Source organism: Choloepus didactylus, chromosome 19 (genome assembly GCF_015220235.1).
Source record: "Choloepus didactylus isolate mChoDid1 chromosome 19, mChoDid1.pri, whole genome shotgun sequence".
NCBI lineage: Eukaryota > Metazoa > Chordata > Mammalia > Pilosa > Megalonychidae > Choloepus > Choloepus didactylus.
Window position 1 is genome coordinate 12118742 of NC_051325.1, and position 144179 is coordinate 12262920.

Genomic DNA, 144179 nt, shown 5'->3' on the forward strand with positions numbered 1-144179 from the left:
TGTATCAGAACTTTAGCAAATGGATAAGGAAAAAAATACCAATTAATGCCAAGCAGTAGAAAAGACCAAGAATAAATTGAATTAGTCAATCTGACAAAAATACTAATAACAGTTGAAAATGGGAATTTAGAATTCTATACATAGTAGCCCCAAAGAATGTTGAATGCTCCTGAGGGTCTGTAATTATGAACTGGAATGTATCACTGTCTCTGGTGGAATAATATCTGTAGACCAACTGACTGTGATTCTGAACATTTAGAAATTGAGCAAACAGTGAGGCCCTTAAATCCTCCCCCAGGGGAGAAGTTTTCAAAGGCTATTGCATGGCATGTCTCTTTATAGATATGGAGACCGATTTTCAACATGGATCCCAAACAGGAAGTGACCCTTCCCCCCAAAGAATATAATCTCCCCCCACTGCAGCGGTTTTGTAGTTGATGGTCAAATTAATATTCAAGGCAGAGAGAGTCAGGAGAGGCAAAGCTGCAGCACCCAGAAAACCCAGAGAATTTGTGAGGAGGCCTGAGGTGGAACACATCATGTACAGGTGTTGACTAAGGTCTTAGTCATCAAGATCAGTTGATAAATACAAGGTACTAGAAGCCACCAAATCCCTTCAGTGGTAACGTTAGACAGAGAAAGAGCTAGAAATATCCATGAGAAAGAAGAATCCAGAAGAGACCAGAGCAGCAAAATTAATTCCTTGGTCAGACATTGTGGGCTGCCACTGGCTCTGTGGTGAGGTGACTTGGAAGTTTATATGAGAGCCAAGTATGTGCTTGTGCTTTGCAGGCAATATGATCATTGTGAAGAACTGGAGACTTTGATCCATGTGTTTTTTTTCCCACACAAAAATCCTTCCAAGCTAGGGACTTCCAGTCCTAAAGACCTTCACATCCTTCCTTCCATGGCCATGCTGGTGGTTGTAGTGACAGGCACAATAAAAACTTTTCACTTTAACAGCACTAGCCTAGGAGTTACCAAAATAAAACACTGTGTTTCATCACAATTGTTCCAGGTGAGGTTGTTAAACACCCATGAACTGTGGGAGAATCCTGTATGCCAAACCTTTTCCAGGCCAGCCTGAAGATTATTTCCTGATCGATGAGCACAGACGTTTGTTTTAACCAGCCGTGAACATCCTTGTGGACTCTCCTATCTGGTCTGCCTCATGTGGTGTAATCACTATCAATCTCCACATTCTGGCTCTGAAAGTCTCCTGATTTTTCCTACACAGGAACCTCCTGTGTTTGTGTAAATGAGCAGGTAAGTGCATAAATGTGTTTTAAGCTCTGTCGGTGTTTCCAAGAGAGCATCCGAGACCCCAGACCTCTTTGAGGAGGCTGCTTTATTAGGAGATAGGAGAGAGGACCCTGAGGTCATCAATGTGCTAAGAAGCAGGAGGAGGAAGAAAAGAGAGAAAGAAGTTTGGAGTAAGACACACAGGATTGCAAAATTGTAGGAAGAGGAAGGAATGTTGAAAGTGGACTTCTGGGAAGAATTCTGAATAAAACACTGAACCATTGCTGAAAGCTGAGAATAAAGATCTGTGTCTTGCTCACAGGGATCGGGAGCAGGGTGGGTATGGCCTTAGAGGATGGGATCTATACCCACAACTGCTAGTAACACAGGGAAATTGCCCTCCCCCAAGGGGAGGATCAAGACTTGAGTCCTGTATTCAGAGAAAACCAGACAGAGCCCTCTCTTTCTTTAATGCCACAGTTGATAAAGATGACAAAAGGGATTATTAAGTGTGTCTGAACCCACACTCAGAAATAAGAAATATATGTATGTATGTATTAGAAATATATATTATATATGAATAGTTTACTATATATAAACACATTTCACTATATATAATTAGATTTAGTTATTTCATAACAAAATATATATTTATGGTTAATACTAATGTATATATTTACAACGGAAGTCATGTTAAATGCAGTCATAGAAAGGATCAGCATGAGGCAGAGAAAGAAGCCATGGGAGAAGCAAGAAACTGTAAGTCAATGGAACATGGAAGAGAAAAGAGAAGACACTACCATGTGCTTTGCCACGAGACAGAAAAGCCAAGGAATGTCAAAGATTGCTCACAAGCCAAATGATACAGACTCAGGAGGAAGCAAGCCTTCTAGCTTCTGAAACCATGAGCCAATGAATTTCTGTTGTTATGCCAACCCATTACATGGTATGTGTTTTAGCACTAAATAAACTAAAACAATCTCCAAAAACCTATCTGGGAGCCAACAGAGATGCTTAGAAATGCTTGGAGATGCACACAAATGGACACTTGGAGATGCTAAACTAAGAGATGGAACCCAGAGTTTGCCCAAGAGAAGCTAAGAGAAGACTCCCAGATGCTTAGAGAGAAAGCCACTGGAATCAGAAGCTGAAAGCAATGCAACCCAGGAGCAAAAGACCAGCGGACACCAGTCACAGGCCTTCCCAGCTGACAGAGGTGTTCCTGACACCATCGTCCTTCCCTCAGTGAAGGTATCCTCTTGTTAATGCCTTAGTTTGGACACTTTTATGGCCTTAGGACTGTAAATTTGTGACCAAATAATGGCACCTCTAGCAAACTGAAACAGATTTTGATACCAGAGAAGTGGAGTGCTGCTGAGTTTGCAAATACCAAACATGTTGAAACAGTTTTTTAAGTGATAAGGGGAAGATTCTGGAAGAATTATGAGGAGCTTGATAGAAAAGGCCTAGATTGCCTTGAAGAGACTGCTGACAGAAACATGGATTCTAAAGATACTTCTGATGGGCCTTAGACAGAAATGATGAATGTGTCATTGCAAACTGGAGGTAAGGCAACCTTTGTTTAAAAGTGGCAGAGAATTTGCCAAAATTGAGTCCTGGTGTTGGATGGAAGGCAGAATTTGAAAGTGACAAGCTGGGATACTTCGCTGAAGATATCTCCAAACTAAATGTTGAAAATGCAGCATGGCTTCTCCTTGAAGCTTTACAGTAAAATGCTAGAGGAAAGAGATAAGCTGAGGACTGAACTCTTGGGTACAAAGAAACCAGAAATTGACAGTCTGGAAAACTCTCAGCTTCCAGAAAGTGAAAACCCAGAAGCTACAGCCCCATGTGTGGATTTAACAGAACCTGGAAACAGCCAGCCATTTCAGAACAAACCAGGATTGGAGATGGAGTTATCCAGAAAGGATGTGTGGAAAGTCCTATTGTCTGATGGGTTCAACTCCTGTATGCTGCATGCCAAGCCAACAAATTTTTTGTGAGATCTGTATAGATGGAACCACTGCCAGTCTGAACTAAAAGTGACAGATTGAAGGAAAAATTTCTTCGGAGAAGGCAGAACCATGGAAGCCAAGGCCTAAAGCCAAGAAATTCCGGGCAAGTAGAGCAGAGCAACCCATGTACATGGAAAGGTTTCTTGCTATGGCAATGGGAATGTTTATCCTGTGACTGTCCCTCCTTTGTATTTTAGTAGCAGATAACTTGTTCTAAGTTTCACAGGCCCGCAGCCAGAGGAGAATTTTGCCTTAGAACAAACCATGCCTGTAACTGATTTTGATAAGATCTTGTACTTACCTATTGTTACTGAAATGATTTAAGCTTTTGTGATATTGTGATGGAATGAATGTATTTTGCATTTGGAAAGAACATGTCTTTCTGGAGTCCAGGGGGGTGGAGTCCAGGGGGGTGGAGTCCAGAGGGGTTTCTCCTGGAAAAGCCATGTTCTTTACTGCAATCTTGTGGGGGGGGGGGGCAGAATTATTAGTCTTTTGATTAGGGTGTGACCTGTTGATTAGATTATTTCCATGGAGTTGAGTCCCCACCCATTCCGGGTAGGTCTTAATTAGATCACTGGAGTACTTTAAGAGACTCAGGAAGAGAAACAAGAGCCAGAGCCAACGGAGATTCTTAGAAATGCTTGGAGATGTGGACAGAAGGATGTTTGGAGATGCTAAGCTAAGAGATGAAGCCCAGAGTTTGTCACAGAGAAGCTAAGGGAGGGCTCCCAGATGCTTAGAAAGCCACTGGAATCAGAAGCTGAAAGCAATGCAATCTGTCCTCTTGTTGATGCCTTAGTTTGGACACTTTTATGGATTAGGACTGTAAATTTGTAACCAAATATGCCCCCTTTTAAAGCAAAAACTAAAATATCTGCTTGGGGCTGGAAAGCCTCTTATAGAACAGATTGATACTCTGTCCACAGCTTATAGCAACGATTGTTGGAACACTTGATACTAAGCAGATTTTTAGAGAACATTTTCTAAGTTAGTTATTTATTTATAAGTTGGGTATAAATTTTCATCACTACTGTTTATATTTTTTCTTTAGCATTGTGGAAATAGAACAGAATTTGCAATAACAACACAAAAGGATTAGTGCGGTCCACTTTTGCAGAACATATGACTTTAGAGTGGAAGAACCCAAACACAATGAGGTAGTGAGGAGGGCACATTGGCCAACATCTTGGGTGGAATAGTGGAGCACCATAACTGGGTAGGGTTTTCCCTCCACTTGGGTCTCAGTTGGGGGTAATAGGCCTGATTGAGGCTTCTAGTAAATGCGAGCCTACTGGTTGAGGTTCCTGGTTAAGAAAAGGGTAGAGTATACACTCACATTTTCATTTTTAATAATGGAATCCATTTTTCAAATAAAAACTCTCATGGAACCCTATATTAAAAAAAAGAAAAGAAAAAAAAGATACAGCAAGCCTATTTGCTCTGTCAAAACAGATATGGGAAATCTTGGCACTTTACCCACTTGTTTCCCACCCCCAGCTCCTAAAAGCTCCTGGGACATCAAACTCATGTCTAAGGCGCAAAGCAGGGCTCCATAAAGCAGGAGTGCTCCAAGCTGGCTACACACAAATATCTCCTGGGGAATTTGTTTAAATACAGATTCCTATGCATATGACCCAGAGATTCTGAACCATTCTCCCACACCAGAGTATAGACTTTCCCACTTAGAAGCTGTGCCTGCAAGCATATGCACCAGGCACTGTTTGGATGCTCCATTTTGTTCTGCATTAATAAACTTTGTTTTTAGAGCAGTTTTAGGTATATGGAAAAATTGCACAGAAAGGAAAGAGAGTTACCATATAACTTCCTCACACCCACACACACATCCCACACACATAGTTTCCCCTATTATTAACATTGTGCCTTAGTGTGGTACATTTGTTACATTTGATGAACCAATATTGATACATTACTAGTAATTGAAGTCTATAGTTTATGTTAGGGTTCCCTCCTTGTGTTGTACAGTACCATGTGTTTTGGCAAATGGGTAATATCATGAATCCACTATTATAGTATCATATGGAATAGTTTCACTGTCCTAAAAATGTCTTGTGCTCCTGTTTCTCCCTCCCTGCCTCCCCTAGAATACTTGCCAACCACTGATCTTTTCATGGTCTCCATATCTCCACGTGTCTTTTCCAGAATGTCATATAGTTGGAATCACACAGTATGTAGCCTTTTCAAACTTACTTCTTTCACTTAACAATATGCTCAATTATTTTTATCTTTGAATAATATTCCATTGTATGGATGGCTGTATCACAGCTTAGCTATTCACCTGTTGAAGGGCATCTTGGTTGCCTCCATTTTAAGCAGTTGTGAACAAAGTTGCAATAAGCATTTGTATGTAGGTTTTGAGTGGACATATATTTCAACTCATTTGGGTAAATATCTAGGCGTGCAATTGCTGGATCGTATGGTAGGACTACGTTAGCTTTGTAAGAATCTGCCAAGCTGTCTTCCAAAGTGACTGAACCATTTTGCATTCCCACTCAACAATGAATGAAAGTCCCTGTTGCTCCACATCCTCACCAGCATTTGGTGGTGTTGGTGTTTCAGATTTTAGCCATTCTAATAGGTGTGTAGTGGTATTGTACGGTTGTTTTAATTTGCATTTCCCTAATGACACATGACGTTAAGCATCTTTTTATATACTTATTTGCCATTCCCATGCCCTTTATGTCTGTTCAGCTGTGTTGTCCTGTTTTTAATTTCCTTGTTTGCTTTCTTGTTGTCATTTTAAGGGTTCTTTGTACATTTTAGATACAGGTTCTTTGTCAAGTATGTGTTTTATGAATATTTTATCTGATGTTCATGGTTTGTCTTTTCATTTTCCTACCAATGTCCTTTGCAGAGCTCGTGTTTTCTTTTTTATTTTATTTTAATGAAATAGAACTGACCATTTTTTCCTTCATGGGTTGTGACTTCTGGAGTTGTATCTAAGTATGTTAGGAAATGAAAAGGCAAGCCACAGAGTGGGGGAAAATATTTGTAAAACCTGTATCTGATAAAAGATTTGTATCTATAATACAAAACCCTTAAAATCAATTTAAAAAAATTGACTTAAAAAAAGTAGGCCAAAGTTTTGAGCAAACACTTCACCAAAGAAGATATATGAATAGCAAATAAGCACATAAAAGATTATCAACATCATTAGTCATTAGGGAAATGCAAATAAAAATCACAATGAGATACCAGTATACACCTATAAGACTGATCATACCATGTGTTGATGAAGATGTGAAGGAGTGGGTCTCTCATGCATTACTGGTGGGGTTATAAAATAGTACAATTACTTGGGAAATACTTCGGTAATTTCTTAAAAAGTTAAATACAAACCTTCTATATAATTAGCAGAAATGAAAGCATGCATCTATTCAAGGACTTTAATGTGATCATCCTGAGCTGCTTTGTTTTGTAATAGCTTAAAACTGGGAACAAATCAAGTGTCCATTTAACAGGCGAGTGCACAAATAAATTGTGGTTTCCCCACTGAAGGTAATATTATTCAGTATTAAAAAGGAATGAACTATTGATATACATGGCAACATGGATGACCCTCAGAATAATTTTGGCATGTGAACCAAACGAAAAAGACTACACTCTGTGTTTTAGTTTGTTTTGCTAAAACACAATAAAACAAATACAATGGTTTTGTTCAGCAACAGCTTATTTATTGGGTCCCGGTCCCAGAGGCTAGAAGGCTTGTTTCCTCCCAGGGTCAGCATCTCCAGCTTTCTGAGCTTTTCTGTCACATGGTAACGAATGGAGCAGTGTCCTCTCCCTTCTCTTCTGGATTCTGTTGACATTCAGCTTCCTGCTGCTTCTCCCTGTGGATCTCTTTTCTGCGGCTTTCCCCCTCAGCGCCTCCAGTAATAGGATTAAGACCCATCCTGATTCAGCTGGGCCACAAGTAACCTCATCAAAAGGCCCTGTTGACAATGGGTTCACACCCGCAGGAATGGATTCAGATTAAGAACATGTTTTTTCTTGGGTACATAGCTCTAAGCTGCCACCCTATATGATTCAATTTATGTAAAATTTTAGAAAATGCAAATGAATTCATAGTGCCAGGAAGCAGATGAGTGATTGCTGGGGATGGGGTCATTCCAGAAAGGCAGTAAGGGAGGGACTGATAGCCAAGGTCTGTGGGGAAACTTCTGGGGGTGACAGATGTGTTTATTATCTTGATGGTGAGGATGGTTTTATATCCCAAAAACTATCAAACTGTACATTGTAAGTAAGTGTGGGTTATTATATGTCAATCGTACCTCAAAAAGTTTTTGAAAGTGTTATCAGGAAGCAGAGCCCCTATACTCATTACTCAGCAAACCTTTACTAATTGTCTCCTCACCCTTCTCTTGTCCAAGTCTTCTCCTTGTTTCCTGTTCACACCTTGAATGCATCAGATTAGTTGCTTTAATTTTAATTCCCCAGTTTAATAATTAGTGATACTTATTTTTGTTTTATGAATTTGTGCAAATATGAAAGGCAGCAATAATTAAGCACACCTGAGCCTCTGGAGACACTTAGGGACCCTGGGCTGTTGTAATCAATGCTGATACTCTTGATTATGAGGATTGTGTTTCTCAAAGCACCATGCTAAAAATGAGCATTTCTGGGCCTCAGTACAACCTACTGAATCAGAATCTCCAGGACGGGATCCTCAGGTAAGCATTTTAAAATAAGAATTGCAGGGGATTCTTAGGTACAGTGAAACTTGAAAACAGCTGGACTCCCTTTGCCTTTTGCTATGACTAGTTATTCACTTGGATATGTTTCTGTCCTCTGTACTACAGCTTGGCAAACTTTTCTATAAAGGGGCAGATAAATATTTTCGGCTTTGTGGTCCATATGGTCTAGGTAGCAACTACCTAACTGTGCCGTAGTGGCAAGAAAGCAGCCATAGAAAACACTTAAATAAATGAACGTGGTTGCGTTCCAATAAAACTTTATTTACAAAGCAGGTGATCAGATGGACAATTAGGCAGGGGGTATATTTTTTGGAGTCCTGCTCTAGACAGTAAATGAATGCCACCTATTCAATAGCCAATAATGTCCTGTTGGTTTTTTTTTCTTTTTTTTTTTAATCCAATAAGAAGCCATAACTTTATTAATGATAGAAACAGTACAAATTTCAAACCAAGCTGCAAGTTACTCTTTTGAAACATCAAAAAATGTCATTTTCAGATGGTGTTCTAATTTGCAAATGCTGCTGCAATGCAAAACACCAGAAATGGATTGGCTTTTATAAAAGGGGGTTTATTTGGTTACACAGTTACAGTCTTAAGGCCATAAAGTGTCCAAGGTAATGCATCAACAATCAGGTACCTTCACTAGAAGATGGCCAGTGGCATCCAGAAAACCTCTGTTAGCTGGGAAGTCATGTGGCTGGCGTCTGCTCCAGAGTTCTGGTTTCAAAATGGCTTTCTCCCAGGATGTTCCTCTCTAGGCTGCAGCTCCTCTTCAAAATGGCACTCTCAGCTGCTCTTGGGGTGTCCTCTCTTAGCTTCTCCAGAGCAAGAGTCTGCTTTCAACAGCCATCTTCAAACTGTCTCTCATCTGCAGGTCCTCTCTCAGTTCCTGTGCATTCTTCAAAGTGTCCCTCTTGGCTGTAGCAAGCTCACTCCTTCTGTCTGAGCTTATACAGGGCTCCAGTAAACTAATCAAGGCCCATGCTGAATGGGCAGGGCCACATCTCCATAGAGACTATCCAATCAGAGTCATCACCCACAGTTGGGTGGATCACATCTCCATGGAAACACTCAAAGAATTACAATGTAATCAACACTGATATGTCTACCCACACAAGATTGCATCAGAGATAATGGCGTTTTGGGGGACATAATACATTCAAACCGGCACAGATGGTTACATAGTTAATTCCATAATAGCATTTACAATATCATTGCTGTTGTTTTTCAGGCTCAGACTGCCTTTGCTCTTGGCACATTTGCTTGTGACATGACCAGTTCTATGTCCTTAACTTACACACCTGTTTCATCAACCTCTTCCTCTTCACTCTCCTCTTGTACAGTTGAAGTCCATGTGTTTTCTTGAATGTTTGAGACAGCTTCACCTTGTACTTTGAATTTCTCAGCAGCTGCTTGTTGTGCTTGTTGAGATAAATCCTCAATCTTGGCTTCCCCAAAAACTGTGTAGATATCTGAAGCTGGGCTTTTGTAGACATCTGGCTCTGTGATGACAGAGGATATTCTTACACTTCCGGATAGTGACTCTAGTAATCCCTGTAACCTGTCGGAGACCCAGTTTGGACATAGCCTTCCATGCCTTCTTTTCGCTCCAACTCTGTTTTGCTTTACTGACTGGTTCTTCATCAGTTTCAGCTGCTGCTGCCAGCTGGGCCTGTTGTGGTTGCTTCTGTAGAATCCTGTTCCTCCAGCTCTGGTACTGATTCATCACTGTCAGATTCTGTTCCAGACCCTGTCTCAGCCTGGGGCTGTGGCAACTCCTGCTCTGTAGCAGGGACAGTTTCTGTGGAGTTCACCAGGCATTTTGTGCTGTGAACGCAGAACCAAGATGGTGGCAGAAAGAGATGGAGTGAGAGCGTGACCCACGCCAGTTGCAAAAGGAAGCCTGGCCAGGAGAGTTCCTGTGGGGTTTTACATACCCTGCAGTTGAGAACAAGAGGTGATCCCCTGAGGTTTGAATTTGGAGCAATGGTTCCTAGTTAAGTACCAGTGTAGTGGTTTTCAATGCAGATTGCTGGGCCCAACACTCTTAGGTCTGACACTCTTAGGTCCACAGCTGACCCAGATGTGCCGTAAAGGATGGATATCCTGGTAGCAGAATGTGGCTCAGCTATACTTGGGTCCACTGAAGTCATCTATGCTTTGTTCCAGGTAAATTGCAGCCCATGTAGCTGCACCCACAACCTTCCAGGAAAAATTTCTGTTTTCATTACTTGTTGAATGAAGTCCAAGTGAACAGGAAAACTCACCTAGAGCCAACCTAGACCCCAACCCTGGAGGGAAATGAAGGCTGAAGGACTCTCATTTAGAAACTTGAATGGCCCTGGGAGCCAGACAGCCACTGAGCTCAGCTCTGCTTAGCCTTTTCCCACGTCCCAGGCCCATTTCCTCACCCCTGCACCATCTCCTGAGGACATGATTCAGTGCTTGACAAGTGGATGCTGAGAAAAATGAGGGTACAAGTTGCAGCACTGCCACTTCTAAGCCAGGCCATCTCAGGCAGCGTGCAAGAGATTCTTCTTTCTGAACCTCAGTTTCTCAGTTTTCAAAGCTGTGGATGGGAGAAATAAACATAGAGTTGCCTGAACATTGAACAAAATGACTGAGGTGAAAGCATCTGTTTCAAGGATGCTTCTTGAAAAACATGGGTGCTCTGTTGATGTCAGCTTTTATAGTTACATTTCAATAATAGAGTCCACTGGAGGCTGATCAGAGTCTAATATTATTAGTACTTTATTATTTATTGCAGTGAAACATATACAACTCAAAATTTCCCATTTTAATCACTCTCAAATATTCAATACAGTGGTGTTAATTATATTCACAAAGTTGTGCCACTATCACCAACATCCTTTTACCCCAACTTTTTCACCACCTCAAACAGAAACTCTGCCCTAGTACCCTGTAATCTGTCTCTATGAAATTTGCTTCTTCTAGGTATATCATATAAGCAAGATCATACAGTATTTTTCTTTCTGTGTCTGGCTTATTTCACTCAACACAATGTCTTCAAGGTTCATCCATATTATATCATGTATCAGAACTTCATTCCTTTTTATGTCCAAATATTGAGCATTATTGTTAATAAATCTTTTGTTTTCAAATAGTTTTAAGTTTATAGAAAAGCAGTGAAGATAGTGCAGAGAGCTCACATGTACCCCAGCCAAATTTTCCCTACTGGTAACATCTTATTTTAGTATGGTGCATTTGTCACAGCTAATGAACCAGTATTGGTACATTATTATTGACTGAAGACCATATTTGTACAGATTTCTTCAATTTTCCCCTAAAGTCCTTTTTCTGTCCCAAGATCCCATCCAGGAAATCACATTATATTTAGTCATCATGTCTCCTTAGACTCCTCTGGGCAGTAACAGTTTCTCAGACTTCCCTGAGTTCCATGGCTGGGCAGTCTTGAGGATGACGGTTTGGCTGTTTTGTAGACTGTCCTTCAGTTTGTGTCTGTCTGATGTTTATCTCAGGGTTAGACTGGGGTTATGTGTACTATTTTTATTTTTCTTGATGATTTTAATTTTTCTTCTTTCTGATGGTTTCCATCCAACGTCATTCAGGTTCTCAGATGAGGGACCCGTGGTAACTTGCATGGCTGCCTTAAATTACTGAGAATAACTGAGCGAGGAGGGGGAAATGTGCCATTATTTAGAAAGCCAGAGCATCAGTACCAAACAAGAATAAGGTGGAAGTGTAATATCACGATGCAGAGCTTGAGTTTGCAAATAAAAATGTGGCTCTCGCTTGCTGTGCAAGTGCTTAAAGTAAAGTTCATTTGGGACTTTGTCCCAGGAATGGGTACAATATAACTGTTTTTACTAATTCCCTAACCATAGACTGTACATATTAATTTAAAGTTCTAACTCATGGCTCATCGCCATTCCATAATTTGCAAGCAGTTTACTTCTCTGTGTCATAAAATTTAAGCAACAAGCTACTTCTTCAAGGTCAGTTAGCACAAACCTGACAGATCTGAGTCAGCCCATCAATTAAATGTGGCAAAATGAGATCCAGGTGGACAATCTGTTGTATTCAAAAGTCTGAAATGAAATATGACTACCAAATGATACAGAAAATTTCAGCAGCTACAATCCAGCTAGATCATTTACAAAATGTTGCCTGCATTGGGGTAACATCTGTTATAAATGCCAGAGATACAGTTGCTATTAGACTGTATAAAATGTCCTTTAAGTAAAAACATCACACTTCTTTACCCAAGTATTGTCAGGAGCCAGGACATTTGCATATTATTGCAAAACGTATGCTGTCCAGAGTGTGTGTTTGACAGAATTTGATGAAGTTAAAGCCAACATCGATAACTAAATAGAAAGGAACTATTCTTGGCTTCTTTCACACACACTCTCTCTCTCTGTCTCACACACACACACACACACACACACACACACACGCGCGCACACACACACACACACACAGAACTCCCACTGATGGGAACAATGATGACACATGCATATCGAAAGCCAAGTATTTGCTCAAGTTCTTAAGAGTGAAAAATATATTTTCCTCATCTGTAAAATGAGCAGGCGGCACTAAATGATCTCCAGGGTCCCTTCCAGATTTGAAATCCTCCTGTCCCATAATTCTATTATCCCAGTCTTTGATATGGAATACTCAATAAGAAATAAGCTCAAATCAAGCCTGACAACCAAAATAGAATGTGAGGAGTCAGTCTTCCTACTCCTTGTGCACTAAGTGAATTCATGGTTTAGTGGTAATACATGCCTTGCTCTGATAAATTCCATTCTGTATCTGGTAGAAATACAAGGGAAGGGGGATGGGAGACCCCCATGAAAGTAGAGTAATGTGTAAACATGATAATACCGTTGAGCACAGTTTTGAGGGTGCTAAGTTTAATACGGGTCTGGATTTTTAAAGAAAAATACACAGCAGGAGATTTTCCAGGAGATTAGTTGGCTTTTTCCAAACTTGAACCTTGGGAACTTGATCATTGGCCCAAGAGTTCGTAACAGAATGTGCCAAGAAGAGTTGGGGGGAGCCGGGGGATGAGGAGTGTGAGGCAGAGGGGGTTTGAATTTACTTTATTCTCCTCTCTCTAATGTTTTCCCAGTATCCAACACAGCTCTGCTACTTTAACACCCAAATCAACAAATCCTGGAAGACCTACCAAGCATTTAGCGCCTATCTGGTGCTGACCTACTGCAGTTACCATGATGAAATGATGACATTAGCTGGGTCCCTGCCCTGATATAGTTGGCTGTGGGATTTCTAATCCTACCCAGCGATGCAGATCCCTGGTGCCCACAGCCCTGGGAGGCAGACACGGGTCTGAGAGGCAACCAATCCTTGACTCAGCAGATGACTGAGGACGGTCCCTTAGCATCTCAGCATGGTGGAGCCTGGAGACCAACAGCATCATATCTTCTGGGAATTTGTTAGAACTGCAGGAATCTCGGGCCCCCCCAGACCCACTGAATTGGAACCTGCTTATGAACAAGCTCCCCAGGTGATTAATATGCACATATAATTTTGAAAAGCACTGGCCTGGAGCTTCCCTACACTATCCTTTTCAGGAGAGGAAATCACATGCCAACGTTAGCTAATCAAGACCTCAGGCTTTCTGAAAGGGGGCAGGGTCCTAAACTTTATGCGACATGGCCTAAAAAAAGAAAGCTGGGGGTTTATTGGAGTCTTCCCCATGTAGGCGGGTTAATTTGAGATAGCCACTTGATTCATTTCTCAGTCATACGCAAGCAGATGTATATCTTGGGGATGTACAGACAAGGGCTTCTAAGAGAGGTGGGCTTCCTGTTGTACTTTCATGTACCGCAGGACCCTGGATGATGCTGGGTCATTGGGTGGCAAAGCATCATGCTCTGTCTCTTACTAGCATCCAACTTAACTGTGTCTTGATACCACACAGCAGGGAGAGTCCAACAGGTCACGTAATTATTTGGAGGCATTTGTATGTTTTGGCCTCTTTTTAATCTCAGGGCTACAGGTTAGGTAGACAGTTCTTCATACTGTACTCAATTTAACTCCAGAACACTTTTTACCAAATATTCACCTGAATGACATACTGAACCTTGTATGTAACATGATAATCTCCAGTAACATATAAAATTAGGTCCAAATCAGGTTGTTCATTTGAAAGTTCTGGAGCCAAAAGCAAAATGCTAAGGGGGTTAAAACAGAAACCTCACTTCTCTGGTTCATCATACTCAGGTAGAGGCAGATTCATGGAATTTTGAAACCTGAAAAAGTGCTGCGTGTAGGTCTAGAGCCTTGGAAGCAATTAAGAAGGTCATGATGAGGTAACTAAAAGAGTTACTTTCTAGTATTGTGAATGTTTGTAGCTTCAGCCTTCCAGCCAGATCACTTGCTCCTGAGTTAGGAATCATGGTTTAATGCATTTGCCATCCCACTGACCATTAGGTCCCAGTATCTTCCAGAATGAGGGTTAGATTGGGAATGTTGGTATCAACAGTCACCTTCATGGAGGTATCATCATTTCCAAGATGAAATTCTTTTCTAGGGTGTATATTTTCCTTCATGATTATTCTGTTTTCAAGAAAGAATTAAGTTTAAAACACAACCATGAAGATAGAGAGTCTACCAAAAAGCCTACTACATCCTTCAGGAATGGTTCTTCTACTCCAGAAAGGTTCTTCTCCCACCTTAGAAACAGAGAACCCAGGAACCTAAAACTTTTTTTGGCTGAATATAATTCCATCAGACATCCTTTGAGAAGAGGATACAGGTATTCAAAAAATAGAACAGTTCTTCAACATGTAGCAAACCCCTGAGTTTCCCCTTCTTCTCCTTTAAATATCACATTATCTCTATAAACATTAGTCATATTTATTTTGTCCATCTAGAAAATGAATTTACGCCTAGGTTGAAGAGACTACACAGTGATAGCTTCAAAGTAAAGCTGGGAAGAGAAGGAGCTGGGATGGAGGTAATGGAGATACAATATGTAGAGATAAGGCAAAGCGTTATTAAAAAAAAACATGATCAAAATAGAGGACAGAAAAAAGTAGCCAATGGGAAAGAGAAGGAGCACTGGGCCTACTCAAGGACGTAGCTTCAATTAGGCTTGAGTCTGTTCCATGATCCACCATCCCAACTCATTAATAAAAACCTAAATTTTTGATAAGTGGGTCCAGTATGTCAAAATAAACCCAGTGAGTGCCTCTGCTTTTCCTTCCAGCTTCAACCTTAGCTTTCTGTTGTATCAAACTAATTGACGTTCCATACACTCTCCTTTTTGAGCCTTTGTGTCTGCTCCTGACTCTGAGAAAATGGTTTTTTACCTATCTGACCCAATCTGTACTCATGCTTAAGGCCATTAGCTTCCCTGGGGCAACTTTGCTGATACTCTTGTCCTGCAAGACTGGGTTGTCCTCTCTCTCGTGGTACCCTGTGCTCATTCCTATTGAAAACTCATAAAATTGCCTGTTTGTCATCTTCCCAAATAGACTGGAAGCCCTTTGAATACAAAGACCGTCTTGCTATGGTTTGATTTCCTGGTGACGCCACATGGCTAGGATATATTAGGCACCCAACACGTATATATTGAATGAATTAATGAATGTTCTGTGATACTCATTGATCAGTGTCCTTAGATACCATTAGGTTGACATAAAGGGGCTTTTGTGTGAAAAGAAATTATTTTGTAAATTACTATTATACACATTTTTTTACATCCATCAGTTATTCTCCCTCAAAAATAAAGGGGAAAAAATCTCTGTTAGAATCACAGTTTCCTGTTCACATTCATCAAATAGTCCTTTTATGATACTGATTGGTTGGTGGTTTGTAGAGGGATTTGGGATGAGAGAGAAAAGTCAGACTCAATGATTTTTCTCTCCCTTCCACTCCAGAAGATCCATATGTGTGTGTGTGTGTGTGTGTGTGTGTGTGTGTGTGTGTGTATTTATTTATTTATTTATTTTTCTCCCTCTCTTTTCAGATTTAGGTGGGATCTCTTAGATGCTGGCACAACCCATCTCTTCTCTAACAACTCTCATCTGACTCTGAATATAATCTTTATAACCTCTCTTGCCTGACTGCATGCTCAGAGGATCTGCAAGAAAGAACAGAATCCATCAGTAGGAGGGGTGGAAAAGCACTCTGTGTGCTGAGAGGTTCTCTTTTCCTTAACCAAGTCTCCCCTGCACACACATTTCTTGCTGTCTTTTCCTAGCCCTATCTACCCTTCTTTATGGTTGAGAAATCTAGAACTGGTGCCTGAGTAATGAGAAAATTACTGCAAAACAGAAAAGCATCACTTACTGCAGAGTAATTTTTCAGTGTCTTAGAATTTACAACATGTAATATTTGCCACACAGTATTGCTGCCCTCTGACCATCTCCACCATTTCTGCAGAAATTAGATATTGTCTTTTTAAGTCATAGCTGTCTTAAAGGAAGGGGAAAAGCCCTGTAATGACAGGGCTTGGAGCATCTTAGAGGAAATTAAAAGATCACCTAGATCAAATCTCCCATTTTGTAGGTGGGTAAACTGAGGCTCAGATAGGCTTGGTGAATTGCCTAAGGGCCCCACAGAGTCTGTGCCAGGTCTTGATCATTGTAGCGGTGGTTCCCAGAGTGTGGTCCTCAGACCAGCACCTTCACTATAACCTGGGAACTTATTAGAAATGCAGACTTTAGAGCCCCACCCAGACCAATTAGATCAGAATCTCTAGGGGTGGGGCTCAAGAACCCCTGGGTTTATAAGTTCTCCAAGAGGTACCGAAACATCCTAAGTTTGAGAACCACGGCAGATACTCTACATACCATCCAAATGTTGCTTAAAACTAAAGGGCAAGTCCTGTGATCCCAAGGTTGTGTGGCCAGGGAGTAAAGAGGAGAGGAAGATTTAGTCAAGGGAGGAATGATCCAATAAGACTAAAGATACAAACTAAATAGGAAAATAAGTTAGAGATTCTGGAGCCCTAACCACATACCTATTAAAGCACCAGTCAGAGCCCACTTAGGTCTTGGACTTAAAATGGACTCTTCCCTTCAGAAAGCAGAACTTAAGAAGACAGAGGTGGATAAAGGACTATGGTCACTCCCCAACCCAGTTACTTCCTTAGCTCGAGATAGTTTGGCTGTTAAGGGATTGTGCTGGTTTGAATGTATTATGTCCCCCAGAAAAAGCCATATTCTTTGAAGCAATCTTGTGGGGCATTTGGATTAGTTGTTTGCATGGAAATATGCCCCACCCAAATGTAGGTGGTAACTCATGAGATAATTCCCATGGAGGCATGGCCCCACCCATTCAGGGTGGGCTTTGATCAGTGGAGCCATATAAATGAGCTGACAAACAGAAGGAACTCAGTGCAGCTGAGAGTGACGTTTTGAAGAGGAGCTACAGCCAAGATGGACATTTTGAAGAAAGCACAGGAGCTGCAGATGAGAGACGTTTTGAAGATGGCTGTTGAAAGCAGACTCTTGCTCTGGAGCAGCTAAGAGAGGACAAATACTCCAAGTGCAACTAAGAGTGACATTTTTGAGGAACTGCAGCTTGGAGAGGAACATCCTGGGAGAAAGCCATTTTGAAACCAGAACTTTGGACCAGACGCCAGCCACGTGCCTTCCCAGCTAACAGAGGTTTTCCGGACACCATTGGCCATCCTCCAGTGAAGGTACCTGATTGCTGATGTGTTACCTTGGACACTTTATGGCCTTAAGACTGTAACTGTGTAACCAAATAAACCCCTTTTATAAAAGCCAATCCATCTCTGGTATTTTGCATTCCAGCAGCATTAGCAAACTAGAACAGGGATGTAACCAAGAATTAAGCTAGTGAGAACTGGACTAAGTCCTGTTCAGTTAGAATGCAACTGATAGCTTCAAAAGTCACTGGTCACCTCTGTGTCCCTCCATGGGTGGGGCTCATTCTGTCCTTCCTTCATGAGGTGGAGAATATGGCTTCCTTCTTATGGTAGAGCATCTCCAGGCTTTTATCTTCATGCCACATTTCCTAAGCAATGAGAACAAACTTGTTTCACAGCTTCTGGATACCAAAGCTTATGGAAAAAACCCTCATCAGTCCAGCTTGGCCACATAGCCACAAGGCCACAGTTTGGACCAGATTCCATAGACAGACAGACAGAAGAGACACCATGATTGGCCAGGCCTGGGTCACAGGATTACCCTGTAACAAGGCATAGGACATTGAAATTGGGGAGCACCACCATGGTCACATAATTGAAATAAATGGAGAAATGGTGCCCCTAAGGGAAATAATAGGTTAAAGTCTATACTCCTCCTTCTCGGAGAAATGTGGCTATTGAGCCATGCATTTGATGACAGGCTGACCAGCTATGGATGGAAGGCTAACTAGCTTTTATTTATTTTGCTTTCAGTGTCCATCATTATGATGGCATGGAGTTGTGGGTGGTCAACAGATTAGAAAAGATGTGACCTTGGGGGATTGGTAGGGGATGCAGTTCTTCATTAAAATTAGAACAGCAAATTATGGTGACACAAGATACAAAGACAGACATGATTCATGCTGATTCAGGGACTTGAGGAACTGGAAGATGACTGCATCCAACCATGCTGGAATCTCATATTATTATCCACCTTGGGGTGAGGGTAGATGGAATATCACCATTCCCATTTAGAAGAATGCTAACATTCAGAGAGCTAATTCTGTTATTCATTGTAACAGGGCTGGGACTGGACCCCAGGACTGCGGGACCCTAATTCAATGCCCTTTCAACTATATCATGTTGCTTTTGCAGAAGATTAAGGAAAGAGAATTGGGCCAATCAAAGTAAAGCCATCCTTGTATGTGTGTAAGTATTCCAATGGCCGTAAGGATAAGCAGAAAGGAGGGTGGTCAAACGAAGGACTAGGTGAGCATGGAAAACACACAATGCTTTCCTCCTCCAAGTGCGTTCAACTGTGGTTCATTTTGGGGGAAAGGGGCTAAAATATGGAACTTTTATGGATCTGCTGCTATGTCTTATTTTATCCCAAACTCTTGATCATTCTCAGAATTTTAGATCTGATTTATGATGACTTGGGAGATTATATATAGATCTTTCACTGTTAAAATATGTGACCATCAGAAAACGAAGGTGGAGAAAGAGCCTGAATCCACTCAGGGAGGTCATTTAACATTTGAAGGGGTAAAATAGATAAAATGTGGAGGAGACTGGGAGCAAAATAAAACTCAGCAATATGGGTCCTGACTGGGAAACGAGGGAGCAGAGAAGCAGCAAGCTGTGCACAGTTGGAAAATTCAGTGAGTGCTCATTTCAGTGGCCAGTTTTTGAACATGTCATTTTAATTATGATGCATCACAGTTGACAGCAATGCATATGGAACCATTTATAGCACATGTTAAAATCAATTATTGCATATTTCAGCTATCCTAAACACTGTAGCAAACATTCTGTGCAATGCTGCAGATTTCAACTCCACTAATCATTTTTACTGTCATGATTATACAGGAAAAGAAAATATATATAAATATATGTTTGTGTGCATTTGTGTGTGTGTCTTTATGTATGTACAGAGAAAAAGACATTCATAACCATCTAATGCAAAGCCTAAAAACAGTAGCAGAAGATAAAAAGTTTCAAATGTTTGCTCAGAAAAGTTTTAATACCTTTTTGGAGAGAAATAGCAAAATTTAAAATTCCTTGCTGTCTCCAAACCCTGTTTTTGGTCAATTTAATCCACTTTAGCCTTCTTACCAGCAGTGTTGCCTATATCCCAGATGCAGTTGACTGGTATTTTGGGTCTGAAATATTTGCCTAAACTGTTTACTCTGTTTTGTGGCTTTTTTCTGCTTCCAGATTTCTAGCTTAAAAACTCTCCTTCAAATTCTACAGCTGATTCATTTTCTGTTTACTTTTTTGTGCTCCAGCTAATAACTGGCTTTTTGCAAAAAAAAAAAAAAAGAAGAAGAAAGAAAGAAAGAAAAAAGAAAAGAAAAAACTGGTGAACAAAATTAACGTGGAGGGCATTTACCTCTCCTTGGAGATGTCCCGTTAAATCAAAGGTCCGTAAGCTGTGGTGAGCACTAAATTAGGTTACTATGAAGAAGAGTTATATTCTGAAAACTTGTATTTCTACTTCCTATTGATTGTGCACTGCATACACTCAGTTGAAGAAAACCCAAGGTCTGGGTGAGCTTCATACTTTGGAGATTCACACAGGCTCACTGCGGTGCAAATCTACATATGCATCCCTCCAGCCCCAGGATGCAGGGCCACAGATCCAAGGTGGCTGAGCATTCCAAAAAAAAGCCACACTTCTCACAAAGCTTGGCTCCAGAGAGCAAGTGGGTGTGGACCCTGGGAAGAGGATCAGTGAGTCAGAAGAGCTGAGCGGTCCAGAGGGGACAGAGGAAAACAGCCCATGCAGTTTGGTCCAGAGCATGCCAGGCTGGGTGGCAGGAAGCCTGACTTCTCTGCCCAGCAGCTTGCCCAGCTGGGGAAGTGACTCAATGCCCCGTTGTCCTCCCAACTACAACACGGCTCGGAGGGAAGCACATGTCGGAAAGCCAAGCCTTTAAGTCTCTGTTGCAATACTCTGCTGGGACCTTGGGAAGGAGGAGTGTTCCCTTTAAAAGTTTTAAGGCCAGGGTGGGGCCAGTCTTTTCTTTGTTCCATGGCTACATGATGGAGCCCAACTCTTGCCAGTTGACTTTCATTCACTCACTCATTCATGCATTCATTCATTCATCCAAGAAGCATTTATTTTGAACTAGTCCTAGATACACCCATCTCCTCCTCATGGAGCTAATAGTATTCCAGGGAAGACAAGCGCATCAACTGTTAATCATGTAGACCCTGAGGGAAGAAAAATAACCTTATGGATCAAGAGAGAGCCCACATTGTCCTGTAACATGCACCACAAGCTATCACTAAGGGTGTGGTGGGGAAGGGGAGTAGAGGAAGCTCCACATTGTGCCTTCCCAAGAATTTGATGGACCAGTCTGGCTACATTGTAATTGCAATGCTTTTAGAGGTATTTGATGTTCCTATAAATGGGGCCTAGGCTAATGGGTAGGAAGTGTGCCAATGGGAGAAAGGAGTTGTATTGACCGGAGTTGTATTGACCAGAGTCCCATCCTGCATCAGATTTCACCCATATAGGCCAACTATGGAAATTGACAAAGGAATCAGGACAGTGTTGGGGACAGAGAGAACCAACAAGGCAACAAGGGCTGGGGATGCCCCCAGAGACTAACAACAATGGGGAGCTTTTACCATCCCCACTATACCTGGAGCCAAGAAAAGCAGCTACCAGATGGAGCCCCAGCTTGGGAGGGAGGGGTGCAACCCCCGCCAGGACTGTGCCACCAAGTCCGGGAGGGAGTGGGAGAAGAAACACCCTCCACTCTTTCCTGCTCTCTGATCTTCTGCCAGTGCCTCTCCTTAGACAGCCTCAATTGGCAAGGGAGACTGGGTGTGGAAGTCTCAGGCCCAGAGGAGAGAATGACACGGAACGAGTCATAGTTATATGGTACACCGAGGCAAGCAGGCAGAGCTGCCCATGGCTGGAAATGACCAGAATATGGGCTCCCGCAGCCCTGAGCCTGCCTGGTTGCCCTGAGAGTTTAGGGGCCTTTATCTCAGCATATCCATAACCAAACCTGAGTTAGAGGTGTGCAGGTAAGGAATGGGAAGGAAGGATGTGCTAGGATGAAGAGGCATCAGGAGCAAGGTGGGGGCATATGAATGTACCTGGCACTTTTGGGGCAGTCTGTGGCAGGGCAGGGAGGGATGGGAATTAACCTAAGAAATGCTGGCAAAAGTCCTAGAAATTTACACTAAAGGGCATGTACTTGATTCTTAAACAATGAGAAGTGAGCAGCTTCACCACTCTGTCCAGAAACACACATGTGCCTTTGATGCCAAGGGATTCAATAACTTGCAGGTGGATCTGCCAGTCAAATTTCATCAGCAGAACAATCAGTAGTTCCATGTCATGGTTAAAAGCCTGTGATCTGAGGTCTGGATACCTGGACTCCATCCAGCCCTGTGACCTTGGGCAAGTTCCAGACTGTGCCTCAGTTTCCTCACCTGTAAAATGGGAGCAAATATGCACTGACTTCATTGGGTTGGTTTGAGAAGTAAATGAGTTAATGCATGGAAGGATCTTAGAATAATTGTTAATATCCAGTTTCATAATAGCCACATGTAATGGATTTATAGTTACATATTCAAAAGGGATGTTATGGCAAAATTAATAAATTCCTTCAAAGACTATTGAAAAGATACCCCTGCATACAGCCCATGAAGAGCTTTGAGCTATTAAAAAAAATGATGGGGAAGTATAGCCTTCAAATTCTTGAAGAAAATGCTAGACTCAAGGAAACATGGCTGAACCCTAGGCTGCAGACTCAAACAGTGCAGGGGACTTGACCACATCATGAAAACTGTCCAGCCCTGAGAGCAGAGCAGGGCAAGACATAGGAGGGGTTTTCATGTAGACTTCCTTTGGAAATAGAGAATAGTCCACTTGTGCTCTAATTGTAAGACCCAGGCCCTTTGGACAATTAGTGGTGAATCTACCTGTATTATGAATATTTCCAAACATGCAAAGCTTATTGATGGCATCTGAAGCCATTCTGCAGGCAAGCCTTTGATGTCATGCCACAAATATTTCCCTGACGGGAGCTCCAGACCCCAGAAGAGTTGACAGCTGAGTTCAGCTCCCAGTTCCCCTGCAACCTACACTGTTATGAGTCACCAGCAGTTTTTTTCATAGTGCCAATGACACACATCCACTCCAACAAATTACCCTTGCCATCTGATCTGACCCACTTGGCATAAACAGCCAGCACAAAAGCCAACTTGTGGTCTCAGCCACGTGACCCCTTGAGAGAAAAACAGAAAATGCGTCTGAGGGCTTTCATGGGCCCCTTCAAAAACTAGAGAAGTTTCCTTTTCTGTTTTTCCTAATGACTCCATAGCCTTCCCACTTACACTGGTCTTCTGAAAGGTCTTACATGATGGGAGCAGAGGAAGGAGGCAAGAGGCATTGTCAGTTTGTCAGTCTGGGTGTATCAACTCCTTGTTAATTTTCAATACTTCCCCAGTGCAAGATGAGCAGATCCTTCCCTCTGGTAATCTTAGTGGTGCAGCCCTGCCACCAACACAGGTGTTAATGGGAAAGCAATTTTGAGGTTTCTGGATGGGATCCACATTCTAAGTTGGTAGAATAAATATTCGGTGGGGCTCCAATGTCAGTGTCTCCTAAAGATTTCTGTTGAAGGGCTTCATTGCTCGGGTTTGCTGTGATGGCCTGAGGCGAGGGGTGACTTGCTGATCTGTCCACACCCACTAAGCTTCACAGATAGACACACATGTTCTCTCCCCTCTCCACACTGGGGCAATGGCATCATCCTTTCAAACAGCTGCTCAAAAATTGACAGAGCAAAAGAGGAGCCACAAGACACACTGACATACCAGAGAAGTCTTTACAACACAACAAAAGCATGAAGATATGATTAGGGCAACAGTTTGATGGAACAATTGACCTCAACAAGCCCACCTGCTGGTGATTCTGATGCACATTCAAGGTTGAGAGTCTGCTGTTCTAGAAATAATCAATTCAAAACACAATTAAATGAAAAATTATACAGATCAAAATGTGATTTTGATGAAGCAGGGATAAAAAAAATTATCCATGCTGTAGAACCCTACAAAACACAAGTTATATCCATATCACTTAAACTAGGGGAGGTGGGGGCCAAGATTACAAATGGAAAGAGAAATTTCATAGCAGGACATGGAGGAAATTGCCCCCCCCCCCATTACCTGGAGAGAGAGAAAAAAGAGGATGATTCTGCTCCCTTGTCTGGCCAAACCAAAATGGTCCAAAAGATATGACCTGTCCTAGGATGTAAGCAAAGCAATGCTGCTCAGAAAGTGGCTTCCCTTATGGGGTCAGAAGGAAGAAAGGAGAAAGGGGCATACTTCTGTTGTCAGGGAGAGAATACAGCAAGTAAGCTGGATTTGTGTGAGGCATGGTTATGGAGCTGGAGACAGCAGGTCTGGGGACCCCAGTCTTTGGAATGGTGGGGCACCCCCTCAGTGGCCTGGCAGACCACAAGTTCATAGAGGATGTGATAGACGATACTGGATCAATTGTTAAGATTCCATCACTTGAGTTGGAGACACCTAGCTAAAAGCTAGAATTCCAACAACCATCTTATGCAGCAGAAACCATTGAAAACCAGTGTATTATGATTTTTGCTTCTTGGCAGGGGAAGTGATTGTTGCACAAGCAATAAGTGTGCCTGACCTGCCAGTTTTGACAACATGTAAACAAACCATGGCTATCACATGGTCTTGGAGATTGTAGATATATCTGGAATTAAAGGGACATGCATGAGAATAAGAGTTGGTTTGGAATCTATTGAATGGCTCTAGAGTCATGATGCAAAGAACAAATGAAGTCCCTGGTGGTGCCCTCTATATTTGATAGCCCAAAACTGACCATCACCTTTCTAGGGCCTTTGACTTCCACTCCCCACTTGAGCTCTCCATTTAGCTAGCCCTGTGCCCACTGGCATGGATGCCACATTCAGCACTTTCTATCCTCGTGCCTTTCTTATAATGCCCCTGAGGCTGGATGCCTTCCCCCAGTTTCCTGTCTGGTTACTTGCTCTGAAGGACTCTCTTACTTTTCTACATCTTCACTGTCCAGGCTCCTTGTCTCTCACTTTTGCTTATTTTTGTGCAGTGTTTGTAGTGCTCTGATTTGTGCAGTTCATTTGGAATTGCACAAACAATAAGCCTTATGGAGTCAGTGTAGGCCACCAGGTGCTCGGGTTTGACCTCAAAGTCTCTCAATTTGCATGTGACCAGTTATAGATATTTCAATTCCGAAATTAGATCAGAATAAATTGTTGAAAACGTCTCTTTACAATGACTTTAAAAGACTTTTTCTTCTAGTATCTGCTAGGTTAGGAGCTTATATCTATGTTTCAGGAAAAGTGAGAAATACAAGCATACCAATATGCCGAGAACCCAACAAATGTTCTAGGCTTGCTTAGCATGAGAAGTGAGGTGAACTACTTCCTGTAAGGAGGGGGAGGGGGACTGAAAAACAGGGAGAAAGAAAGAAAGGGCAGCAGAATGGGCCCCTAAAATCACTCTGTGTGTGTGTGTGTGTGTGTGTGTGTGTGTGTGTGTGTGTGTGTGTGAGAGAGAGAGATAGAAAGAGACAGAGAATGCTGAATTGACCAAGGTGAATGCTCAAGAATAGTGTGCCAGTTTGAATGTATCATGTCCCCCAAAATGCCATATTCTTTGATGCATTATTGTGGAGACAGTCATATTAGTGTTGATCATATTGAAATTCTTTGATTGAGTGTTTCCATGGAGATGTGACTCAATCAACTGTGAGTGAAGAGTTTGGATAATTTCCAAGGAGGTGTTGCCCCGCCCATTCAGGGTGGGTCTTAATTGGATCACTGGAGTACTTTAAAAGAGCCACACAGGCCCAGATGCTTGCTGCAGAGAGGGACACTTTGAAGAATGCACAGGAGCTGAGAGAGGAACTGCAGTTCACAAAGACATTTTGGAGATGGCCTTTGAAAGCAGACTTTTGTTCCAGAGAAGTTAAGAGAGGACAAATGCCCCGAGAGCAACTGAGAGTGACATTTTAGAGAGAAGCTGCAGCCTAGAGAGGAACATCCTGGGAAAAAGCCATTCTGAAACCAGAACTCTGGAGCAGATGCCAGCCACGTGCCTTCCCAGCTAACAGAGGTTTTCCGGACACCAATGGCCATCCTCCAGTGAAGGTACCTGATTGTTGATGTGCTACCTTGGACACTTTATGGCCTTAAGACTATAACTGTGTAACCAAATAAACCCCCTTTTATGAAAGCCAATACATTTATGGTATTTTGCAAAAAGGCAGCATTAGCAAACTGGAACAAATAGGTAATCCAGGGTTGCTATGGCAACTCAATAGCATCAAGGAGCACTAAGCTCCTTATTTCTTGTTGCTTTGCCATCCTCAATACAGAATTGAATTTCAAGTTCTAAGATGGCTGCTTCAGCTCCCACTACCATGTGCAAAGCCCAAGAAACAGAAGAAGGGCAGAGAAGGGCCTGACTTAGAGGTGGTGTCATCCCTCATCCTCGTGTCCTGGACCAGGAATTACTCATCTGGCCATGCCTCACTGAAATGGCAGCTGGAAGCCTACTGCTTTAGATGAGGGGCCGTATCAGCTTAGACTCAGAGAAACTATTACTAACAGGAGAAGGAGGGACTGGATATGGGATAACCAGTATCTCTGCTACAATAGCAATCCTGATTTCATAACTTGGGAATTCCCAACCATCAAAGATATTTGAATTTCCTTGTAAAATGTTTTCCAAAAAAGGGCACCAATTATGTATTGGTTGTTTGCCATTTTGTGTCACCTGTCACTCGGCTAACTGGATTGCATTCTGCCTGACACCCAGGTGTAAATTAAGTTTGTGTAATGTTAGACTTTCCTTTATGCTTTTAAACTTACCTTTTAAGCTGTATTTTATTACAGATGTGACACAAGTTCATTGTAAAATAATTCAGACATCCAAATAAGCAAGGAGGAGAGAGAGAAGGGAACGAAAGAAAAATGTTCTGTGATTCTATCACACAGAGACGATGAAATTATTTGGGGTGTATCATTTCATTCATACACACATTTATTAATTTTTATCTAAATAAAATAAAAAAATGCATGTGACTTTTTAGCTTGTCTGTACACCCCCTGACCTCCATTTAACAGCATATTATAAATATGGTTTCATTTGAGTACAGTAACATTTCTGCAGGGACATTGCTAATATAATATACGATTGTAAGGGTTCTTTTAAAATTTAATCTCCAGTTGTTGAACATGAAGGATTATTGAAAGCAATAAACTTTATTTACATCCATGACTATTTATTTCTCAAGGATCAAGCATTGGGTATGGGGAGGACAGAGAGCTAAAGAAATGGAAAAATTACATTATCAGCATTTAGTCCTTGAAATTTTAGGTTCTTTTGGCATTCAGGCAGCAAAAATAGGACAAGAGGTCTGGAATAAATCCTTTGTCAACATGATCGTGCTCCCAAGACTGGTTTTAGGAGGCCTGGGAAATAGCTGTATGTGAGGTTCATTCCTTTCAAGACAGAGGATTCTAAAATACATTCCATTACCAATATTTGATTCTTATGAAGATGCTAAAAATATGTGAATTTTAAAAAGAAAGAGAGTAAAAAGATTACCCTGGTGTCACAGACAGGACAGACAGCTCTATCATAGCTGTTGTTTTCCCTTCTCCTATAATCAAGCTTCAAAGACCTAACAGACAATAGCTAAGTTGTCCCAGATGGCGGCACACACAAGGGGGAAGGGATTTCCAGCTCATGACTGTGCAAAAGCAAGTGGGATGCATTTCTGAAATGTCCATCAGTGGCAGGGGAGCAAGATCAGCCTGTCTGGATGGGGGCTGCAGATACAGAGAAGGTGCTGGAAAGCTGGCAGTGCTGCGACAGAGCCAGCGTACATGGGCACGAGCCATGCCTGCAGCCACATCTCGTATTCATTAGACCACTGGAGCCTGGTGCTGTGAGGGCACAATGTGAAAGAAATTAAACAGTTGGGGCCCTGCTTTCCAAGAATTTATGTCGTTTTTATTCCTTCATGGCCATGTTGGGCCCTAAAAAAAGTATGCATTAGAGTTTCCTCGCTCCACCCTGCAGCTGCATTGGGCCAGGTAAACTGACATATCGGAAATGCTTCTCACCCTTCTGTGTCTAGCTGGGTAGACAGATCTTGGGCTCATTAGTGATGTCATTTGCTTAAAAACAAATCCTGATACTTAAGATTTCGGGTATAAGCATGGGGTGATTTTTCGTTCTCCAAAACAGACTTTCTCAGAGAATTTTATTCAACAGTGAACTTTCTAAATAAGAGGCAATTTACAAGACTCATATTCCTACCCAACTTTTTAATGATAATTTATGTATGGTGTGAAATTGAGGTTACCATATTGTTAGAGTCAACAAAATTATATCAGTTCCTATGATAAAAACCACCAGCTGCATTGTGTTTCATAGATAGGGTCCCACAACAAGCCCCAGGGAAGCAGCAATCACTTCCCTCCAGCAAAGAACCTGAAGGTTAGAGAGGTTAAGTAGCTTGCTGAGAATCCCACCGCTGGAGGGTGGTGGAACTGGGAGGAGCCCAGGCCTTCTGACTTCACTATACTCTCATTTCTGCTCTCCTGGTGCAGAACTAAAGTGAAGCTGTGCCCCAATTTGCCTGGAATTGTCCCTGCTTAAGACTTTCTCCTGTGTTGTGTTGTTCAGTACCCTTGCTGATTTTTGCCTACATGTTCTATAAATTATTGAGAAAGAAGTTTTGAAATCTCTGACTATAATTGTATATTTGTCTATTTATCCCTTCAAATCTATCACCCATTTTTCTATTTTTTTTAATTTCACCTATTTTTTCAGCCCTGTTTTCTAGTACATACACACTTAAGATTTTTATATCTTCTGAGTTTGTACTTCTGAATTGATCCTTTTTATCATTTTGTAATGCCACTCTTTAACCTTGGTAGTTATCTTTGCTTTTAATCTACTTTGTCAGATATTAATATTGTCATTCAAGGTTTTTTTTTTTTGACTAGTGTTTGATGGTATATCTTTTTTTCATCCTTTTAACCTACCTATATCATTGTATTTGAAGTGTCTTCCAAGAGGTGACAGCATAAAGTTGAGTTTTGTTTTTTATCTATTCTGACAATCTCTGCCATTTTACTGGATTTAATTTAATTACTGATATGTTTTATTATTTGTTTTCTGTTTAGTTCCTGTTATTTATTTCTCAAGTTTCCCTTCTCCTGCTTTCATTTGGGTTATCCAAAGATTTTTTAGTATTTCATTTTAATTTTTCTATTTCTTTACTATATCTTTATATAAATTTTAGTGGATTATAATCTAGGGATTATAAAATATGTACTTTAAACTTTTCAGAGTCAATTTATAATCAATATTTTCCCACTTCACATGAAATGTAGAAACCTTACCACCATATAGATTCCTTTATCTTCCCACCTTTATACTGTAGTTGTCTTATATATTACATGCATAAACATTGAAAACCCAATTGGAAAATGCTTACATTTTCACTTTCAACTATCAAACATTTTAAAGAACTCAAGAGGAGAAGAATAATCTATTATATTTACTTGGCTATTTACTATTTCTCTTGTTCCTCTTTCATTTCTTATGTTATGAGTTTCTGCCTGTTTTCATCTCCCTTCTATTTGGAGAATTTTTTAGCAATTCTTTTAGTGCAGATCTGGTGACAATGAGTTTCTTTGTTTCCTTCATCTTGATATATCTTTATCTTCATTCCTGAAGGATACTTTTGCTGGTTATAAAATACTGGTTTGATAGTACTTTTCTTTCAGCATTTGAAAAATATTGTGTCACTTAATTCTGGTTTTTATGGTTTCTGAATGAAAATTAGCAGTCATTCAATGTGCATCCCAGTAGTTAATGTATCATTTTTCTCTATTTTCAAGAATTTTACTTTGATTTTAGTATTTAGAAGTTTAATTATGATGTGTCTGTGCAAGGATTTATTTGTGTTTACTCAGCTTCTTGAACTTGTAAGTTTTATCTTTTGCCAAATGTAGGAATTTTCAGTCATTATTTCTTCAAATAATTTTTCTGCACTATACTTTCTCCTATCTTTCTAGACCCTGATGACTCAAATGTTAGACCTTCATTATTGACTCACCATCCCCGAGGCTCTGCTGTTTTCATTTGTCTATCATTTATTTCTCTCTGTGGTTCAGGTTGTATGACTTCTATTGTTCTAGCTTCAATTGCACTGACTCCTTACTCTGTAATTTCCTTACTGATATTGAATCCATCTAGTGAATTTGGTTCTTCTTTATAACTTCTGTTTCTTTGTTGAGGTTTTCTATTTTCCATTCTTTTCAAGAGTGTTCACAATTGCTTTCTGGAGAATGTTTATAATACCTGCTTTAAAATGTTTGTCAGATAATTCCAACATATGTGGCATCTCAGCATTGTCATCTGTTGATTAACTTTACCTGTGCAAGTTGAGATTTTCCTCATTCTTCATAAGCTGAGTAATTTTGGATTGCATGCTAGGCATTTTGTATATTGTATTATAGAATTCTTGGTCTTGTTTTAGTTCTATAAAGAATATTGATTTTTGTTTGTTTGTTTATTTTTTTGTTTCAGCAGGAACTGACCTGGTTAGTTGTTCCAGGTCACCTCCAGTGGCCTGTGTTCCTAATGTCGATTCAGTTTTCAAAACTTTGCAAGGAAATTTAATGGAGAAATGGTAGTCTTTAAAACAAATGGTGCTGAAAAAACTGGACTCTTACTTGCTAAAAGAGAATCAAGATGCAGAATTTACACTTTTCACAATATTAACTTAAAATGAATCATAGACCTAAATGCAAAATACTAAACTATAAAAGCTCAAAAATAACATAGGAGAAAAATATAAGTGACCTTGGATTTGATGATAAGTTTTTAGATACAATACCAAAAGCATGCTCTGTTAAAGAAGTAATTGCTAAAATGGGTTTCATTAAAGTTAAAAAGTTATTCTTTGTGAAAGACACTGTTGAGGGAATGAAGAGACAAACCACAGACTGGAATAAAATATTTGCAAAGCACATATCTGATAAAGGATTTCATCAAAAATACACAAAGAACTCTTAAAACTAAAAATAAATAAACAAGCAATTAAAAATTGGGCAAAAGACCTCAACAGATACGTCATTGAGGAAGCTATATAGATGGCAAATAAGCATTATGAAAAGATGTTCATCATCATATATCATTGGGGGAACTGAAAGCTAAAACAACAATGAGATACCACTACACACCTATTAGAATGGCTAAAATGCAAAACACTGACCAAATGCTGGCAAAGGAACATTCATTCACTGCTGGTGGGAATGCAAAATATACAGCCACTTGGAAAGTCAGTTCCTATAGTTCCTATGGTTCCTACAAAGCTAACCATAGTGTTATCAATGATCCAGCAATCACATTTCTAGGCAATTATCCAAATGAGTTGAAAACTTACGTCCACACGAAAACCTACATAAAAATGTTTAAGCAGCTACAGTCATAATAGTTGCCAATTTAAAAAAATTAAATAAAAAAGGCCTTTGCAGTATTATTTAGACCTATCACACATATGTGCCCCCAATGGTTGGTCCAGGATCTGGACATTGCTTATGTTTTCATTCAGTTCTCAAAATCTTTGGTATGCTTGCTAGATCAGATCAGCATGCACAACATGCAACTTTATGGGTCAATTTGTGGGTCAGCTTTATGGGTCACTTTCCTGAGCTCCTCTCACTGCATGATCTCCCCAGTATTTTTCAGTTCCCTGAGGTTCCCCTTTTGGATCTTCTAACTATAAAGCTAGGACTTCAGTTACCCAGCTCTGCCATGTATCTTCAACTGCGTCTGCCTCCAGGGCCAAGTGGTAAGAAGGTTGGAAAAGAAAATGAATAGTAAACTAATCACTAGTTCAATCACAATTTGAATTCTGGTCTTCTATTATTTACTTTTCAGAGTCTTCAAACAGCTACTCTGTGTATTTTGCTCACCTTTTATAACCACATTCAACAGAAGAGAGAGAGAGAGTGGAGCGTGCTCACACATTCATACCTGGGACCAGAGCCTCTCATTATTTATTTAGATGCTCAAATAATCAAAACCAAAATGATCAACATTCTGTAAAGCAAGCTGGCCTCTTCAAAATTGTCAAGGTCAAGACTCATACAAAAAAAAGACTGAGGAGCTGTCCAAAAGCAAAGAAGACTCAAGAGACAGTATAGCTATGAAGTACACTACTGGGAAAACTAACAAAATTTATATATGGGCTGTGGATTGAAAAATAGTATTGTATTGATGTTAAATTTCCTGGTTTGGGTACTATATTATGATTATATAAGAGAATATCCTTGTTCTTAGGAAATATACATTGAAGGACTTAGGGATAAGTGTGCATGCTATTTTCAACTTTCAAATGGTTTAATTATGCACATAAACACACACTGTCTCTCTTTTCATACACCCACACGTGTGCTTGCACATGCAGGCTGAAGGGTGAGGAAGAAAGAGTACTGAGGATGGGGAGACACAAGTTCTGGTCCTGGTTCTTTTATAAACCTGCACCCAGGCCAGCCTTTTGACCCTTTGGTAACTCATTTTCCTCTTGATAAAATGTAGGAACAGGCATAGGGTCAGAGACTTCTAAGATCCCCACAGCCTCAAGTGGAAGGGTGACAGTGGCCAGTCCCCCAAGTTGCCTACATAAGTACTAAGGCCCATAACTGTAAAATAATGTTTTCTTTTTGAATGAGCCTAAGGCTGCCTTGTGCACACAGAGTTAGCAGAAAAGGTGGAAGGGGCTCAACCTTATACACTGTCACCTGTCACCTTTGGTCTCTTCATCTCTTCCCTCCATCTCTTCCCTTCATCAGCTTGCAGAGAAGGTTGGTAAAGGGCTGTGGGGGTGGTTTTGAGAAGTTGTGCTGTTTTAATTGTTGTTATTTTATTGTTAAAGGAAGTAAAGCTAAGTCATCTGAAGTTCTAAAACCAGCCTTTAAAGATATTATATATATATTTTTAAAATCCATTCATGATCATTAACTCCAAGGTCTAAAAATAGGAAACTAAACAATAGGGATATCATAGGGATACAGTTATATTCTGGGAATTCTTTTTTCACCACATTACAGGAAACTATAGGCAAAAATGCATCTGTAATTATACTAAGCTGGGACCTTGCTAATTACTCTGTATGGTTCCACTCACTCATTCCTCGGAAGTGTAGTCACTATCATCCCATTTTCAAGATGAGATACCTGGAAGTCAGTGTTTCAGTTTGCTAAAGCTGCCAGAATGCAATGTACCAGAAATGGACTGGCCTTTACAATGGGGATTTATTAGTTTACAAATTTACAGTTCTAAGGATATGAAAAATGTGCCAATTAAGGCATCAACAGGATGACACCTGGACTCTGAAGACAAGCCACTGGCACCCACAGTTTCTCTGTCAGATAGCAAGGCACATGGCCAGCAGCTGCTGGTCCTTTGCTCCAGGATTTTGTTGCTTTCAGCTCCTGGTTCCAGGGGCCTCCTCTCTCAGCTTCTGTGGGTCCTCTCTTAGCATATCCGGGGCTTTTCTCTCTCAGCTCCTCCAGGGACTTTTTCTCTAAGCTCTCTCCAAACTTCTCTGGATGTTTCTCTCTAAACTCTTTCAGCTTTTTCTGCCTTTTATCCTCTCATAAAGGACTCCAGTAAAGGATTAAGACCTACCTTGAATGGGCTGGGTCACATCCCAAATGAAACAACCTAGTCAAAAGGTCCCACCTAAAATGGGTCTGTAACCACAGTACTGGATTAGAAAAACATGGCATTTTCTGGGTTGCATAACAGGTTCAAACCAGCACAGTCAGAAAGGCTGAAAAATTTTCTAGAACCTGGCAGAGCTGGGATTGGAATCCATCTCTGTCTTGAGACCAACCTTTGGCTCTTAGAGCCAAAGGTATAACTGAAATGAAAGAGACAGGCAACTAGTCCTCGGATCACAGGAGCAAAAACCATCAAGCAAGGCCACTTGACCATCTCTCTCCTTTAAAAGGACCCTTCCTCCAATGGGAAGAGTGCGGAAAGGAAGGGTTTGGATTAGACAAACTTGCATTTAAATTTTGGCTTTGAATCCCAAGCAAGTCACTTAACTTCTCTAACCCACTGTTTCCCTTTCTGTAAAATGGGGAGAATAATAGAACCTATCTCACAGGGTGGACTGCTGGGAGGATGCACTGCTATCCTGAATCTAAAGCACCTTGCACAGTGTCTGGCCCTAGGTAAACACTTAATCTATGCAAATGCTTTTGAGAACTGTGCAGCAGATGTCTGGTTTAACACTGTACTGGCTCTCATTCAACACACAAACAAATATACTGCTTAGTATCTCTAAATTCATGGAGGAAACTTCCTGCTTCAATTCAGAGTGACATTGAAACTAAAGATTCTCCAAGGCAGGGCACAAGGCCACCCCTTAATTTCTACTAGGGCCTCGTAACCAGACAGTTTCTCAGTACAAGTCAGATAACAGCACAGTCCAATCGAAATATCACGCTAGCCACCTAAGTAATGTCACATTTTCTAGTAGCCGCATTTTAAAAAGTAAAAGGAAACAGGTGAAATTAATTTATAAAATATTATATGTAACCCAATATTCCCAAAATATTATCCTTTCAACATATAATCCAAACCAAAAAATGTTGATGAGATACTTTATATTCTTACATTCTTTTTTTCCATACTTGCAGTGCACCTCAATTAGTATGATAAATTTTCATCAGAAATATTTGATCTGTATATAGATTTCATAAAATTTACAGTTGAAGAGGGAGATTCAGATGTCCAACACATTCTAAATGTACTTAAAAGTTTTCTGACAACTGAGTTGAATATCAATTGTTACATTTAAATTTAAATTAATTAGAATTCAGTAATGTTACAATTTTAGTCCCTTAGTCCCACCCACCACATTTCCACTACTCAATAATTGCATATTACTAATGGCTGCAGTCTAATAACATGGAGAACTCAAGGGACTACAAGATCCTATATGTGGTTCTGCTTATCTTCTGAAGTGAATCTTTAAAGGGTCCATGTATGATAAAGAGAAAGTTAAATATCCCTTTCATTTCTGAATGACAGAAGAGATCCATATTGAAATTTATATAATCCAAGGCAAAATCTCCAGATATTCATTCATTCTATCAATTATTCAATCATGTATACATTAATAGAATGCTTACTAAGGGCCACTCCGTGCCCAACTTTGCACTTGAGAAAGACATCTGGCATGTGTCTTCCAACAGGAGAAGGGGGAGGCCAACCAAAAACTGGGAGAGAAGTAGAGATTGAAATAGCACAGCTTTCACGTTCATGATGATGAGCATCTAGGTCATTTCATAAGGTAATCCCTACCCAAGAACACCCAGAAGGAAAAGCCCCATCTTCAAGGTATCGCCACTCCATCTAGACTATTAGGGAAAACCTCCCAACCTGCATTCAATCTCCAGACTGAAAATGGAAGCGCTCTAGTGGCCTCAGTGACTCAAGACAAGTGCAGGGGATTTGACAGGACTGGGCTGGAAGGCAGTCATTTATCCAGCAAACATCCTCAGCAAAAAGGAGAGCAGGGTCACCAGCCTGGTCCACACACACATATACTCCCCACTCGATGAGTCATTGTGATGGAGCATCACATCTTTTAAACCTGTAAACCAGGGCATAGAACAATAGGGAAGCTTGATGGTTGACTCAGATCATTGTGGCTATGGTCATATGGCATTCATTCATTCATTTGTTCATTCATTCATTCATTCAGCAAATGTTTACTGAGCCAGCAATTGCTAGGAAGTGTTAAGAGTATTTCTGTGAAAAAGATTGAGTCCTCACCCTTCTGAAAATCACAATCTAGAATTGCTAGCTGGCCATATTAGTAGCCATCTGGGAAGCTCAGGTAGAAACAGGCAATTTTGCAGAGAGCTGGAAATCTTGCAGTGTTGAATGGAATGGAAATCCTGTTGAATATTGCTAGGCTAGCACTAGGCTTTGTCCTGTGATAGAGTGATTTGGGACAATACAGACTTCCCTAGAGTAGGGGGCAGGAGTTTGGCTCTAGTTCACTGCAGCTTAAATTCGGGAGGCCTGGGAGGGAATGGCAGAGGAGACCCTCAGGTCTTTGAGGACTTTGTACTCCAGGCTAAGGAGATATATCAGGAGGTCCAATGTGTTTTAGATGATACAGTGGATGATTCTCATCCCTGGCTGCACAATAGAAGCATTGGGAAGTGATGAACAATCCGGATGCCCAGGCTGTGCTCTCAGATGGAGGGAATGAGACCTCTGGGGGTCAGACCCAGGCATTGGTATTTCTTAAAGATGTGGACCTTTCACTTGCACAGGTCATTGGCCAACCACAGTTGTGTCAAAATGGGGCTCTGGCCAAAATTGGGACTTAGTGTCACAATCATATAAACCAACACACACGAACACTTCAGACTATCTGAGCAGAGACGGGAGCTGGACATGTCGGTCTTGGGTTGAGGAGAGAGGTCATGATCAGAGGTGAGGTCTAGGTTTCAGCAGCAGACAGGCACAAAGGTGCAGACAGAAGAGGGGGTGAGGCTTCCCGGATCATCCCTCCCACCCACCATCAGCTCTTGACCAAGGAAAGGACAGGTTGGCAAAGGGAGGAGGACGGAGGGGGATGGAGAGAAGGTGAGCAATACCCCAGGGCAGTGCTCTGTCTATTTAAAGCAGGGCAGAGGCCCCCAACAGGGGTTAAGTCCCTTCCTTGCATTAATGATTAATTGCTCAATGACTTTAAAGTGTGTCTTATTGTCAGACTTATTCAGCTGTAGATTCCCAGCCCTGGAACTATGACAAAAGGGAACCACTTCTGCTTTAAGCACCCCTTAAGCCAGAGCATTCAGGGATTTTAGTGGAGCTGTGTGCATGAGGAAGCTCCATGGGCAATGGCTTCAGATCACATCAGCATTTCATTTCTTTTATAACCATTGGTGAAGCATAATTGTGCGGTTGATAAGGAAGAGAATAAAATTCACATTCTAATAAGGTAATCAAATCTAAATAAAACAAAGTTCTCCAAAGGCATTTTGTTACTTCCAATCAATTGTTCAGAGCAGATGCACACAAAAAAAGGTTCGGAAATTATTCTGATTATAATGGCCACCGGAGCATGCTCTAAAACTATCATGTATGATCATACGCTCATTCCTTTATAATGTTAAATAAGAAGGAGGCCATATGTTGACGATTAAATTTGAATTTGAAATTAAGGTATTTTGGAGCTGAATTGAGTAGCAAATCATTAACACAAAATTACCTCTCAAAACCATCGCATTATAACATGTAACATAATACTAGAATACTGCATACATAGCTCAAACACTATATCTTCATGTGGGTGAGATGCAGCTGATATTTCCTAGTGTCGTATTTCATCATATCTGCAGGTAGGCATAGATATGACCATTTAGAATTAAAATTATTATTTATGTAAGAAAACAGATTTCACATCTAAAGAGAGGCAGTTGGGATTCAAACCCAGATCATCTTGACCCTGCTACACTTGAAAGATAATGAGACCAAAGGAGAGGAGTTTCTGTGGTTAAATTAACCTTAAGATCTTAAGGTAGGATTTTCCTCATATTTATTTCTACTGGAATTGACATAAACACTCACTGAATGATTTTGGAATACATGAATTGTCCCAGTATACTGATAATCGATTGTTATCGCTAAGAATGACCCAGGGATCATTAAACCTTATTGTCACGTGATATGTGGATAACTCTCCCACCACTCCACTCATTAGAGGTGAACAGAGAAAGGTCCAATTGTGTTCTCTGAGTTTTCAGAAGGCTTTCTGGACTGGACAGAAGTCCTTTCAAAGCAGTCTGACAGAATTCCTCTTGGCCTAGCTGGCCATTCAGGCAAAGAGACATATTTGTGAAAATGAGATCCTTGGAGCTCAGTGTAGTTTCTTCAAGATCTAGCTCTCTGCCCCACATGTAGGTCCTTCAACCTAGATCTTACTTCATCTTTAGAGTTAATATGGCCATGCACATGGACATGGAGAGTTTCTCTGGTACCAAAGAGAGAAAGTTGTAATATTAAAATAAGCACTTTCACTAACCTCTTTAAAGAAGAGCTGCTGATCAAAGCTCCCACGACCACCACCAGGAAAATAGAAAAAAATTGAAAAAAAAAAAAAAAAAGAAAGCATGAAGTTAAGTTAGCATTTACAATGCGGAGTGAAGGAGGAAAGTTCACAGAAGACAGGCATTTTATTTTAGAGATCTCAGCTGTCATCTTGTGCTTATGAGAGGGGCCTGGTGGCCAGGTAAGGCCACCTGCCCTAAAGTACCTGGCAGTGCCATTGCTTGCTGTTAAAGAGTTTGTAAGACCCAGTTACGTTCTCCTGTTGCAAAGGAAGTACAAACGAAACATCCCTGCTTCTCCCTCTCCAACTAATTGGCTCTGGGACCAAAGGGCTCAGTCCTACCACATATTTAAAATGCATCACTAACCTTGATGGCCGGTTTAGCGGCTTGCTTAGCTCAGGCTAATTGAGTTGACTGCTATCGTTTGGCAGCCCACACTCTCTTGCGGCAGCCGCCCAAAAAGAGGAGCTCAGCACATTAAATTTCCTCTACTGGTTACAAATCAAAAAAATCAATCAAGTCTAGGCTTTATTTCTTTCCTTTTCTTTCAGAAACTGAAGGAACTTCTTCACCACACACTGACCTCATCAAGAGCTGTGAACACATTTTGACTTTGAGGCTTATAATAATTGTTATATTTTAGAAACATAAATTTTGGAAACTAATCCATTTTTCTTCCATGTTTCAGACTAACATTTTATCTACTGAATTTCCAGGCTTTGATCTAATAAAAGTGCTTTTGTTTTTCATCCCAGAAACTGCATGTAAAATTATAATTAATTCCACCCTGTTTCTTTGCAAATTAATTATATACAATTGCTCACTTCCTTTCTCCCCCAATTTCCCAGGGTTTCTCTTGCTTGCCAAAATGTAGCATCCTCTAGGCTTCTTGTAGAAGGACTCAAATCATAGTCTCTATCAGTGATTCTGTTAATTCTAACCTATAATATCAATACCTTCATTTAAGCAGTTATTTAAACAGCTAGCTGGAAAGCTAAGCTACGTCAAGTATAACAACTCAATCTATGTCAATTATAAGGCTCATTGGGGAACCCATTATTAAAAGTGTGGAAGAGGAAGAGATCACTAGGTAAATGGTACCCCTTCATCAACAGTGATTAATACAGCAAAATACACAGCCCACAGAACCCTGGGAGGGGGCAGGGGGTGTCCTGGTTTTTGAACAGCACTGCTTTCCCTTACCTCTGTTTATGAGTTCTGTTTAAGGCTGGCCAAACATGACTTCTTATCTCAAAGACATTTTTTTCCAAACTGTTAAAAATCTTGTTAAAAGGATTCGGAATATTTCCTGGATACAAAAATGAAATAGCTCTTTCAAAATAACTTTTTGATGAGTTGAGTGTAAATGAATTAGAAACACACAGATTAAATTTCCCTTGAAATACACATGGGTTTCAAAATTAAGAGGAATTAATTTCTCCAAATGTGTTTTCAATTTTGCCTAACCTCAAAAGTTTGATGCATAGTTTGAGCCAGCTGGCTTAATACCAGTTTTGCCTATCTTTACGATGGGCTTTGCCTGGGAAATCATGTTCTTTCCAGCCTCCTGTGGCCTTCTGATGGTGCAATAGAATTTTCAATCTGATGTGCAGGACCTGTATCTTTACAATAGATGTTATAATGGCAAAAAAAAAAAAAAAAAAAAAAAAGAAAAGAAAAGAAAAAATGCAGTTTTTGAAAAGATTTCCAAGTCTAACCAATGCCTCTCGGATTTTATCCAGTGTTGTGTGGGACAAAATTTCAAGGCAACCAATGACTTTATGGTCTGAAAATGTTTGGGGAGGTTTGATCTTTGATAACAAGTGATTCACATTTGCTTAAGGAGGATATTAGAAATGCTGAAGATTTAATTTAAGAAGGTATTTCTTGGCAAAATGATTGGAAATTTCGAAAGTTCTGGAAATTACTAATCACCTTTTTTTTTTATTAGCGCAACCTTAGGTTTGTAGAAAAATCATGCAGATAATACAGAGTTCCCATATACCCCCACCTCACACACATAGTTTTTCCTATTATTTAACATTTTACCTTAGCTTGGTACCTTTGTTACCATTGACAAAATAATATCATAATTATACTATTAACTATCATCCATAATTGACCTTAGGGTTCACTCTTTATGTTATACGTTCTGATGGGTATTTTTAAAATTTTTATGCTGGTGATGTTTAATCAACTTTCACTTACTAGCTTTCAAATTCTTGTATCATGCTTTCTAGGCAGATGTTAACTGATTTTCCCTGCATGACAGGAAACCTTAAGCATAAAGAAGGGTCACCAGGAAATTATTGGTATGAAGCATTGTTATGAACACCTTCCATTGTCTTTAAAGAGATTTTCCTCTTGCACGGTTCACTGCAATATAGAACACCAACTCCGGCAATCTGGCTTCAGGGCAGAGCTTGCTTTTGGAGCAAGCCTGAGTTCCAGGAAGTAATCTGACTTTAGATTCCTGGCCTTTCCTGCCTTGTTGCCTTCCCTGTCAAGACAGAAAATGATAGTAATCAGGTTGACAGCAGAAAAAAAAAATGTTGCGTGGGGACCCTCTTTTCTGATGCTAAGCTCAGCCTGGCTGAGCATAGAGAACAGGGAGAAGGGTTCAGGACACTAGTAAGTGTGAGAAAGTGTAACAGGGAAGGGAAGGCAGCAGTGGGCAGCTAGGAATTAGTTCCATGGAGAGGCTCTGGGAAGTGCTTTAGATGCATTGTTTCCCAGAGGTGATGGAGCTGGAAGTATTTATACCCCAAGTCCTGCCTGTCACTGGAGGAGGGCTGCTGGGGCTGGGGTGGGGTAAGTCCTATTTCTCTGTATGTCCAGTTTGCCGTGCCTGGCTCTGGCAGCCACAGAAAACCCTCAGGCAAAGCTAGGGTGCACCGGCACCATGATGAGGTCATGACTGAGTGCACCGCAATGGTCGATACCAATGGGTCGTGGTCAGGACCCTGGCAGTGACTGCTATGGGAGGATTTTAGGGATTCATCACTGATGTCCGCACTGTTTTTCACGTGTTGGAGTTTCTCCTTTGAGCCTCCTACCACTCTGAGCCCTGTAAAAGGCAGTCAGAAGAAACCATGTGACTCTTCTATTCTAACTGGTCTTAGCTTCCTTGTATTGTTGAAGAAGCATAACTCTCATCCATTCTAATTTTTCTGAACAGGCATTTCTGTCTGGGTCCCAATGGATCATTCAAAAGACAGGGGCTTCCCTGGCAGGTGATCTCACTGCCCTCCTCCCTATATGGGACCTGACTCCCAGGGGTGTAAATCTCCCTGGCAACACAGGATATGACTCCTGGGGATAAATCTGGACCCAGCATCATGGGATTGAGAACATCTTCTTGACCAAGAGGGGGATGCAAAATGAAATGAAATAAAGCTTCAGAGGCTGAGAGATTTCAAATGGAGTCGAGAGGTCACTCTGGTGGACATTCTTATGCACTATATAGATAACAGTTTTTAGGTTTTAATGTATTGGAATAGCTAGAAGTAAATACCTGAAACTATCAAACTCCAACCCAGTAGCCTTGAGTCTTGAAGATGATTGTATAACAATGTAGATTACAAGGGGTGACAGTGTGATTGTGAACACCTTGTGGGTTGCACTCCCTTTATCGAGTATATGGATGGATGAGTAAATAAATGGGAACAAAAACTAAATGAAAAATAGGGTGGGATGGGGGGAAGATTTGGGTGTTCTTTTTTATTTTTATTTTTTATTCTTATTCTGATTCTTTCTGGCATAAGGAAAATGTTTAAAAATAGATTGGGGTGATGAATGCACAACTATATGATGGTACTGTGAACAGCTGATTGTACACCATGGATGATTGTATGGTATGTGAATATATCTCAATAAAACTGAATTTAAAATTATAAAAAAAAAAGACAGTGGTTCTAACTTTTCTGGCAGTTGTAAGACCTCATCTTCTGCCATTTCCTAAGTTTTACTATAAGTTATATCAACCTACCCATTACCCCTATTTGCATTAATATGGGTGTTCCTGTGGTGGCAGGGTTACATTGTGGTCATGGTGTTTGGATGGACCTTTGGAGAGTGTGATCCATCCCTCTCCAGGGTGTCATGGCTTAGCTAAGAAAACTAGACAGGTGCCAGGCTCATTGGAAAACCCCAACTGTGTCAGTAGTAGAAACAGCTCATTGGTCACTCCTCCTCAACTCTCCCAGAAGATGGGGGCAAACCAAATTAACTTTCACAAAACCAGGCTTTAAGAGCAGAAGCACTCTATTTGGGATAGACAGGAAAGAAACAGGACCTGTTCTATTTTTTCCCATCTCTGAATCTCGGGTCACTCTCCTTGTCCACATATTTTCTACAACAGATGCAGCTAGTGGCTAGAGTCAATGGCCATTCCTGGACCACACCTCAGTTTTGCTGTACAAGATCACCCAGGCAAGAAAGTCTTGTAAATTGGAAACAGACGTTAACTGCAGAGACAGTCTGAGAAGAGCTGCAGTTCCCTCCCCCAACACCACTCATCAGTGGGCTTCCAGAGGTTTTACGACTACAAAACAAGACAACCAGCAGGCCAGGTACAGACAAGTGCAGGGGACATTAAAAAAAAAAAAAAAAAAGGAAGAGTGAAATTGAAAGAAGTTGCCCTCTTCTATCACTGGCTATTAGTTTGCTAGTTCTTTAGGACAGCGGATCTCAAAGGGTGGTCCTGGATCAGCAGCATCTGCCTCCTCTGGGAGATTATTCAAAATGTGAATTCTTGGACTCCCACCCCATACCTACTAAACCAGAAATTCTGGGAGTAGGGCACAGGAGTCTGTGCTTTAACCAGCCACCCTCCCCCGCCCCTGCAAGAGATTCTGATACAAGCTCACACTTGAGAACCACTGCTTTATAAAGAAAAGAAAAGCTTTAGAACGATATATCTACAATATATTGACATAGCTATGCATTGTAATCAGTGACAAAAGTACTTAAAGGAACAAGTAAATTTCACCTACAGTATTACAATGGTTCCTCTAAATTAATCCCTTTGTTTCCAAAGATCAGAATTACATTCAGGTAATACAAACCAGATGTGGCTCAAACCAGATGGACCCAATCAATAGCACTTGACTGTCTGCCCAGCCACCAGTATCCATTATCAAACAACTGGAGTCTGGATAACAAAGTTCCTATTAAAGAATTAGACATATTGTGTTCCTATACTTGCAAATGGGGTATCTGTGCCAGTTGATGGAGTTTGCCCAAAAGAGATCTTACCCCAAGTAACTAAGTGGGAATTGAACAATGACAAGCCAATAACTAGCTTGAATATGAGGATTACACATCTATGGTCTTTAGCCATTTCAGTGAAAACATGGGTTTTATCTACTTCTTTAAGGTCATTTCCTCAGCTTGTTGCAGGTTAATCAACTGTTTTTTAATTACGATTTGTGTAGGAAACTACAAAGAAAAACAAGAAGTCCCCACCCTCTGATATCAGATAGCTGATACAGAGCTTCTCAAAATGCCATGTGTACATGAATCCCTTGGGGATCTAGTTAAAATGTGGATTCTGATTCAGTAGGTCTGATTAGGGCATCTCTAACCAGCTCCCAGGTGATCCTGAACTTAACTTTCTGAGGAACCACCAAATGATTTTTCATGGTGGCTGCACCATTTTACATTTCTACCAACAATGAATGAGTGTTCCTATTTCTCCACAACATCCTCAATTAAAACACAAAGTAAAACACAGTGAATAATAGCACACTAATATTTCCCATTAGTGACCAGAATGTGCCTAATAATTTTCTAAAATAGAGGCTAAAATTCCAGATAACTCTTAGTCAAGTAATCACATAATTTAAATCACAAGGACAAGTCCTGTCGTTAGCACTATGCATAACTTTTCTTCTCCCAACTCCAACCTACTCCATAGGACCCAGGAGATGTACATCATCCCCTCGCCCTGTTATCTAAAGCCGACATCATATAAGAACCTGGAATCTCAACTGCAGCTGACTCCTTAGTTTTTAATCATTTGTGTGCCCAGACAGTATTTTCTCTATATTTTCCATTCAGGTGGGTGATCCGCTCTTTGCTCTTTTCTTGAGGAGCAACTTGCAGCAGGATGGAAAAAGAAGTAGACTAAAAGATTATGGGTTGTGGGGTCACAAACGTCCTTATCCTCCTGCAAAGGAGATTCTCACACAAAGCATTTTAGGTAATAACTCAAATGGAGAAGGATTTGTAGATGATTAGAAAGACATTCCTCCCAAACTAAGGTGGATAAAAAGAAATAGAGAAAATAAGAGTGACAACTGGTGTCCAATGCAACTCTTCCAAGAACTGGGTTAAGGGCCATTGGTAGGGCCATTTGTTGGAGTGACCAGGAGTCACTGGCTGCTCAGCCTTCACTGGGGCAAAAGTGTACCATTGCCTGTGGTGGCCCACATCTGTCTAGACTCCTCTCTTCCCTGCACTGACATCCATCCCCTCACTTCCTGACTCTCCAGCAGGAGTCAGGCCATCTAACTCCCTATGTGCACATGCCCATCTGCTTGCTCTACAGACCCACATGTCCAGTAAAAAGGAGATATGACAAGGAAAGAAGGGAAAAAGCAGCTGTTTACCTCCTAGAGTAGTAGTAGACACAAGCCCCCCTCAAACCCATATTGGGAGAAGGAGTGGATGCAGTGGGCTGAAATGAACCAACTAGAGAACCCCATGGTTTGAAACAGGGTTGATGAATTTTGCAATACAATCTGCATAAGGTTTACATGTGCCCAATAAAGCATCAAATGTAGACAGTCTTCCTTTCAAAGGCCCTTATGCCAAGGAGCTGAGGTGACAGCTAATCACAGGTATTTAGGTGTTTATCATGCATCAAACACCTGGGTAGATGTCCTAGGTAAAAAGGAAGAGGAAGAGGGGATGCTATTCTCTTAGTGGATTTTAAATTCCAAATAGCAATGTGGTAGCTACATTTGGTAGCCGAAATCATCAGACATAGCCCTTGAGTTTCTCACCCAGTCACCTGTACCTATAATTAGGATGTGCTCTTTGCTATATAGAAAGCACACTACTCCAAAAGAAAAATGAAAGAATTCAAAAGAATTCAAAAGGTATTGCACAAAGAGGGCATTCAAATAACCAGTAGACATATGAAAAATACTTAATTTTATGAGTCATTAGGAAAATGCAAATTAAAAGCACAATGAGGTACCCCTATATGCCCACTAGAATGGCTAAAAGGAAAAATCCAAGACAAATATTAAGTGTTAGTGATGTGTGGAGCAACTGAAACTTTCATACACAGCTAGTGGGAGTGAAAATTGATCCAAAACACTTGGAAAAAACAAACACATACCCTAGGACTCAGCAATTCCACTCCTAGGTATTTATCCAACAAAAATATGTACTTGTTTCACCAAAAGACCTGCATAAGAGTTGGGTCTTTTGGTCCCAAACTGGAAAACACTCCAAAATTCATCAACAGAAAACATTATAACAATACAATCAAATACTCTATGGCCATGAGCATGAATAAATTCCAACTACATAAAACAAAATGAATCAAACTCACATAATGTTGAGAAAGAAAGAAAAAAGCCATATGCACAGAAGTATATACTGCATAATTTCAAATTAAATTTCTAAAACAAGCAAAACAAATCCATGGTGTTAGAATTCAGAGTAGTGGTCAATATTTGGAAGATTATGGGAAGAAGGTGATGGACACATATGGTGTGAGAGTCCTTATGGGAACTAGTAATATTTGTTTCTTGATTTTTTAACTTTTTATTTTTAAAATAATTTCAAACTTATAAAACAGTTGCAAAGATAGTATAAACCTCATACAGAGACCACTCACTAACCCCTCCAACAGGTACCCAGATCCACCAGTCTTAACATTTTGTCACCTTTTCTTTCTTTCTATCTAATCTCTTACTTTCTGAACATTTGAGAGCAGGTTGCACACATCATTATCCTTGAACACATAATACATCCATGTACATTTCCTAAGAACAAGGATATTCATTTATGTAATCACCTTATCAAGTTTAAGAAATTTAACATTGATATACAGCTTACAGTCTATATTACATTTTTTCTTACTTCCCAATAATGTACTTTTGAGCCTTTCTCCTCCAGTCTCAGATCCCATACAGCATCATGTATTACATTTAGTAGTCATTATTTCTTTAGTTTCTCTTTCTTTTTTTTTCTAAATTGTGGAAATGTATGTACAACCTAAATCTTCCAACCCCAACCTCTCCCAAACATACCCTTCAGTGGGATTAATCAAATTCACAATGTTGCAGTACCCTAACTGCCATCCATTACTATAAACTTCCCTTCACCCCAAACAGAAGCCCTACACTCATTTTTAAGTAACTCCCACTTAATATTCTCCTTTTTTGGGTCATCACTTCATATTTCTTTGTATGTTTTGTAAGCTTTTGTTGAAACTTGGATATTTTTATATTTTAATGTATTATTGCTGGAATTTAGACTCTGCAGCATCTGTTTCTTAAGCTTGCATCCAGGTAGCACCTTGACAGAGGCTTCCTTGAATGCCAGGAGCTAACAAAGGAGGAGGAGGAGGAAGAGAAGGAGGAAGAAGAACAGGAGAAGGAGAAGAAGGAGAAGAAGAAAACGAAACGACTTTCCTAGTCTTTGAAGATTGACCTATGCAAGTGCCTCCTTCACAGTTTATCTATACATGACTTTGGCCAAAGGACAGAGGCTTCCCCAATCCTTTCTGTTCATGCATCTTGTTTGGGGCATGTGCATGTAGCCCTAGGAATTCTCCCATAGTTACAAATGTTCCCTCTTCCTTATAAAATAGCTATTCATGGGCCTGAGCACTGCATTGTATGTCCCACAGCCAGCAATCCCTTGCCCCAGGCAGCAAGACTTGACTGCTCTCCCACAGTGTTCCATAGGATGTAGGAGAGCTTGGTGAGCTGCCTTTTACATGCAGGGAAAGTTCTGGGGAGGTGCATCCCTCAGTCCACCAACAGACATTTTGGGCCAGAAATACATGTTCCCAGTATTTGCACAAGGGTTACTCTACTCCCTCTGGAACTGGACCGGGGATCTTCACTGGGAATGTGGCCTGGTTCCACACCAAGTGGTTGGGGGGAGAAGAGGAGGCAGCTAGGGTATCACAAGGTCCTACCTTTTTATTTATTTGGTGCTCACCCTGTTACTGCAATCCTTTATTCTCTGGAGCTTTGAGAAAAATGTTTCTTCCATTTCTTGCTGTTTGTTCAAAGTTTCTATGGATGGACTGAGTCCTGAAGCAGCTCACACCACCGTCTTGATGGGGTGGGGCTCCCCATTCGTGTTTCTTGATTTGGGTGCTGATTATAGAATGGTATTAAATTTTTGAAAATCCATGGAGCTGCAAACTCATGATTTCTGCACTTTCCTGAATCAATGTTATATTTTAATCTCTAAAAAATTTCTTTAAAAATTGTTACAACTGACCCATATTGGTGTCATAGCCTCAGGGATAATCTGCTGTTCTTTGTTAGCTGCACTACTCAACTAACCCAGCCACATAGCATTGTTTGCCCGGGATCTTCACATCTGACCATCTTCTATCCCAGCTTAACCAGCCACAGGAAGCATCTGAGTGTCTTCCCTACCAAGAAATAGACACACAGTCTCTTTGGTATTAGAAAAATTTAGTGGGGCAAATTGTTGCAAACTGTAAATGATTTGATGACTTTGAAATACATAATTTCTTTCTTGTTTACTCTTCACAACTCCCACGACTGTTTTTCTATTGGTCTCTGGGACACAGGGTGGAATTTACCCATCTGTCAGTCAAATGCCAGTTGGCAAATCAATGGGGTATTGCAAGTGGTAAGAAGCATTGTCCTTGGCAAGTCTCTATACACATCCGCCTCATTTTTGTTGCTGTCGGTGTTTTTTCTGCTTCTGTTCAAACATCTTTTGAAGCAGAAGCACAAGATTTTGTTCATACTTTTAGTAAGATCTTAGGGTATAACATGCCCTGCTTTCTTAGCAGGGAGAATTTCATCCAAACACATATGTGATGCAATTTTGCTTTCTAGATATACTCTAGCATCATATTGGCAGACTATGTGACATCCTTATCCTAGCTGAATCAACAGTCTTGCTTCAAAATGTCATGGCTTTCTTGTCTTTCTCTTTTCCTTTCCCTTTGTCATTGTGTTTCATTTCCGTAGGCTCATAAGAGTTTCTTGCTTCCCTTCAGCATTGTACCCATGAATAGCAGTTAAAATTTATGGAGACAGTCTGATGTAGCAAATATAAAGGAAGAAATGTGAGAGAACTTAAATCTAAACCCATGGGTATGCACATCATAATCAACAGCCAATGAACTCCGTAGATATTTTCACCTGTGTTATTTATATTACAATAGTAAACACTGGTTTACTATGATTCAGGCCTGCAGGTCCACAGTTTACCTATAAATAATCACTCTATAAATGAAATGTGTTTGTATTACCAGAACATTTGCTATACATGCCTTCTAATGCTCGCTGCAGAATACTCTTAGAAAACAACATCAACAACTACAACAGAACACACTGGTAATGGAAAAATTATTTTATTGATATTAATATAATCAATTATTTTGTAAGTGCCTAATATGTACCAGACACTGTACTGGGCCCTATAAATACAACATTTAAAAACAGAAAAACGGTCATCACCTGGTTCCAATACATGGCCTATAAGAAGAACGTGACTCTGTCTTGTGGAGAAGGTGACCATCTTGGACTGAATTTGCAAATCAACCAGCAAACTCATGCGTCAACAGTCTAGCCAGCTGGCCCAAGCAGAACAATTCTGGCAATTGGTTGGCAGCCAGATAGTACAATCAGAAGGCCTTGCATCCCTTGCTCTAAGAAAGTGAAATGCAAGGTGCCTGCCCCCAAATGCCATGAAAGTTTTGGATCATGTGGTGCCAAAGTCAGAAACACACACTGCTCAAGAGTAAGGAGAATTCGAGTAGTGGAAGTATTTGGCTGGAGAAAAGAAAATTAATTGATCTGTTGAATCCTTCCTCAAATAGCAAAGAGAACCTTCTCTTTGTCTTCCTGTCACTGGTTCCAGAGGGATATGTGGATTTGCACACTCTGCACAACAGTTGCACTTGGAGGCTGAGGAGCAGTCTTACAAAAGTATATTACCCTTTAAGTTGCACGCATGTAAATCTGGATGTAAAATATTATTAGATAAGCATTGTTTTAACCACTAGGATGGTGACTTGTTATAGTCCATAAAATATCTTCAAATTATTTCACTAAATTTTTGGAAAATTCAATTTTAAAATGTAGGCTTTATTTAAACAATTTAAAAGATTGTACAGGGAAAATCTGTGATAATGTCGCTGACACGGTTGGTAAAAGAAAAGATGTGCAGGCCCTAAATTTGGCTGAAAATCAGCAGCATTCTCTGTGCCACTCAGAGCACATGGTTTGAATTTGTTACTATGAGGCATGGCTTTAACTGCACCAAGAGTAGCAACATTTTTTGGAATGATTCAGAATTGTATATGATATTCTGGACCTGCCCCAAAATGGAACATCTTGATGAAACACTATTGATTTTGACTTTATGGCCCCTCTTGTCATACAAGGGATATGCTGACTATATGTTAATAGGGAAGTTAGATTTAATTGAAATGAGATATAAAATTCATCAGAAAAGCAGTGATATGAAAGCAGAAGATACCCAAACAAAGAGAAAATTGTGGTTTAGGGAAGAAAATAAATTAATTTTCACTTTGTACTATCTACAGTTATGTGTCATGAATTGTTTTTGCTATTAACATTAGCCATAGACCCCGGCTTGGTTATTTTACTTTATAAAGGATTAATTTTTTAGAAATTTTAGACAATTTTTTTTCCAAATTGAAAATCTATGTGAACTATGTAACAAAGTAACCTTCCAGAAAAAGAAAAATACAGAAATTAGAACAAGGCAATGAAAACATTTGCATTTATGAAGGGGAAAATTCAAGTACAAACAATCTCAAAATAAATTTCTATATAGAGGGTTTTATGGACATTATAATGTTGCTTCAAGAGAAACTTAAATACATTGAATAACAGACTGTTTTCTTTATAATATCCTAGCACTGAAAAATTTGAAAGAAGACCCTGAGAATTATATATCATCTCTGCATGGTTCTAGAAATTTCTCTTAAAAAAGGGATAATTTCAATATAAGTGATAATCTGTAAGATCTGCTTAAAATATTTTAGTAATTGCTATGATAACATTTCATACTGACAACATTACAGTATTTGAACTTGACATGAAAATTTCATACTTCATTTCCTGTCTAAATACCATTTTAAGAACTTCACTGTCAATTCATTTCCTTGGACTTAGCAGAAGAAAGTCCCCCAAAATGAAAATTAACTTTAGGAAACTATAGATGAATGACAATGACTGTAGAAATTTGCCCTTGTCATCATTTTCTATAAAACATAACATACTAAAATATTGATTATGAAAATAGAATTAATGATTCTGCTGAAATGATAGCAAAAATTTTTAATGAAAAATACTTTAAAATTTATGATTTCTGTGTGATTATTACTCATCTAAATATCATTGGCATGTGCAAAATAATATATTAAATTCAGTCATCTTTAATATTTTGCTGACTTTCTGTCACCCCAAAAACACAGTTATACATATTTTCCTATTTTTATATTGTGAAGATGTATTCATCAATGTAGGAGAATAGAATCTGTTTAATTTAACTGCTTGCTAGCTTGATTGATAACTTTTAAATATTGGAAACGTGGTCTGTCGGCTCTCACTTCTGGCCCCACACGTGTTGAGAACAGGCCTAGGGAGCACCCAAGTAAATGAAGTGCAGCTTTTATAACTGGAGACTTCAATGCTTTCCATTAGAAATGTAAGAAATAGCATAGCAAATATCTAGTGGGATCCACAAACACACTGGCAACTATATGAAATGGGATGAAAGACAAACTTTTAATATGCCCATTAATATGCCATTTGCTATAGGCAAAATTCTTGAATGAAGCCTCATTAGTCTTAGAAGCATCCTACCTAACTCCTAACCAGCCTGCTACCTCCTTGGTCTCTAAATTCTAGGTCTTGATGCCCTTGCACTGTCCCCAGCTGCCCAGGCTCCCTCTGACAACAGCCTTCTCATCTCCCCCAGGCCGTGTCCTTTCCTCCTCCACCTGCTGACCACACTTGCCTCCCTGTCCAGTTCCCTGAGACCCTCAGAGCTTCTGGATATGGGATTGACTCCTAAATGGGTGAGACAAGTTTTCTCTATGCTTACACCTACCCAGACAATCTCCACCACTTTTAATTGGGTTATATCTAGTCTTTCAGAGCCTTACACATGGGAGTAATTAACGAAAGGAATTTCAGGCGATCCAAGGAGTGGCTTTTTCAGGCTTCTTCACACCTCCTAGGAGTAGAAAATTAAGGCAGAGACAGTTAACCTAATTTCCATGACTTCGAATACCTTTAAGTCAGGAAGTAGAGATAAGGTGAGCAAGAATCCCAAATCAGACCAAACCTTGAACACTGGAATGGTGCATCTGGTGCACTTCTGATGAGCTTGGCAAGGACCCTTCAGACGATAGATGTTCTGGCCGTGCAATAGTACTTATCTCATCTTCCAATCTGTGGCTGCTCCTTTTCCCAGAAACCGACTGTCCTTTCATCAAGAAGTTTTGAAACACCGAAATCCAAAACTGGCACCATGCAAAACCCATGTAGTTGGACTGAGTACTGAACCTCACAAAACTCACGTTCCTTCCAAAAACTCATTTGACTTATCGCCAGATACACTGGGCTGTACTTCAGAGTTCCTGGCAATCATTTTTTGTCAAAAATTATGTTTTTGTTTTTTTGGAATCATGCAATCCCAATTCATTTTATGCATTCATGTTTTATTTCTTATTCACCCCAGTCTGTAGAAGAGATTTCTTTTTTCCTTAGTTATTTCACCCTAGCTTTCAGCCCACTCTCTTATTATCAGAGGTCATTCCAAACATGAAGGTATGTACTGATGAAATCCTTACTGATCCTGATGGTTCAATTCCAAAACAGGGATATGGTTCTTATTATCAACCCCAAATCATTGGCTAACACTAGTTTCACAGGAATAAAAATAACTTGGATTAAAAATGATTAAGGAAAGCAAAACTGTTGGTAAGGCTGTAGTCAACAAGATCGTGATTTCCCTTTGTTTCTGGATCAAACAACCCAGATATCAGCATCAGAACATTTCTGTAAATGCTTTTCAGTTGTATAACTTCCTGCAGCTGCCTCACACATTCATGATAATGAGGTTAGAACAAATTGCTCTAATGTGACCTGAATACCTTGCTGACTTAAGTTGGTAAATTATCTGAGTCTGAAAATGCTCCCATCCCAAGAAACACCATCTTGTGAACATCCGCACAAACTGAAAAGGGCATCTCCCAGAAGTTATGCATCAGTGAAGTTTCACGGCTTTGGAGAAGGATGGTGAGCTGTGTTTCCCTTTTGCACAGGTTTCATTTGGCATCTGGAAGCAGCAACTCCTAGGAAACACTGAGTCATCCAATAACAAAGGAATACATGAAAATCCAGCAAGCTCTTGGTGGCTGTGAACATTTCAGCTCCATATCCAGTCCATACTCAGAGGCATTCCCATTCTCTGGGCACACTGGGAGGCTGGAGTTAGCTTTGAAATGGTTACTACCAACCCACATGGACACTAAAAGTTAAGAGAAACTCACTTTCAGGAAATTTTAAATCAGCTCTTTAAGTATTGTGTGTTCCAGGACAAATATTTTGCCTGAGGTCAGTTGAGGAGGCATCAATGAAAGGACTCTTCTAAGTCCACTAGCCAGAACATCATTTGGAAATGAAACTGGAGATGAAAAAGAGAGGGAGTGGGGGACATGAAAAAGAACCAGGATTTAAAACTCCGGGAGGGTGGTTGGTGAAGGGCAGACTTCAAGGGTTGGTAGATAAACCTGGGCTGGGTTGGGAGTTGCTGCTTAGAAGGGATAGCTCTCATCTTCGACAGGAACTTTTGACACAGGATGACACTGCGCCAACCATGTTTCCTTTCCTTAAAACCAGTCTTCAGAATTTCAATGGCAAAGATGTCTTCTTCTGTATCTTCTCTGTAACATGAGAAGACGTTAAAAGAGGATGCTTCATTATCACAGGCCTAGAATCCTTTCCCATCTGGGTTTGTGCAATCCTTTCAGTTAAACGTGGCCCAAGTTCCTCCAAATTCTAAAGCACTCAGAATCCTAAGGCTTCAAGTGGAAGAAAAAAAAAAAATCCATGATCAGGGCTACTGCCTGCCCCCACATGACCTCCCATCCTGGGATGGCAGTTCAATGGAACACACGGTTAGAAGGTGTTTGGCTTCCTGAAACTTTGCATCAATTTCCTAAGTCGCTCATCTTTCAAATTGGAGCAGCAACTTCCCATTTCCACTCCCAGGTCCAGAAATCTACTCCCTCTTCCAAACTATCTGGGCAAATTGCCTGCTGAGGATATGTCTGTAAATGTGATGTTTTCTCCTATATTAAATGGAGAGCTAGCAGTGACATCAACTGGCTCCTGTTGCCCAGAGCTCTTTGTGATTCTTAGCCAACAAAATCATAGTTGGGGTGTCTTTCCTTATCAGCTAGTTATCCAGCTGGGCTGCGAGTGGCTCGAGACAGCATGGTGCAGGGGTGGGGAGGGCAGCCTCTGAAGACAGAGGGCATGAGTTCAAGTCTAGACTGGCATTGTGAGCTGTGCGTGACCTTGGCAGACCGTTCAACCTCTGTGTGCCTCAGTGTCCTCATCTGTAAAGAAAAGGTAAGAATGGACCCTACTTCAGAAGGATTTTGAGTATATTAAATGAATTAACCCACACAAAGTGCTCAGAGCATACCTGGCATACATCAACTCTCAGTAAATATTCACCATTATCCTTACCTACCTTTGCAATGTGATCAAGGGGTACGGGGTAATAAGGTGGCTGCCCAAGCACAGAGGCTTCGGCACAAGACAGGCGGTTACTAGGACAGTTCAGAGAGTTAATACAAGGGCCTGGGTGTGGGGTACACCCTCCTACAGTGGGGACCCTGGTTGCGATTAGTGAAGGTATCCCCTGGGGAAGCGATTTTGGCTTTTCATCTCCAGTTGAAATGTGTGAAGTCACGTTTATGCCTACTTCCACTCCACCCTTCCAACAGTGAGCAACTGTACAAGAGGAAGACTAAGCATCTGCCCGAGGACACTGGAAAATCAAGGGCAAAAAATGCAAAAAAAAAAAAAAAAAAGGAGAAGGAAGATGAGATGGAAGAAAGTTTAGTTCCGTTGAGCATATCCAGGAATTTGCAACTAGAAAATAGAAAAGCAATTTTAGTCTCCAAAAGCACCCACAGTTAATTCTTGTGGTGTGGAATTCTGCTTTCTTAGGGATGCTGCTATAGCTCTAGGAACTCTCAAGATCCTGGAGCTGATGCTGCTGAAGCTCCACCCTTGCCCCTCACCCTTAAGCCTCTAAGGCATCTCCCCTGGCATTCAGGCTCTGCCCACACTTGCATTCCTATGCCTAAGGGCTTTCCAGCCATCAGCAAACTGGAAACTGCAGGAATTTAAACCCACACACAAGCAGTCCTCAACAAGTGCCTGACCAGAGTTGGTAGATAAATATTCCAGCACCTGGTCTACAATGGCTCTGTGCTTTCTCAAAGGACTGAGCTCCAGTAGCTGGTTTGATGATGTTGCTTTGATTGGCTTCCTTTCCTTTCCTGGCTCACTTCCCCACATCCTTGCTGGTAATTCTTTCAGAGCCCAAATAAGCTCCTTGCACTCAAAGCCTTATCTCAGGATTTGCTTCTGGGGGATCTCAAACTAAGACAGACCTTGAGCCCACCATGATCTTTCCAGATACTCTTAGCTTCATCCACAGCCTCTTGGGTTAAGTGCCTAGTGCCGGCTCCCGCCTGGCACATGGGGGCCAATTTCCACATATATCCATTTACTCAGGGCAGATGTTATCCACCAGCTGCCTAACGCGGGCATCCACTACTCAGGGAAACTTAGTTCACGTCCCCCGCTTTGCTTCTGGCACCTCCAGTGTTTACTTTCATTTCAAATTCAGACAGAACAGAAACTTTCACTGTGCTTGGGAGCCAGGCTGGATTGGTGGCATGCCTACAAGAGGTGCATTAGGAAGGCCATGAAACAGTGTGTATTTACAGGATCTGCAGCCATTAGTCTAATGCTTGCCTGTCAAGGACCCGTCATCTCTAAATGAGTCAACTGGCAGTCACAGAGGCATGGGCGATGCCAACCTTCAGTTAAGGTCCAGGACAAAAACACAGGCAAATGCATTTGTGAAGAGTTTCCTTAGCACTTTTCAGCATAGTGAAGTTTCCTCAATAAGGCAGGGAACTTCATCTCTCAAAATAGGGCAATTCTTGTTGTTTTAAAGGATATTCCTAATATATTTACGTCCAAACAGAGTTAATCAAAATTCAATATTTATTTTTCCTGGAGGGGGGTGCTTCCTCAAAATTGTGCGTTCTCTCTCTTTTGCTTTGATTCTAGCACGAAATGTCTCAGCTAATAATTTAAAGCCATTTAGGTGTTTTAAACCAAATGAAATGCATTTCACTGGATGGACTCAGCACTTGGAGGCGGTTTCCCCAAGAACTACTCCTGTCAATGCTTCTCAAAATATTCCTCCAAGGAACCCCTGAGGACGGAAGAGAATAATTATTCAAGTTTCCTGAGGGCCAGGCTGAAGCCACCACCTCTGCCAGAACCTGCTCATTTATTTTAGTCCATTGTATCTTAAGAACACCTGGAAATTTTACTTTTTACTTCATTATATATTTCCCTATCCAGGTTAATATAAAAGGTCCCTATCAAGGTTAATATAAAGTATGTCAACTCAAATAAATCAACATTCCGTGGAATTTGTTAGAATATGTTCCATTGCTAGAAACTGCAAGAGTTCTTAGGGGGGTCACAGAAAAACTGCCCACTCGTGTTCTTTTATGCACTTATTTTTGGGGGCTTGCACATGAATTTTAAATTATTTGAATTAGTGATTAACTAATAATCATTGAGCAATTAAGAGCTTTCATGTAGAGTTAAAATTTCCATTTAATTTTGTTTGTTTATTTTTCTTGAAAAGAGTGTTATCTCTTTAAAATGGGCTTTTGTTCTCCAGTTCACTACAATCTCCACCATTCCCTATTGCCCTACACCCATCAGTGATTCCTGAGGGGCCTCTAGAGGCCACTGGGTTTATAACCACCAACACACAAACATTCCTGGCACTCAGTAATTCAAAACACCTTAATAGATACTGCACGGAAGATAGCAGACCCCTGTTCACCCATAGCTACCTTCTGTGTCAGAGACTCTCTTCTTTTGGCTTTTTATAAACTCTTACCTGGATTTCTAAAGATTATAAAACTCCCTGCCTCCCTCAAGCTCAACGGCTTTGGCACTGAATACCAAATGCATACATCTTCATAAAGCACCACTTTGAATATGGCATCCCCTGCTCAGTTACATTTTAGAATTCCCCGCAATGCCTTCCTCAACACCAGCAGGGTATCAAATATGTCTCAGATTATACAGTGCTACTCAAAGTGTGGTCCACTGACCAGCACTAATATGCTACTTGCCTATGTCTGATTTACAACAAAGTAAGAAATTGAGAGGAAGATGCATTAAGAAAATTTTATAGCTATTTGACATTGTTGTAAACTCCAAGTATATCACCAGTGGATTCTTCATGGAAATGAATACAAACTAGTTTGGATGCTGCCCAGTGCACATGGTGAAAGCCACGTGGAGTGGGACCACACATCACTCTGCAATGGATTAGATATTTTCAAAAACTGCTCCTTTACCACTTTGACAATCGCTGGATTAATAGGTTCTCAACTACAGTGGCTGGTTGAACATTAAAACAAAATATGCATACATAATGACATAAATACAGTAAAGGTAGGGTTAGATATAGTTGTGATTTAACTTCAGTAAAGACTATCATAGAAAACAATTTCATCCGATGTCACTTTTAAGCCACCAGGATCTCAAGCAATCTTTTCTGTAGAGCTCTTCACAGTGACACATTTTTTATGCATAGTCAATGTGCCTCTATTTTTTTTCTTTCTTTCTTTTTCGGGAGAAGACCAAACTCTCAGCTCCATTTGCCATGGCACATGAAGAATTTGCCTGGAGAATTATGAAATTAATCATACGTTTGGGTTAAGTAATGAATGTCTCTACTGTTTTCTAATTAAGATTAAGGCAATTAGCATGGCCTTACACGGTCTGTTTCATTGCCAGAAAATAACTGGATAATGTTTCATTTTGATTATTAATCCTTTAACCAATCTCACACCCCTTCCCCTTCCTCAGCCCCACTGGAGTGCATCAGAGCAAGCCCTTCTGGGTATCTCTAGAGGACTCTGTTTTGCAAGAAGCACAGGAAGGCAACCCCTGCATTGTTCTGATGTGGAAAAATTCCAAATGCACCCACAGAAAAGTTATGGTGACTGCTTGCCAAAGTGACAGAGAGGCGCTTGGGTCCTTATATCTGATCTTTATAGTCACTCAAATAAATAAAAATAAATGCCTCTGACAATCCCAACTGCAGAAAAAATTCATGGTATATGCACCATTTGGTTAAGACTGTAGCAAGCATCCTTGAGCCCCAGTAGCAGAAATGGCTCATTCCATTGGACTTCCAGGATCAGAGCGGCCCATTCCATTGATCTTCCTGGGGCAGAGTGGCTCATTCCATTGGACTTCCAGGATCAGAGTGGCCCATTCCACTGGTTTTCTAGGGGCAGAGTTTATAACTATCCACCTACCCAGACTCCTCCAATTGTTGTGAGAAAGAGCATGCTTCTGCAGGCAGGGACAGGGCTATTAAATGTCCTTTGACAGGGGCTTTTATTCTCTGTCCTACTGATGAGCTCATAGCGGAACTGAGCCAGTGACGTCTGCCTCATTAGCAGAAATCGAACAAGTCAGGCCAACCCACCCTGGACTGAAAACATGTCAGTGTTAGAAAAACCACCCACAATGGCAGTTAGAGAAGAAAGAGGTGGGGAGTGGGTCTCCTCCTGGATGGCCTTTGCCACTTTAGAAATATCAATCATAAATTTAAATTTCACCATAAATGCAACAATATCACTGACGATGTTGATGATTTAATTCATGATGACTATTACATTTTCCAGCCAAGAAATCATTTTGCCCTTATAGACATGTTTACACACACACTAAAAAATGTGACTGTAACCACAATTCAGTATGATTACATTTGATATTGGCTATAATAGCTGGTTACAAAGAAGTGCATTTTTTATCCCTTTAGTGTTGATACTCTGACATATTCGGAAAGTTTTTATGAATAAGCTACTTTCATTTCTAAGAAGTACACTTTCCAAAATACTTATGTTAAAAGAAAAACATTAATAGAGTTGCATGATTTGCATCAGCAAGAACAAAACAAAGGATATTTTTGTGGGCATGTAACAAACTTGACTTTGCTTACATGAAGCCATGATATAATGTCCCATTTAATGGCAGTTATTCGGAAACTGTATTTCCCTCTTTTTGTGTGATTTCAACCACACATCTACATCTGCTTCAGTAGGAGTGAACATGAAATGATTCATTCTTACTTAGCAGGAAGACGTGGTGACAGCCACTTAAATCTGGGGATGGTCACCATCCTGGGAAAAGGGACAAGCAAATGCCAATATTTGATTAATCCCCTGTAAACCCATAAGGCTCAGCTGCTTTGGATTAGCTTTAATCACATTTGTCAAATTTATGTTCATTCGTGGTATTAGAAATCTTTTCTCTTTGTTTTGCAAGACAGAAATTAATGGAAAGATCTAGGAGGCTGGCTTGCCATTTTCCCTCTGTTGCTTTGTTATTTAGTATTGATTTGTCTTGCTCCTTTCTCCTAACAAAGGGCATGAGAAAATGAGAAACACAACATTGTCGGATGGCCTGACATTTTATTGCCACTCTGATGTCTCTAGCTGCTGCTCAGATGCTTTTCAAGGGCCAGGATGTTAGAAATTCTGTTGGTAGAACTCCATCATATCTAGCTTTGGACTCCAGTGTCAGGCTTCCTACCACCCTCCTGAGCTGCCGTATTTCCTATTAGTCCTTCTACATCCCTAGGATGGAGCAAAGCTATTGTGCATGAGGAAAAACCCCATCAGAGCTCTATGTTATGTACTCACACTGGTGCCACTGGGGCTTTGGACTGGCAGCCCCAAGAAGATGTTACCAAGATGGACGTCTTTGATAAGGAAACCCAGCCATGGTGTCTGAAGATGATGTGAGCTCATGTGATTAACCCACCTCAGGAGGAAGCAACTGAGGAAGCATCAGAAAGGGATGCGTAAGTGTATGGTTGAGGACTGTAGCTGCGCTGGGCCTGGTGCACTGAGAACAGCAGGGAAGAGCCCAGGGAAAATTGATTTCAACAGGCAAGAAACCCAACATCCAGAGGGAAAAGAAGAGGATTAACTGCAACAAGGAATACAGTCTCTCTAAGTGTTATTTTCTTTTCTGAGCCAATATTCCAGGTTAGATATGTGTAATGGTTTAAAGTGGTATGTGCCTAAGAAAAATCATGTTCTTTTAATCCATTCCTGTGGGTGCAGACCTATTATGGATGGGACCTTTTGATTAGGTTATTTCAGTGATGCATGCCCCAGGTGGGGCTTAGTTCTCTTCCTGGAGTCCTTTATAAAAGACAGAGAGAACACAGCAGACAAAAGCCCTGGGGAAGTTCAGAGAGAAATGTCCACAGAAGCTAAGAGAGATAGAAGCTAAAAGAGAGAAATACACACAAGCTCAGGGAGGAAGCCACTGAAACCAGAAGCTAGAAACAACAAAACCTGGGACCATCAGATGTGCCATTTGCCAGCACCCTGATTTCAGAGTCCAGGTATCACCTGCTGATGCCGTGAGGTGGATGTTCTCAGGGCCTAGGAACTGTACGCTTGTAAGTTAATAAATCCCCATTGTAAAAGTCAACCCGTTTCTGGCATTTCATCGGCTTTAGCAAACCAAAGCAACATGATCTCTACCATGCATCCTTCTATCCACCTTCACCTATTCATTTAAACATTTAAAATTTTGCGAAGTATCTATTATGTGCCAAATAATGCAAGCTACTGGGTTTTATTCAATGACTGTGTATAAAGCACTTCCTATGAGTCAAGCATTTATATAGACTGTGGAATATAAAGATGAAAACCACAGTCCTTACACCCTGACATTGGGAAAGAACTGCAGCAAAGAAACTGATTGTATTTTTGGGGGGTGACAATCAAGTTGTCATTTGGGTGTTGAGTTGGTACAAAGTCATGCTTTTGTGATCCACGACCCTGACAAAGTGTTCTCCTAGATTATATTGTGACCTCTGCAGAGCCTGTCCTGTGCCAACCTTGGGCAGTAAATTTGGAATCTGTAAGTTCTATTTTCATTATAGAATCTCATTGCTGGAGGAGACCTTTGATTTTCATCTCATTCAACTGTTGAATTTTGCGGCTAAGAAAACTGAGGTCCAGAGAGGGAAAGTGGACTCCCCAAGACAACCAAGCAGGCATCTCAAATGAGCTACTAATAAGTCCTTTGAAGAAAGCTTTTTAATTCTGATAGAAACAATCCTCCATCATCTGATGGTTTTTTGAGGGAAGAGGGAAGATAGGGGGAAGAGGCAGGAGAATTTGCATTGCAACCTACTTGGTCCTGACTAGGAATAGAGGTACTATGGAGCAGAAGATTCTTTTTATCCAAAGAAATGAAAAGCATGGAAAAAAAGCACCGAAATGAAGAAAATAATTCATGGTAAGTTTGCAATATATATTCCCACTGACAGCTAAATCATTGATCACAAAGAAAGTGCTGCAGCTCTCAGTAGGTTCACATGTGTTCAACATCAGTCATCTTGGACAAGGAAAGAAGGAGAAATCTGTGCAGGTTTTGCAAACAGGTATTGATATTACAAACCACAGTGCAGGAATCTTTCAAAATACATGCTTCTCTGCATTTCTAAGCACACAGCATAACTTAGTCCAGAAACTGTTCTCTGCTCTCTGTCGCTTGTCAGACAGAATTGTGCGTTCTGCCATGTAAAGATTAAAAAGGTGCTGAAGAAAAGCCAGGATGTTAACGGTCTGGGAGTCAGTAGTCTCAGCACCTCCATCAAGTGGGGAGGATCACATTTCTTATACTTCAGATCCTTGTCCAAAAGCTTCTGGAAAGGTGAGAGGCAAAGACTGGTGTGGAGCAATTGCCTTCACTCTGTAACTTTGTCATTCACACTTGCTGCTGCTACCTCATGTAAATGCACTCCAGGGCAGCTTTGGCAAGCGCAAGTGATAGAATGATACAAGACCCTGCCACACTAGCTTCCCAGCTATATGTTGAGACCAGAGACTTGAAATCAAGCAGATCTAGGTTTGACATCTCAGCTCTGTCACTTTCAAGATGAGTGACGTCGGGCAAATTATTGACACTTACTGAGACTACAGCTTCCTCATCTATAAAATAAGGGTAGTACAGCTACTTTATTTTTGATATTGCAATGGATATCAAATGAGCTAATAAATATAAAGCACTTTAGCCCAATGTTTGGCACATAGAAAACTTGATAAAGGATGGTGATGATGATAATGATGATGATGATAATGGTGAGGATGATGGTGATGACAATGGTGATGATGAATGGGATGGTGATGATGGTGATGGTGTTTATGATGATAATGGTGATAATGATGCTGATGACAAAGATGATGGTGCTGATGCTGTTTATGGCAATGATGATGGTGATGACAGTGGTGATGTTGATGATGGTGATGATTACAATGGAGACACTGAACATCATTTTAGGTCTGGTACTGAACTCCCTAATCTTAGAAACCTGTGCCATCCTCCATCTCCAATGCTATCTCATTTGGAAGAAGGAAAATAGAAAACAAATGTATCATTCAAGTTGAGAAGTCAATTACATAGGACCCCAAGGAAGCTCCCTGGGGCCTTACTAATTTATTCAGTATACTTTAATTCCTACATTTTTCCATGCTGAGGTAGGAAAAAGAGGGATGAACTCACCCTGAGAATTTACTTCTTCACTCCTTGTCACTTATACTTCAGTCAGAGTATCCAGATCCCAGGAAATAAAAAGGTCTGCACTCATGGATCAAGTTTGGGGTGTTTTTATTCCCAGCCCCCAGTCCCTGGAGAGTTGTTCAACAAAGTGGTGTAGTGTGGTGTCAAATGTACCATATTGGGAGGAGGAAACCAAGCTGCATCATCCCTAGCTATGAAACGGGCACAGTGGCAGCTGTGTTGCTAGTCTTTCAGGGTTGTTGAAAGCATTCCTGGTCTATAAACAGGGAATTTATCAAAGAACCCTCACCCTCACCAGCCCCCCACGAGACCTTGCATGGAGGTTTCTTCTCTTACTGCTTTTGTTGAAGCTGCTGTGCATGACCTGCCCAGGACAAAAGGTTAAAGCTCCTGGAAAGCCACCCACCCCCATTCCAGTCCTCCAGTCTAGCCACCCCCGGTCTCTCCAGCATTACCCTATTGCTTCCCCTAATGCACTGTGAGTTCCATCCAAAATGAACTTCTTGCAGCACCTCAAAATGCTCTCCTTCCCCTAAGAGTCTTTGCACATACCACCATCTCTTCTTGTAAATACCTTCACCCTTTAGATGCCTGGGAGCCCCCCTCCTCTCTTCAGCCTTCCAGCCACTCTGGTAAGGTTCAAGTGTTCCCTTCTCTATACTCAAGAACCCCTGGTAAATATTTCCATCATAGCAAATACCATGGTGATGTATTTATTTGTGAGCCCCCATCTCTTTACTCTGAACTTTGAGCCCTTTGGGTTCAAGAGTGGAGCTCAATAATTCATTGTATTACCCTAGTGCTATAGAGTTGGCATCTATTGAGTGAGTCGTCACCATGTGCCGGATACTGTCCTATGCTTTCTACATGTGTTACCAGGGTTAATCTTCACAAAAACCCTAAGAGGTAAGTCTTACTATCTTCCCTGTTTTACAGATTCATTACAAGTATTTATTGAACTTTTGTTGTCAAGCCCAATTCTTGGAATGGTGAACAAGACAGACCTGGTTCCTACTCCCACTGAACTTTCATTCTTCTCAAATGGAAATAAAAAAGAAACAGATAATATACAATAAAATATCAAAATAATGGTGGTTTTTATGAGGAAAATAAAATAGAGTGGTGAAATAATCACCAAAGAGTTGCTTTTGATTGGATGGGTAGGAAATGAGTCTCTGAGGAAGAAATGTTTAACAGTAAGAGTCAGCCTTGAAAGTATCTTGGGGAAGAGCATGACAAGCATGGGGAACTAAAAGCACAAAGGCTCTGAGATAGGAATGAGGTTGACAAGTTTGAAGAATGGAAAGAAGGCCTGGGTGACTAGTGACCTAGAAGGAGGAAATAAAGTCAGGCGAGAAGCCTGGGCTAGGTCAGGTAAAGAATTTGAGAAGACATTGCTGGGTTTTAATCTAGAGATATGCTCTGACTTCAATTTCTGAAAAGATTGCTTTTACTTCTGGTAAGAAAGAAATTTTGAGCAACAAGTGTGGAGGAATGGAGATAATATAGAGGTAGAAATGACCATAGAGTCATGTAGTGATGAGGATCCTGGGTATCTTAGATTGAAGTTATAGTGACTAACATCAGTAATGGTTTAAGGAGCATGCAATATGTACCAAGCACTGTTCTAAGTTATTCAGTTGTTTATTTCTCCCTATAGCCATATTAGCATGGGTCTTATTTTGATGCCCACTCATGGATGAGGAAGGTAGACACTGAGGTTAATAATGTGATCATGAGGATGAGGTGGAGTCAGGATTTATACCAAAGCAAAGTCTTCCCTACCCTGTTCTCCAGTCAGCAAACTAGAAACAGGAGTTAGTATAGTTATTAGTAACGGCAAGATCAGGAGTATGAACTTGGGACTAGAAAAAATGTTTCCTGGATGATGGATGGATGGATGGAAGGAAGGAAGGAAAAATGATAACAAGCATTTTCCAAGATCTGCTATGTACCAGATCCTGTTATACTTTTTACATATTATCTTGTATACTCCTTATAACCACTGTTCTAGTTTGCTAATGCTGAGGAATGCAAAACACCAGAGATGGATTGGCTTTTATAAAAAGGGGGTTTATTTGGCTACACAGTTACAGTCTCAAGGCCATAAAGTGTCCAAGGTAACACATCAGTAATTGGTTACCTTCACTGGAGGATGGCCAATGGCATCCGGAAAACCTCTGTTAGCTGGGAAGGCATGTGGCTGGCATCTGCTCTGAAGTTCTGGTTTCAAAATGGCTTTTTCCCAGGACGTTCCTCTCTAGCAAGCTTGCTCCTCTTCAAAACATCACTCACAGCTGCACTGAGTTCCTTCTCTTTGAGTCAGCTCATTTATATGGCTCCACTGATCAAGGCCCACCCTGAATGGGTGGGGCCATGCCTCCATGGGAATATCTCATCACAGTCATCACCCACAGCTGGGTGGGGCACATTCCAAGCAAAGCTAATCAGCACCAAAATGTCTGCCCCACAAGACTACATCAAAGATAATGGCATTTGGGGGACACAATACATTCAAACTGGCACAATACATTCAAACTGGCAAGGTTGGGATATTAACCATTTCTTACAGATGAGAAGAGTGAGACAGAGAGATTAAGAAATTCATTATGTGATAAGTAACCCACATTGTCACTGTGAGAATTAAATAAGGTCTAATGTGTGACGTGCCAAGCAAATAATGGGTATCCAACAAATAGACACTCTCACAATTATTAGAGAGATATTTATAAAAAATGTCATTGTGTTTATGCTGATCTCTTCTTTAAACACTGTTCCTAACAATTTAACAGTAAATTTAATAATTCAGTGTTTCAGAGCATCACTCCCAATCATTCTCAATACACTATCCCATTGAATTCTTACTGGAAAACCATGATACGGGCTTCATTTTACAAACTGAGGAAACTGAGGCACACATCAGTTGAATGATTTGACCAAGGATCTTCAGATGATAATGGGCAGAGCTGGAAATACACCTGTTCTTTTATTTCTGTTTTTACTCCTAGTCCAATGCTTTTCTTATTTCACCAACACTGCCTCGCCATTTTCTGCCTTTCAAAGTCCCACTTGTTCCATTGTTTAAAGCCTTGCTCACATCTCACCTCCTCTGTGCAGCCTCCCCTACATTGCCACGAAAAACTCTGATCTCATTCTTTCTACCCCATTGGCACTTTGCTTGAACCTCAGTGGTTACTTAAGGCAGCTTCTCTCTCCCCCTGAAGGACAGGCATTCTCCTTATTCATCTGTCAATCTCCTACACTTCCTAGCCCAATGCCAGATGCATCAGAAGCATCCAGTAAGTAGTTTTTAAAATTTTTACAAGCCCAGCAAAAGGAAGTCTCTGCTGTTGGGAAGCAGCTGTAACAGCAAACCTGGGGACTCAATGAGGAAATGCCTTTGCAGTCTAAATTATCACTCAGCAACTTGCAGTCAAGACTGTGATGGCCCCAGTGGATGGTGCAAAGCTGATAACATAGAGCAGTTCTCTTCTCCTGAGATCCTATTTGATGTTCACTAATAGGTAGATTATTAACCATCATCCATGGAAGATGAATAGTATAATATTTGAGCATAAACTTATGAAGAGTTTCATAATTTAAGCTAATGGGTAAGGATGTGTAGTCTGGAATCAGGCTTCCTCAGTTTAAATCCCATGACTGCTGTTAACTCTAATCTTAGACAAGTTCTTTAAGTACCCTATACCTCTGTTTAAATTGAGGATAATGTTAGTATCACCATTATAGGATTGTAAGGATTGAATTGGATAATCCCTATAAAGTACCTAGTTTATTTGCCAATAGTTGCTATTATATTATTAAGGCTTAGAAATATATGGCATAGTTTGAAGTAGTTGAGTCATGGTTATCATACAAAGTTATTGGAAGTTTTGGAAAACCTTTGGAAGTTATTTTATAGGAAGGAAAATGACAGCTGCTCACATGCTGGTTTACATCAACCAAGCAGCATGTCTGGTTTGGTTTTAGAGAAGCACAGTTGAACTTCTTCAAACCTCTACCATGAATTCCATATGACAGCAACACAAATATCCCATGCAGAGTGTTTCCCGGAGACAGCCGTGTTTTCCTGGAGTTGTCGGCACTGAATTCCTTCTGCCGAGCCCGGCAGCATCTACCTGTGGCACTGTGGGGGGTTCGGTGGTGCTGCTGGGCAAGGTTTGTGGGTAAAAATCGTGCAAATAGATATCTCCCCACAGGTGTCCGTTTCAGCATTGACAGCAGCTCATACTCCAAGCTATCAAATGGGTGAATTAGAATGAAAAGCCCACCCCACTTAGACTCTGATGCTGCATCAGTCATTTAATAAAGTACTTGTACTTGATACTCACTCTCAAGAACTTGACTAGTTGAACTAAATTAATCATCTCCGTTCTGTGAAATGTTTCTTTACCAAGAAACAGAATGGAAAATTATGTACCACAACATAACATTTTGGGAAACCCCATAAACCATTGCTTCCAGGGAGGCAGGAATTTGGACATTTTGTATGTAAACATACTATTTTATGTATAAAATACTTTGGAATGAATTCAGAGAAACATAAAATAAGCTGTACCTGAGCAGAAAGAATGAATTGTGTATCTGGTAATGTCACTGTACTGAATGGTCACTAAAAGAGCTGGGGGAGGGGGATGGTCCCCAGGTGCACCTTAATGAAAGCTGGAAGTTGATTCCCTAAACTGTTTGTAGATGGAATTGCTGCTCAGGAGGAATTTCATCATCTGCTCATTTGAAAACAACGTCGGACACTTCATTATACCAGCTTTTACTAAAAATCCATTTTGTATGCAAGGAGAACTGAACCTTGACCTCATGGAAGGAAATGGAAATATGTCCAATGAAGTAACTCCATCAGGGTGGTTGTTCTGGTTTGCTAATGCTGCCGGAATGCAAAACACCAGAAATGGATTGGCTTTTATAAAGGGGGTTTATTTGGTTACACAGTTACATTCTTAAGGTCATAGTATCCATCAACAAAGGGTACTTTCACTGGAGAAAGGCCATTGGCATCTGGAAAACCTCTGTTAACTGGGAAGGCACATGGCTGATGTCTGCTTGCTTCCAGGTTGCGTTTCAAAATGGTGTTCTCCAAAATGTCTGCAGCAGCATCCAACGGCCATCTTCAAAATGTCTGTCTCAGCTCCAGCTCACTTTCTCAGCTTCCATGCATTCTTCAAAGTGTCCCTCTTGGCTGTAGCAAGCTCAGTCCTTCTGTCTGAGCTTATATAGTGCTGTAGCAAACTAAACAAGGCCCACGCTGAATGGGCGGGGCCACACCTTCATGGAAATTATCCAATCAGAGTTATCACCTACAGTTGGGTGGGTCACATCTCCATGGACACTGATCCAATAGGTTCCAATCCAATCCACACTAATACGTCTGCCCCCACAAGAATGCATTAAAGAATATGACATAGATATACAAAACAGCACAGTGGTCACCTGACTGTCATCTGACCTGACAGAGGAGAAACTTAAAAAGAATTCACAGTTCCCTTTTATAACTCACTAATATGAGAAACCTCAAAATATTCTACAAGTTTCTATCATAGATTAGTGTCCCACACGTTCTACTGAATTATTTTATGAGAATCTAGTAAGAATAGCTATTAAGGAGGATCTAAGGTTATTTAAAGCATTTACTTTTGAATATACAAGATATTCAACATATTATTTAGTTATCTCAAAAAATAGGAACTAAAATTTTAAACAGATTTCCCCTAGCATATTCATAGAAAAAGAGAAAGAATCCTTCCAAGTAGGTGAAAATTTGAACACATCCCTTAAAAAGTATTTCATGCATTTGATGATAACAAATGAAAGCACAGTTGAAAAATAAGAAAAAGGTTTCAAGAAGGTCCATGTATTATTATTGCATTATCTCAGGAGAGTCACAACTTTTTATGGTTCATCTGGGGCCTGAACCCAAAACAAACATAAAGACGGCAAATCACTCCAGCAGGTACTGGATGTCTTTATCAGATTTGCCAAGTGTCCAGGAAGGAAAAACAAAGTCACTTAAATATCAAGGGATCAGTTCTCCAAATGTGTCAATTTTCTATTTAAAACATTTTATATTATACACAAACATGCCCCTCCTTTTATATCTATTTATTTCAGTGTTCAGGGAAAAGCTGGATCCCATTTATGAAAACATAAGTAGACAATTGATGCAGGACGTGGATTGGAGAAAATGGCTTTTAATGCTCCTTTCCATCCCCAGTATTAAAATTCCATTTTTAATTTATCTGTTGGCTTTATAGCTCTGTTTCTCTGCATTATTACTTAGCAGTAGCTCTATGGTTTAAAATGTGCATCCTTAACTTTTCACTGTCTACTAGAGTTAATATTGTGCCCCTTTGCATTCAATGTAAGAATTTTGCAACCCTAGAGGTGCATGTAATTGTCATTATATATGTTATGCATCCTTCAAGACAATGTTCTGATCTTTGCTTTAAGCCAAGGGCTGACAAACATTTTCTATAAAAGGACAGAAAGTAAATATTTTAGGCTCTGCAGTTTCCATCACAGCTGCTCAACTCAGGAGATGTAGCACAAAAGCAGTGTTAAACCATACATAAGAAATGGGTTATGGCTGTGTTCCAATAAAACTTTATTTATAAAAATAAGCAGTGGGCTGGATTTATCCCATGGGCTATACTTTGCCAACCCCTGCTTTAAACAATAATATGTATTTTGCATAAATTAAGAAAAAAATAGACTTTTGTACCCACCCACATGTTTATTATTTCTGGAGCTCATTTTTTTCCTGAAGATGTGAGCTTCTATCTGTTATCATTTCCCTTCAACCTAAAGACTGTCCTAGTACAGGTCTGCTGGTGATTGATTCCTTTTGTTTTCTTTTATCTGAAAACGTCTTTATATCACCTTCATTCATTAAGGATGATTTCACAGGATATAAAATTATAATTGGAGGGTTTTTTGGTTTTATTGTTTTTAACCTTTAGCCCTTGAAAAATGTTGTTCCACTGTCTTCTGGCCTCAGTTGTTTCTGATGATGTCAGCAGTCATTTGAGTTGTCAATCCTCTCTTCCAGCCTTAAAAGTACATTATTCGAGGTATACTTATTGCCCACATGCAACCTCTAGACTGTAGGTGGATTGAGGGTACCTCCAACAACTCCTTGCTGGCACACAGTAGGAGCTTAATGCATGGGTAATTAATTCTTGGTCTGGGAATCACCTTTGAAATGGAGTCGAGTCACCTCTGGAAAGAGTGGAGGCTTTGAGCCTGGCCTCAGTGCTGGCTTGGATTCCCTTGGAGACTGCCAGGATAGGTCTCCTGCAGCAGAGTAGATCCTTCTCCTTCTTGCCTCCTTCTCCTGCCCACTTAAGAGAGCTGCCCTCACAGGGGACTGGCCATTTGTTCTCTGGATGCCAGGCTGCCAGTACCACCTCACTTGGTGGAGGATCTTCCAAGACTCTCCACCCCTCATTTCCTCACTGCAGGAGGTGAGCTCCTCGCAACCATTGGCTGGGTTGCTTCCACCTAGGACAACTTTGCAGGGCATGGCCCATTGTGCTTAATGAGTCAGCCCCAATATCACCCACTGTTAATGGACCCAGGTGCCCTGTAAGGACCTGCAGTCTGATCAAGTCTGTATTAGTTAGGATCCTTTTGGGTTCAAGTGACAGAAGCCCAAATTCAAACTGGTTTAAATGGGTATATAAAGGGTCTTATGGTCTCATGGAAAGTTCTAAAAAGTCAAGAGGTAGATCTGTCACTAAAATGTGCCCACTTCAGTGCAAATCTCTAAAGATGTGGATGCTCACCATCCTCTCAAGTTTCCTGCCCTCATGACAGCTTAGCAGCGTCTCCTACAGTAGGATAGGGAACGAGTCCTCCTCCATGTTACACTCTGGAGCCCCACAGCAGGATTCCTTGAGCCTCAAAGAGTTGCAGGGTTGACTGAGCTGGCTTTTTCAGTTCACATATACAGTCCCTTTATCCCCAGGACACTCATATGCCACCTGAGTCACTGGGTGACTCAGGTTCACATGTTAGCTAAGACGAAGTCTTGGGACAGATACACTGCCTATAGCTGAGTCTGGCTGAACTTGCCAAGTTCCTTCCAACTGGTGAACTTTCTTTCAGAGCTGTTGCCATCCCTTCATAATATTTGGCATGCTTGGGGCCTCCTTCCCATTGGCCAGACATACATGAATACACGAATACAGCTGAATCCAAATGCAGATGTGGATAATTTTTCTTTTCCCATAACTCTACATTCTCCAGCATATGTAGACAAAAGAAATTTTGCTATTAAGCACAGCATACTTAGGGTCAAAAAGTGTATGTATTCAGTCATAAGCATCATCATTTTCAAGCAGCCAAAACATTTCTCAAATATAAAATACTGAAGACAAATTAGCTGTTCAATCTTTTACTGAAGTACCAATTATTTCTTCTCTATGGATTCTGATTTATTCACAAGTATAATATTTTACAACAACATAAAGATAAATCCCTGTTCTTGGAATATATGTGGCCCATGGTGAGCTCTTTCCAGGCCTGTATAGAATGATTCCTATTGGTTTGTAAGCAAAGACATGCTGGTTATCAGAGGTAGTGTCCTTGTCTGAAATAAAATAACATTTATATTGCACTTTACCAAAACATTTACCAAACATTTGTATTCATTGCATCATTTAAGTCTTAGAGCAATTCTGCATGGTAGTGTTGACTCTCTTTTACCAATGTGGAACATTGCAAAAACTTGAATGCAAGTCTTTGGATTTCAAATGCCATCGTGTTTCCATACTTTGACTTGAAAGCCTGGAAACATCGTCTCCTTAATCTAATGACAGTAGAGACAGTCTTTCATTGGTCCCAGCACAGACCACCACCTGTCCTCATGTCAGAACAGCATCAAATATAAACTTCTTTTCATCCAATTGTCTTGGACACAAAATTGACATGTAGATAAAATATGAGTAAGTGAAAGATCAATTTATGTAAGATGGCTTTAATAGAAACAAAGTGGGACATAATCTACTATTACTTTATTACGAAATTAGCATTCACTATAACTTCATGACATCTATGAGAGTCCACAAAATTGAGGGCATTCCAGAGCCCATGAACTCTACCAGACAGCTGTCCATCTAAGATTGACCTGACCTGCCCTGCCTACTTCCAATCTACCGATCAACTGTAGGCCCCTATCCAACCCCTTTGCAATAGCCAGTTTTATCAGTATGGTCATCTGACCCTGAAAAGAACAATTAATAGAACAATTAATAGACTGAGTTGAGCCATTGTTTCTCTCTTCCTCAAGAAGCAAGAGACACTGACACCAGGGCCAGGCAGTAGTAGAAACCAAGGGTCTTGTAGACTTGGCGCTTCCATTTCCATATTGGGCCTTAAATGTGAGCAAAGGAAACTGATTGCAAGAAAGGGGAAAGAGTAAGATGAGCAGAGATGCAGTTGACAGCCAGCTTATGAGCCCCGAGGAGAGAAGTGAGGAGACAGTATCTGCCTTGATTTTTGAAAGCTCCACTGCTTAGCTTCCAGAGGACTGGCTGCTTTGGTGAGTTCTCCAGGCAGACTTTCAACCATCCCCCTCTCTATTCCTGAACAGATCCAAGAGGGTTTCTCTCTCTTGAAACCAAGACATTCTAGTTTAGAATCAATTGACTGCAAAGACATTTATAAAACAAATCTACCATCTATTTTAACATCGTCCCACTTTCTGTTTTTTCCACCAGCTTTTCTAAAAATGTCCTGATTAGCTACAAGTGCATTGCTATTTCCTAATATTCTTGCAAAAATCAGCATGCCAACCTCTCATTATCGTTTTATTCATTCTATTCCAACCTGCACAAATATACTTTGCATTAAACTTTAAACTCATTTACTCACCCATTCAACAAATACCCATCAAGCAGGGCACCGCTGACTGCACTTTTCTATTTCAGTGAGAAAGTAGATGCAAGGAGAAAAAGAAGTTACGAATGTTCACAGCCACAAAATCTCTGCACCATTGTGCACCCACTCTGTCTTCCTTCCTGCCCTGTCTAAAACAGCACTTCTCCAATGGTGTGTGTGTGTGTGTGTGTGTGTGTGTGTGTGTGTGTGTGTGTTGTATGTGGTTTGGAGGGGGTAGTGGGGGTGTACTTAGTAAGTGTTGTGTGCATGTGTGTGTGTGTGTATTTCCCCCTGCTTTCCCCAGTAAAATGTAAGCTCTATTATTGCTGGGGCTTTGTCACTTCCTAGGATAGTGCCTGGAACTTGGTAAATGCTAGATAGAGATTTTCTGAGTGAAGGAAGGAGCTGTTCCCAGAGATTCCATGGTGAATATCACCAGTGAGGTCTGTGCCTTCATGGGGTCTAGAGGGAATATGGTAGAGTAGAATGAGTCCTCTATTGGAGCACTCCAGAGTGTCGACCATCACAGACTTAGAGAATACTGAGGAAGGCTTCCTAGAAGAGATGAAGTGACCCAGCTATGATATCAACCTTAAGTCACCATCAGCCAACATCTCCATTAGCTCTGAGTGCGTCATGAGCTACCATTGACTTGTTATTGCGCATGTGTCCACAGGTTGGTTGGGGGTCAGCTGGTCAGTTGAAGTAGGCTGGGCTCTGCTGATCAGCTCTGCTCTGTGCTATAGATCTGGTTGGTGTCAACTTTTTGCTGAGGTTCAGGCTCAGATCAGCTCCACATGGGTTCTTTCTGGAGCCAAGGCCACCCAAGGGAAATCCTTACCATGATGCAAAAGAGAAAGTGGAAACCTGCGAGGCATCTTGAGTCCTAGATTAAGAGCAGGCACACAATCACTTCCACCCATGTAGGATCAGTCAAAGAAAGTCATGTCGTTGAGATCAGAGTCAAGAGGCTGGGAAACCCACTTGGCCTATGATGAAGCCATTGCAAGGATGTGGATGAAAGGAAGGGAGAAGCGGTGGACCAGCAAAGCAATCGACCACAGCCAGGCTCAGCAGGGAAAGCATGCTACAGGCAAAGTTCCAAAGAGAAGGTGGCAAGTCCAAGCAGTTCAGAAAGGCTGGCTTACAGAACATGGGAGGAGAGCAGCACTAACTGAGGCCAGAAGTGGGGATGGATGCTGGGTCCCACAGAACCTTGAGAGCCTAACTAAAATCATTGGTCATGTTGGGGATGGGGGCAACGTTGGATTAAAGCAAGAGAAAAGCTGTCATACACTCTCATTTCAGAAAGATGCTTCTAGCTACAAGGGAAGAGTAGATTGGGGAGCCAGACAAGAGGCAGGGAGGTGAGAAGGAGGCCGAAGAGAAAAACAGATCATTCATAGATCCATCATGAGCCAACCATCATCAAGAGCAGGTGGGCAAGTATTCTTCATTGAAAAAAAAAAAAAAGAAAACTGTTAATAAAAGAGTTCACCAAATGCACAACCTATGAATTTCTGTATTTGTTCCCAATGACAAAAAGAAAATAAAAATTATTGGGTGCAATATGCACACAGTTTTCCAAGGCCCAAATGTACAGAGCATTAAAATTCTCCATGAAACTTACGTTTTCTTGTCCTCTCTGGAAAATATTATAAGGGGGCTTCCTAAACCCCAGAAAAGTTATTATATTAAATAGCTGTCCACACAACCCTGAGTTACTACCTCCAAATAACCTCACCCCAACCTAGGCAAAAGTCAAAGAGAAAAGATAGGGCTCCACACCCAAGGGTCACCCGAAGGCAGAGTAAATAGTGTAATTGTCCAGTGCAATAGAAAGGTCAACGTTTCACTGCTGAGCAGCTAGGGGGAATTTTATTAGAAACTGTCACCCACACAGAACTCATTGAAAACATAGGGAGAAAATGCATTTGGGAAAAAAAGTATTCACTTTATAATGTGTTTTCTTTGGTATGAAGAAACATGAATGTTGATGCTTCAAAGTGGAAATTCATATCTGGCTATGGATGTGCCTGTGCAGCTGAACCCCAACACAGAAAAGGTGAACAAACTTCAATCCTGGCATGTGACAGAAGGAGAAGGAGCCTGGGAGAAGAACCATGAGACCTTGCAAGAATCATTTAGCTTCTCTGGGCACCAGCTTTTTCTCAAGATGCAATGATTCCTAACTTTTTTTATTCCCCGAGAGACATATCTTGGATCAATGCCATAGTCCCTTTAGCAACTGCCTCATTTTAGCTGTAATTCTTAACCAAGCGAGGTGTAGAGAAGCAGATGAATGAGAATTGGGGAAGAACTATACGTTATAAAAAAAATCTACATGAGATTCTTATCCTCCTCATCCCATCTCCTTTCAACACACATGTACACATGCACATGCACACACATGTACACACCCTTGTGCACACACATCACACAATGAGAAGGAATGTGTGTGGCCCAAGTGAACTCTCTAATGCTATTTTGGCTCTGACATTCATTGATCTTCTCACACTCTGCTTCAAATCCAGGGCTTATTCTAGTTCAGACCTGTTCAGATTATGCTGTTCCACATTTTTAAACTGGAGAAATTAAAACAACCCCTTAAATGAACTTTCTTATAAGCTGATCACACAAATATAGCTATTAACTAGGTAGAGAGAGTTCTCTGATGGGTGACTCAGATATATACACTATGAGACTCCTCCTTAGAAAGGGGAGGGGTCCATCAGCAGTGGCGAAGGGGAGAGCAGAGGATCTTAAAAGGAGGGACTCTCTTTTCCCAGATTCTCATAAGGAAGGAACCAGCATAAAAACAAGTCATATCTTTTAAGCCAGGTTTGTCTAGTTTTAAGTCACTCTTTCTGTTTATTTCCCTTTTGTTATCCCCTAAATTGAATGGTCCTATTTAAACAAATCAGCCTATCTCATCATTGATTTGGAGTAGTAATGGAAGGGATGGGCATCCACAGTTGATACATGTTTAAAGGGGAAGCAGTTTCCCTATCTTTTGTAAAGAAAACACAAGATAATTGGGACTGCAAGATTTAGCTACCTTTCTCTATAAGGATATTCATCCAAACTTGAGAGCTGGGTTGCACATTGACTAAGATAGAAATCTCCTCCCATTAACGTGCAATAATAAAACCTTCAAGGGCAGATTCATTGGTTTTCCTTTGGTGATTTCTTAGACAATTTTGATTGAGGGGATCAAATTTCAGCCTTTGGTTGAAATGTCTATACATCTGTACCTTATCCCGGTTTTCAGTAGGAATTTCTTGGTCACAGATACATCTATTTGACCCAGAAACAGGTGCATGAATTATGCACACGTGTGTGCTTGCATGCACACTGGTTAAGGATGCATTAGGGGCAGGATAAGAAAGGAGTATTTTCAAATATGTCTAAGTTAATATTTCATGCAACGATATGCGATAAATCTATGCAAAATATACATATTTGAAGTAGAAACCACTAGTTTTGATAGTTTCATCTAATATTTTCTCATCACTGAGAGCCAAATTTATGAGCTTATCTGTCATTCATAGATTTCATAAATCAAAGATACAGCAGTTTTGGAGAATTGCACACCCAGCTACCCAACTAGAGGATTTCAGTTTGGCCGAAGAAGCAGGGAATGGAAACTGGTCGTAGAAATATTTTTCACACATTTAGACAACGCTAGTTAATTACACTCAGGTGTAGGCATGTCCTTAATTTGTATTTTACAAAAGAGATTTTTATAAAAGAAATACGTGCAACATCAGTGTGATGGTTGGGTTAATGGTCAACTTGAGTAGGTGATGGTGCCCAGTTGTCTGGTCAAGCAAGTACTGGCTTAACCACTACTGCAAGGACATTTCATGGCTTGTTAATAAACCAGAAGGCTGGTTTATTAAATCATCAGTCTATTGATTGCATGTGTGTGCCTGATTACATCTACAATCAACTAAGGGAGTGTCTTCCACAATGAGAGAAACCAATAAGCTGGATTTAATCCAATCATTTGAAGGCTTTTAAAGGAGAAGAGAGAAATTTCAATTTTTTTCAGCCAGCCAGCCTCTCCTGGGGAGTTCTTCGAGGACCTTCATCGGAGTTGCCAGCTCACGTCCTGCCCTACGGAATTTGAACTCAGTATCCCCATAGTTGTGTGAGACACTTTTATAAAATCTAATATTTACAGATCTCTCCTGTTGGTTCTGTTTCCCTAGAGAACCCTGACTAATACACATGGCCATGCCTTTCTCTATTTCCTGTGTCCATTTCTGTGATTTCTACTGACTCCAGGATTCTACTGACCGTGTCTGAATTTCGTCTGCCTTATGAGGCCTCCAGTTGTATGCATTAAGGCCCACATGATTCAAATTGGCCTCATCTAAATAAGATCTTTGGAGATCCTATTCACCAATGAGTCCATGCCTTACTTAATAATAGCATCTTCAGAGGTCCTTTTGCAAATGGGTTCACACCCACAGGAAAGTGGATTAGGACTTGAACATGCCTTTTGTTGGGATGTGATTCAATCCCCAACACTGTGCTATCTATAGAGTACTAAATTGATTCAAACCAGTTAAAAAATCACTTCATGATGAAAATGTTCAAAAAATGATTATGGTATCAAATGCACAACTATATGATGCAGGTGTAAACAATTGTACACTTTGGATGATTGTATGGTATAGGAATATATTTCAATAAAATTACATTTAAAAAAGAAAAAAATTAAAAAGCATATGTGCATCTGAAGAAACTTTAAAAAAATCAAGTAACGAAATTAAACACCTCTACTTGAAAAAAAACACTAAAAAAAGAGTAGGCATAGAATGGAACTTCCTCAACCTGATAAAAGGGATCAATCAAAATCCAGGAGCTAACATCAGAGTTAATGGTGAACGAATGAAAGATTTAACCAAAGAACAGAAAAAATACAGGGATATATGCTGCCACCACTTGTGTATAGTATTGTACTGGGGACTCTAGCCACAGTTAATAGACAAGAAAAGTAAATTAGTGGTGTCCAGATTGGAAGGGAAGAAGTAAAATAATCTCAATTTGTAGAAGACATGAAAATTTAATTCATCCAAAATGTATACATAAATGTTCATAGCAAAATTATTCATGATAGCCAAAGAGGGGAAACAACAAAAATATCATCAACTGAGGAATGGATAAACAAAATGTAGCATATCCATATAAGGAATATTAATCAGCCATAAAAAGGAGTGAACTCTTTATACATCCTACAACATGGATCAACCTGAAAACATTATACTAAGTGAAAGAAATTGAGACACAGATGGCAATACCTTATTCTGTTTTTAAGGAATGACCATTATAGACAAATCTACAGAAACAGAACATAGTTACCTTGGCTGGGGTGGGTATAACAGGGATTGACTACAAACCACTAGAAGATTTCCTTTTGGAGTGATGAAAACATGCTGGAATTACATAGTGGTTATGTTTGTACAACCTTGTGAATATAGTAAAGCCCCATGAATTGCCCACTTTTAACAGGGTGAATGGAATGTTATGGTATGTGTATTATATATCAATAATAAAAGAATTTGCCTGAAAAAAAAAAAAAAAAAGAAATCACTTCATTCCTATAGTGCTCCCATTCTGTGGGTAAGCCAAAAGAGGAGAAGTCTCAGAGAACCTTTAATTAGTAAATAGAAAAAGTCATGAAAATCTGGCTCAACCAGTATCAAGAGTCTTTTACAAGATCTGTGAGTTGGTGCTATTGGCCATAGAAAACCTACATTAGGAATCACCAAACACAAGAATAATAATTTCATAGGTTCTCTCTCTCACAGCAGTAAGAGATGGTATCTCCTTAAGTCCTTTCCTTGGATCCTCTCTGGATGCAATTTTACCCAATTGATACTAAACTTTTGCTCAAAGATTAAAGGGATCCGTTTCAAAGCCTCTGGACAAAGCTGTATCCAAGCGTTCATTTTCTCCAGTTTGCTCCATCTCAGTAGCTGAGGGTCTGGAGCAAAGATATTGCTGAAAAGTGATTAAGAGAGAAAAACCATGGAAGTAGAATTGGTTGAAGACTCAAGTCAAATTAATTTTGTTTTCATTGTAAGGGACCCAGGGAGTTTTTCCCTGACAGGTGATCTTAAGTTACAAAACAAACAGAATTGGCAAGTTTGGGCCACTCAGACAGCAAGGAAGCAATGGAGGACTTAAAGTCAACTGAGATGTCTTGAAACTCCTGCCTTTTTCTGACATGGAGCAAATCACTTTAAGGAATTTTCCCTCTCTGATGAATGTCCTATGGATTTCATGTTGGGCCATTCATACCCTAAGCCCTCTTGTCATGTACTGAGCTAGCTGGCGGGGAGGAAAGTACATGTGACATTTACACTCGGTGAACATAACATTCCAAATAAAAAGAAAACTCAACCTCGAGAAATGGATTGGAAAGACAACTGTTTAGTTCACATTCTGCAGCTCAACGCTGCAACAGGAGCTAAACTGTAACATCTTTCAAAGTGTCCTCATGGGATCCATATGTGCAGACTGCTAAAACTGTTAACGGACCCAATTAGGTTTTAATTTATCTTAGTTTCCTCAGTCCTGCCATTAAAAGTCACGCCATAGAGCCATTAAACCTAGCATTACCAGCCTCACAGTTTTGTCAGGTGCTGGCCAGTGAGTCAAACTAGACACAAGCTGCAGAAAGTGGATCTCGATTCAAGCTAAGACATGTTTAAATGGGTCAGGAACATTTACCCTGGACATCTGTTTGAAGCATAACCTAAAGATATTTAAAAGACTCTTAACAAAACAAATAAAGGCTTCCACATTCCCGAGGACAGAAACCATTTAATCTACTTACACAGCCCTTTCAAGAACGTAATATTTTGGCAGGATATATATGTCAGTAAAGCAACAAGCAAATGAGATTTACAGAGGCTAATTTATGTTCAAGTCTGTTCAGATGTATTCCGAGTAGTCATACTTGCTGTGGGTAGTATTTCCCTTCCCGTATAACTTGGATTGGCATTGTCTTGGTCGATTGTAGCAGCAAGCCTTGTGAGATCAAGGATTGCTCAGCCCAAGCACACACATTTATTACGGTGAGTATCAACACCTCCAGTGAGGTCACTTATTTCCCTTTGGGTACTCATACGGCAGGTGATGAAATCATGTATTTATCTACAACTTATTAGATTCATTTGATTGACTAGGGATCAATTTTTATTTAACCAACTGTGCAGGTTACTGAGTAGGAAGTTTCTTGGGGCACCCACCATGGTGTTTCAAAACAGCAGTTAAAACAATTATCTTAATATGAGACTGCTGGGCTGTCCTCAAACACATGTTAGGGGAGCACCAAAGACTGTGCTTAGAACTAAAAATATCAAACACATGGGAAAGTCGTTGGGCTCTGAAGGCACTGTAGTTTCTTTATGAATTAGGACGGGTACAGTAAATGTGGGGGATCGCTCAGGCCACCAGTGGGTCTTTCCTGCCAGCAGTGAACTTGTGACCTTATTTCCTCAGAGGGCTGTTAAAGAGAAGTCAGAGGGCAGAGGAGTTATTTGCAAGTACCCTTTTCACTTGTGTGGTCTGAAGAACTAACAGATTTAGCCAAAAGATGGACAGTGGGAGCAGGGTTACAGAGGCAGCTGGTGAATTTCGACGCACAGCCCAAACGCAAAACCTGAAGGCTTGCCATTTGGCTTTGCAGGGGCAAAGCACTCTCCCCCCCACCATATAGACTGAGGGCTAGTGAGTCCTTAAACAACTTTATAAAACAATGTGCTGCCACAATAAAGGAAGCAATCCTTCCCTCCAGGGCTGACTGCCCCCAAAAGCTCTGCATTTGCTCCCAGGAGGAGGGGAGAGGGCAGAGGGAGATCCTAGGGGGTTAAGTCACTGCAGCCAACTCTGGCCACCTGGGGAGTCCAGCGCTGATGAATCGAGAGATTTGTCCATATTTCTTTTGCTAAAAGGAAAAATCTGAGGCAAAGGCCTGGGATAAACAGGGAAGGTGCCAACAAATCAGATGGAAGTTAGAGAATTCGAAGAAAGGAGAGGCTGCTGCGCATGACATGTTCTTCTGCCTTCCCAGGCACTTGATACAGATTTCCACTGAATTCTTCATGACTTCACCACTTATCACCCAAAATAAGTCAGCAAGAGCATTATGCACATTACAATCTAGGAGATATTGCTCTCATAATAAATCGGATTGGGAGAGATGTATTGGCCCTTTACCATCAGAGGGATGATTTTCAGGATAAAGAATTCCAAAGTGGAATGTCCAACCTGCAAAAGGTGGATAAATCCACCTCTGTATGTAATCATCTCTGAATTCAGTGTTTTTAATCTCTGATTTCTGAGTTTGATTTAATCCCTTAGAGATGAAAAGGGTCATATTTTCCAGCTTTTTTTTCAAATAGCAGACTGCAAATCATCAATACATTGTGTTGGCCAAGTTATGGGTCACAAAATAAACATTTTAAAATAAGATAGAAGAAAAATAGAAATACAAAGGAATAGAATTTACCAGAGTGCATCGCCCATCATGAAAGGTAAATATTGTTTAGACATTTCTGTTTTAGTTACGCATGTTGTGTGCGAGATCTCAATGTAAAATGAATTTCTCACTGTGGGTCATGGACAAAAAACTTTGGAGATCACAAATCCAGTCCAAAGTTTTCCAATCCCTAGAGGAGAAAGTAGGAGGCATTCAGAATCTCCTGCAAATATTTATAAAGTGCCTATTCCCAGGTCTTTACCCAAGGCTGATGCCTCAGACTGTCGGAGGTGGAGCCCTGAAGCTTCCTTAGCTGTCGATTCTAACACAGAACCTAGCTCACAGACCGGGTAAGGTCCAGCTGACCACAGCCCCTGACCTTGGGGAGGTTGTGTGAGGTCCCCAAAGCTACCTAGCAAGTCAGTGCAGCTGACTGCCCTGTCGGATTCCCTGACTACCCTGTCGGAGTCCCACTACCCTATCCTGCCTCGCCCCTCATCAGGCCATCAGGCACAGGGAGCTGCCGTTGGGTATCATTTTGAACCTCCATCTAAGAGAAGCATGTCTTCGGTGGGGACAACAGGCCAGAAAGAAGCTTCTTGTTAAAATATTCTCTATGCTCGATTTGGTTTGCCAATTAATTGTCATGCTTGTAAAGGAATAGCAAAGATAAGGCTGGACGGAGCAGTTAGAGGCTCAGGACTCATCCAAGAGGACCAAGAATTTGCCAGGCTAGTTATAAGCCATTGGATCCCCATCAGGCAAGGAGCGGACTCTTCTGTATGTACACCTGGCAGAACCTTCAGAACCAGCCTCGGCACAAATTATTTTTAAAGAAAGCAGCACTTTGCATTGCATGTGTTGCAGCATGGGAACAACATCTTTTTTATGGGTCAGCCAGTGATTTTCTTTTTCTGATGCAAGAACTGTACCTCTGGTATCTGTAGCTCCTGCTTCTAGCACAAAGGAGCACCTAGACTCTTAGTAAATGTTTGCTGAATTACTTAATGAGTGAAAATGAACGTGGAGCTCATGGATTCATCTAAAACAGGTAAAAACATTGTATGAGGCATACTGCTAAATTATATGTAATATTTATCCTTCAATAGGCTGAGGATTTTAGGACAATTTCATTCCTATCTTCCCTTGAGCATTTTGATTTACTTGTTCACTAAGTTATTGAAATTTTCCAAATTCTAGGTAGAAAATATAAATTGCTGACTGATGTCAATCCAATCCACCTTTCGTCTCTAATGACTCTAAAGAATTGCTATCTGAAAGAATACAATGCAAGCTACATATGTAAGTTTAAATGTTTTAAAATAGGTGATGTTAATATTAATAATTTATTTTATTTTATCCAGTATATGCAAACTCTTACCATTTCAACACATGTGCAATGTGAAAAAATATTGGTGAGATATATGCATTACCTTTTTCATACTGAGCCTTGGAAATCCCTGTGTATATTATGCTTACGACACATCTCAGTTTTGTACTAGCCACATTTCAAGTGCATATGGCATGTGACCCATGGCTATTTTATTGGACAGCACAGGTCTAGGGTTTAGGGTATGCTGAGCTTTACAAAAGTAGCACACTAGTTGAAGATAGAAAAGAAATGGCTCTCAAAACCATCTGTGGGTAAACGGAAGAACAAAACAATGCTAGTCCCATTTTACAAAGGAAATCCTAGAATAGTTTGTGAAAAGGCTAGGTCCAATGTCAGAGCTAACACTATCACCACCTCAAATATTTGTTTACTCGACTCCACTTGTCATTCTACTGTCTTCTAGGAGACAACTGCTGGCTAAGCTTCTAGAGTGTAGACTCTGCCATCTAACCACCTGAGCTCAGATCCTGATAACTGCTGGGAAATCCACCTTTGGTCAGCTTTTCATTTCCTCTTCTGTAAAATATGTATAATAATACTCATGTCACACAGTTGTTTAGTGGATGAATTGATGTTATACTATAAAGCAATTAGAATGAGTGATTTCAGGTACATTGAAAGAAAGAATTGTTAGTGTTCAGAACTAAAATAAAACCTGTCCACAGAAGTCATTGCAGCCATTCATAAAATATTTCCATCTTTCTTCCTTTGAGGCACAGGTAGGACTGTGTTTCCTTGTGACCATGAAGCTAGATGTGGTTGTTGATTTACTTTGGCCAATGAAACTTGAAGAGTGGGTGCTCAGTTCGCTCAGATTGTGGCTGCACCATGTGCCAGGGTCCCAGGGCAAGACCCTTAGCCAGGAGGGACACACAGCATGAGAAAAACATAAAACTTATTTTTGTGAACCATGAAGACGTGGTAATTACTTCTTACTACAGCATTATCTAGCCCATCCTGAGTGATATATCATCTCAACTGCTACTTACTTAAGGACCTCAGCAGATTAACTGAGTCTTCCCTTTCTATTGAAACATACTCACTGATGTCCATAGATGTAGAACACTCAGCTCCTAGAAGTCTTATTCTCCAACACAAGGTCCTCTACAAGCACCAATAGGTTTGTATGCCTCATAGGTTTCAGTTGTGTTTAGACCCAAATAGTTTATGCCAGCTGTAATCATTATTAAGTTTAATTAAATATTGCACAAACTAATAAAATTTGAGTGGAAAAAGAAAAAGAGCATTGTATCTATAAACACTCAATTGAATGCTCTGAAAAGACTTAATAAAGATGAGTTCTTCCCTTTTTAGGTTCTAATGAATTGGAACAGCTAGCAGTAAATACCTGAAACAATCAAACTACAACCCAGAACCCTTGAATCTTGAAGATGAGTGTATAAAAATGTAGCTTATGAGGGTGACAGAGTGATTGTGAAAACCCTGTGGATTGCACTCCCTTTATCCAGTGTATGGATGGATGAGTAGATAAATGGGGGCAAAAAAAAAAAGGCACCCAGTGTTCCTTTTTACTTTTTTTTTCATTTTAATTTTTATTCTCATTATTTTTGTGTGTGTGGTAATGAAAATGTCCAAAAATTAATTTTGGTGATGAAAGCACAGCTATATAATAGTATTGTAAACAACTGAATGTACACTTTGTATAACTGCATGGTGTGTGAATATACCTCAATAAAATTGAATTTAAAAAAAAAGAGATGAGTTGTTAAAGTGCCTTGAATTAGATATGGCCAAGACAAAACTGGGATGGTGTATATATTGTAAAAAAAATGTATAAGCTGATTCTGCACTTAAATCTCTTTGCATAAATCTTTAAATTCTTGCTAAGCTTTAAAGAAACCCAATCCAGAAATTACAGAAGATGTATATGGGTGTGGTTTTTGCAAGAAAGGCAAAGCCAAACTCAAACCAACTACCACACACTCGTAGTAAAACCTTGGCCCTACATCAAAGATTAGTACATGAGTTCATGGTTGCATGCTTTAAGTTAAAACAAAAATGTTAAAGGTATGTATGCCTCGGATTTATGACCACCCCCAAAAGTTAATCAAATATTTGAATTAACCCACTAAGTCCCAGTTCTAATTATATGGAATAAGAGGTTGTCTCCTGTACAGAGATACTTGGATCTTTATAAAAAAGGAATAGATTCAACAACTGTGATCTCTCTCCTAGGCACGGTACTATAGCGCTCTTTTACTTTGGATGTTCTTTTGCATGAGATTATACTTACAGGAAAACCCAATTTGGAAAAGTAATTTGCTAATGTGGGATGCCTTAAAAAGGAAAAGGTATTCCTAGTAAACAGGTGACATGGAATGTCCTCATGCTCTGCTCAAGCTATCATCTCCACCATCCATCCACCCAACCCTTGCATTTGGAGAATAAACCAACCTGGAATCTAGCAATTGCATTCATGTGCACCCAAGTCCAAAGACATGTAAGAGGAAGCACAGGCATTTCTCATCACAGTCCCATGTGCCCCAGACACATGCTCTTCTTCTGGCCACACTTGAAACACCCAACATGGATTACACGAAGCACCGCCAACTACTTTCAGCTGTTCCCCAGTGATGAAATGCTTCAGACATATGGTCACAGAGATCAGTGTCTGTGCAGGACACTTTTGAAACAGCCCAGAAATTGCTTGGGAACATGTGGCATTAAACAAATATAAATTCTGAGCCTAAATTTTTCCTCCGTGTCCCTCTCCCTTCCGCACCTGGACTTGGAGAATGAGTCACTCAGAGGAGTCTGAGAGTGGGGACAAAGAACTGGGTATTAGCACATGTTTAAATTCTGAGCCAGCAGGCACAAACTTCTGGAAGGTCTGTGAACTTTAGTGAGTCACAAAGAAATGGGGCTCCAGGGGAGAGCTGGTCTCCTCCCAAGGAAGGGTCTCCTGGACAATTTCTGGGCCTGTGTCCTCGGGGTTGTCTCATGGAATGAGAACAATATCGAACGTGTTTTTAGATTCTTCCACCCTCAGAAGGCTGCATGGTGAGGACTGATGTTAAGAATCTCTTTCAGTATTTTACTATCCCTTAAACAATAAATTGACCCAACCTTCTGACTTTAACCCAAAAAGAAATCTTGTGAAGAAAGGGAAGAAAAATCCAATACATATAATGTTTAGGATTTTCATGGCTGTCACTACAAATGGCTGACAGAAGTTTCACACAGATTCACAGCTCCAAAAATGCTGTTTTTAAATGGTTTCACTTGTGGTTAGTAAATATGTGCTTTGTGTTTTGAAGAAGCAAAAGCCAGAAACTATTGATAAGTCAGAGGAGGCATTTCCATTTTAGGCCCTGACAGTTAGATATTTATCACCTTGGGTTAAAAATTCCTTCTTTCCAAGGAAAGGATATATTGTCTTCAGGCAGCACATGAAAATACACACACAGACACACACACATACACAGAGAGTCACAAATACACTGTATGATTGGCTTGAATTAAGGGGAAAATTCTTGTACAATGAAAGATACTCAATTGTGGTGATTAAAAACTCTTCAACTTAAGAACTTCATTGCGAGACTAGAACTGTATTTTTATGTGCTTTGAGCTATTAAAGAAAGTAGAGAATTTTAGTGAAGTGGGGCCCCAACGTCCTTAATACAAATATTAGACAAAAGTCTATCGCCAGAGAAAAAACAACAGAAGAAAATACCCTCCCCACCATTTCCCAACCACAATGAATTATTTAATGACCCATTACTGTGACAATGGTGTGATCATTATTTTGATAGAAAAGGTTACCATATATTTGCTCTATAGCTACTCATTAAATCATACTTTGAAAGACATCACCTTTCTTTATATACGTTATATCTCACAATAAGGAAATATCTGAAACTGTGGAAACATAATGCATAATATTCTTTGAAATTACCTATATAACTACTTGTTAAATAGTACTTCGAAAGTTATCACCTTTCTGTATAAATGTTATATTTCATGATAAAAAAAGAAAAGGTTATAATGTGTTACAAATTCAGAATTTCAGCTGGAGAGTACAGTAGACTTTGATCCCTGGTGGTCCCCAGAGCAGGAAATCGATAAGGAGAGCTCTCTCTGCTTGGGCCCTCAGATTCTCCCAGTCTTTCTTAAAAAGAAGTAGTTAGAAGTCAAAGAGTTATTTTTCCTTTTTGCTGTGATTCTTCAAAAAAAAACGGCAGAGTTCTCAGAACATACTTATCTATCCACCTTGCAATGGTGGAAGGATTCAACTGGGAAGGTAACCAGAGACCCGATCAATGAAAAATGATGTAAAGGTCTTCAACTTCCTTAGAAAATAATTGTAATGTAAGTTACTCCAAGCCTAAAAGGATACACAAATATTAATTAATTCAGGCTAATTGGTCAGCTACTCTCATTCATCAAATTCCTATGCCCAGAGTGGAGAAAATACTGCCCAGTCCACAGGCAACTAAACTTAACTATTTATTTAGGAAGTAGGCTTTTAGGTAACATCTTTTGAGGAAATCACTGAATCTCAATAACCTCAATTCAGGAGAAATGCTGAAATTTGGCCAATACCCAAAAAGAAGCTTTTGACTGGAAAAATAAAATTGACATGCTTTAAGGAGATGGCAAGTAGGATTTCTTTTTTAAGACTTTCTGTTTTTTCATTCACATCAGAAAACCCACAAGGAGAAGAAAGATCTGGGGTTTGAAACAATGTTGGTCATAGTCCTTTCACAATAGTGTTTGTAAATGAATGTTTTTCAAATGAGTTCAACCAAATTTGTTCCTCTGTGGTTTTTATTTGTACTTTATAATTATATCATTTTTATTGGTTTTATTCAATATAAGGAAAACATGAATTTTCTAAAGAGTTGATCTTTACTATGAAATACATCTATTCTACCTTAGAAAACTAATTGACTTAGCTGAAAAACAAATCATTAAGTAACATGTCACCTTCTAAAACATTTTGTTTCTTAATTAAATTCAGTTTTATTAAGATATATTCACATACCATACAATCATCCATGGTGTACAATCAGCTGTTCACAGTACCGTCATATAGTCATGCATTCATCACCCCAATCTAGTTTTTTTTTAATTGCTAGGCACTTTATTTAATTAATCACTAGTGAAGAAGAAAAAATAAAAATAAAAAAGCAAGTGTCCTATTATCTCAATTACTCATCACTCTCAGTACAATTTCATAAATTTCAGCACCTAGTGCCTGCTGCTTCTAATGACACGTTTTTTAATTCAGTTTTATTGAGAAATATTCACGTAGCATATAATCATCCATGGTGTACAATCACCTGTTCACAGTACCATTTTATAGTTGTGCATTCATCACCCCAATCTATTTTTGAACATTTTCCTTACCCCAGAAAGAATCAGAATAAGAATAAAAAATAAAATTAAAAAAAAAAGGATCCTCTCCCCCATCCCACCCTATTTTTCATCTAGGTTTTGTCCCCAATATTCTACTCATCCATCCATATGCTGGATAAAGGGAGTGCCATCCACAGGGTTTCACAATCACACTTTCACCCATTGTAATCTACATTGTTATTTAATCGTCTTCAAGAGTAAAGGCTGCTGGGTTGGAGTTTGGTAGCTTCAGGTATTTACTTCTGGCTATTCCAATATATTAAAACCTAAAAAATGTTATCAATATAGTGCATAAGAATGTCCACCAGAGTAAACTCTCAACTCCATTTGAAATCTCTCAGCCACTGAAGTTTATTTCGCTAAAACATTTTTAAAGCCCGTCAATGGTCAAATCAGTTTCCATGAAAATCAAATTTATCTATAGTGCTTACTATTTGATATTTCACATGCTTATTCTAAGCTCAGAGAGTGGAATTTCTAGATGAAAAAATAAAATATTCTCACTAGACTCTTTTATTTAAAATAAAAAGCATCATATTGTAGAAATTTGAAAAAAATGTATAGATAAGTCAGGAAAAAATAATTAACATCTCTCAAATGCCCATTATACACAACTACTATTATCATTTCAATATAAATATTTTCAGAATGAGTGTGCATATGTATGTGAATGTGTATGTGAATGTGTGTGTGATTACATAATTTAACCAAAAGGGGATCACACTGCAAGGCTGTCCAGTAACCTACATGTTTCCCTTCATATTTCATAAACATTTTCCATTCTTCAATAATGCAATTTCAATGGCTTTACAAATATTCCATTGCATGACTATAATCATTTCTTTTTTTCTATTATGAATAGAACTATGATAAACATTGTTATAGCTACATTTTTCTACAGATTATTTCCAAAGACTAAATTTCTAGAAGAGAATATTTTCACCTGGCACCTTTTCTAAGATGTTGATGCCTGTTACCAAAGTGCTTTCCAAAAAGCTGTCTGAGTTTACACCACACTATCAAGTGTGAGGGTGCCAAATACTCGTTTAAACTGGATCTTAAACACACATTCTAATCTTTACCGAATCAGCAGACAGAAAGATATATTGTGACTTCATTTTACATTTCTTCACTAGATGCAAGCTTGAGCTCTTTTGTAACATATTACGTGGTCATTTATATTTGTCCCTTTTCAAATTGCTTAATTCATGGTATTTGTGCCCTTTCTGTGGTTGATTTTCAAGTAATTTTGAACACTATCATGCCAATAAGTGATACGGAGATGTACCTAGATAAAACAGATGTGGTTTGCTTGCTTGGACCACCTACATAAGCTCAAGGTATTTAATTGCCATTTTGAGTACGGGAAGAGTATTTTTGGAATAGGGGTCAGAAAACTATGGTATCAGTGCTTATAACTGCATCTGCAATGAAGGGAAATTACAGCAGACTGGTTCAATAGATACTTTTGAACTTCCATTAGTTATTCTTCCTCATTAATCTGCCAAATCAAGCAACCCAAACTGTGTTCTTGCTGGAAATCAGTGAAATGTGAAATTCTGAAGTGAGAATAATAATGCTAGAGAAAAATTCACACTTAAAACCCAGCATTCTAATGACTCCCAGGGAGGAATGTAGACCCGGCATCGTGGGATGAAGAACATCTTCTTGACCAAAAGGGGGATGTGAAAGGAAATGAAATAAGCTTCAGTGGCAGAGTGTCAGGTCACTCTGGTGGGCACTTTTATGCACAATATAGACAACCCTTTTTAGGTTCTAATGACTTGGAATAGCTAGCAGTAAATACCTGACACTATCAAACTACAACCCAGAACCCTTGAATCTTGAAGATGATTGTATAAAAATGTAGCTTATGAGGGGTGACAATGTGACTGGGAAAACCATATGGACCAGTCTCCCCTTTGTCCAGTGTATGGATGGATGAGTAGAAAAATCGGGGGTCGGGGAACCACCCAGTGTTCTTTTTTACTTTAATTGTTCTTTTTCACTTTACTTTTTATTATTATTTTTGTGTGTGTGGTAATGAAAATGTTCAAAAGTTAATTTTGGTTTTCAATGCACAATTATATAATGGTACTGTGAACAATTGAATACACGCTTTGTATGACTGCATGGTATGTGAATATATCTCAATAAAATTGAATTAAAAAAAAAAAACCCAGCATTCTAAATTTTTATTTTAGGTCCTGGAATGAGAAGCAAGAGTGACTTGTCTTTCTATAATCTCTGAGTCAGTGCTGGAGCTGCTGTAAACAACTAGGCGACACAACCACAATCTTTAAACACTGAAATATCTCTATGAATCTATTTCTTCTGAATTTTATCTACAGGATAAATAAACACACACACATACAGAGAGAGAGAGAGAAACAGATGGATACATAAAAAATAGATCAATGAAAATACTCTAATTTCAGAAATATGAAAAAAAATGATGCCTTCAGGCATCATTAGAAATTAGGACCTTATAACTGGTAATGCGAGCTCTGCAAATGAGATTATTCTTTGTTGCATTATGTGAATATTACATGAACCTTAAGTCATTCTTACTCAGATAAGTCGATGCACTAGAGATAACTAGTTATATGTATATTAAAATAACATCTATAACCTAAGTGCTTTATATCATTAACTCAAATATCCTCAGAACAACCCTGTTAGAAAAGTACCTTGTTACCATTCCCATTTATGGATTCAAAAAAAAAAAATCCTGAAGGTTGGAAAAGGAAATTAAGAGTAGATCCAGAATTGAACCTACATACTGCCGCTCCAATATCTCTCAGTTCTCAGGCCAACAGTGCTAACAGAGAGGAAAAACAATGTCAAGAAGTCTTTACACTTTTACAAGCAGATCATTGAACTGAAAAACAGCTGAGCAATAAGGAGCTTGATATCCCCCGTGTAATCCCATTTGCAAATAATGAAGTATTTATAACTATCGAAGAACCATCTTCCTATTCATCTCTTGAGTTTGACTCTAAAATATCACCAAAATTCGTTGAAATCCTGCAAACCCGGTACTCCTAAATCTCTGAAGTCAACAGGACCGGAAAAATGTTAGAGGGTGATCAGGCTTATTTGTCCTGCTTCCTCCCTGCTAAATCAGTCATCGGGCTATTACGGGTGGATGGAAAAAACCCCGTAATCCTCAGGTGCACCATTAAACTCGTAAATTGCAAAATTTCTAGGACATTTTATATTACAGTTGACACCGCTCCATGGTATGTTCAGGGACTTTTTCCAAGAGAAGCCACTCTCTAAAACATTACAATGGCCTTTTCACTCTCTTTATACGATAGAAAGAGGAAAATATTCAGGTTCTTAGTTATGCAGCTAATTTCTACCCAAGCTTCAGCCAACTAAGAATCCAGAACCAAGGATTGCCTTTCCATGAAACAAGGATCATCTCTCCATGGAATCAGAGCCCTGTAACTTCTAGTTTTAATTATTTCCATTTGGGCTGTCTGACCTTTATTCCGTATAGGCACTGAGAGTCAGGCTTTGGTTTTCAATTGTATCAAACTGAACGGAAAAGAGAGGGTGAAAACTAAGGTTTGCATTTGCAAAAGTTATTTATTTAACAGTGTAGAAATGATGATTATTTACTAATTGAAGAAAGACCTATGAAATGTATTTTTAAATGAGGTAAATAAACAACACCTATTATTCTGATATGCATATCTAAATGTGTCTTTTGACATATCTAAATGTGTTTTCCTTTGATATATTTTGAGGATAAAATAAAGGCTATCACTTTTCAGTATGCAGATCAAAATCCGAATTATCAGACCTTCAAATGGTCCCCTTCTGGGAATTCTCATGATATATTTAAACAATGACTTGTCAAACAGATCTCAGTTAAATGCTGCTAGGTATTGTTGTCTAATTAATAGGAGTGCTCTCTCTCCCACTAAATGACATGTGTTCCTAAAGTCAAAGAATAAGCTTCCCAGTGATCTAATATGCCCAGAGCCCCTAAGTTTTTAACCAGCAATGCAGCCTTCTCCATTCCTGCCTGTCTGTTAAGGTTAGCAGGGCAGGGAAATCAGGTATGCAAAAATATGCAAATGTTTTACAGCCTGAGACTCAACCCTTCCATCATCCTGGAAAATTCATCATTAATATAAATTTGGCCATTATTGGATTTTAAATATAAAACTGTTAATTAAAATCTCCCTAAACAAGGAGTCAGCAAACTTTCTCTGTAAAGAGGCAGACAGTAAATATCTCAGGCTTTATACCATATAGCATGTGTTGCAACTCTGCTGTTGTTGCATGAAAACAAAGGTAAACAAAGAAACATAAAAGTATTTCAGTAAAACTTTATTTACAAAGACAGGTGGTGGGGCAGATTTGACCCACAAGCAGTAGTTCATAGATCCCTGTCCTAAAGCATGAAAACAGAAAATAGATATTATAGATGGTTTCCATTCAAGCAAGTACATTGGATCAAGATGGCAGGCACGGTGCAGTTTCAAGACAGCTCCAAGTTCAGAGATAGCTGAGAAAGAGACCCAAGAAAACTGAGAGGGAAGTGGTTGTTAATCTACAGTAGAAGTGAATTCCCTCCCACTTTCCCCCAGCTCCACCATGTGCAGCAGCCGCAGGAGTGTTCACCCAGGGATGGAAGCAGTAAGCCTGGGCAGGGCTGCAGAAGCAGAGCAAGGAAGAACTGGAAGCTCTCCAAACACAGAAGAACAGACACTGATCCATGTAGCTAGGCAGCACACCATGTTCTACCCAGGTAAGACTTTAGAGACCCTCGAATACAATGATGAGTGCATGAGCAAGAATCAGGCAACACTGGAGGAAAGCCATGCAAGAAAAGGGAGGCAGTAAGTTCAAAGCAAAGAGAGGAACTAAGGCCTAAGAGATGAGGGTTGATAGAACAAACAGAAGAAAGTATATATATTATATATAATTGATATTCTTGGAAATCTATGTGAGAATACTGCAACTGTGAAAAAATGAACTGAAGACTTTGGAAATAAAAACCACAGTTGTTAAAAAAATATTCAAAAATTAAAAGATGCATAAAAAGAGAATTAGCTGGGTTACAGAGTCAAGGAATGCTCATAGAACAGAGCTTGAAAGGCCAAAAGACAGAAAAAAATGAAAAAAAATAGTTAAAAGCAATGTACAACAGAGCCAGACATTACAACATCCATCTAATGGAAATTCCAGTTAAAATAAAGGAGGTGAATGTACAGAGAAATAATAAAAGAAAATTTCCAAGAAATAAGAGGGAAAGGGATAAACTCACTTACTCAAAAGCAGGAATTCTCATATTCAACAGAAAAAAAAAAATCCTGTTACATGCCGTTTTTAAAAAAATCTTATATCTTTTTTGACCCTCAATTCTTCCATTAATGCCTACTTCCCTATTTATTTGTTATTCTTATTTTTACTGTACCATTTTGAGTCCCTTGTCATTTCTTTTTTTAAAATTCAGTTTTATTGAGATATATTAATATACCACACAGTTATCCATGGTGTACAATCAGCCATTCACAGTACCATCGTATAGTTGTGCATTCATCACCCCAATCTATTTTTGAGCATTTTCTTGACACCAGAAAGAATAAAAATAAAAAATAAAAGTAAAGAAGAACACTCAAATCATTCCTCCCATCCCACCTTACTTTTCATTTCGTTTTTGTTCCCATTTTTCTACTCATCCATCTATACACTGGATAAAAGGCATGTAATCCACAATGTTTTCACAATTATACTGTCACCCCATATAAGCTACATAGTTATACAACAGTCTTCAAGAGACAAGGCTACTGGGATACAGTTTGACAGTTTCAGGTATTTTCTTCTAGCTATTCTAATACACTAAAACCTAAAAAGGGGTATCTAAATAATGCATGAGAATGCCCACCAGAGTGACCTCTTGACTCCATTAGAAATCTCTCAGCCACTGAAACTTCATTTTGTTTCATTTTACATCCCCCTTTTGGTCAAGAAGATGTTCTCAATCCCATGATGCTGGGTCCAGGCTCATCCTTGGGTGTCATATCCTGCATTGTCAGCACGATTTACACCCCTCGGAGTCAGGTCCCATGCAGAGGGGAGAGCAGTGAGTTCACCTGCCAAGTTGGCTTAGCTAGAGAGAGAGGGCCACATCTGATTGACAAAGAGGTACCCTGGGGGAGACTCTTAGGCCCAATTACAAGTAGCCTCTCCTTTGCAGCAACAAGTTTCCTAAAGATAAGCCCCAAGATGGAAGGCTCGGCATACCAAACTGTCAGTCCTCAATGTTTGTGAGAACACCAGCAACAACCCAGGTGGGGAAGTCCAACATTCTCGCATTTTCCCCCAGCTCCTCAGGGGGGCCCTGCATATATATTTTTATTCTCTGCCCAAATTACTTTGGGATGTATCACCATTTCACACTAACCTGTACAAACCTACCAGATCTCATTTCCTATTCAAAGTTCCATGCAACATGCCATTTATAGGACACACAAAATGACAAGACAGGAATTATTTATAGGACATACAAAATGACAAGACTGGAATTCTATTTACCAATATTACTAGACAAAAGTAGAATTCTAGCAAAGGAATAAATTATGAGGTTACATATTGATAAAGGTGAAATCTATATGAAGACACAACTCGCAACACTCATTAATCATGATATACTTAATATATAAATAAAGAGAAAATTTAACAAACTCACCATCATAGAAGGAAACTTTTCAACACTCCTTTCAGATAACAACTATTTTTTAAAATCCAGAAATGTGTAAATCTAAAGCCTATATAAACTAAAGATTATATGAAGACACATGTAGAATGTTGGATGTAGAAAAAAATGAACAGGAGTTTCAAAGCTCTCATCTCCTGATCCCAGTGCCATAAAATGAAAAATCTATAGTATAAAAATTTTAAAACAAAAGCAATGACTTGAAGATAGTTCAATTGAGATTATCGAGTCTGAGTAACAGAAAGGAAAAAGAATGAATAAAAATGAACAGCATTTCAGAGAACTGTGGGACACCATCAAGTGTGCAAAATATGTATAATAGGAGTTCCAGACGCATAGGACATGGAGGGTCAGAAAGAATATTTGAAGAAATAATGTCTGAACACTTCCCAAATTTGATAATAATAACATTAAGCTATATATCAAGAAATGTGATGAACTCTAGAATAAACTCAAAGAGTTCCAATGCTAGGCACACCAAAATCAACTGTTGAATACCAAGCACAAAGAGAGAATCTTGAAAGCAGTAAGAGAGAAGTGACTTATCATAAGGGACCCTCAGGAACATTAACAGCCAATTTCTCTTCAGAAACCACAGAGGCCAGAGAACGATGGAATGATGTATTAAACATTCTGAAAGAAAAAGACCAACAATCATGAATTCTACATCTGGCAAAACTATCCTTAAAAAATGAACTGGAAATAAAAACATTCCAAGATAAAAAAAAAACTGAGAGTTTGTTGCTAGCAGACCTGCCTTACAAGAAATACTAAGAGGGTGTCATTTGCATTGAAATGAAAGGGCACAAGACAATAACTCAAGTGCACATGAGGAAATAACACCAATAAAGTTAACTACATAGCTAAATATAGATATAAAAAAAGGTACAAATGTATTTTCAAATTTTTATTTTTTTCTCCTATCTGATTTAAAAGACAACTGTTAGAACAATAATTATAAATCTACATTGAGGGGCATGTAATGTATAAAGATGTAATTTGTGACAGTAACAGCATAAAGGAGGAGAGATGGAGCTATATAAGAGCAAAGATTTGTATAGTATTGAATTTAAGTTGGTGTTTATATGAACTAGATTGCTATAAATTAAGACATTAAAGTAATACACAGGGCAACTACAAATAAAATAATTGAAAAAAAATGACATGATTCATAATGGCATGTAATAACAAAGGAATTATAATGATGCACTAGAAAATACAGACAACATAGCAAAATGGCAAAAGTAAATCCTATCTTATCAGTAATTATATTAAATCAAAATGCATCAAATCATTCAATGGAAAGGAAGAGATTAGTAGAATGGGTGAAAAACTGATCTAACTCTATGCTGTCCATAGTGGTTAAGTTCATGAATCAATTTGGCTAAGTTGTGGTGTCCAATTGCTTGGTCAAGCAAGAACTTGCCTGATTGTTACTGTGAGGGTATTTTTGTGGATTTACATCATCATTAAGTTGATTGCATCTATGGCCAATTGCGTCTACAATCAGCAACGAAGATTGCCTTCAACAATGAGAGAGATCTCACCCAATCAGTTGAAGGCCTTAAAGGGAGAACTGATGATTTCAGCAGCAAAAAAAAAAAAAAAAAAAAAAAAAAAAGAATTTCATCTCTACTTCAGCCAGCCAGGTTTTCCTGGGGAATTTATCATAACCTTCATCAGAGTTCCCAACTTGAGACCTGCCCTACAGCATTCAGACTTGCCAATCTGCATGGTCACTTGAACCAATTCCTCACATCGGTTCTGTTTCTCTGGAGAACCCAAACTGATACATATTTTAGTACCAAGAGTGGTTTTTGAGAAACAGAATACTAAGGATGAAATTTCTGATTTGGTTTTGGGGTTTGGGGAATTGATTCTCTAACCTGATTATTATTAAAAGCCACTAATGACTCTATTTCAAGTGATCAAGATGGCACTAATAGCCCATGGCTTGAACTGGCAATAGAGATACACAAAATATCACCATTGGATACTGCTACTCAAATGCTTATGAGGCAAGGCTCAGGGTGACGGTGTATCTGATACCTTAACAGAGCTTTGTGGAGTTAAAAATTATAAGGATGTTGGCTGATTGATCCTAAGTACACTGATAACAGTTACTAAAGGATAGAATGAGCTTAAGGCTTCAAATTTCCAGCTTAAGCACTGCATGAATGACATGAAAGTTTCTATGTGTGTCCTGAAAGAAACATATTTCTCATAGCTGCAGACTTGAGATTTCTAAAAACCAGACCCAGACTCTCATTTTGTGAGTGGCTAAATTAAAATATAAATTGAATTCTTAACCTTCAAGGGTGTCTGCTGTTAAAGTGAGGTATTTGGGGAGAAGGAATGGGATCCTGAAAATTGGAATGGGGACATATGGGCTGAAAATGCTGGTGGTAACTGCTGCCACTTAACTGGAATCCTTAAACACAATGGGGATTATTGGATCCTGGATTGGCAGGAGCCAAGTGGCAGCATGTAATCACCAAATACAAGATGGGTGGGGCTGCCACAGTGGACAGTAGAGTTAAAGGAGTAATCATAATAGTCTGACTTACAGAGACCTGTGGTATTGTCTACTTGATCATGGGGTACCTATTAGTGAAGCAGATGGTCAACTAAATTCTTACTTGATCCATATAAGCAGTTCCAGGTCAGAACAAAAGTGTAACTTGAATCACAAAAAAGAGTCTTGGCCCCTTAATCAATTCCCAGACTTGGGACAATTTACAGAATTTAATGAAATAAATAGCCCTGCTACACTGCCAAAATTTATACTTTTAATCCTCCTCCCAGTATTCCCCGTAAAGGACCTAAAGCCTTTTACCAGAATGACTGTACTTTGGGTCACCAATGAAAAGGAAATGATCTGACATTTCTAGGATCACTAGACACTGGCTCTGAACTGACCTTAATTCCAGGACACCAAAAACATTACTGTGGTCCATCAGTCAGAGTATAGGCTTATGTAGATGAGGTGGTCAATGGAGTTTTAGCACAGGTTCATTGCACAGTGGTTCCAGTGGATCCTGGAACCCATTTCATACTTATTTCTCCAGTTTCAGAAATTACAACTGGAATAGACACACTCAGAAACTGGCAGAATCCCCAAATTGGTTCCCTGACTTTTGGAGTGAGGGCTATTATTGTAGAAAAGGCCCAGTGGAAGTTACAAGAACTGCCTTTCCCTACAAAAATAATAAAGCAAAATCAATACCACATCCCCAGAGGGAATGTGCAGATTAGTGCACCATCAAGGACTTGAAAGATACAGGGATGCTGCTTATGACCACATGCCCATTCAACTCTCTTAGCAGGTCTGTGCCAAATGATGGTGGATATTGTAAACCTAACCAGGTGGTGGTTAAGTAAATGTAGCTGCTATTCCAGATGTGGCATCATTGCTTGAGCAAATCAACATATCCCTTAGTATCTGGCATGCAGTGATTGAACTGGTAAAGGCTTTTTCTCAATGCCTTCTAGTAAAGACCACCAGAAGCAATTTGCTTTTAGCTGGCAAGGCTAATACCTTCACTGCTCTACCTCAGGGATATATCACTTCTTCAGCCATATGTCATAATCTAGTCTGCAGGGAACTTGACCACCTCTCCCTTCCACAAGACTTCACACCAGTCCATTATACTGATATCATGTTAATTGAATCTAGTGAGAAAGAAGTAGCATTTTCACATCAAAAGGTAGGTGATAAATCCAACTGTTTTATGTTTTTTTTTTTTTAATTTTCATTTAGGTAACATATATACATCCAAAATTTCTCCTTTCAATCACATTCAAATATGCAATTCAGGGGTGTTAAACACATACCACTATCTATTACCAAAACATTCCCATCACCCCAAATTAAGAATTAACTATATATTCACTATTCCTGCCCCAGCCCCTAATAACCTTTATTCCAATTTTTACTCCATGAATTTGCATATTCTAATTATCTCATTTAAATGGGAACATACAATACTTGCCCTTTTGTGTCTGGCTTATTTCATTCAACATGATGTCTTTGAGGTTCATCCATGTAGTAGCATATATCAGAACTTCATTTTTCTTTTTATAATTGAATAATATTCCACTATATGTGTATATCACATTTTGTTCATCCATTCATCAGTTGAATGGATACCTTGGTTAATCTTTGACTTCACTGATTCTTTCTTCTACAAGCTCTAATCTGCTATTGAAACCCTACAGGGAATTTTTCATTTCAGTTATCATGGTCTTCAACTCTTGTATTTCTGTTTTGTCCCTTTTTAAAATTTCTCTCTTTTTATTGACATTCTTATATTGTTCATTCTTCATTTTCCTAATATTCTTTAGTTATTTCTGCTTGATTTCCTTTATCTTTTTGAGCATATGGAAGATTATTGTTTTAATGATCATTTGTCTGGCACATCCAAAGTCTGGTGTTCTTTGTTGATGGCTTCTGAAGTTTTATCTTGTTCCTCTGGATGGTCATCATTTCATTTTTCTGTTTGTCTTGTAATCTTTCATTTAACACTCTACATTATAATTTTATAATGTTTTAACTCTGGGATTTATTCCCCGAACTGACTGCTGCTTAAGTTTGTATGCAGCTAGCAACATGACAGAGATTTCCTTGAGTGCAGGAGCTAACAAAAACAAACATACAGTGCAAAAAAAAAAATTCTTTCACAGTCTTTGTCAGTTGGTTCTGCATTAACTGTTACACTTCTTCAAAGTTTAGCCTCCTATCAAGATCAGTGCAGGGTCCTTTCCAGCTTTTCTAGACTTGATCTTCAACTGTGCTTGAGCTCATCATGGCCTTAGAAATTATCCCATTTACAGGAATTCAAATACCATCTCTGCTCCTTATGAAATAGATGTCCCCTACCCCTGGGTGTTCTATTGTATTTCTTAAAGCCAGTAATCTTTTGCCCTAGTCTGTTTTGATTTATTTTTTTTCTTATACTTCTTTGACTGTGAGTAAGCTGCTTCTGCCTGCAGGACAAGTTCTAGGAGGATGAGCCAGAGAGGAGTGTTGTGGTTTAACTTTCCATGCTGCCACCCAATAGATTAGTATTGATATATGGGCAATCCAGTATGTGCAAAGAGGTTACTCTGATCCCTCTAGAACAGGAGCCAAGGGCGCATAATGGAAGTACAGGCCAGCTCAACACTGCACCAGGGAGAGGTTTGGGGAGGGGCTAGCAAGGGTGCCATGAGTTTCTCCACCATTTTTAAGTTCCAATTTCTTGATTCAGCAATCACACAGTAACTGAAATCCTTTAATTGTTTTTTGGAGTTTGAAGGAGGATGGTTCTGCCAGTTTTTGCTGGTTGTTCAAAGATTCTGTGGGGGAATGGAGCCCTGGAGTGCCTTACGCTCTGCTATCTTGGTCAACCAGAAGTCAAACATATTGTTTTCATACGTCACTTCTCTCTTGTTCTGTTTCTTTAGTTCATTAGAATAAGAAAGTAACTTATAGCCCTCTTATCCCCCAAAGCCTCAGTAACTTCTTCACAACCAGCTGTACATAGGTCTTTTCTATAACTATATAAAATCTGCATGTTTTAATGTGTAGCTTGTGGTAATCATATCACCATCAAAATTGTACTGCAACGCACAGCCACACTAAAATGCATTTTTCTATCAATAATTAAGCTGTGATGTGCTAAGAGACAGGTTTTCGATGGTTACAACTCTAGGAACATACGCTTTGCACAGATTACTAAGAGTAGATAGACAAATATCTAGGAAGGGAGGAAGTGAAGGAGGGAGGGAAGGATGATGAAAGGAAGAAAGGGTTTCAGCTTCTCAAACAATTGTTAACACAAAAGTAAAACATTACTGTTCTGGTTTGCTAGAGCTGCCATTATGAAAAATACCAAAAGTGGATTGGCTTTTATAAAAGGGGTTTATTAGGTTATAATTTCCAGTCATAAGGCAATGAAAATGTCCAAATTAAGGCATCAACAAGAGGATACCTTCACTGAAGAAAGGCCAATGGCATCCTGAACACCTCTGTTAGCTGGGAAGACACATGGCTGGCATCTGCTGATCCTTTGCTCCTGGGTACTGGTTTCAAAATGGCTTTCTCCAAAATGTCTTTGGGCTTGTCTCTCTTAGCTTCTTTAGCTCCTATGCATCTAAGCATCGAGGATCCTCTCTTAGCTTCTCTCTCTCAGCCCCTGTGCATTCTTGCTTATTCTCCCATGCATTTCTCTCTAAGCATCTGGAGGTCATCTCTTAGCTTCTCTGGAGCAAACCCTGGGCTAGCATCTCCAAATGTCTCCAGGCGTCTCAAAACATCAACTCTCGAGCATCTCTCCAAAAGTCTCTCTCAGCTGCTCTGCTGCTCCTTCTGTCTGTGAGCTCTCTTATAGGACTCCAGTGACTTTAATTAATACCAACCCTGAATGGGTGGGGTCTACATCTCCATAGAAATAATTTAATCAAATGTTTCCACCCTAATCAACAGAGTAAATATTCTGCCCCCACAAGTTTTCATTAAAGAATATGGCTTTTCTGGAGGACGTAATATATCCAAACCATCACAGTTACATTTTGCATTTGGAACAGGGAATCCATCAGAAAAGAAGAAATACCAAAGCCATAACATCTTTAAGCAACAAGCTATTCTTGCCTCAACACCAATTTATAAATTAAATTTTAAGTAGGAGCAGTCAACATATGTGAAAGAGGAAAGCACTAAAACACACTCGTGTTATAGTGCTTTGTTAGAGGGTAAGGTACAAAGGGGGATGCTAATCAAAATCTCTAAAATGAAATGTGCCTGAATGTTCCCTGCTCCTTCCTTTTGGGATTATCATTCAGAATGCATTCCCTTAAAAGATCATCCTGCTCCAAATTTTTGTTAGAAGTTTGGCAATCAAAATGACTTTTAGAAACAAAAGAAATCTCAGCTCTTTCATCTGGTGTCTTCCCTTAGATATGGAGAGAATAGGCTTGGAAATAATTACTTACCACAGGTAAAGATTCTCAAACTCAGCTTTTTCCAGGAATCTTGACCTTAACATCTCATAAATTTAATCACAGGAAGAATTGTCATTTCCACTTTACAGATGATGGAGGAAATCAGAAATTAAATAAGGAGGTATAATTATTGTCCAATCCCCTTGCCATGATGGGGAAGTTGGAAGGGAATAGGCTCAACCTTCCATAAGTTCCCACCTCAAAGTCTCATGGCCCTACATAACCTAATCCCTCCTTCTTTACGTCTCTGACATCATCTCTCTCCAGCATCCACTCCTGCAGCCACAGACCAGGCAGGCTCCTGCTGCAGGACCTTTGCACTCTCTCCTCCATTTCTCCCCATTTCTCCATACCTCTTTTGAACCAACTCTCTCACCAACTTCCATTCTTTGTTCAAATGTCACTTTACCAATGGGGTCTATCCTAACTGCTCTATTTAAAATTGCAACCAACCATCTTCCACTCCAGCCTCTGCATCCCCAGTCTCTTTGCCATGAGCCATTATTTCACATAGCATATATTCCCCCCATATCCCATATAATTTATTGTTAATGTTTTATCATTCATCTTACAAAGGGTTTTCCTGAAAGGAGAGTCTAAGGCAAAGACCTGGGTACAGGTTGTTCATCTGGAAAGGGAGTCCAAGGAGTTGCTGCTGAAGGCAACAGGCATTTGATTAAGGTAGAATTTCTGTGATCAGACTGTAGAATTGTGCCCTGAAGGAAGAGAGGTTGTAGCATTCATCAATAGGCTCTAAAGCATCCCCTCCCATTGGCTGTTAGTACCCTTGGAGGTATGAACCCCCTTTCCCATCTCAGTTGCCACTCCCCCAATTTGGAGAAGCCCTGGAGGAAGAGGGTAGAGAGTCAGCCTGCAAGCCCTTGTAGGGGGCACTTCCTGGCAGAGGAAACTCTGACCTTGCAAGAACTGTCCTCCCCAACTGCAGGTGGGATCAAGGTTTGGCCAAAGGGAAGAAATGGAGGGACCCAAGACATTTGCTACCTTGCTTGGGATCCAAAGCCCCCATTTGAGGGATTTAAGGTCCACCAGGGTAGGCTTTTTTGTCTTTTCTGTAACCCAAGAACCTAGAAACAATATTTACTACATAGTAGCTGCTTGGTAAATATTTTTGACTGCAGAATGGACTCCAGGTATGTTGAATTGCATCTAACTAGAGTACAAATATTGGTATCAAATCATAAGGAAAATGTGGAGGGCAAACAAGGTCACCAGGCCAGGTGCCCTTGAGGCAATGTGAATCCACAGCCTAGAAGAGTCCAGTCAGTTATCAGGGATCAAATAGTTCAGCGATTGAGAACCTTAGGGGCTGAAGGCGGTCTGAGATTCTGGCTCCATCCAGGCAGCAGGACTTTGATCCATTTCAGCCTGGCGTAGAGAGAAGTGTGTCCACTGACAGGATGAAAAAAGAAAAATGTTACTGCAGGTAGTCACTGGTTCATCTCTAGATCAGTTACCTTTTCAGCTATACTGACTTGAGCATTTGAGCATTTTAAAAACTGCCTTTGAATCTTACATTTCTTTTGCAGACAATAAGAATTCCATAAAGACACAATCAGTTGCAAGGAAGAAATGTCACACATTGTCTCACCCTCTTCTTTGATCGTTGTTATTTTAAGCTTCCACTCAATGACATTAACATATGTGTTTATTGTTTCACTATTTCAGTTGGTCGTCTCCCTGTACCATTTGAAATCTTATTTTCACTCAAAGGCAAGAATGATCTTTTCAGTGTCTCCAATGTTAGAAAAGAAAAGAAAGAAAAGAGAACCCTTAAGCCAGCGCACGGCCAATACATAAAAGAGGGATTTGATTCATTTTCGAAGGAGGGGTTTTAGCAAGTATGGAAATGTGACCATCTTAGTTGGCAAATGTTTTCACTGAATTATAGAAATCTTCAAAGAAAGAGAAATTCCCCCAAAAGACTTAAAATCTTCATAACGGACCTCCCACAAATGATAACTTCTTTAAAGTAGAAATTCCCCTAAAGATGTACATATCTTCAAAAAAAGAATAGCCCTCAAATGATTAGAACCTTACCAAACACCATCTGGAGTTGAGTTCCAGTAACTCAATAAGGTCAGAACCTTGTCCATACCTAGTAAAAAAAGAAAAAACATACTGTAAGAAAGCACATTTTTTAGTATTTCCAGATGTAGATGGAACATTTTTCGGTTTGAAATACAATAAGAAGACTTTTTCATGCTAGTTTGGAAACGATCTATCGGCCAAAGTAGGCGGAGAAAGTTAGTTGAAAATAGTCCAGCCAAAGATGCTTTGAAGCAGGTGAGTTTGAATTCTGGGTTAGAAACCACTGGGATGTCCTCTCCCCTCAGACACATCATTTTTTGCTAGTTCATCCTCATGAGTACAGAATATTAATATTAGGCAAATGTTGATGTTGAAGTCAGACTCAACTATAACATGAAGGGTAAAAATTAGCCAAGAGAAAATGAAAATAGAAATGCTATAGTTGAACATAAGGAAAAGCAAAAAATGTGTTGATAAAGCCACTGTCTACACCTAGACTGACATACAAACCCACAGGCACACCCTCTCATGCCTCTTTGTTCTCTTTGCAAATTTCTCATCCCTGTTTGCTTAGTGTTGCAAACATTTTGCAGACATTACCAGGAAACACCAGTTCCATCTTTGTTGCTTCTCAGCACACACATTTTTATGTCTCTCTGCCCTCCATCAGAAAGTACATGAACTACTCCCTCCCTGATGGAACCCCCACACATCCTACATACCTGCTCACCTTGGCACCCTTTCTTTCCAAAAACAACTCCTTAAACAAATAAAATTGCAAATAAGCAGGCAAAAAGCATGCTTAGGTACAAATATTTGAATTTGCATGCCTACAAAAATAATATTTTTGTATCTACATCATTTTCATACCTTTGTGCTGTTTTAGGGTGTTTGTTGCTGGAGTTTGGGGGTTTAGAGTTTTGTTTTTATTTTCTTATTGCTATTCGGTTTTCATTTTATATTCCAGTTATTTCAATTCCTCTCTAAAGGAAAAGCCAGGACTGCACTCTTACAACTACTTTCCACATGATTGTCATTTATTTTGTGTGCCACTCTCAAGGCACTGCATGCCTAGAATGTTCTCACAAAATCAGGGGCCAGGCGCAACTTGCTGGGGCTTAAAACCCACTACTCAACCTGTGTCCTTAATCTGAAATTCACCTTAAAATCCTCCAAGGCTGGACCCTCACTGATGCAAATTAATAAAATAGGAGAAAAATGCTGTCTTTCTCCCTGGGCAGTTCATTTAGATATAACTAGAAGCCAAATCTCATAGGAGCCACAAGTCTGAGCCTTACCTCATCCTTTCATAGGTTCGTTCTGCACCTATTTGTAGGATATGCCCACCAATTTAAGGCAATCAGCCAAGGCTCCTGGACTAGGAACAAAAACAAGTCCTGAAGCCTGAGGAGACTATCCCCAGCCAGAGGAGTGGATGGACAATGGAGGTGGTGCACCCTCAAAGTACCCAAAATTGTCATCCCTTCCCTCCACATAAACCCTTCACAATAGCGGCAACTAAATAGGGTTGTTTGGGAATCAAATGGATTAAAGCACTTAGGACTGCGGAGAGCAACATTGTAAGTGCCTGAAAACAGTTAGCTGTTTTTAAAGAAGCTTGTCTTTGGTTCCAATACTCCACCTTCCAGAATTTCCCTTGCCCCACCACGCCAGGAAGGAGACACTGCTTTATCTTTTCCATGGCACTTAGGAATGAGTTTCAATTGTGTCTTTTCTGCTTCATTCATCTTGGACATTGTATTCTTCCACCTGCAGGGTTCTTGGTGCAGATACTTGTAGCAAAGTTGGGTCCATGAGTTCTTGGGGACTGAGCCAGGGATATGCTGGAGATGGCTCCTACTAGCTCAGCAAAGCCAACTGTTCAGTAATCAGGAATTCTGTGTTAAACCATTGGTAGCTTGAAATGGCCATGGTGCCATGGTAGGAGTATGTTCACCATGGAAATTGGCCACTGCTACCAATCAGGGCTTTGCTGTTGTTTTTGTTTCAGGTTGTTTCGAGAGCTGGCTTACCAGCCCACCACCAGTCCTGACCCTAAGTTGCCCCTACTCCCCCTCATTCTTCATCCAATAATACTCTCTTCTTGCCAGCTCTAAGGTTTGCTACTACCCTAGCTCCTGAGCTTTGGAAGATAGATATCTCTGACACTGATTTTTCAGGCCCTGCTGTGTTCCCTGAAAAATCTGGGATAGGGCCTCTTAAAATCAAGAGGCAAAGCAGCTATTCACTTCCAGGCATGACTAATCCTTACAGGCAGAACTAAGAAACCTGGGCAGGAAATGGGGGCTAGGAAGTGAGGGGTGGGAGGTGTGCACTCTACAAAGAGAGAAGGAGATCCCAAACCTCCCAAAAGTCTTGTGAACTGGACCAGTATCCAGCTTTGAACCCAAAGCTTGATACAAGATGGATTTCATAAGAAGAATGAACAAGGGAGCTATTTTCTTACTCTAGACATTTCCCCACTAGTGGACTCTGTTTCTTAGAAGGAATTTGCATCCCTAGACAGCTACCCTTGTTTCCAAGAAAAACTGTCAAAGGAGATCAGAATAGAGCTGAGAAATACAAAGAAGCATACCATTGTTGTTTTCTTCTTCCTGTAGGTCCCTGGGTGAATTACTTGAACCCTGTTCACCTGAGCCTCATTTTCCCACTAAATAGCCCTGTTCCAAAAAAGTCAGGGCTTCCAGTTTCTTCCTTTCCCTCTTTTCCTAGAAGCAACTCGGGTGCCTACAAAGATGATGAACTACTTGCTGCTGAGAAGGCCTGGGCTCTCCAAGCATCAGAAAAAAGTGTTATCAAGACACTTCCATTGTCCCAATTTGTCTACTACCCATTTGCGTTTATCTCACATTTTAATCAATCCTTTGCACAGTTCAAAATATTTGACGCTATTTCCTCTGCTCCAAAGAGTTGCCAAGGAAAACTTTTACAGCCCAAATTAGAAAACGAACAATGCTAAGTCATCAATTAGGAATTGTCCCCAATTTTCATTTGGGAGATCAAAGAAAAGGGAGTTTTGAAGGGGAATGGTCAAAGGTTAAGTCTCATTGTGATTGTTGGATATGTTGATACTGTAAATGAATTAGCCAGGTCAAGTTCAATATCTCTTCCTTTCTTCAATTCCCCTGTAAGTTATAAACACAAACAATCCATTGAGTCCGGCACCTTTCTTGGCCAATTTGGGTTCATTATTTGTCTCAGTGTGGGCTCATTCATCCAGTGCCACTCACTGCAGCCATCCAGGCCTGGCCCGCCAGGGCCTGTGTGCACCAGGAAACCACTATATTGTTCTCAGCTGAGCCTCTGTGGTCACAGCAGTCCTGGTGCTCCCTCAGATGTAGAAGTTTCAGAAACCACATGTGCCAGTTTGTATGTATTATGTCCCCCAGAAAAAGCCATGTTCTTTGATGCAATCTTGCGGGAGCAGACGTACTCGTGTTGATTAGATTGGAATTCTTTGAGTGTTTCCATGGAGATGTGACTCAACCTACTGTGAGTGAAACATTTGATTGGATAATTTCCATGGAGGTGTTACCCCACCGATCCATGGTGGGTGTTAATTGGATCACTGGAGTGGTATAAAGGAGTTCACAGACAGAGGACCACAGAGCAACCGAGAGTGACATTTTGGAGGAGCTGCAACTTACAGAGACATTTTGGAGAACACAACCCAGGAGCAAGCAGACGCCTAGAGAGGAATGTCATGGGAGAAGACCATTCTGAAACCAGAACTCCAGAGCAGATGCTGGCCACATGGCTTCCTAGCTAACAGAGGTTTTCCAGATGCCAAGGGTCATCCTTCAGTGAAGGTACCTGTTCTAGTTTGCTAATGCTGCTGGAGTGCAAAACACCATAAACAGATTGGCTTTTATAAAGGGGGTTTATTTGCTTACAAAGTTACAGTCTTAAGGCCATAAAGTGTCCAAGGTATGTCATCAACAATTGGGCACCTTCACTGAAGGATGGCCAATGGTGTCCGGAAAGCCTCTGTTAGCTGGGAAGGCATGTGGCTGGCATCCGCTCCAGAGTTCTGGTTACAAAATGGCTTTCTCCCAGGACATTCCTCTCTAGACTGCAGTTCCTCAAAAATGTCACTCTTAGTTGCTCTTGGGGTGTTTGTACTCTCTTAGTTTCTCCGGAGCAAGAGTCTTCTTTCAACGGCCATCTTCAAACTGTCTCTCATCTGCAGTTCCTCTCTCAGCTCCTGTGCATTCTTCAAAGTGTCCCTCTTGGCTGTGGCCAGCTTGCTTCTTCTGTCTGAGCCTATATTGTGCTCCAGTGAACCAGTCAAGGCCCATGCTGAATGGGCAGGGCCACACCTCCGTGGAAACCATCCAATAAGAGTCATCACCCACAGTTGGGTGGGGCACATCTCCATGGAAACACTCAAAGAATCACAATCTAATCAACACTACATCTGCCCACACAAGATTCCATCAAAGATAATGACATTTTAGGGGACATAATACATTCAAACCAGCACAGTACCCAATTGTTGATACCTTATCTTGGACACTTTATGGCCTTCGGACTGTAACTTTTTAATCAAATAAACCCCCTTTATAAAAGCCAGTCCATTTAGGGTATTTTGCATAATGGTGGCATTAGCAAACCAGAACACCACACGAGCAGATACATTTTTAGGTCCAGAGGCCTAATAAGCTTTGTGATTTCCTCAGTATATTTTTGTACCCACTGCCTAGAGGACCAGAGTTGGAGAACATGGTGTCTGTCCCCAGCCAGCCTCACAAGGATGCTCAGTCTGATTCTGAAGCCCCTTGTGCACTTTAACCTATGGGGCTCCCATCTGGAAAGGACTGTTGACTTCTTTAGGAGTTTCTTTGGTGAAGAAAGGATTGTTGGCTTCTTTGGGGATTTGTCCTTGATATGGTGGTTCCAATGCTGGTGGGCACTTTCTCACATCCATTCAACCAGCAAATCAAACAAACAAGGAATTATTGGATGCCTCCATAATTCTTCTAGGCCTGTACTCAAAAAATATCATTCTTGAATTTGATTTAAAACAGAATCATTTCCTCAAGGTAATCAAGTCCACAAATGCTGTGTAGAATCTTTGGAGGAATTCAAATATAATTAGCTTTTATCATACAATTCTGCTTGGCCAAACTCCTTTTGAGATGGATAAAGTAAAACCTTGGCTAATTCTGAGATTTGTATCTGTTATTTAGCAAATTGTTGATAGAAAATAGTGTGCATTGAGTATCCTTGGTTGCAAGTAACAGAAAGCAACCACACTTAAATTATGTTTAAGAGGAGAAAAGGAATTTATGGGAAGGATGCTGTGTAGCTCACAGCCTGTATAGGAGACTAGAGAATTAAATGGAAACATATAAGATCCAGGATAGGATGCAGGGAAACTTCTGGCACCTAGAGAGCAGGAATTAATTGACCATCTCATCTCCTCTGTAGGCTTTTGGAATGAATGAATTCCAGCTATTTTTCCCCTCTTGGTAGATCTCCGTTAGAGAATCATCATGCCGTAAGTTAAAGTCTGCAAGCTGGGATCTTGGCCGGCTTGCTGATTTGTTCTGAGACAGTGAAAAGAAAGAGCTGGGGAAGGGACTTTTGGGACCCCTTTAGCTCCCAATGTGTGGGAGGGAATCACCTGGATTGTCTGTCATTCCAAGAAGATTGACATGGGAAAAGAATAATTCTCCACTCAGGATGTTGTTAGGAAAGGGAAACAGACAATGGCTAGCCATAACCAACAATGGCATGTGTTCACCAAAGTCAGGCACTAAACTTTCCAGATTCCCTAGCTCATAGGATTATGTGGGGGATTCACACAATTTTATGAAGCTTTAAGCTCCAATTGCTGAGCCTTAGAAGGAAAAAGGTCATGCTCTCCCAGACTGTAGCTGTCAGTAGGAATTTATTTTGTATCTACTGGGTAGCAAGCACTCTACTGGCCACTTGAATGCCATATTGGAAGACTAGATCTGGAACTATGGTTATACATCAAATGGAAGAGACAAATGGAAAAAATAAACAGAGAAAAAAAGCCAAATGGGCATTGAGAGGCAGGTATAGGAAAGGCGGACCACGACAATAGGACAACCCAAAGGGACTTGTGGGAGGATATGGAACTGGTGCCACCATTTTAAGGGAAGAAAGAGATTCAAGTCCGTGACCCACCACAGTGAAGGGAGGGTGTGCTATGACTTGCAGGAAAGTATCAAAGGTAGGAGTATGTGACTACAAAAAGAGTGGCTCGACAGAAAGGTAGGATTTGTGTTGCCCTAAGGCTGGACTTTCAGCAGGCTAACGAGCAAAGCAATCATGGCGCAAGAAGTTCCCAGAAATTCAAGCCCCATTTTGAGTCAGGCAGCTCAAGATCACTGCATCTCATCAGCTCAGGCGAATTAGTGGAGTCCTTTTGCTTTACAACTTGGTAAGATTCTCAGCCACAGGAATGTAACACCCTCATGTTGCCCTGAAACTAGCCATTTGGGGGCAGCTATAATAAAACCACAATGTTCATCATCCCCCTACTCCCAACCTCCTCCAGAAAGAAAAAGAAAAAAAAATAATAATTGCTGATATTACAATTTTGTCCACTGGATGAAAGTTTCCAAGAACAATAGCAATTAATTTTCTGCAGTGGGGTTAGCCAAAAAAGGCAGTGAGGTGCCAGTTTTCCATGATCTTCTTAGATCATCTGGCAATCATGAACAGTGGCTCTAAGGAACAAGCTCCTGGAGGCCAGTAAAGTTCTGTTCTAACCCCCACCTTAGAGGTTTCATATCTGGGCTATTCCACAACACAGCAGGTAGAAAACCCAGAACGGAAAATGTCAGCCTGGATATAAGCTTTTTCTCCACAGAAATATTGCCTCAACATAGCTGAAATCCTCAGAGATCTTTTTCTGTGTAAAGCTTCAAAAACACACTAGCCTTGGCTTTGGATGCCTTTTTGACACTGCTCCAGACATATTTAAGAAATGGGTCTAATTTTGAAAGATGGATTTGGGCATCCAACCAAGGCCTAAAAGTGGAATAAGCCATCCTGATTTTATGCAAAAAGAATTTCAAAAAAATAAACACAGCCAAAACCGAAATTTCTGAAGAAATTCACGCTGATCTTCTGTTAATTCTTATAGAGGAGGTTTAAGGCAGAATGAGAGATGAATGAACCATCTACCTTGAGGCATGAACTCTCCTCTCAGTTTTTTCTAGACATTACTGCAAGAGGATCCTAAGAGTAAGGGACACAGCTTATATTTATTTTCAAGACTTTTAAGACCCTGTGAAAATTTTCCTTTAAAAAGTAGCACTAACACTAACATTTGCCAGCAAACAATAAGCTAGCTGGGCCCTGCTTCCTGAAATGTTCAGCTGGTGCTGCATTTCTTCTGGGTTTATTTTGTCCTCAGCTATATTTTCCAAATAGATTGCTTTAAAGATAAAGTTGTTTACCAGCTGGATGGGAGTCAAGTACTAAAAATGGAAAAATATCACAATAAAGTGCATTTTTAAAAACCATAAGAACAACAACAACAACAAAAACTGCAATCACTCTATTGAGCATCTACAATGCAAAAGAACAATGCTGGGTGTTCTACTTTGCTAATGCTGTCAGAATGCAAAACACCAGAAATGGGTTGGCTTTTATAAAAGGGGGATTCTTTGGTTACAAAGTTACAGTTTTAAGGCCATAAAGTGTCTGCCAACAAAGGGTACCTTCACTGGAATATGGCCAATGGTGTCCAGAAAATCTCTGTTAGCTGGGAAGGCATGTGGTTGGTGTCTGCTCCAAAGTTCTGGTTTCAAAATGGCTTTCTCCAAGGATGTTCCTCTCTAGGATTCAGTTCCTCAAAAATGTCACTCTTAGTTGCTCTTGGGGTGTTTGTCCTCTCTTAGCTTCTCTGGAGCAAGAGTCTGCTTTCAATGGCCATCTTCAAACTCTCATCTGCAGCTACTCTCAGCTTCTGTGCATTCTTCAGTGTCCCTCTTGGCTATAGCAAGCTTGATCCTTCTGTCTGAGCTTATATAGTGCTATAGTAAACTAATCAAGGCCCACGCTGAATGGGTGGGGCCACACCTCCATGGAAATTATCCAATTAGAGTTATCACCCACAGTTGGGTGGGTCGCATCTCCATGGAAACACTCAAAGAATTACAATCTAATCAATACTGATAACGTCTGCCCACACAAGATTACATCAAAGATAATGGCATTTTGGGGGACATAATGCATTCAAACTGGCACACTGTAAATGACCTCTCCCCAGTGGGTATATCTTCCCTAAGAGGAAAAAGATGGGTCCAAGATCTACTCCCACCTTCCATTCAGGACCAGACCCCAGAAACTGGGGGAAAACAGGCACAGGCCACACCTCTTCTCACCAGTCTGGAGCTACAGGCTGACAGGTGCCACCTGCTGGGCAGAAAAGCACAGTGACTTGAGGCCTCACAAGTGTATCAACTGAAGACATCCTCAGGGAAAAGGATAGTTTTGCCTCATTCTGAGACCCGATCCCATTTTGGTCTGGGAGAACTTGATTGGGGTAACCAAGGAAACCGGATGCCTAGACAACAGAAAACTACAACCTACACTAAGAGAAACAAAGTTATGGCCCAGTTAAAGGAACAAATTTATACTTCAACTGAGATACAGGAATTTAAACAACTAATACTAAATCAATTCAAAAAGTTTAGGGAAGATATGGCAAAAGAGATGAAGCATATAATCAAAACACTGGGCAAACATAAGGTAGAAATCAAAAGTTCAAAAAAACAACCAGCAGAATCTATGGAAATGAAAGGCACAACACAAGAGATGAAAGACACAATGGAGACATACAACAGCAGATCTCAAGAGGCAGAAGAAAACACTCAGGAACTGGAGAAAAAGACACCTGAAAGCCTACACACAAAAGAACAGATAGACAAAAGAATGGAAAAATACGAGCAACATCTCCAGGAACTGAATGACTACTTGAAATGCAGGAATATATGTGTCAAGGGGGTCCCAGAAGGAGAAGAGAAGGTAAAAGGGGCAGAAGCAATAATAAAGGAAATAATCAATGAAAATTTCCCATCTCTTATGAAAGACATAAAATTACAGACCAAGAAGCACAGCTTACCCCAAACAGAATAGATCTGAATAGGCCCATGCCAAGACACTTAATAGTGAGATTATCAAACATCAAAGATAAAGAGAGAATCCTGAAATCAGCAAGAGAAAAGCAATCCATCACTTATGAAGGAAGCTTGATTAGACTATGTGTGGATTTCTCGATAGAAACCATGGAGGCAAGAAGAAGGTGGGGTGGTATAGTTAAGATACTAAAACAGAAAAACCACCAACCAAGAACCCTATATCAGGCAAAGCTGTCCTTCAAATATGAGGGAGAGCTTAAAATATTCTCTGACAATGACAGAGTTTGTGAACAAGATATCTGCTTTACAGAAACACTAAAGGGAGCACTACAGACCAAAAGGAAAAGACAGGAGTGGGAGGTTTGGAACACAATTTTGGGAGATAGAAGCACAGCAATGTAAGTACACTGAACAAAGATGACTGTGAGTATGGTTGAAAAAGAAAGCTTAGGAGCATGTGGGACACCAGAAGGAAAGAGGAAAGATAGAGACTGGAACTGTGTAACTTGGTGAAACCTAGGGTGCTCAACAATTATGTTAAAGGTACACTTATGTTTTTACATGAGGTAGAACTAATGAATGTCAACATTGCAAGGTGTTAAAAATAGGATGGGATTGGGGGAAAATACAATCAATGCAAACTAGAGACTATAATTAACAGAAACATTGTATTATGCTTCCTTTAATATAACAAAGGCAATATACCAAAGCTAAATGCAAATGGGGGGGTGGGGGACATAGTGGAAGGATATGGGACTCTTGGCATTGGTGATGTTGTCTGACTTGTTTATTCTACTTTAGTTCAATGTTACCTTTCCTTTTCATGCTTCCTAGCTGTTATTTTTTTTCCTCTCTCTCTCTCTCTTTTCTTTCTCTTTTGTCTCTCTGCCTTCTTTGACTCTTCCTCCTTCTTTGTGTAAGAAATGGAGATGTCCTCGTATAGATAGTGGAGATGGTGGTTGTGCCAGTTTGAATGTATTATGTCCCCCCAAACGCCATTATCTTTGATGTAATCTTGTGTGGGCAGACCTAACAGTGTTAATTAGATTGAAATTCTTTGAGTGTTTTCATTGAGATGCGCCCCACCCAACTGTGGGTGATGACCCTGATTGGATAATTTCCAAGGAGGTGTTGGCCCACCCATTCAGTGTGTCTGAATGAAATTACTGGCCCACTACAAAAGATCAGACAGAAGGAGGGAGCTTGCTACAGCCAAGAGGGACACTTTGAAGGAATCACAGGAGCTGGAGATGGAAGCAGTTTGAAGATGGCTGTTGAAAGCAGACTCTTGTCCCAGAGAAGCTAAGAGAGGACAAATACCCCAAATGCAACTAAGAGTGACATTTTTGAGGAACTGCAGCCTAGAGAGGAACATCCTGGGAGAAAGCCATTTTGAAACCAGAACTTTGGAGCAGACACCAGCCACGTGCCTTCCCAGCTAACAGAGGTTTTCCAGACACCATTGGCCATCCTCCAGTGAAGATAACTGATAGCTGATGTGTTATCTTGAACACTTTATGGCCTTAAAACTAAATGTGTGACCAAATAAACCCTCTTTTATAAAATCCAATTCATCTCTGGTGTTTTGCATTCCAGCAGCATTAGCAAACTAGAACAGATTTTGGTACCAGGAGTGGGGTGCTTTTGCTGCTGTGTTTGCAAATATCAAACATGTTGGAATAGCTTTTTAAATGGAGAAGGGGAAGATTCTGGAAGAATTGTGGGGAGCTTGATAGAAAAAGCCAAAACTGCTTTGAAGAGACTGTTTATGGAAATATGGACTCTAAAGATACTTCTGACGAGGACTTGAGCAGAAATGATGAATGTGTTGCTGCAAACTGGAAGAAAGGCAATCCTTGTTTTAAAGTGGCAGAGAATTTGGCAGAATTGAGTCCTGGTGTCAGATGGAAGGAAGAATTTGAAAGTGACAACCTGGAATACTTAGCTAAGGAGATCTCCAGACTATGTGTGGAGGATGTACCCTGGCTTCTCCTTGCAGCTTATAGTAAAATGTGAGTGGAGAGAGATAAATTTAGAACTGAATTCTTGGGTTCAAAGAAACCAGAAGCTGATGGTTTGGAAAATTATGGGCTTCCAGGGGGTGGAATCCCAGAAGTTACAGTCCCACGTGAAGATTTAACCAAACATGGAAACTGACCACCATTTCAGTACAAGCCAAGACTGGAAATGGGATTATCTGGAAAGGATTTGTGGAAAATTCTATTGTCTGATGGCTTTGACCCCTGTGTGCTTCATGCGAAGCCAACAGAATTTTTGTGAGATCTTTATAGACAGAGCTACTGCTGGTCTGGACTGGAGGAGAAAGACAAGGAACAAATTGAAGGAAAAATTTCTTCAAAGACAGAGCCATGGAGGTTTAGGTCTCGAGTCAAGAGGCCTTGGGCTGGGAGAGTGGAGTGGCCCACACACATGGAAAGGGTGAGCTTGACCCAGAGGTCGAGGGTGGGCCTTCCACCTTGATGCTCTGGGAAGAGTTTTGCCACCCCAGACCCCAAAGAGGGTGGGGCACATTCCCAGGGAATTTGGGAGAGCCTGGCTGCCACCCCACTGTTCTGAAGGGCTTGAGCATGTGCCCCAGAGATGTAAGAGAATCCGGGTGCTGCCCCAATGTTTGAGGAGGGTAAGGCCAATAAAGTGGTCTCCCCAATGTGTGGATATGTTGGAGAACTCACCCCAGCATTTGGCGAGCAAAGGGCTGCCAAAAAGGCCCTTAGGAAGGGTTAGACTCCTGCTCTCTCAAGCCTCAAGGATGCAACATCTTTCTGTAAATGACTCTCAGACTTTGAAATCTAATGGCATTTGTCCTGCAGTTTTTGGGAACTGTTTTGGTCCTGTGAACTCTGTTTTCCTTTCAGTTTCTCCTTATGGCAATGGGAATGTTTATCCTGTGAATGTCCCTCCTTTGTATATTGGAAGCACATAACTTGGTCTAAGCTCACAGATCCACAGCTAAAGGAGAATTATGCCTTAGGACTGACCATGCCTATAATTGATTTTGATGAAATTTTATACTTAACTATTGTTACTGAAATGATTTAAGTTTCTGTGACTTTGTGGGATGAATGTATTTTGTATATGGAAAGATAACATCATTTTGGGGTCCAGGGGGTAGAATGTGCCAGTTTGAATGTATTATGTCCCCCCAAATGCCATTATCTTTCATCTAATCTTGTGTGGGCAGGCCTATCAGTGTTAATTAGATTGTAATTCTTTGAGTATTTCCATGGAGATGTGCCCCACCCAACTGTGGGTGATGACACTGATTGGATAATTCCCATGGAGGTTTTACCGCACCCATTCAGGGTGGGTCTAAATTAAATCACTGGAGCCATATAAATGAGCTGACAAACAGAAGAAACTCAGTGCAGCTGAGAGTGACATTTTGAAGAGGAGCTACAGCCAAGAGGGACACTTTGAAGAAAGCACAGGAGCTGCAGATGAGAGACATTTTGAAGACGGCTGTTGAAAGCAGACTCTTGCTCTGGAGAAGCTAAGAGAGGACAAAGATCCCAAGTGCAACTAAGAGTGACATTTTTGAGGAACTGCAGCTTGGAGAGGAACATCCTGGGAGAAAGCCATTATGAAACCAGAACTTTGGAGCAGATACCAGCCACATGCCTTCCCAGCTAACAGAGGTTTTCCAGACACATTGGCCATCCTCCAGTGAAGGTATCCGATGCTGATGTGTTACCTTGTACACTTTATGGCCTTAAGACTGTAAATGTGTGACCAAATAAACCCCCTTTTATAAAAGCCAATCCATCTCTGGTGTTTTGCATTTCGGCAGCATTAGCAAACTGGAAAAGTGGTGAATACGTGAATACACGACTGTACAGGGGACCATCAACTGTTTACTTAATATGGAATGTATGGTGTGTGAAAAAAGCTGTCTTAACAAAAATGGGTTAATGAAGAAAACTTGAGGATGCTATATTGAGTGAAATAGGACAGACACATAAGGACAAATTGCAGGATCTCACTGATATGAACTAATTATAATATGTGAACTCATAGACATGAAATATGTTATCAGGTTATAGAATGAGGCTAAAGAATGGGAGCAGTTGCTTATTATGAGCAGAATGCTCAACTAGGGTGAACATAAACATTTGGAAATGGACAGAGGTGACTGTAGCACACTGTGAGAATAACTAACAGTGCTGAATGGTGCATGAATGTGGGGGAAAGGGTAAGCTCAGAGTCACATATGTCACCAGAAAGAAAGTTGGAGGTTAAAAGATGGGAATGTATAAAACAGTAAATCTTGTGGGACAATGTCCATGATTAATTGTACAAATATTAGACATCTCTCTCATGAACTAGAACAAACATATGACACTATAGCTAGAAGTTAATAATAGAGGGGCATATAGGAAAAAAGTATACCCATTGCTAACTATGTACTACCGTTAGTAGTATTTTAGCATTCTTTCATCAACAGTAGCAAATGTACTATACCAATACTATGAATCAATAATGGAGGGGGGTGTGGTTAGGGGTATGGGAAGATTTATGCTTCCTTCTTTTATCCCTATTTCTTTTCTGGAGTAATGAAAATGCTCTAAAAATTGAATAAAAAAATTGTGGTGGCTGGATGCACAACTGTATGATGGTACTGTGGGCAATTGCTTGTACACCTTGCATCTTTGGATAATTTATGATATGTGAACAATCTCAATTAAAAAAAAAAAAAACTAAAAGATACAAAACTCTCTCAGCCTTTCTGTCTCCAAGAAGGAGACCACTCTAACGTGGAATGATCCAGAAAGACCAACCCAGGAAGTGAAAGTAATTAAAGTAGATCCCTCCTGGTTACCTTCTATCATAATCATTTTCTTCGCTGCACTTATCCACTATGCATACATGTTAATATATGAGTTATTTATCATCTGTTTCACAAGATCCTACCTACATTTTTCACCATTCTACACAGTCTGGTTAATAGTAGCTCAATAAATATTGGCCAAGTTAATCACTGAATGAATAAATTTTACCCTAAAAATAAAGTTAGACATTTTCCCATAAATGGGGTTCTTGATAATCTAAAAATAAATAAAACTGAAAATATCATACACATATAACAATATATATTAAATTATATATAATATAAATATATAATAAAATATATAACAAAATATGTATGTTCTTTATCATTTTTAAGACTTTGCTTAATAAAAAACTGAACCATCAGCTTCTACAGAAAGAATTTCAAAGATTAAGAATCAAATTTAGGCTTCTTGTGACAAAGATAAACTGCCAAGCCTGGGTGAAAGGGTAAGACTGACAAGTTCAAGTTGGAAATGCAGATATATACAGCTTATTTGGGGCATAAGAGGGGACCCAAGTTGTGGTTACCCAACAGAATTCCAGAAGAACTTTCAGGCCTTTGGGATTGAATGCTCCAGAAGGAACAAAGCCAAAGACAGTGAAGGAGTTTGGGCAGAGTGTGAGCTACACTGGCTACAGGCCTGTGTGTAGGTGGTGGAACTGTATAAATTAAAACACCTCAAAACCACACTTCATACCCACTAGCATGGCTAGAACCTAAAAGTCAGATAATGACAAGTGTTGGTGAGGATGTGGAGAAATCGGAATCTTCATACTCTGTTGGTGGAAATGTAAAATGGTGCAACCACTTTGGAAAGCAGTCTGGAATTTCTCAAACAATTAAACACAGTTACCACATGCCCCAGCAATTCTACTCCTAGGTATATACCAAAGAGAAATGAAAATATATGTCCACCGAAAAACTTGTACATGAATGTGTATAGCAGCATTATTCCTAATTGGCAAAAGGTGAAAAAGAAACAAATACCCATCAACTGATGGCTGGATGTGCAAAATGTGGTCTATCCATACAATGGAATATTATTCAGCCATAGAAAGGAATGAAGTGCTGCAACACGGATGAACCTTCAAATATTATGCTAACTGAAAGAAATCAGACACCAAAGGGTGCAGATTATATGATTCTATTTATAAAAAAAGTGCCTGTAAAAGACAAATCCATAGAGACAGAAAGTAGATTAGTGGTTGCCTAAGGCTGTGAGTAAAGGGACTTTGAGTGTAGGAGAGTGATAGCTAAAGAATGTGGGGTTTCTTTCGGGAATGGGGGATGCAAATATTTTTAAATGGACTATGGCAATGGTTGTACACATCTATGAATATACTAAAAACCATTGAATCATGCCCTTTTATATGGGTGCAATTGTATGGTGTATGAACTATGTGAATTTAATGGTACAGGAACTATACCTCAATAAAGCTATTTAAATATTTAAATAAAGACCATTGCAATGCAAATATTAAAATCACAGAGTCTAAGCAGCGTTCCTCTGTGTTCTATTATGAAAGCCTAATAAGGTGGAGGGAACTGTTCCTTCTCACTTCGAAACCAAATGCACAGGCATGCCTGGACCTCTATGGAGTGACCGTGGGGCAGTGCCCATTTCACGGCCCACGCACGTACCTGTCCCCCAGCTCCTAGGAACGAAGGCTGCCCAGAGCTCACAGTGGCTGCATTCCACACTAAAATTGCCCTGGGCCGTGGAGAACTGCCTCACCCAGCATTATTCCTCCCCCTGGGGAGGGAGGGCTTAGCAGGCAGCGAAAGGCTGTGTTAATGGTAGCGCTTTGCACCCAAGGACTCAAACACAGAGGATGAGCCTCAAATGTGTCACCTCTCTGTTCCCCCAATACTCCTGCTTCCTTCCTCAAGAGGCAGGGGGAATTGTGAGGAAAACACTGTGGGTTTTTGCTTTTTTTAAAATTCAGTTTTATTGAGATATATTCACATACCATACAATCATCCATGGGTTATAATCAACTGTTCACAGTGCCATCATAGAGTTGTGCATTCATCACCTCAATCAGTTTTTGAACATTTTCCTTACTCCAAAATAAATAAATAAATAAGAATAAGAATTAAAAAAAGAGTAAAAAAGAACACCCAAGGCATTCCACCCCCCCATCCCACCCTATTTGTTGTTTAACTATTGTCCCCATTTGTCATTTAATTTTTGTCCCCATTTTTCTACTCATTTATCCCTACACTGTATAAAGGGAGTGTGAGCCACAAGATTTTCACAATCACACAGTCACACCATATAAGCTATATAGTTATACAATCGTCTTCAAAAGTCAAGGCTACTGGGTTACAATTCCACAGTTTCAGGTATTTCCTTCTAGCTATTCCAATACACTAGAAACTAAAAAAGGATATCTATATAGAGCGTAAGTATGCCCTCCAGAATGACCGCTTGACACCATTTGAAATCTTTCAGAAACTGAAATTTTATTTCGTTTCATTTCTCTTCCCCCTTTTGGTCAAGAAGATTTTCTCAATCCCACGATGCCGGGTCCAGGCCCATCCCTGGGAGTCATGTCCAGTGGGATTTCTTAATCATGTTATTTCCCAGCCACATGGACTGAAAATGGTGACATGAAAGGAAAGGGAAAGAAAGGGCAACTCATGGTTCCTTTTCCTTTCCTTGCTTCCTTACCAGTAAGCCAAAGGCAGAATGAGCACAAACGAAGAAGTGAAATAAAGTCAGTTACGTTGGTTTTGTACAGCATTTCCACCCTTCTGTTATGAATGAAATACATATGCGTGTATATGCCGTGAAATACAAAAATGTATACTTTGGTGTTTTGGCATACAAGTTAACTGCTTTTACATTTGTGTTGAAAACTGGCTGGACATAAGATAAAGAAGAAGGCTAAAAGTCTTGTTAATAATTTAAAATTTTAATTTTTTTAACTTAAAAAGGGCATTAAATAGCAAATAAAGATCACCATGACAAGTAGAAAGGGAAAAGTGCATACTTCAGCACTTTTAATGGCACTTGTTTCCTGCTTTTTTAACAAAAGGCCCCACATTTTCATCTTTCTCTGGGCCCTGCAAATTATGTGGCCACCTGGGTTCCCAGGGATTGGCAGAGGCCTCAGTTAACAGCCACATTGTGGATTATTTTCTCCCTCTCCCTGTCCTTCCTTCCCCACTTCCTTTTAGGTCTCTCTCCCGAGAGCGCACCCCCAAATCCCTTTTACCCACAATTCTCCTTCTCAGAGTCTCTTTCCCAAGAACCCAGAGGCACTCCATCACAGTTCAAGTTTAAGAGGCTCTTTGTCCTCAGGAAAATCAGGCAATGAAACTCGGTGGGCTGAAACTAACCGCAGACAGAAGAGCTAGGAAGGTATGTGTCCAAGGGTTTAAACTGTTGGCAACATTTTACTGCTCCTGCCCAAATGTTAAAATGGCATGGCTTTTGTTTCTTAAATTGACTATTGATTTCCAGATGGTGAAGGCTCAGACAGCTGTCCCTCCAGAGTTCTGGTAGCTCTGCTGAAACTTCAAGACTGTGGCTCATGTCAGAACCCCTGGGTGACCACGATAAAGTGGGGCCTGATAAAGAGGATGCGGATCAGGGGCCACCTCTCCCCACGTCTCAGCACAGAGCTTCACACTAGCCGGGCGCTATTACTGACATGATTCATAAGGTAAAACAAAGAAGAATTACTGCTAGAAAAACAGTGGAGACTCCAAATGGTGTCCAACTACTAAGGGAGGCAGGAGTGAAGAAAAATATTACAAAAATCTTAGAAAGAAAAATATTTCTTTTTTTCACTTCGAAAGGTAGAGATCGGATAAGAAATTTTATGGAACCACATGTTGTTCATCTCTGATACACTTCCATCTCCTCACCCTGTAGCAGTTTGGAAACTTGGAGATCACCGACTATAAATATTACTTTTTGTTTGTTAGTTTTTGTTTTAACTTCTGTCCTCTAATGTTTTGAAGAAAGTAAATAAAATTCTCCCTAAAGTCCTTTCTTAAATCAAGTAATGCACCCACTGAAATGATGCTGCACTTGCTCCCCTTGGTGTTTCCCACTGCTGGTAAGTCATTAGTAAGTGCCTGCTGTATGCCAGGCCCTTGGTAGGCAAGCACTGGAGCGACCTTGATGAAAAAAGCAGATGTAGTATCTGCTGTTATTAAAAAGAGAAAAATCTAATTTGGGGGAGGATGTCCATGTAACATCACATAGAGAGGTATAAAGCAGCCGTACAAGAACAGAATATTGCCTTATTCAGAATCATAGTAAACTGTCAAAAATAGTGGTGTCATTCTTAAAATTGTTCTGGATCTAGAGGATATACTTTCATTCAAATTTTTCAGAGTTTCATAATTAATCTAATGTTCATTTTCTTTATGTAAGAATCATGTCATGGCTTTTCGTACTTCTAAACCCATACATAAAGGGTTACTTCATTATCTTAAGATTAGTAAACCATGTTATGGTGGTATTATTTGCCATCTTCTTCCAACTAGGACACTACTGTATGCACATAATTCTTAAAAGTCAGTGAATAAAGGACACCAAATAAATACATGGAAAAATTGTAAACATAAACCTTCATGTGTTAACAGTGTTTCTCTATGCATGGTGTGTAGGTGAGTGATTTGATTTTTTTCCTTACACTTTTCTGTGTTTTTAAGTTTCTCTTTAGTGAACAACAGTTGGTCTTATGATAAGTAAATATGGGTTTAAAAACGGCAAAGACAATTACATAGGCACCATGTGATAACAGTCATGTAAAAATAATGTGCATACGATATGACTCCTGGGGATGAATCTGGACCCGGCATCATGGGACTGAGAGTATCTTCTTGACCAAAAGGGGGATGCAAAATGAGACGAAATAGTTTCAGTGGCTGAGAGATTTCAAATGGAATCAAGAAGTCACTCTGGTGGACATTCTTACGCACTGTATAGATAACACCTCTTAGGTTTTGATGTATTGGAATAGCTAGAAGTAAATACCTGAAACTACCAAACTCCCAACCAAGTAGTCTGGACTCCTGAAGACAATTTTATAATAATGTAGATTACAAGGGGTGACAGTGTGATTGTGAAAACCTTGTGGATCACACTCCCTTTATCTAGTGTAGGGATGGATGAGTAGAAAAATGGGGACAAAAACTAAATGACAAATAGGGTGGGATGGGGGGGATGGTTTGGGTGTTCTTTTTTTACTTTTATTTTTTATTCTTATTCTGATTCTTTCTGATGTAAGGAAAATGTTCAGAAATAGATTGTGGTGATGAATGCATAACTATATGGTCGTACTGTGAACAGTTGATTGTATACCATGGATGATTGTATGGTATGTGAATATATTTCAATAAAACTGAATTTAAAAAAAAATAAATTAGGCAAAGCCAACCTATGCTTCCTTAAGACAGGTTAGATGTTAACTGGCTGAAGGTCAGGGTAATGTAAGTAAATAGCATTAGTATTTTCAAGTCCAAAAATACTTTTATTTGATACAAGCATTTATATTGGAATAAAACGAAGTCTTAAAATTAAAAAAATATATATGTGCATATGTGCATAGACAAGAAACATCATCATTTGTATTGGGGAGTGGGCCAGAGGACTACAAGTCATTTTCTCTCCTTTACTCTTCTGACCTTTTCCAAACTTCTTACATTAATTAAGAATTCTTAAGCTGCAAGTAATAGAAAATCCAAATAACCGAGGTTTAAATCCTATGGACATTAAGTCTTTAGTTAACAACAAGTCCAGAGGCAGGCAGGTTTTTTGGCTCAATCAAGCCTTCAAGGATCCAGACTCTTGCAATTACCCCCAACACCTTCCACACATCACCACTGATCTGTACGTTGTACCTCTTATCCCATGTGATGGCTTCCCAAGCAGGAAGGAGAGGGAGGGAACACAAAAGGACCTTCTCTTCCCATACTCTTTCTCATGAAGGAAAAAATATTTCCTAGAATCTTCTAAAAGGCTCTCTTTTACATGCCATTGGCCAGAATTAGACTCTCCCTAATCATCCCAGGTAAATTCTACTGACAATTAGAATTGGTTTAGACCAGCACTGTACAACAGAACTTTTTATGATGTTGGAATTATTCCACATCTGCCCTCTCCAATATGGTAGCAACTAACCACATACAGCATTTGAAATGTGGCTAGAGTGCCCAAAAACTGAATTTTTAATTTTATTTACTTTTAATTAATTTAAATTTAAAAAGTCATATGTGGCCAGTGGCTACTCGTTTAGACACTGCAGGTTTAGACAAATTACAATTCATCCCCTGTATCTGCCCACTTCCCTCTCATATTGGAGATATATTAGCAAAACAAATGCAAGAGGGAGGTCATGGCTATTGGTCAGTCCACCAATTATGTATACTCTAACATACTGTTGGTCTGTTTTAAGTTTTGTTAACTTTTATTTTTAATAAAAATAATTACAAGCTTTCATACCCTGCATTTGAGAATACTGCACTGTTGTACGTTCTCAGAAAGACAAACTGAGCTAAATCACAGCATATCAAGAAAAACATGGGGGTTGGCTTTTCCATCCCAACTTCCTCTGAATATTGGGCCATCTGTTAAATATTGATGGGTGGGAAATCATTGATCTATGTGCAATTGAATGTTCATTCTCAACATTAAGTCAGATACAGTGGGATGCTGGATGTTGGAGAGTAAAAAAAAAAAAAATCATGGTTTAGAACATCATTTAATGTTAGATTTTCTTTTAGCTGACTATGCACTCTGGTCCTTCAACTGATTTGGGACTTATCTTCCTCCATTGCCCATCAGGATAGCTCATCCCTTCCCCAGGGCATCTGCAACCAATCTAGCACTGATCCTAATTGAGGGTGAACACTCCTTTGTGGAAACCCTTGGGCCTAACTACTGGCATCAGTACCACCTACATCAGAATCTCTGTGTTGGGTACTGTGATGGTGAGGTTCATGTGTCAGCTTGGCCAGGTGATGGTACCCAGGTGTCTGGTCAAGCAAGCACTGGCTTAACTGTTGCTGTGAGGACGTTTGTGGCTGCCTGATAAACCAGAAGGCTGGCTTGTTAAATCATCAGTCAATGGGCTGCAGCTGCGACTGATGATGTCAATGAAAGGCATGTCTTCCACAATGAGAGAATGCAGTCAGCTGGATTTAATCCAATCAGTTGAAGACTTTTAAGCGAGGCAGAGGACCTTCACTTCTTCTTCAGCTGACCAGTGAAGCATTTTCTGAGAAGTTCGTCAAAGTTGCCAGTTCATTGCCTGAGGACTTCACTGAACATCTTCAATGGAGTTGCCAGTTTGCTGCCTGCCATACAGAATTTGGACTCATGCATACCCACAGTTGCGTGAGACACATTAATAAATCTCGTATTTATAGATGTCTCTTGTTGATTCTGTTTCCCTAGAGAATGCTAACTAACACAGGTACCAACAGTTGCTTCAGTTCAGTAACAACTGAAATTACTCCTCCTGTCTAGAAGAATAACATGTGAGGCAGGTTGGGTTGCTGGACTGAGAAAAATGTGAAATTGTGGCACCAACAAGACAAGCTTGACCCGAAGCACTGCATGAATCATTCCATACCAGGCAGAAATGGTCAGGCCTTTGTACTCCTGTCTCATTCCATCAATGGATGGGGCTACCCTGAGAAAGGCGTGGTAACTGACAAGGCGGAGCTCTGCAGCTGAGGTTGATCCTGATGTCTTCACGGACAGCTGGAGACTTACTGCTGATCACATTCCCTGCAGCTGGGCAACAAGTCCTTCTTTGCAGGGGCATCTGGGCGGATCATCTCCATGTCAGCCACACATGGCTGGGACCACTTGTAGGTATTCTACTGGCAGTTTTAAACCAGAAAATAGCAATTTTCTGAGTAGTCAGTGAAGCTTTGTGGTTGGGATTCAATACGTTAGACCAAGCTGCCCACTATTTTAAGTAGGTGTGGCATCTGGTGGGTGTTAGCTCCCTAGAGGCAGTCAAGTCTATAGATGAGTTTCTTTTTTTAAAATTTCTGATGTGCTTTTATGGTTGCATTCATGATCCAAGTTGTAAATTTGCATAGTTAAATGGACAAAATGGCATATTGAGTTAACTGCTTTTCTCCTTTCTATCTTCAGGCTTCCTATAAAGAAATTTGACCCAACTTTTGGACATCTTTTTATTTCAATTATTCTTTTCCCTTGGTTGCTTTCATATGCACTTACCACACACTCTCAACTGTGTGCAGAGCTGTCTACTTTGGAAGACATATCAATTATAATAAGCATGTGTTGATTTGACAAACGTGCAATAAAATACCATTGTTTAAAGATTTTGTTGTGAAGAAAAGTTGTCAGTGTCGATGCCTTTATGAAGAAGTATCCAATCAATATGACAACTCATACTGAAGGCCTCATTAGGAAGGAGGAATGCAGCTCTAATGGCTCACAACCACTTCTGTTGTGCAAAGCACTTTTATGCTTTACTGCATTTTACGCCTGCAACAGCTGGTGAAGTGCACAGAATGGGAAAAACACCCTCATTTTACAGATTGGATAGATGACTGTCACCAGAACAGCCAAGTGACTTACAAAGGCCACCCCATCTGAAAATTACAAAGCAGTTTCTCAACCCAAATTCTCTTAATAAATCGAAGATGGCAGATGCACATTTGTGGTACACATTTATCCATATTAAAGGCTTTGCATTCACAGGACGTGTGGAATTGCCTGCTGGTACTAGCCAGTAGACTTGATTGTCAGGAGCTATTGTCATGGAGAAAGAAAAAAATGTGAACAATGAGGAAAATGAGGGAAACGTGATTTACTAAGTACCTAGGGCAGAATGTGCTGTATCCTCTGTGTTTCTCACCTAATTTAATCTTCACCAAGACCAAGTGAAGCAGCATTACTCAATCCATATTATGGGTGTAGAAATGAGAGCTTAGAAAAATTGAGGACCTTACTAAGGAAAATCAGTCAACTCTCAAAAGTGGTGGTGCTGGCAATTCAACTCCTTGGTGGCTGACTTCCAACTCTTGGCTTTCTCTTACGTTCTCTCTCTCTACCCCTCTCTCCCTCTCCCTCTCCCTTTCCTTCTCTTCCACCCAACCACTTCCTTTCTCCTTGGAAAAGCTAGAGCAACTATCTAAATGAGTTCTTAGTATTCAACAACAATCCCTTTATTTTTTTCTTTTTGGTTAATAACAGAAGAGTTATAAGAGGAAATTAAAGAAATTGGCTTGTATGAATGTGCCAGTTTGAATGTATTGTGTCCCCCAAAATGCCATTATCTTTGATGTAATCTTGTGTGGGCAGATGTATCAGTGTTGATTAGATTGTAACTCTTTGAGTGTTTCCATGGAGATGCAACCCACACAACTGTGGGTGATGACTGTAATTGGATAATTTCCATGGAAGAGAGGAGATGCAGATGAGAGACAGTTTGAAGACGGCCATTGAAAGCAGACTTTTGCTCCAGAGAAGCTAAGAGAGGACAAACACCCCAAGAGCAGCTAAGAGTGACATTTTTGAGGAACTGCAGCCTAGAGAGGAACATCCTGGGGGAAAACCATTTTGAAACCAGAACTTTGGAGCAGACACCAGCCATGTGCCTTCCCAGATAACAGAGGTTTTCTGGACACCATTGGCCACTCTCCAGTGAAGGTACCCAATTGCTGATGTGCTACCTTGGACACTTCATGGCCTTAAGACTGTAACTGTGTAACCAAATAAATCCCCTTCTATAAAAGCCAATCCATCTCTGGTGTTTTGCATTCCAGCAGCATTAGCAAGCTAGAACAATGAATTATTTCAAAAATTATCTTCTGGTCAGCCATTTTGGTGTCATAAGGCTTCCATTCCCCCACAGAATCTTTTAATAGCAAGAAAAAACTGAGAGAGCCATCTTCCTCAAAACTCTGGAAAACAGTTAAAGAGTTGCAGTAACCAGGTGAGTGCCAAATCAAGAAAACACAGGAAAAGAAGCTCCTGGTACCCTTGCTGGCCATTATCCAATTCCCTCCTTCTCATAGTGTGGAGCCAGCCTACACTTCCATTGTGGGTCCCTTGATCCATTCTGGAGGGAGCAGAGCAATCCCAATGCATTTACTGGTGTGCCTGTATGACGGTGCCAGTCTATCAGGTGGCAGCATGAAAAACTGAACCAGGAAATATGTCTAGGACCCCCTCCCCTCCCAAAACTAGCCCTGCAGGCAAAATCAGCTTGCAGACAGTTAAATCAATGTAAGAAAAAAACTAAGTCAAAGTGACGTGGGGCAAAGGATTATCTACTTTAAGCCCTACAACAGAGCATCAAGGAGGGCAAAAAAGTCTATTTCATAGGGAGCAGAGGGGGTATTCTAATTTTGGTATATGAGAGAATTCTTAAGGCCACAAGCAAGCACAGACTCAGGACAAGACACAGGTTCAGAAATTGAGAGAACCCTGCTCTTTGCATTCATCTAGGGCTGATCTTCTTGAGGAGGTCTAAATTCTGAAGGAGAGGACCAACCAGTGCAGAGCAAATTTGCAAAGACTGTAAGAGGTGTTTTTCACATTGGTTCGTTTGTTTTTGTTAGCTCTTAGTACTCAAGGAAATGGATATCATATCATTAACTAAAAACAGACTTAAGGAACAGACAGTTCATGGACTAAAAACCAGGGTTAACACTTAAAAAATTAAACCATACACTGTGCAACAAAAGATTATAAGACAAACAGAGAAACAGGAAATGCTGGCTCATCCAAAGGAATAAGACAAAATTCCAGAAATCATCGACCAGACTTTCAACATACTGAACAAAGACTTTAAAAAGTGATCTTCAAATGCTCAAGGAGATAAAGGAATACACAGAGAAAGAACTAAAGGATACCAGGAAAACAATGACTGAACAATTTGAGACTCTCAATAGAGAGATAGTACTTTTAAAAAGGAACCAAACAGAAATACTGGAGTTGAAGACCACAATAACTGAAATGAAAAATTCCTAGAGGGGTTGAACAGCAGATTGGAGCTGGCAGAAGAAAGAATCAGTGAACTCAAAGACGTGACTATTGAAATGATTAAGGCTGTAGAGCAGAAAGAAAAAGGAACAGAGAAAAAAGTGAACAGAGCTAAAGAGACCTGTGGGACACCACCAAACCTACCAATATACACATATGGGAGCCCCAGAAGAAGAACAAAGAGAGAAAGGAGCAGAAAGAATACTCAAGGAAATAATGGCAGACCATTTCCAAAACCTAGCAAAAATCGTGAATATGCACATTCAGGAACCCCAAGGAACCCCGGAAAGGATAAACTTGAAGAGAATCACAATCAGACACATACTATTCAAACTGGAGAATAGCAAAGACAAGAAGATAGCTCTGAAAGCTGCAAGGAAAAGCATTATGATATGTACAAGGGAGTACCAATAAGATTAAGTGACCTTTTCTCCTCAGAAACCATGGAGGCAACAAGGCTGTAGGACTGTATTTAAAGTGCTGAAAGAAAACAATTGCCAACCAAGAATTTTATACCTGGCAAGACTATCTTTCAAAAATGAAGCAAAATCTGAGAGGCGGGGCAAGATGGCAGACTGGTGAGCTGTATGTTTTAGTTACTCCTCCAGGAAAGTAGGTAAAAAGCCAGGAACTGCGTGGACTGGACACCACAGAGCAATCTGTCTTTGGGCATACTTCATACAACACTCATGAAAACGTGGAACTGCTGAGATCAGCGAAATCTGTAAGATTTTGCGGCCAGGGGACCCGCGCCCCTCCCTGCCAGGCTCAGTCCCGAGGGAGGAGGGGCTGTCAGCTCCGGGAAGGAGAAGGGAGAATTGCAGTGGCTGCTCTTATCGGAAACTCATTCTACTGATTCAAACTCCAACCATAGATAGACTGAGACCAGACACCAGAGACTCTGAGAGCAGCCAGCCCAGCAGAGAGGAGACAGGCATAGAAAAAAAACAACACGAAAAACTCCAAAATAAAAGCAGAGGATTTTTGGAGTTCTGGTGAACACAGAAAGGGGAAGGGCGGAGATCAGGCCTTGAGGCGCATATGCAAATCCCGAAGCAAAGCTGATCTCTCTGCCCTGTGGACCTTTCCTTAATGGCCCTGGTTGCTTTGTCTATTAGCATTTCAATAACCCATTAGATCTCTGAGGAGGGCCGTTTTTTTTTTTTTTTTTTTAAATCCTTTTTGCTTTTTCTAAAACAATTACTCTAAGAAGCTCAATACAGAAAGCTTCAAAGAATTGAAATTTGGGCACGTCAAGTCAAGAGCAGAACTAAGAGAGCTCTGAGACAAAAGGCAATAATCCAGTGGCTGAGAAAATTCACTAAACAACACAACTTCCCAAGAAAAGGGGGGTGTCCGCTCACAGCCACCATCCTGGTGGACAGGAAACACTCCTGCCCATCGCCAGCCCCATAGCCCAGAGCTGCCCCAAACAACCCAGTGTGACGGAAGTGCTTCAAATAACAGGCACACACCACAAAACTGGGCGTGGACATTAGCCTTCCCTGCAACCTCAGCTGAATGTCCCAGAGCTGGGAAGGGGGAGCAGTGTGAATTAACAGAGCCCCATTCAGCCATCATTTGAGCAGACTGGGAGCCTCCCAACACAGCCCAGCAGCCCAGAACTGCCCTGGGGGGACGGCACTCACCTGTGACATAGCACAGTCATCCCTCAACAGAGGACCCGGGGTGCACAGCCTGGAAGAGGGGCCCACTTGCAAGTCTCAGGAGCCATACGCCAATACCAAAGACTTGTGGGTCAGTGGCAGAGACAAACTGTGGCAGGACTGAACTGAAGGATTAGACTATTGCAGCAGCTTTAAAACTCTAGGATCATCAGGGAGATTTGATTGTTAGGGCCACCCCCCCTCCCCGACTGCCCAGAAACACGCCCCACATACAGGGCAGGCAACACCAACTACACACGCAAGCTTGGTACACCAATTGGGCCCCACAAGACTCACTCCCCCACTCACCAAAAAGGCTAAGCAGGGGAGATCTGGCTTGTGGAGAACAGGTGGCTCGTGGACGCCACCTGCTGACTAGTTAGAGAAAGTGTACTCCACGAAGCTGTAGATCTGATAAATTAGAGATAAGGACTTCAACTGGTCTACAAACCCTAAAAGAACCCTATCAAGTTCAGCAAATGCCACGAGGCCAAAAACAACAGAAAATTATAAAGCATATGAAAAAACCAGACGATATGGATAACCCAAGCCCAAGCACCCAAATCAAAAGACCAGAAGAGACACAGCACCTAGAGCAGCTACTCAAAGAACTAAAGATGAACAATGAGACCATAGTACGGGATATGAAGGAAATCAAGAAGACCCTAGAAGAGCATAAAGAAGACATTGCAAGACTAAATAAAAAAATGGATGATCTTATGGAAATTAAAGAAACTGTTGACCAAATTAAAAAGATTCTGGACACTCATAGTACAAGACTAGAGGAAGTTGAACAACGAATCAGTGACCTCGAAGATGACAGAATGGAAAATGAAAGCATAAAAGAAAGAATGGGGAAAAAAATTGAAAAACTCGAAATGGACCTCAGGGATATGATAGATAATATGAAACGTCCGAATATAAGACTCATTGGTGTCCCAGAAGGGGAAGAAAAGGGTAAAGGTCTAGGAAGAGTATTCAAAGAAATTGTTGGGGAAAACTTCCCAAATCTTCTAAACAACATAAATACACAAATCATAAATGCTCAGCGAACTCCAAATAGAATAAATCCAAAAAAACCCACTCCGAGACATATACTGATCACACTGTCAAACATAGAAGAGAAGGAGCAAGTTCTGAAAGCAGCAAGAGAAAAGCAATTCACCACATACAAAGGAAACAGCATAAGACTAAGTAGTGACTACTCAGCAGCCACCATGGAGGCAAGAAGGCAGTGGCACGATATATTTAAAATTCTGAGTGAGAGGAATTTCCAGCCAAGAATACTTTATCCAGCAAAGCTCTCCTTCAAATTTGAGGGAGAGCTTAAATTTTTCACAGACAAAGAAATGCTGAGAGAATTTGCTAACAAGAGACCTGCCCTACTGGAGATACTAAAGGGAGCCCTACAGACAGAGAAACAAAGACAGGACAGAGAGACCTGGAGAAAGGTTCAGTACTAAAGAGATTCGGTATGGGTACAATAAAGGATATTAATAGAGAGAGGGAAAAATATGGCAAACATAATCCAAAGGATAAGATGGCCGATTCAAGAAATGCCTTCACGGTTTTAACGTTGAATGTAAATGGATTAACCTCCCCAATTAAAAGATATAGATTCGCAGAATGGATCAAAAAAAATGAACCATCAATATGTTGCATACAAGAGACTCATCTTAGACACAGGGACACAAAGAAACTGAAAGTGAAAGGATGGAAAAAAATATTTCATGCAAGCTACAGCCAAAAGAAAGCAGGTGTAGCAATATTAATCTCAGATAAAATAGACTTCAAATGCAGGGATGTTTTGAGAGACAAAGAAGGCCACTACATACTAATAAAAGGGGCAATTCAGCAAGAAGAAATAACAATCGTAAATGTCTATGCACCCAATCAAGGTGCCACAAAATACATGAGAGAAACATTGGCAAAACTAAAGGAAGCAATTGATGTTTCCACAATAATTGTGGGAGACTTCAACACATCACTCTCTCCTATAGATAGATCAACCAGACAGAAGACCAATAAGGAAATTGAAAACCTAAACAATCTGATAAATGAATTAGATTTAACAGACATCTACAGGACATTACATCCCAAATCACCAGGATACACATACTTTTCTAGTGCTCACGGAACTTTCTCCAGAATAGATCATATGCTGGGACATAAAACAAGCCTCAATAAATTTAAAAAGATTGAAATTATTCAAAGCACATTCTCTGACCACAATGGAATACAATTAGAAGTCAATAACCATCAGAGACTTAGAAAATTCACAAATACCTGGAGGTTAAACAACACACTCCTAAACAATCAGTGGGTTAAAGAAGAAATAGCAAGAGAAATTGCTAAATATATAGAGACGAATGAAAATGAGAACACAACATACCAAAACCTATGGGATGCAGCAAAAGCAGTGCTAAGGGGGAAATTTATAGCACTAAACGCATATATTAAAAAGGAAGAAAGAGCCAAAATCAAAGAACTAATGGATCAACTGAAGAAGCTAGAAAATGAGCAGCAAACCAATCCTAAACCAAGTAGAAGAAAAGAAATAACAAGGATTAAAGCAGAAATAAATGACATAGAGAACAAAAAAACAATAGAAAGGATAAATATCACCAAAAGTTGGTTCTTTGAGAAGATCAACAAGATTGACAAGCTCCTAGCTAGACTGACAAAATCAAAAAGAGAGAAGACCCATATAAACAAAATAATGAATGAAAAAGGTGACATAACTGCAGATCCTGAAGAAATTAAAAAAATTATAAGAGGATATTATGAACAACTGTATGGCAACAAACTGTATAATGTAGAAGAAATGGACAATTTCCTGGAAACATATGAACAACCTAGACTGACCAGAGAAGAAATAGAAGACCTCAACCAACCCATCACAAGCAAAGAGATCCAATCAGTCATCAAAAATCTTCCCACAAATAAATGCCCAGGGCCAGATGGCTTCACAGGGGAATTCTACCAAACTTTCCAGAAAGAACTGACACCAATCTTACTCAAACTCTTTCAAAACATTGAAAAAAATGGAACACTACCTAACTCATTTTATGAAGCTAACATCAATCTAATACCAAAACCAGGCAAAGATGCTACAAAAAAGGAAAACTACCGGCCAATCTCCCTAATGAATATAGATGCAAAAATCCTCAACAAAATACTTGCAAATCGAATCCAAAGACACATTAAAAAAATCATACACCATGACCAAGTGGGGTTCATTCCAGGCATGCAAGGATGGTTCAACATAAGAAAAACAATCAATGTATTACAACACATTAAAAACTCGAAAGGGAAAAATCAATTGATCATCTCAATAGATGCTGAAAAAGCATTTGACAAAATCCAACATCCCTTTTTGATAAAAACACTTCAAAAGGTAGGAATTGAAGGAAACTTCCTCAACATGATAAAGAGCATATATGAAAAACCCACAGCCAGCATAGTACTCAATGGTGAGAGACTGAAAGCCTTCCCTCTAAGATCAGGAACAAGACAAGGATGCCCGCTGTCACCACTGTTATTCAACATTGTGCTGGAAGTGCTAGCCAGGGCAATCCGGCAAGACAAAGAAATAAAAGGCATCCAAATTGGAAAAGAAGAAGTAAAACTGTCATTGTTTGCAGATGATATGATCTTATATCTAGAAAACCCTGAAAAATCAACGATACACCTACTAGAGCTAATAAACAAATTTAGCAAAGTAGCGGGATACAAGGTTAATGCACATAAGTCAGTAATGTTTCTATATGCTAGAAATGAACAAACTGAAGAGACACTCAAGAAAAAGATGCCATTTTCAATAGCAACTAAAAAAATCAAGTACCTAGGAATAAACTTAACCAAAGATGTAAAAGACCTATACAAAGAAAACTACATAACTCTACTAAAAGAAATAGAAGGGGACCTTAAAAGATGGAAAAATATTCCATGTTCATGGATAGGAAGGCTAAATGTCATTAAGATGTCAATTCTACCCAAACTCATCTACAGATTCAATGCAATCCCAATCAAAATTCCAACAACCTACTTTGCAGACTTGGAAAAGCTAGTTATCAAATTTATTTGGAAAGGGAAGATGCCTCGAATTGCTAAAGACACTCTAAAAAAGAAAAACGAAGTGGGAGGACTTACACTCCCTGACTTTGAAGCTTATTATAAAGCCACAGTTGCCAAAACAGCATGGTACTGGCACAAAGATAGACATATAGATCAATGGAATCGAATTGAGAATTCAGAGATAGACCCTCAGATCTATGGCCGACTGATCTTTGATAAGGCCCCCAAAGTCACCGAACTGAGCCATAATGGTCTTTTCAACAAATGGGGCTGGGAGAGTTGGATATCCATATCCAAAAGAATGAAAGAGGACCCCTACCTCACCCCCTACACAAAAATTAACTCAAAATGGACCAAAGATCTCAATATAAAAGAAAGTACCATAAAACTCCTAGAAGATAATGTAGGAAAACATCTTCAAGACCTTGTATTAGGAGGCCACTTCCTAGACTTTACACCCAAAGCACAAGCAACAAAAGAGAAAATAGATAAATGGGAACTCCTCAAGCTTAGAAGTTTCTGCACCTCAAAGGAATTTCTCAAAAAGGTAAAGAGGCAGCCAACTCAATGGGAAAAAATTTTTGGAAACCATGTATCTGACAAAAGACTGATATCTTGCATATACAAAGAAATCCTACAACTCAATGACAATAGTACAGACAGCCCAATTATAAAATGGGCAAAAGATATGAAAAGACAGTTCTCTGAAGAGGAAATACAAATGGCCAAGAAACACATGAAAAAATGTTCAGCTTCACTAGCTATTAGAGAGATGCAAATTAAGACCACAATGAGATACCATCTAACACCGGTTAGAATGGCTGCCATTAAACAAACAGGAAACTACAAATGCTGGAGGGGATGTGGAGAAATTGGAACTCTTATTCATTGTTGGTGGGACTGTATAATGGTTCAGCCACTCTGGAAGTCAGTCTGGCAGTTCCTTAGAAAACTAGATATAGAGCTACCATTCGATCCAGCGATTGCACTTCTCGGTATATACCCGGAAGATCGGAAAGCAGTGACACGAACAGATATCTGCACGCCAATGTTCATAGCAGCATTATTCACAATTGCCAAGAGATGGAAACAACCCAAATGTCCTTCAACAGATGAGTGGATAAATAAAATGTGGTATATACACACGATGGAATACTACGCGGCAGTAAGAAGGAACGATCTGGTGAAACATATGACAACATGGATGAACCTTGAAGACATAATGCTGAGCGAAATAAACCAGGCACAAAAAGAGAAATATTATATGCTACCACTAATGTGAACTTTGAAAAATGTAAAACAAATGGTTTATAATGTAGAATGTAGGGGAACTAGCAGTAGAGAGCAATTAAGGAAGGGGGAACAATAATCCAAGAAGAACAGATAAGCTATTTAACGTTCTGGGGATGCCCAGAAATGACTATGGTCTGTTAATTTCTGATGGATGTAGTAGGAACAAGTTCACTGAAATGTTGCTATATTATGTAACTTTCTTGGGGTAAAGTAGGAACATGTTGGAAGTTAAGCAGTTATCTTAGGTTAGTTGTCTTTTTCTTACTCCCTTGTTATGGTCTCTTTGAAATGTTCTTTTATTGTATGTTTGTTTTCTTTTTAACTTTTTTTTCATACAGTTGATTTAAAAAAGAAGGGAAAGTTAAAAAAAAAAAAAAAAGAAAAAAGACAAACAAGGAAAAAAAAAAAAAATGTAGTGCCCCCTTGAGGAGCCTGTGGAGAATGCAGGGGTATTTGCCTACCCCACCTCCATGGTTGCTAACATGACCACAGACATAGGGGACTGGTGGTTTGATGGGTTGAGCCCTCTACCATAAGTTTTACCCTTGGGAAGACGGTTGCTGCAAAGGAGAGGCTAGGCCTCCCTGTATTTGTGCCTAAGAGTCTCCTCCTGAATGCCTCTTTGTTGCTCAGATGTGGCCCTCTCTCTCTGGCTAAGCCAACTTGAAAGGTGAAATCACTGCCCTCCCCCCTACGTGGGATCAGACACCCAGGGAAGTGAATCTCCCTGGCAACGTGGAATATGACTCCCGGGGAGGAATGTAGACCCGGCATCGTGGGATGGAGAACATCTTCTTGACCAAAAGGGGGATGTGAAAGGAAATGAAATAAGCTTCAGTGGCAGAGAGATTCCAAAACGAGCCGAGAGATCACTCTGGTGGGCACTCTTACGCACACTTTAGACAACCTTTTTTAGGTTCTAAAGAATTGGGGTAGCTGGTGGTGGATACCTGAAACTATTAAACTACAACCCAGAACCCATGAATCTCGAAGACAGTTGTATAAAAATGTAGCTTATGAGGGGTGACAGTGGGATTGGGAATGCCATAAGGACCAAACTCCACTTTGTCTAGTTTATGGATGGATGTGTAGAAAAGTAGGGGAAGCAAAAAACAGACAAAGGTACCCAGTGTTCTTTTTTACTTCAATTGCTCTTTTTCACTCTAATTATTATTCTTGTTATTTTTGTGTGTGTGCTAATGAAGGTGTCAGGGATTGATTTAGGTGATGAATGTACAACTATTTAATGGTACTGTAAACAATCGAAAGTACAATTTGTTTTGTATGACTGCGTGGTATGTGAATATATCTCAATAAAATGATGATTAAAAAAAAAAAATGAAGCAAAGATTAATACATTACCAAATACAAAAAGCTGAGGGAGTTCTTCACCACTAGACCTGCTGTACAAGCAATGCTAAAGGGACTTCTTCAGACTGAAAGGGAAGGACACTAGACAGTAGATGAAAATGGCATAAAGAAGTAAAGACCTCCAATAAAGGTAGTCAAATGGGTAATTATAAATGCCACTACTGTTGTATTGTATTTTTTAGTATATAACTCCACTTTTTACTTCTTACAAGTTCTTCAATGTAAATGCATAGAAAGTAATGATAAATCTATGGGTTTAACATTGTTTTAGTTTCTCAGCATCTAAAACAAATACCATACAATAGGTTGTCTCAACAACAAGAATTTATTGACACATGGTTTCAAAGGGAGGAAGGCTTGCTTCCTCCTGTGGTCAGTATATCTGACTGACTGGCAAACTTTGGGGTTCATTGGCTTTTCTGTCCAATGATACTGCCCATGGTGGTGTCTTCTCCTTTCTCTTCTGAGTTGTTAACTTACACCTTTTGGCTGCTCCCCATGGCTTCCTCTTCAGAGTCCAATTTCCTTTGCTTAAAAGGACTTCAGTCATATTGGATTAAGGCACACCCCCATTAAGTTAGAGCATACCTCAACTAATAACATCTTATTTACAAACAAGTTTACTCTCAGAGGACCAGGTGTTGGGAACTAAACCTTCTTATTTTGGGGGCACATGATTCAATCCCAAACACCAATCATCAAATTTATATAGAGGGCTCCAAATAGCCAAAACCATCTTGAAAATGAAAAACAAAGTTTGGCGGGCTTACACACACTTCCTGAAGCCATGGGAAGTTTTAAAACTTTTCACAAAGCTACAGTAATTAAATCAGCATTGCATTGTCACAAGAACAGACATATCAATGAATGGAATCAAATTGAGAGTTTAGAAATAAACCCTCACATCTATGGCCAAATGAGTTTTGGCAAGGATACCAACTCCACTCAAGGGGAAAGAATAGTCTGTTCAACGAAGGTTGCTTGGAAAACAGAAAATCCATATGCAAAAGAATGAAGGTGGACCCCTACCTTATACCATATACAAAAATTAACTCAGAATGGATCAAAGACCTAAATACAGAAAACAAAACTATAAAACTCCTAGAAGAAAACAGGGAAGCATCTTCAGGACCTTATTTCAGGCAATGATTTCTTAGACTTTACACCAAAAGCAGGAGCAAGACAAGAAAAAATTGATAACTGGGTCTTCAACAAAAATAAAATTATTGTATATCAAAGGACTTTATATTGAAAGTAAAAGGACAACCTACAGAATAAGAGAAAATATTTGGAAACCGCTTATCCAATAAGGGTTTAATATCCAGAATATATAAAGAAATCCTGCAACTCAACAACAAAAAGATGAACAACAATTTTAAAAATGGTCAAAAGATCTGAACAGATATTTTTTCCAAAGAAGATATACAAATTGTCAAGAAGTACATGAAAAGATGTTCAATATCATTAGCCATTAGGGAAATGCAAATCAAAACCACAGTGAGATACCATTTCATACCCACTAGCATGGCTACTACTGAAATAAAAAAGAAAAGATGAAACTAACAAGTGTTGGAGAGGATGTAGAGAAGTAAAAACACTCATTCATTGCTGGTGGGAATGTAAAATGGTGCAGCCACTGTGGAAGACAGTTTATGGTTCCTCAGAAAGCTAAGTATACTATTACCATATGATCCAGCAATTATACTTATAGTATATACCCTAGGAATTCAAAGTAGGAACTCAGACACTTGCCCACAAATATTCACAGCAGCATTATTCACAACTGCCAAAAGATGGAAGCAACCCAAGTGTCTCTTAACAGATGAACAGATAAATAAAATGTGGTATATTCACACAGCCATGAAAAAGGAATAGAATTCTCATACATGCAATAACATGGATAAATCTTGAAGACGTTATGTTTAGTGAAGTAAGTCCGACACAAAAGGATGATCTCACTGATTTGAAATAAAGTAAGCAAATTCATAGAGTCAGAAACTAGAATGCAGGGGCTGGGGTGGGGATAGGAAAAGGAAAGTTAATTCTAAATTGTTACAGAATTTCTGTTTGGGATGATGGAAAAGTTTTGGTAATGGATGGTGGTGATGGTAGCACAGCATTGTGAATGTAATCAACATCACTGAATTATGTATTTGAATATGGTTTTAGGTTTCATATATATATATATATATATATATATATATATATATATATATATATATATGTATATGTTACCAGATTGAAATTTTTAAAAAATCCAAGAGACTGTACAACACAAACAGTAAACAATTATATAAACTATGGAGTATAGTTAATAATACAATTGTTATAGAATTCTTTCTTCAATTGTAACAAAAGTACACACCAATGCAAAGGAAACCATGGTAGATGATTTTATTAATTCTCCTAATCCTCCCAATAACCATATATAGTGGATGCAATTATTCCTATTTTACCCATGAGGAACAAAAGCTGAAACAGGCTTTGGGGGACCCAGGCTAAGATGGAGGTCAGGAGCACGGACACTGAAGCCAGACTGGATTCAGCTTCAACCCAACCTACTGGCTGTGGGACCATGGACATATGACATCATCAGACTTCAGCTTCCTGAACTATAAAACGGGGGTATTGCCTACCTCATAGGGTTATTACGAGGAGAAAGAATTTAAACATGGGTCAGCTGAATGCTATGTAAAATTTAAACACGGGTCAGCTGAATGCTATGTAAAATTTTTATTGAAATATAATGTGCATATAAAAGAATTCACAAAATGTCAGTAGAATTTGATATCTTCACAAGCTTGAGGTAGGCAATGATTTCTTAACAGGATACAAAGAGCTGTAAGCATAAAGGAAAATTTTGGTAAATCAGATGACCTAAAAATTAAGAACTTCTGTTCATTGAGAACATCATGATGAGAGTAAAAAGGCAAGCCACAAAGTGGGAATGCTTATCAAAATACATATATCCAACAAAGGACTTGCTAGAATGCCTACAAATCAATAAGAAAAAGTCGGGCAACCCAATAGGAAAAGAGGCAAAAGACTTGAACTGGCAATTCAGAAGAAAGACACCCAAATGGGCAATTGGCAAATGAAAAGGAGTTCTACTTCACTAGCCGTCAGGGAAATGCAAATTACATCCACAATGTTATAGCACTAGATGCCTAACAATACGGCTTAAATGGCCATATGGAATGAATGGCTAAAATGAAAAAGACCCTATTGAGTGTTGACAAGCATAAAAAGCAACTGGAACACCAATGTTCTTTTTAAAGTTCTATATAGACAGCCAAAGTTTGGAAGATAGTGGTGCATTTATGGCCCAAAAAATTACTTATGATGGCTAGTGTTGACTACGCATCAGATAAAAGCAAATTTAGGTGGGAAATGTGAGTACAATTTTTCAGACCCAGAAAATAAATACATGTGGAGTCATGCAAAAAATCTATAACCCATACACAATAAGAATAACCCGTACACATTCCTCTGCTAGAAGAACCAGGAACTGAACCAACCAGTTGCTTGCTTCTTATATCATCTTTGACCCTTTTGTCAATGCACAGCCATGGCCAGTTTGGTATTGCATCAGAGGAGAAAAGGAAGAGATGGACCAAGAATGCAAACTGTAGTTGTAGACTAGAAGTTTCTGATTGACCTCCAGCAAGTAGGCAGTCCCCTAAGTGACCTAAGGATGCCAATCAGAGGTGCCTTCTCTATAGAAACAGTCTTATATGCTGCTCCATTTTCTGGTTCCCAGGTCCACACAAGACATAGAATCCTGCATAATAAGGTCCTTCTGAGATGGCTGAGATAGCTCTATGTTAGACTGAATTATGTGTCCTGTGCTCATAGTATTTTTTTGTCCTGGGCACTTTGGGTCCTCTGAGAAGCAGAGATTAGGCATGCAAGAGATTAATGGGAGAACTTCCTGTGAAAGGCTAAGTGGGGTATGGGGGACAGGGGAATGTGGGGTGAGCCTTCAAACCACAATGCAGTCTGACACCTATTAACAGAGAAAGAGAAGGAAGGAGAATTGGGTAGGAAGAGCTTCTGACTATGGTACAGTTTTGAGAAAGTCTCAGCTAGTGAGATGAGGACTCCACAAGCAAAGATGGGGGTCCAACATCAAGCAGGAACAGGCTGGTTCTAGCAGCCCCACCATGCTGTCATTGACTGGGAGCAGCCTAGGAAACCACAGCCTTGTCATAAATGCAACGTTGGATCTGGAGATGCGGCAGCTGGGGCTGTCAGTCAACTATGTTCCCCAATGGGTACCCTCAAAAGAAAAGGTCAGTGGTGTCCTTCCATGGTCAACACATGTTCTGCTTCTTAACTGACTCTTAAGAATGTAATAAGAAGAAGGAAAAGAGGAAGAGGATGAAGACAAAGAAGAAGGAGGAGGAGAAAGACAAGAGGAGTAACTAAGATAACTAATATTTGAACACTTACATGCAAGGCACTTTTAAGACCTGTAAAGGTTATCAGAAAACTTCTACAACTTCCAAAAGAGCTTCTGACACCAACTGCAAGTATTGCAGTAACTAAGTCAATTCATTTCTGATTCTAACTACCCAGAGTTAAACCAGACCCCATAGTTTAAGGCCCCTCTCTACAAGATTGTCCTTCAGGCACCAGTCATAAGTTTGGGGCCCCAGGTCACCCTCACTTCTGACCAATTGGCTATAAATTTTGGGGTTCCCACACCCCCTCAGGTTAAATAATTTACTAGAATAACTCACAGAACCCAGTGAAAGTGCTATGCTTATGATAATAGTCCTATTATAGTAAAGGGATACAAATAAGAAGAAGCCAAAAGAAGAGATGCATGGGAAGAAGTCTGGGAGGGTTTCAAATGCAAGCTTCTGTGTCCTCTCCATGAGGAGTCAGAACATGTCCTCCTCCTGGCACAGAGACCTATTTTCTCAATTGTGAAGGTGCATCATGACTTCCAGTGTCCCGAGTTTTATGAGGTCTCACTACATAGGCTTGATTGATGGAATCAGATCCACACAGTTGAGCTCCATCTGTAGGCCCTTCCTCTTCCAGAGGTCAGGGAAGTAGGCTGATAGGACGTGGCTTAAAGCCCCAACCCCCAACACCTGGTTGGTCTTCCTGGTGTGATCTTTCCACACTTTGAGGCTGCAGGTGTGGCTGGCCCTCCTTGTAACTATCAGGTGTGGTCCTCGGCCCACTCTGAAGAATAAAAATACTCCTATCACAGGAAATTCCAAAGATTCAGAGTTTGCTTCCTCAGGAACTAGGGACGAAGACCAGACTAGTTTTTCATTACACAGCAGCCATAAACTTGGAATGGTAGGGAAGACAGTAACAATTTTGACAGCCTTATACATGTTAGACTTTGCACTAAGACTTTATCTGTGCCCTCTTGTTGAGAGGGTCAAAAAATATTGGCTGAAACACAAAACTTAACCTTAACTTACCGTTTCATCAAGGATGTGTCATTGGCCCCTCTAGATGTCAATTCATTTACCTATAAAAATCTCAGGGATTCTTGTTTTACCCTCCTTTGCAATGGGTACTTATACCTTTGTTTTTTGTTTATGACACCTGTCTCCCTTGTTATAAGCCTAATGAGGGTGAAAAGTTTTGCCCAACTTTTTTATATCACAATATCACAGTCAGCATATTGTCCAGCCACAAGTATGGGTTGAAATCACTGCATAAATCTTTTATACCCTACACACCATCAGTTACTCAATGAGAGAATCCAGTTCCCATCACATTAGAAAACAAAATCTAGGTTTTTTGTGGTATAGACATTTATGTTTATAAGCACTTGTTTACAGAAGTAATGATACATTTTAAGGAAATAAAATTATAGTGGCATTGTTGTGAGTAGGTTTTGCTGCAAATTTTCAATTATTTTGAATATTCTCCTTTCTCCTTTTGATCTTTCCCCTCCCCCAGTGATAGCATATACTTTCTGCTGAGAGATATTATATCAGATGACCCCTGAGTATGGTGGCCACAAATCTCAGAATTTCTGGAGCAGGATCAATTCCCAATATTCTTTATGTCCTTTTCTGTGCAGATACATTCACAAATCATAAACAAAACATTCTTTGGCAGAATGGTTCCTAATTTTTTATTCAGAAAATATGGTCACCAGATCCGCAAAACTTCTGAAAACTTTTCTTATGAACTATTGAGGGGAACTTTGGGTTTGTGGTGAGCAGTTTGCCTGAAAATAAATCGAAATGTCATAGACCTACTTCCCCGCATCAGAGGCCCTTTCCCCTAAAATTCTGAGGATCTGACAGCCTCCTACATGACCCCTCCCCCCCCACCTGCCACCCTCTCGGCCCCTCCCACTGTCATCCTCTGCTAGCTTTGAGGAGTCAGGCTTCTCCACCTCTCCTCCATAGCATGGGTAATCAAAAGAGTGTTGTATGACTTCACGTGTGACTCTTTCCACAGAGTTGGTGAAAGAAAGATTTTTGCTAGATTTTAAGACTGTCTTAGGTCAGGTTCCCTCTGAAGCAGACTCTGAGACAAGAAGACTCTCTTTGGGAAATAATACCAAGCAGTGGGGGAGTTGGGGACATGAGACCCAGGCAAGGATAGGAGCCAATGGATGGGGAGGTAAATGAACAGGTTACTTCTGTGAGCAACTGGGTTTCAGTTCCATGGGGGCCCTCTGGGAGACGGTGTAGCACATGCCTCCAAGTCGTCCCACTGAGAGGTAAGGAGGCTGCTGGTTTTCTTCCACCAATTCTGATCTGAGATTAGTTGAGGGTCACTCCTGGGGGCTGTCACCTCTTCACACTTCCAGCCTGTACCCCCACCCCAGGCAAGCCAAGTATGTTCTAGGGACTCCAGAAAGCCTCCAGCTGGTGAGCCTCAGGTGCTTTCAATAAGAAACCCATGGGCACCCATGGCACCTGCCACAAAAACTAAAGACATCTAAGAACTGGGCATGATGAGCTTGAGCCTGAAACATTATGTATTTGAAGTTTATCCACTTCTGTCTTAATTAATTTAGCCCTTTAGCCCACCCTAGCTGCTCCTCGGGCCCTTTTCTCTTCTCTAGGAAAATAGCTTCCCATCCTTGCTCCATCAGCAAAGCCTTATGTTAATAAGCAAGCACTTGAGAAAGAGAACACGTAACCAGAGAGTGATTTCCATTGTGGCTGGACCATATTCTGCTTCTACGATAGAGCTGGCCAGGATGTCACCACAACTGGGTATCATGTGCTGGACAGTCTTTTTGTAACATTGATTGGATGTGACAGTATGCTGGGTGTGGTCCTAGCCCAGAAGACTTAAAATCTAAACAAGCCTCTAACTGTCTTTGATGTATGGCATTTTCTGTTTCTTTCATTGGGCGGTTCTCTGAAGGAGGTGTTGACATTTTTATTATTCACACATACAGCTCCAGGATATCATCTCACAGTAACACTCTAAATTTATGCAGGAACTTTCTTCCAAGGAGGCCAAAGCTCTTCTAAATAAATGATCTCTATCATCACAGGATTTTAAACACAAGGAAATCACTATGTGAAGGAACGGGGACAGTGGGGGGCAAACATGTTTCCCCCATCACATACACAGAAAAGTTAGGGGGCACAGTGGGCTATGGTTTCCATAAAGCTTATGGCTTAATGGGTACAAGAGGCTTCCATCTCTACATCTGTAAAATAAGAAAAGTAATAATATGACCAACTTTATTCTTCTGTGACAGGAACGAATGAGATAACCCATGTGCTAGACAACAGAGTGAGGATCCAGCAAATGTCAGTCATAATCATTAAGCCATAGAGACACAAGAGCCTGTGGGCAGCCTCACTCACAGCAGTGCTGGTCATTGAACATCTGGGGAAAGCAGGAAAAATGTGAATTCAAGGGCCAACCAC

At 40.1% G+C, this 144179-nt stretch overlaps 1 pseudogene; it reads right to left on the minus strand.

Moving 5' to 3' along the window:
• Positions 1-9149: 9149 nt before the first annotated feature.
• On the minus strand, positions 9150-69517 carry LOC119516073 (annotated as a pseudogene).
• Between the last annotated feature and the right edge of the window lie 74662 nt (positions 69518-144179).